This window comes from Heteronotia binoei, chromosome 1 (assembly GCF_032191835.1).
Source record: "Heteronotia binoei isolate CCM8104 ecotype False Entrance Well chromosome 1, APGP_CSIRO_Hbin_v1, whole genome shotgun sequence".
NCBI classification, from domain to species: Eukaryota; Metazoa; Chordata; class Lepidosauria; order Squamata; family Gekkonidae; genus Heteronotia; species Heteronotia binoei.
In genome coordinates, this window is record NC_083223.1 from 71431045 (window position 1) to 71575223 (window position 144179).

General features: G+C 41.4%; 2 protein-coding genes across 5 annotated transcripts in view; both read left to right on the forward strand.

Annotated features, from left to right (window-relative positions):
• The first annotated feature begins 21650 nt into the window (after nt 1-21650).
• On the forward strand, nt 21651-113645 carry FAM135A (family with sequence similarity 135 member A). 4 transcript variants are annotated; one of them, XM_060235519.1, is made up of 22 exons: nt 21651-22160; nt 54913-54998; nt 56852-56976; nt 61516-61595; nt 65713-65852; nt 69100-69170; nt 70482-70655; nt 73182-73308; nt 74389-74542; nt 78074-78151; nt 83786-83835; nt 84998-85153; nt 86264-86337; nt 90341-90495; nt 92086-94345; nt 95917-96077; nt 98831-98922; nt 102785-102882; nt 104181-104332; nt 104925-105035; nt 109099-109212; nt 112196-113645. In XM_060235519.1, exons 3-22 carry the CDS (start codon nt 56900-56902, stop codon nt 112399-112401), a joined length of 4530 nt encoding a protein of 1509 aa, XP_060091502.1. In that variant the 5' UTR covers nt 21651-22160; nt 54913-54998; nt 56852-56899; the 3' UTR covers nt 112402-113645. The 4 variants fall into 4 exon arrangements, with proteins under 4 accessions (XP_060091502.1, XP_060091510.1, XP_060091528.1 ...); XM_060235527.1 differs by having other exon boundaries at nt 21651-22144; XM_060235535.1 differs by lacking the exon at nt 21651-22160 and adding an exon at nt 38748-38770.
• A 21293-nt stretch (nt 113646-134938) lies between these two features.
• SDHAF4 (succinate dehydrogenase complex assembly factor 4) overlaps nt 134939-144179 on the forward strand; it is an 11510-nt gene continuing 2269 nt past the window's right edge. The window contains exon 1 of the mRNA XM_060235583.1: nt 134939-135461. Coding sequence (XP_060091566.1) covers nt 135422-135461 — 40 coding nt within the window. The 5' untranslated portion in view covers nt 134939-135421. The remainder of the gene's footprint in view (nt 135462-144179) is intronic.

Here is a 144179-nt window from a genome sequence, read left to right on the forward strand (position 1 = left end):
TCAGGGCACAACACAAGACACACGAATACTGACTTCTTTGTTCTCAACTTTTCTTTTCATTAGCCGAATATCCAACTGGCATAATCATCTTTATATCCAATCAGAAATTCCTGAATCAGAGATTTAAAGTTCCAGAAAGTTCTGAAACAGTTTCTCAGTAGGCTTTCTGTATCCCCCAGACAAGAAAGCAGAAGAAAGGACCCATCTACTGGGTGGGAATTCAGTTTGAACCTTATTCTTATCCAATAAAAGGTAGGTGCTAGAGAAAACCAAGCTCTGTCCTTATGAATCCCGAGCAAAAATCCAGCCCTGTTCCTTCTCTTCCTAAGTTTCCCTATGAAAGAAAGGAAAATCGATCATATACTTCCCAACCCCCACCTCAGCCTTCTGCTGAGAAGCTCTGGGCAGAGCCATAGTCCATGGTGTGATCTAGTACAGGGGTTCCCAGCCTTTTTGAGTCTGAGGGCACTTTTGGAATTCTGACATGGCATGATGGGTGCAGCAACAAAACGGCTGCCACAGGAGGTGCAGCCAGCCACAAAATGATTGCCACAGTTTAACTTGGGAAGCACAGTCTAGATCCTTGTGCTGTAGTGGCAGGTGCTGTCAAAGCACCATTTTAAAAAATCTGCAAAACCAATCAGATTTCTAATACTTAACCAGAAGCCTTGCAGGCAAAAGCCCCACCTAGCCCCAGCCAGTTAAAAAAAAAACCCCACTTGGTGGGCACCAGAAAAGGTGTCGAAGCACACCATAACACCCACAGGTACCAAGTTGGGGACCACTGATCTAGTGCATTAATTGTTGGGTTCTCATGAGGGGTTAGTGGGTACCATGAACAACAGGCAAGTAGAACTCTAGTTATGGTTCTTGATACTTCTTAAATATATCATGTGTATATTTAAGTCACAAAGATTGCTGTAGCACTTAAGTTTTTAAAAATCACTTTGTCCACACCATTTGCTATTCAGTATCTAAAGTACAGGCTTATAATTAATTTAGAACATGATCTTATGCAATCAGAACTGTCCTTTTGATTACAAGGGGTCTTTCTTATATGAACATGTGCCTGAATTGTTAGCCCTTAGTAAATTTTATTTTGATATCTGCAATACACAGAAAGCTCAGTAAGTATTCTTCATATGTTTTTGAAGAACCATTAAGATTTAAGTGAGAAAAGTCTAGGCCTGTGCTACCCTTTGATATGTTTGTGTACTTAAAATCATATTTAAACAGCGTTTCTGAGGGGCTGCTGATAGAAAAGAGTGGGTAAAAAAAATTTAAAGAAGGAAACTGGATCCTAGCAGTGTCCCAAGAAACTTCATTCCCTGGCTTTGTATCATTGCCAAGCATGATGAAAGGAAGTACTTCTTCACCCAAAGGGGGATTAACATGTGGAATTCACTGCCACAGGAGGTGGTGGTGGCCACAAGCATAGCCACCTTCAAGAGGGGTTTAGATAAAAATATGGAGCAGAGATCCATCAGTGGCTATTAGCCACAGTGTGTATATATATATACATATATATTTTATATATATATAAAACTTTTTTGCCACTGTGTGACACAGAGTGTTGGACTGGATGGGCCATTGGCCTGATCTAACATGGCTTCTCTTATTTTCTTATGCTCTTATGAATTTACTAAATTCAGTAATGTCTAATAAAGGCATAAGGCTGTATTTTAGGGATTCCTCATAATCATGGCCACCTCAAAAATTGTCATAAATAACAATGACCGTAGGGGCTTTAACGTAACATGGAATATTATAGGGTAGTATGTGGGCCAAACAAGATAGGCAGCCAGGGGATAAGCTATAGATATGCATTATGTGCCCATTTCTTCATGTGAAAGCAGAGGTCTTCTTTACTTTACAGAAAACACAGTCCATGGGTAAAGGCAGCAAAACCTTGTCTCCTCCTTTCTTCACTGTGTTCTACTGCTTTAAGCATTTCCCTTCCAACCTGGCTCTGACACTCTAGAGAACAACAGAGTGCAATAAAGTAAGGTGGCATGAGTAAACTCCCCTGTCCTGAGTATTGTTTTCTGGGGGAGGGGAGACCTTGTCAGACATAAGAAGCTAATTGGGATTGGTACTTGGAAGGGGAATCCACCAAGGAAGACGCTGCAGAGGAAGGCAATGGCAAACCACCTCTGCTTCTCATTTGCCTTAAAAAAAACTCTTTGCTGGGGTCACCATAAGTTGGCTGCAACTTGATAGCACTTTACACAGAGAATGATGTGCAATGGATATGAATGCTGGATCTAGGGCACAGAAATTTGGGTCCAAATCCTTCTCAGCCAAGAAAGGAACTGTGTGGTTAAATTATTTTACTGTCTTTCAGCCTAACTTTTCAGCTTTCACACAATTGCTGTGTGAAGGATAATCATATGTGTTTTTCCCTGACCTTCTTTAAAGAAAAACAGAAAAATTGGATAATGCACTGCCTGAGCATGTAATAATTGTCATACATCCCTTTTATGATGCTAGGCAGAATGCCAAAATTCCATGTCCCCAGTTCAACCATACAGAATAACCAGGACTGGTTCTCTGATTCATTTCCAGCTGCATCTCAACTGAAAGATGGCTAATGGGCAGTGTTCCCACTAAGCTGAGTTAGTGTGTGCTAGCTCACAGTTTTTTAGACACTGTCTCACACATTTTTGTCTTAGCTCAGGAAAAAATGGCCCCAGAACAAAGAAATTTATGCAGTAGCCAAATCATTTGCTCACAAATTTAATGCCAGTAGCTCACAAAATAGAATTTTTGCTCACAAGACTACAAAGCTTAGAGGGAGCATTGCTAATGGGTCCTTCAAACAGTTTGTAATTCTAGGTCATGTGGTAATACTAGGGGTTGGTTAGCCAGCTGCAGCCTTTCCTTGGTAGAAAAGATCTGGCCACTGTGGAACATGCCCTGGTTACATCTATATTATATTACTGCAATGTGCTCTATGCAGGATTGCCCTTGAACAGAGTTTGAAAGCTTCAATTGGTATAGATGCTGCAGCCAGGATGTTGATTGGAGTGGGTCATAGGGACCATATCACTTCAGTCTTGGCCTATCCACACTGGTTTCCAATTCGTTTTGGGACACAATTCAAGGTGTTGGTTTTCACATTCAAAGCCCTATCGTTTGGGACCAAAACACCTGAAGGATTGCCCAATCCCTTATGAACCCTCCTGACCATTATGGTCATCTTCGGAAGCCCTTCGGAAGCCCTTCTGAGCTCAGAAATGTGGCAACCAGTGTTCCCTCTAAGCTGAGTTAGTGTGAGCTAGCTCACAGATTTTTAGCCTCCAGCTCACACATTTTTGTCTTAGCTCAGGAAAATTAACCCCAGGGCACAATAGTTTACGCAGTAGCTCACAATTTTAATGCCGGTAGCTCACAACTTTAATACCGGTAGCTCACAAAGTAGAATTTTTGCTCACGAGACTCTGCAGCTTAGAGAGAACATTGGTGGCAACCCAGGACTTCTTGGTCACATCACAAGTTCAGTTCTGGAACTCTCTTCCCTGGAAGATTTGTCTGTCCCCTTCTGCTTCCATTTTCTGCCAACAGGTGAAGACTATTTTTCTTTTGTTTGTCAATGAGCCCTCCTTTCAATGTTTTTATGTTTTGTATGTATTTTAACTCTTTTAAAACCCTTTTTAAATTGTTTTAATGGTGTATGTTTGGGGAATAATAATGTAATTTAATTTTTTTTTTAATTTTTAGCCACCTCAGCAACCCTTGTAAGGACAGAAAGGTGGAACAATAATTTTGTAAATAAATAAATAATAAATAGGATTGTCAAAAGGGCAAGAACCCCCTAACAATGGGTATCGGTCAGAAATTGGCTGAGGAAAAGGCCTGGCTATTTATTGCAGAAGTTAATGAAATTGCTGTTTTTTGCTTGATCAGCAAGTGATTCAGCAAACCTTAGGTCATAGTGGTTTCTTATACATACATACATGCATTTTTTTGTAACAGGAACTCCTTTGCATATTAGGCCACACACTCCTGATGTAGCCAATCCTCCAGGAGCTTACAGTAGGCTCTGTACTAAGAGCCCTGTAAGCTCCTGGAGCATTGGCTACATCTGTACTAAGAGCCCTGTAAGCTCCTGGAGCATTGGCTACATCAGGCGTGTGTGGCCTAATATGCAAAGGAGTTCCTGCTACAAAAAAGCCATGTGTGTGTGTGTAGGCTTCTAGACTGCTATCTGTTGTCAATATGAGACATTTCAGAATTTTTATATGTCTCATATTGACTACAGATTGCAGTCTATAAGCCTACAATTAGTGTTTGGGCTAAAAATTTACTATTCTGCCTTAATGACCCCAGTTATGTTTACTCGGAAGTGATTCCCACTGTATTTAAGGTGTTTACACTCACGTAACTTCAAAAGACTGCAGAGTATGTTATTTGCCTCTACCTTGTACTCAGTACTCATATATAAGGTCATGCCAGTTTCCACCTCGCAGATTCCTACTCAGCTGTTCCTGAGCATCCACTCTCTCTTTCTGTTGCTGAGTGGGATGGGCCAGTGCATGAGAATCAGCACTTGAGAGAGCCTTGGGGGGGGGGGGGGGAAGCCCTGCATATATTCCATCCTAGAAGGAAAAGGAGAAGCTGCTGCCACTGCACCTCCTTCCCAATCAATCCATTCCATCCTCAGCCACTATAATTATCATTGCAAACAAGGCATTTGTCCTTTACTTTGCCAGAAGCCACCATGAGAAAATCTGCTGACAGGACAAACATGGTCATGGGATGGAGACAGTGCTGGTTGCCCTAGTGGATGATCTCCAGCGGCATCTGGACCAAGGCGGCTCGGCAGTACTGATGTTGTTAGACCTATCGGCAGCGTTCGATATGGTCGACCATCGGGTGCTGACTTGCCGTCTCGCTGACGTGGGGATTCAGGGGTTGGCTTTACAATGGCTTACCTCTTTCCTCACGGGTCGGGGACAAAGAGTGGCGATTGGGGGTGAACTGTCCCAGAGGTACCCGCTGGACTGCGGAGTCCCTCAGGGGGCAGTTCTCTCCCCGATGTTGTTTAACATCTACATGCGCCCTCTTGCCCAGATTGCCCGGAGATATGGGCTGGGTTGTCACCAGTATGCAGATGACACCCAGCTCTATCTACTTATGGACGGCCGGCCTGCCTGTGTCCCAGAAAACCTGGACCTGGCATTGCAGGCTGTATCTAGATGGCTCAGGCTGAGCGGGCTGAAGTTAAATCCATCAAAGACAGAGGTCCTCTGCCTGGGTCGCCGTGGAACGGGGAGGGAGATTCCCTTACCGGCCCTTGATGGTGTGCCTCTGTCAGCGGCGCACAGGGTTAGGAGCCTGGGGGTGCTATTGGAGCCTACCTTAACTATGGAGGCCCAGATAGCGGCTACTGCCAAGTCCGCATTTTTTCATCTTAGGCGGGCAAGGCAGTTGGCTCCTTTCCTGGAGGACGACGACCTGGCAACAGTGATCCATGCAACGGTCACCTCGAGGTTAGACTACTGCAATGCCCTCTACATGGGGCTGCCCCTGTGCCGAACCCGGAAGTTGCAGCTAGTGCAGAATGCCGCTGCCCGGCTGTTATTAGGGCTCCCTAGATGGGAGCACATTCAGCCGGGGCTTCGGGGACTGCACTGGCTGCCGATAACATATCGAGTTCGGTACAAGGTGCTGGTTATGACCTTTAAAGCCCTTTATGGCCTGGGACCTGCCTACCTTAGGGACCGTCTCTCCCCACATGTTCCCCAGAGAGTGCTGAGATCGGGGTCCCAAAACCTCCTTACAATCCCTGGGCCAAAGGAGGCCCGTCTGAAAGTGACCAGAGACAGGGCCTTCTCGATTGCAGCTCCCTGTTGGTGGAATCAGCTCCCGGAAGAGGTGAGGGCCCTGCGGAGCCTTGAACAGTTCCGCAGGGCCTGCAAAACAGTCCTCTTCCGGCTGGCATATAATTAATTGCTATCAGAATGCCTGAACACTCCAATCTATAACACCAGATTATTTAATACTGGAATATTGAAGAATTGATTTAAGGAAGGTTAGCATAGTACATATTGTAGTAAGTTTTATGTGTTTTTATGTATTTTATATGTATTTTATATATTTTATTGTATAATTATAATTATTAATCTATCATGAATGTATTTAAATGGATTCTGTTGGTTTTTATGTTGTAAGCCGCCCTGAGCCCACCTCGGTGGGGTAGGGCGGGATATAAATCGAATTAAATAAATAAATAAATAAATAAATAAATAAATAAATAAATAAATAAATAAATAAACAAACAAACAAACAAACAAACAAACAACAAACAATTAAAAAAAAGTCAATAGATTAAACTGCAGAGTTGCCATTTCTGGTTTTCACTGCCTCATCGTGGTCCAACCTGAAGTCAGACTGGCAAATACATGTAGCAGGGTCTTTCTTAGTGGTTGCACCTTCTTCTGGAACTCCCTGGGCAGGGAAGCTGACTCTTCCCTTCCAAAAAGCAGTTGCCTTCCTTATTTCCATCAGGAATTCAAAGGGAGAAGCAGCCCTTCCCTCTTTTTACCACTGGCCTTCTGTAATTTATAATATTTTATGACTAGTTCGATGCGTTTTGTACTTAATTTTGTAAAGTGCCTCAAGGGTAGTCTTCAGTTATGGTGACAGGAAGGATATACATGTAAACAAACAAATAAATGGTTTATTCTCAGGAGCAAGCAGCAGCCTTTCAACCCTTTACAACCATTATCTTTGGTTCCTACTGCAGTCAACCTGCTCTAAATTCAACCACAGTGCTCAGTTCTGTGTTACCATATTTCTGTGTTCATCAGGTGCTTCAGGACACTGTATGCCAAGGAGTCCCATGTTGTGACCCAAAAATATTTGACATTTCAAAGAACATTAAACATTAGTAATAATCTTAGGATTCAGGCATGACTATATATTTGCCTATTCCTCCAATAACGAATTGTAACTGCAACCTAATTTTTGACAGAGTAAGGTGTATCTAAATTTTGTCATGTGTAAATTTTCATAAAAATTGCTGAAAGGAAAAGGTATCTAATAATGTATGCACTGGCTAAAATGAAATTAGCGGAGATTTACAGCCCAGGACCATATATAAAAACTTAAATTTTTCCAGAGAATTGAGTGAGAACTCCAAAGGAAATAGGCATCAGATTGGAGCCTTAAAACTCTGAAGAGCCTTCCAGAACTCTTCTTCCCCCAGCTTATGACAGAGGGAAATGATATAAATCAATTGACATTCCACCTAAATGACCTATCTTAAAGAACCATGAATAAGTTTTCAGACAAACTGGCACAGATTTAAGTCATTGTCTCTGTGCTGTTGTACACCACCTGCTCTGGAAAGGAAACAGACAAGGCAATTCCAGAGGGGTACCCTGCATTAGCCTGTTGCAACAAAAATAGTCTTTTGACACCTTCAAGATTGACATTTTAACCTAGCATAAGCATCTGTGGCCTATAACCCACTTTGTCAGATGCATAGAAAGCAAGATAGACTTTATTCAGTTTACTGTCGCATGACAGAATAGTTCATACCCTTGACCTACTTCATATTATCAGCTGTTCTTTGTATTAGAAAACTGGAGGCTAGAACACAGACATTTCCCCTTTCTCTTCCACCATCCTGTTTTTGTTTTACTGTTAAATGCAGATGGCTATGTTTCTAGGATAGAATCATGGATGGATCATGAAAATAGGCCTCAGCAGAGAGAAGAAACAAACTAGATGCCTGGTTAGTTGTAGTCTGGAAAAACAGGGAAATACAGCAAAGGTAACATGTATCAAAACTTGAATAGGAAATTTTGTTTTCATAGTAAGGACCTCCTGCATGGTATTTAGAATATTATCTATTGCAGTGTTGTTTCCTTAATGCCAATAAGTTCCAGTTATGATTTTGAAATTTTAAAAAAACTAGTAAACAGTTTGGTAAACTTTCATGAAACACAGCTCTCTTTGTCAGCATCTGACAAAAAGAGCTGTCTTTCTCGAAAGCTTATGCTACAATGGAATTTGTTAGTCTTAAAGGTGCTACTGGACTCTTTACTATTTTGCAGCAACAGACTAACATGGCTAACTCCTCTGGATTCAAAAACTAAGTTACCATTTGGGTCCATGTTGCATTTATTACTATTTCTAATTGTTTAGCATGCAAATTTATTTTCAATGCAAGTACAGTAGAAATTATCCAAAATTATTGTCAATATTTCAAGGTTACGTTAAATATTAAACTTGCTGAGAAATCCTTTTCCTAGGATTATTGCTTAAATAATATTGTTAAAATATAGGGGTGCCTTTTCAAAGACCAAGGACAAGATTCTCAGCAAGGTATAAAAGCTTACTGCAGAATATGTTCAATGTTAACAGCATATTCCTAAACAAATTTACATCCTTCCAAATCCATTGAAAGTCTGTTGATGTCCACAGATTTAGAGGCGTGTAACTCTGCTTAGAATTATGCTGCCAATCACAAAAGAAGTGTATTTTAATATGCAAATGTTTACTGTAGTTAATCTTTATGTCCCATAACAGCTACAGCAATGTTATCAGCATAGGTAAACAGGTACTTTTTTTAAATCAAGGAGATTAAACCTATGCACACTGGAGGTACAAAATGGTTTAAAACAAAAGACACTGTGTATATAGAATTATTATAGTGGCCAGAAAGCCTCAAAAAGTGATGCTTCCATATATGGTAGCTGTGGAAATTTGAAGTGGATCCGAAAAAATGAGCTATTGAGTCAGATTGAGGTGACAAGAGAAGAGGTCCTACAACTGATAGACGAATTAAAAACTAATAAGTCACCAGGACAGGATGGCATACATCCAAGAGTTCTGAAAGAACTCAAAGTTGAACTTGTGGATCTCCTGACAAAAATATGTAATCTTTCATTGAAATCTGCCTCCGTTCCTGAGGAAGGTAGCAAATGTCACTCCCATCTTTAAAAAGGGTTCCAGAGGAGATCCAGGACTTCAATACCAGGAAAGTTGGTAGAAACCATTATCAAGGACAGAATGAGTAGGCACATTGATGAACATGAGTTATTGAGGAAGACTCAGCATGAGTTCTGTAAGGGAAGATCTTGCCTCACTAACCTGTTACAGTTCTTTGAGGGGGTGAACAAACATGTGGACAAAGGGGACCCAATTGATGTTGTTTACCTTGACTTCCAGAAAGGTTTTGATAAAGTTCCTCATCAAAGGCTCCTTAGTAAGCTCAAGAGTCATGGTGTAAAAGGACAGGTCCTCTTGTGGATCAAAAACTGGCTAATTAATAGGAAGCAGAGAGTGAGTATAAATGGGCACTCTTCACAGTGGAGGACGGTAAGTGGTGGGGTGCTGCATGGCTCAGTACTGGGTCCCATGCTCTTTAACTTGTTCATTAATGATTTGGAGTTGGGAGTAAGCAGTGAAGTGGCCAAGTTTGCAGATGATACTAAATTGTTCAGGGTGGTGAGAACCAGAGAAGATTGTGAGGCACTCCAAAGGGATCTGTTGAGGCTGGGTGAGTGGGCATCAACATAGCAGATGAGGTTCAATGTGGCCAAGTGCAAAGTAATGCACATTGGGGCCAGGAATCCCAGCTACAAATACAAGTTGATGGGTTGTGAAATGGCAGAAACTCACCAAGAGAGAGATCTTGGGGTAGTGGTAGATAACTCACTGAAAATGTCAAGACAGTGTGCGATTGCAATAAAAAAGGCCAATGCCATGTTGGGATTATTAGGAAGGGAATTGAAAATCAGCCAGTATCATAATGTCCCTGTATAAATCGATGGTACGGTCTCATTTGGAATACTGTGTACAATTCTGGTCACCGCACCTCAAAAAGGATATTATAGCATTGGGAAAAGTCCAGAAAAGGGCAACTAGAATGATTAAAGGTTTGGAACACTTTTCCTATGAAGAAAGGTTAAAACGCTTGGGGCTCTTAAGCTTGGAGAAACATCGACTATGGGGTGACATGATAGAGGGTTGCAAGATTATGCATGGGATGGAGAAAATAGAGAAAGAAGTACTTTTCTCCCTTTCTCACAATACAAGAACTCGTGGGCATTCAGTGAAATTGCTGATCAGTCAGGTTAAAACGGATAAAAAGAAGTACTCCTTCACCCAAAGGGTGGGCCATTGGCCTGATCCAACATGACTTCTCTTATGTTCTTATGTTATGTATGTGGACTCAATTGAAGACTAATGGGTGTTCTTGCCTGACTCATTGGAGCCATACGGACTGAGCTTGGAGACTTGGGAACAATGGACAGCAGGATCCAAATCTCTGCTGCCCTACACCAATCACAAGCCCCCGCCGGTTTGAATAATCCAATAATGTGCTTGCGTGGGATCCCAGAGATGTATATAAGTTTGGCTCCGTTGGCCCAGTTCTCAGTTTTTACTGTGCCGCCATTTACAATGCTGTACCAAATAAAGAGCTGTTATTCACTACCACCTCGCCTCTTCAGTGCCTAAAAATCTACTATATTATAGCTTTGCAAGAATTTTTATTTGTAACTGTACTTACATAACCATAGGGGGAAAAAGGAAAGGTCCCCTGTGCAAGCACCAGTCATTTCCGACTCTGGGGTGACGTTGCTTTCACAACGTTTTCACGGCAGACTTTTTATGGGGTGGTTTGCCATTGCCTTCCCCAGTCATCTATGCTTTCCCCCCAGCAAGCTGGGTACTCATTTTACCAACCTCGGAAGGATGGAAGGCTGAGTCAACCTCGAGCCGGCTACCTGAAAACCCAGCTTCCACCGGGGATCGAACTCAGGTTGTGAGCAGAGATTAGGACTGCAGTACTGCAGCTTTAACACTCTGCGCCACAGGGCTCTCCTTAACCTTTCCCCAAAATATGACATCTTGTGCGAATGACCATATATAATGCTGGTATACTAATTCGGGGCTTTTTTTCTTGGGGAATGTGCCGGAATGGAGTTCCAGACATAGTTCCCTCTAAGCTGTGCTAGGGGGTGCTGGCATACAAATTTTTAACAGACTGCTCACAGGTTTCTCTGCTCCCATTCACTGGAAAGAATGGAGGATGGGGCACCTCCTTCTGAGGCCCATAGAATTGAACCTCGTAGTCCAGGGGTGTCAAACTCATTTGTTAGAGGGCCAGATCTGACATAAATGAGACCTTGTCAGGCCGGGCAATGTGTATACCTATTTAAGATTAGATAGCAGAGATATGAACTATATAAAGGACACAGGCAAACAAAATTGAAGATTTTTTTTTAAAAACCCTTAAAATAAAACATGCTTAAAACATTAGCATTCATTAGTCTTAAAGGTGCTTTCTTTGTATTTCTCCCATGGGATCCAGGGAACTGGGCAAAGGAAGCTCTGGCTCTTTCCTTTCTTCCCCAGAGGACCTGAAGGGGAGGAGCCTCAGCCAATAGAAGAAAGAAACACCTGTGGACCAGCATCTTTGCTTCTGTGGTACCAATCAGATAGAAGATATTGTCCATTCTATGGGCCCATTCGAAATAAATTGCTGAATCAATTTCTCACAAAGTTTAGTTCAGAATAGGAATGTATAAAATTTTTATTGGCCAATGCCATCTGGATGTGACCCTTAAGGTGGCTACTTGCATCTTTCTATCAATAAAAATAAGAAAGAAGATTATTAGTCACCCATACAAGAATTTGGACCAAGTTATATTTACTTTGCCATTCTGTTTTATCATATACATTTTAAAACTTGTTCATAGTTCTGTATTTTGCTATGTATTTTTATGCTTTTTTATGGTTAGAAGCAAACTGTATACTATAGTGGCTTTGCTGGGTCGTTATGGCCTATGGCTGCAACAATAAAATACTTTGACTTTGAATAGAAGAAAGAGAGACTTGGTTCAGTAGCTTGGCTGTGCAATTGAGAGAGCCTAGCAAAACAAGCTCTCCCTCCCCGCTTCCTCCCCAAGAGAGAAGCCTCAGCTAATGGAAAAAACAGAGGTTTTGCTCTATAGCTCCTGTGCGATTGAACAAGCCTGGCAAAGCAAGCTGTGATGCAGAAGAAAAGAGAGAGGGAGAAGGAAGCAGATGACAGCCAGTTGCTCGGGGACCTGATAGGAGCCCACCACGGGCCTGATTTGGCCCCTGGGCTGCATATTTGACAGCCCTGCCATAGCTCAATCTTTTTGAAACCTGGGGAGATTTTTGAGGAGAGGCACCAGCAGCTGTGCAGCAGATTTGGTGCCTCGGTCTCAAAAAAACAGGCCCCCACAGAGCCCCAGATACCCCCCAGATCAATTCTCCATTATAGCCTCTGGGGCCATTGACTGTAATGGTTCCCACAGGTTACAATGGAGCAGGAAAAAAACTAATTTTTTGCACATCTCAATTATGCTTTTCAGTATGATTTGTAAGCTGCCTTGAGTCACAGCAAAAAGTGGAATATAAATATTTGAAGAAATAAGTAATTTGGGCAGGTTAATAACATTTAAGTAACTTCCTGTTTGTTAGGTTAGGCAGGGTTATGACAGTGATTGTTCCTCTTCTGTTATAGTTGATCTGTAATGCTGATTGTCATATTTCACAAAGAAAACCCCCCCAACCAAAGTAGACTGCAAGAATTCCCCCCCCACACACACACACACACAAGTGCTGGTATGTTTTCTAAGGCTCAAAACAGGGCAGATCTACAATATAGTGGAGTAGGGTGGGAATACCTGCTCTCTGGAGGCCAGGTCTACCAATATACTGAAAAGGGGTGGGTAGACCTGTTCTCCAGAGACATTTACTTAGGAGAAAAACTAAGATCTGAAACACAGTTCCATCATATTAAAATAGCAAAACACAATAAAGGGAAATATAATTATGCGTAAGTATTTAACAATGGGAGACTACTGCTTTATGGCAGCAGCATGACACATCACCTACTACGGTAGAATGCAAAAAACAGAGATATACACAGAGGTAATTTTTAGCCACCAAGAAACAGGGCACGTACATGGAAGAACCCTGACCAACCACAGCTATGTCTTCCCTCAAAAGAAGGGGAAAGAATAAGAGCAGGGCTGCTGTTGCCACTCATGCCTGCCCCAACTGGAGCTCAGGCAACAATCTTGAAGGGGTAGTGGAAACTCCTGCCCACTTTGAATGCAACAAGGGCTACCCTCTGCTTGGCCCCAGTAAGGTGGCACTGATTCTAGGGTCCCATCTTGGACTTTTGCCCAGGGCCCCAGAATCACTAAGTTCACCACCACGCAAAAAATATTATAAATTAGAGTCTAGTCATGAGTACTACTCAGTTACAGAATGTTCCCCTCAATAAGTAAAGGAAGATCGAAACTAAAAGGAGGTCAGTTCAATGGGAGGAATTCTCTCCCCGATGCTATTTAACATCTACGTGCGCCCCCTTGCCCGGAGATATGGGCTGTGTTGTCACCAGTATGTGGATGACACCCAGCTCTATCTATTGATGGGCAGCCGAACTGGCAATGTCCCTACAAATTTGGACCGGGCGTTGCAAGCTGTCGCAGATTGGATTAAGTCGAGTGGGCTGAAATTGAATCCAGCGAAGACAGAGGTCCTTTGCCTAGGGCACGGCGGTCCGGAGGGAGGGATCTCCCTTATAGCTTTTGACGGTACGCCACTGGTACCAGTGCACAGGGTCAGGAGCTTGGGAGTGCTACTGGAGTCTTCCTTGACAATGGAGGCCCAGATAGCAGCCACTGCCAAATCTGCTTTTTCATCTTAGGCGGGCGAGGCAGTTGGCTCCCTTCCTGGAATGCGATGACCTGGCAACAGTGATCCATGCAACGGTCACCTCGAGGTTAGACTACTGTAATGCCCTCTACATGGGGCTGCTCCTGTGCCGATCTCGGAAACTGCAGCTAGTGCAGAATGCAGCAGCCAGACTGTTAATGGGTGGGAACATGTGCGGCCTAGGCTGCGGGAACTGCATTGGCTGCCAATAGGCTTCCCAATCCCCAGGTCCCAGCGGGGGATCCCCCATTTTGACAGGCTTCTCCCCACCCCCAGCCAGCTGGCCGGCGGGGGAAGCCCCGCCTCCACAGTCATTCTGTAGATTTAGAGCTCCTGCAGGTTTAGAAACCTGTAAACAGTTTTTAAAATGTGTGCCTTTAAGGCTGAGCAGGAAGTAGGGAACAGGAAGGGCTTCATGGGAAAGGGTCAGTAACAGTTTCCTCAGAGAACGGCCCCTTCCTTTCTTTTGCTTTCGTTTTCAGAGCCAGTAAAGTTCTGCAGGAACAAGACCCAGTAAGTATTTGTGTGTGTGAGAGAGGGAGGGGACAGGGGATTCCCTGGTTTGGAGGCCATCCCCCCCCCCCGCTTTAGAAAGTGTGGGGGGAGGGAGGGAAATGTCTACTGGGCACTCTATTATTCCCTATGGAGAACGATTCCCATAGGGAATAATGGGGAATTGATCAGCGGGTATTGGGGGCTCTGGGGGGGGGCTATTTTTTGAGGTAGAGGCACCAAATTTTCAGTATAGCATCTAGTGCCTCTCCCCAAAATACCCCCCAAGTTTCAAAACGATTGGACCAGGGGGTCCAATTCTATGAGCCCCAAAATATGGTGCCCCTATCCTTCATTATTTCCTATGGAAGAAAGGCATTTGAAAAAGTGTGCTGCCCCTTTGAATGTGATGGCCAGAACTCCCTTGGAGCTCAATTATGCTTGTCACACCCTTGTTCCTAGCCCCAATGTCTCCTGGCTCCACCCCCAAAGTCCCCAGATATTTCTTGAATTGGACGTGGCAACCCTAGCTGACAATTATATACTGAGTTCGTTACAAGGTGCTGGTTATTACCTTTAAAGCCCTATATGGCCGAGGACCTGCCTATCTTAGGGACTGCCTCTCTCCATATGTTCCCCAGAGAGCACTACGATCCAGTTCACAAAATCTTCTGGAAGTACCTGGGCCAAAGGAGGCCAAATTAAAAACAACCAGAAAACAGGCCTTCTCTATAAAGGCACCCCAATGGTGGAACCAGCTGCCAGAAGAGGTGCGGGCCCTACGTGATCTTAATCAATTCCATAGGGTGTGCAAAACCGCCCTCTTCCAACTAGCCTTCTAAGACGGAACTTGGAATAAACATCACGCCATCTTTAATACAACTGAGAGAGTAGCACCATTAAATTTTATTCTTCTGGACTGTTTTTAGATTATTTAATGTTTAATTGTTAATTGTACTTAATTGTATTATCCTGTTTTATTGTTTTAACATGGCTTATGCCATGTCTTGTAAGCCGCCCTGAGCCTGCCTCGGCCGGGAGGGCAGGGTATAAATAAAAAAATTATTATTATTATTATTATTATTATTATTATTATTATTATTATTATTATTATAACAACTGTCCCATTAGAACTCCTATTAAATTTCTATAATAAAAGCTATATTATTGCATAAACATGAAAAATGCTGACATTAAGGATAGTGCTTATGCTACATTATGGGTGATAACAGATGGGCATTTTGGGGCGGATGGGAGGCGTCCTAAATCGGGATGGCTCAAAAAGAGCTGTCCTGAAACCTCCACACATTCCCCCACAAGCCGTCCCCATCCCGTCCATGGGGTGACATGGGCACATTCAGACAGCTATTGTGCACCATTCCCATCACTCAGCTTGGGAGTTTTCCCTATACATTTTCAGTAGTCATGCGTGTGCATATGTGAGCATGCATGTGCATGTTTGCAAATGTGCTCTGAACAGTTTTGTTTTTTAAAAAGCCAGATGTGACTTGGGACAGCTTGGTGATTTCATTCCGCCAAGGCATCTCGCTTGTGCCCTTCCGCTTCGAGATGCCAAAGCAGCGACTGGCGTGGCTCAGATATTTGAATCGCACTGCAGAGGACAGAGGATGGAGTGAGTACGGGATGAGGATGGGCGGCAGATGTTTGTGTGTGGATCTTTTGGGTCGATTTCAGAGCCATATCTGTTGGCCCAAAGTGCTGGTCTGTAACACCCTATGTGTATCTTAAATGGCATACAAATTCACATTCAAAATAATCTTTTTCCAATTGCAGGAGCTCCTTCTTTGATAGCTAAATCCAAAGTTTCCAAAACAGAGGTCATAGATAGCAACTTTGAGTTAAAGAAAATCCTCAGACAAGTCATTAAATACTTTTAGTAGGACTGTACAAAACAGTTTTCACAGAACTCTTCATCAGCCTGACTTTTAAGGAGGGGTGGAGAGGAAGAAATGGGAGGCTGTTTTTGTCTTGGACCACTAGATAACACCGCCTGTGTATCTAGTATGTCAGCTAACTTAATTTCCACTTTTTGTTACTTTAAGAACTACCCCATTTCTCCTCTGCCCTCATCCTTTTAAGTGTGTTCTTTTTGGTACTGGAGAGATTTTTTATTAACCACTGGCTTTTATATTCCCAATGGTAACTGCCATTTTTCACCCTTCTTCCCAAAGGATTTGGTGCGACTTTAAGCTAGTTACATCCAGCAGCACCATAATAAAGTCTGCAACATACCCCTTACAAGCTGTACTCTAGAGCAGTGGCCACCAACCTTTTTGGCACCAGGGACTGGTTTTGGGGAAGACAATTTTTCCATGGACCGGTGGGCGAGGCGGCGCTGGGGTTTTTGCCACCCCAGGCTGCCCCCCTGCCCACACCACATCCCTGCCCCACATGGGGGGGGTCTTTAAATGGGGGGAGACTGGGGCTGTTTCTGCCTCTCCCTCCCATTTAAAGACCCCAACCAATCAGCTGAGGTAGGCTAAGGTCACAGCAGCGCTGCCCCTTCTGCCATCCTGGGACCTGGGTGAATGAAAGGGGTGGTGTGGCCTTGCTCAGAGGCTGCCTCCCCTGCAAGGCAGCCTTGGAGCAAGGCTGTGCCGCCTCTTTAGTCTGGGGCTGCTCTGCCTTGCTCCAGAGTCCACGGCCCAGTTGTTAGCAGGCCACAGCCCGGTACTGGTCCACGGCTCTGTGGTTGGGGAACCCTGCTCTAGAGACCTAAAAGCATTACCCCTCCAATTTTTTTTGTTTTTTGTTCATTTAACATCAAGTTTGATTCAAAATTCTGGAAAATTTAATGTTTGCACACTATCTTCTGATATTTTGACCTTTCAAGCTTTCTCTGGATTAATGCAACTAACTAAAATTTCAATGTATCTTATCGTAATTCTTGACTGAATCAGGTTACACACATTCACAACAAACTTTGCCTCCTGTGCAAACTAGGGGGTGGATAACAATGGCTATGCAAATTGTCTGCCAAAGCTTTTTCTCCAGGAAAGCTCCTTCCCTGGAATAATCAACCTATTACAACAGAGTTGCAGCGCATAATTGGATTGGTTTTTTGCAGATGAGGCAGGACATTGATGAAATAAATTGCAACATGAGCCAGGGAAAATAAGCAGTGTTTTGTAGCAGCTTAAAGACTAAAGAGTTTTCATTCTAGTTCAAGTGTTCATAGACTAGAGCACTTTGTCATATGCATGGTATTTCTCTCTCTTTCAGGCCTTAGTGGTAAATCTTTGCTTGCTTATAGACAGACCCCAACTAAAACAGCTTCTTACCAAGAAGAGTGGACCATAGACGCATACCAAGGGGCCACATCCTACAACAAAACCAGATGCCAACTCTTTTGCCATTCTCCAAGCAATACAATAAGACCTAATAACATCAACAGTACCGGTTTGTTTGGGCTGTGCGGAAAACCAAACAAAATCTAATTAGGTCTATGAAATGCCAGTGTGACCACGCCACAATAAAAGTTCTAATCCTTTACACTGATGAAACAAGACTTGTTTTCAAATGGTCTCTCTTCAAACTATTGCCTTGTCCTGCCACAGTGCTATCTGAACCCTCATTTGTAAAAATGCTATTGGATCCTTCTGGGACTTTAAAAAAAATAGAAGAAATATTTTTCTGAAATCCAGCTTTTTCAAATAAACATTTTTATTTCAACAAGAGGCTGAGATCCAAGAGGCTACTTCAGGTGCAGTCAAGGGTTTAGGTATGCCAAGGGGAAATTTTCATGTTTTTCCCTTTAAAAAAAAAACAGCCTCCCAGAACACAGATGTTACCTCAACACACTGGAGAAAATCAAAATACATTTATCTGTTCATAACATCCAGAAATCCCAATGTAATTCAAAGCCCCATGCTTCATCACAACTTCTCCGTTTCAAAAGATGCTTGCTATGAAGGGCACTGTTGTTCAAGAAACACGAGTCCAAAGATTCCTTGGGTGCATAGAAACCACATACAAACTTACACATCAAAACCACAGACATACAAACCACATACAAGATCATCTTTAAATAAAAATAATAAACATCCTCAATAATTACCAGTCTCATGAACTCCAGTATTTTGAAAACCTACCTTTAAAGATCATCAATAGCCATGCAGTTATGTTTTCCCCACTCCAGCTATTCACTTTGTTTACCTGGACATCATTAGAAAGGTCCATTCACAATTAGAGATGGCCGTAACAAATGCTTTTCACTAAAAGGTCACCATGGTCCCTATATAAATATTGTTTCCACCTGAACAGGATCCATTGTGTTGGTTTACTGTACAATTTTTGTCACCTGTTCCAACTGACACCTCCTCACATTTTGCATGTCACAAACCTATTAGTCTTAGGCAAGTCTCTGTCTTTCAGGCTCAGTTTCTCTTCTATTTATTTTATTTTATTTATCAGATTTATATCCTGCCCTCTCCTGACAGGCTCAGGGTGCTAACAACAATTTAAAAACATTAACAATTAACAAACATATCATATTAAAAATAAAATATATAATAAAACGTTTCCATACATATTAAAAGTCCAAGATGGCAAGTTTCTAATTTCCATTATATTAGTTCAGTGAGATTGTTGGTGCTGTAAGATAATAGCCACCTCTCCCTAACCTACAACACAGAAACTTACCTTACACGATTGTTTTAAAGAGTGTGAAAATACGATCTACCCTGTAAACCAGGGATGTAAAATGTGGCCCAGGGGCCAAATCAGGCCCCTGGAGGGCTCTTATCAGGCCCCCAAGCAACTGGCTGTCATTTGCTTCCTTCTCCCCCTCTCTTGCTTCCTTCTGCATCACAGCTTGCTTTGCCAGGTTTGCTCAATCGTACAGAAGCTTCAGAGCAAAGTCTCTATTTTCTCCATTGGCTGAGGCTCCTCTTGGCGAGGAAGGGGAGAGGCATAGCTTGCTTTGCCAGGCTCTCTCAATCACACAGCAGAACTACTGAGTCAAGACTCTCTTCCTTCTGTTGACTCCTCCTCCTGGTCCCCTGGGGAAGGAAGGAAAGAGTCAAAGCTTCCTTTGCCCAGTTCCGTGGATTGCATGGGAGAGAAACAAAGAAAGCACCTTTAAGACTGACAAGTGCTAATGTTTTAAGATTTTATTTTGAGCTTTTAAACAATCTTCATGCTTGTCTGTCCTTTATAAAGTTTATATCTCTGCTACCTGGCATTACATCTTATGACACACATTGCCCGGCCCAACAAAGTCTTTTATGTCAGATCCGGCCCTCATAACAAATGAGTTCGACACCCCCGCTAAACATTAAAAAAACAATCACTGTCATCAGGGCTTTTTTTGTAGAAAAAGCCCAGCAGGAACTATTTGCATATTAGGCCACACCCCTGACGCCAAGCCAGCTGGAACTGCGTTCCTGCTCAAAAAAAGCTCTGCTTGTCATCCTTGCTGCACCTGAGTTGCAAGTATGTCATAAGAAGTTATATGACACAAAGAATAGTCACAGCTATGACCTCACTAATAGAGAGACTCAGCAAGTGTCCCAGAAGCACTGGAGGACTGAGGGGGAGGGGTGTCTAGGCCAAGTTAGAGAAAAGGAAGTATCTGAACATCCATGGAACACTAGAGGGCCAAGTTGGGGTACTGGACCAGGCTGTCCCATGTTAAAGGACAGGAACAGAAATGGTGTGTGTGTGTGTGTTTATAAATCTAACCCTGTTAAAAAGAAATCCTCTGTATCACTGACAGTGAATTCATCTTGCTGTCTACTACTCTTCCTGGCAGTGTGCAGGGAAGTGGGAGGCCTGGTGTCCTTGCAGCAAGACCTTACAAAAAGCAGCAAAACAATAATAAGGCAGTTTTACAGGAGTTTATGGAACAGCAGTTTTAGTTGTGCTATCTACCTAAGAATCCTTAATACATATGCTGCATACATTTGTTTGAAAGTACTAGAAATGATATTATTTGTAGTCAGGCCTCATTTTGGGCAGGAACTCACAGGAGTGAAACTCCGGAACCTCTAAATTTTATCATGTTCTTTCTTTCTTACCTCTCCCCACCAATATTTGCTTCTGGGCTCCATTGTTCAAACCCCCTGTGAGAATTTTGGATGAAGCAACAAACCATTTGGCGTTTTAGAACCCCACAGTACAGTGAATAAGCAACAAAATGATGAAAGAGATCTGACAAACTTTCTAATATTTTTCCTGACAAAAATTGGGAAAATAACCAAAACATGTAAAGCAGACAGATGGAAATCTTCATCATGCCACTGTGGCCACATAGGAGAAAGTACGTAATTTAAAAAGTATGATGGGAATAAGGTTTTATTATGACAATTATAAATCAAGAAGTATTTTATGGTAGATGCTAAGTTGATATAATTTAGTATATCTTCCTGTGATATCAGGGGTGTGTGGCATAAGCAAATGATGTATGTGAATGAGTTGTGCTAATGAGCTCCAGCACCTCTTTTTTTTACGGAATGACCCATTTGTAGTCATACATTCTTTTACATCAGGCAAAATGAATCTTATCTACTTTTGGGTGGAAACCTGATTAAAAACCAGATGTGAGGCTAGAATTATACCTCAGATTATTTGACTAATTTTTATTTCCAAGAGTCTGAGATTAAGCGTTCCTAATTAAGAATCAATTGCTTATGAAGAAACTACAAGATGCCCAATTTTTCGTGTTTCCTTTTCTATTGCTTCATCTAGATTATAATGTACTTAATGTGTATACGTATATCCTAAGGCTTTATTATGAGTGGGTCAAAATTTTGTTCCTGATGTTCACCTTCTCATGGTGAACCCTTCAAAAACCTGTGGCTCTTTTGATCCAGTTTTAATCTAAGAAACTGAACAAAACAGGAGTCAAGTGGCACCTTTAAGACCAACTTAGTTTTATTCAGAACGTAAGCTTTCGTGTGCTCTAAGCACACTTCATCAGAGAATCTAAGCAGCTGTTTCACTTTTTAAAAGAAATCTGGAACACAAGATTACCATTATGGTCCCATCATCTCTCCTATTTAATGTTGGAAAAGCATGTTACTGTGAGATTGCATTCGCAAAGGCAGGTTTGCACTGAAGGAAGCCAAGAGGTGGTGTGACTGTGGCCTACTGTGCTTGCAGCAGCTTGGAGAAACCCTGAAGCCCCGGGTAGTATGGCTTTAGCCCACCCCAAAGCTGTAACTGAACAGCCAACCCTTCGGCCATGCAGCATAACAGGTGAGGAAGGCCCCATTATTCTTGAGGAAACAACAAGGGAGTGAACGGCAATGTTGTCACAGGGGAGTGGCGGCAGCAGCAGGAGTACCCATTTACTCAGTTGGCCTTCATCGTGAGGCGTAATTCAAACGTGTCCTGGGCCAGCTGCTCCTGCTGATTCCCGCTTCTTGCAGCTCGCCCGCAGGGAGCAGCCGAGCCACTCGCTTCCAAACCGGCCCGTCACACACAGCAGCAGGGGGAGCTCGAGCTGGGACGGAGCAGTCAGCAGCAGGAAAACCTAGATCCCGACGAAAGCGGGAGCAGTACAAGGGAATCCGTGGAGACCCAACGTCGGAGTCAGAGGGAGGGAGCCCGCCTCCCCCCCACCCCCCCTCGGGATGCCACAATAGCTCCCGCTGGTTGCCCTGGCTGCAGGATTGGGGCGCTCCTTTCCAAGCCTCTGCTGCCTGCCTTCTCGTAAGCAGGAAGCAGCGGCTTGCGGTGTTGTGCCCGGCGGGGTCTACTGTTGCCGCCGCCGCTCGCCCGCCTCTCCGCGAAGAAACAGGAGGAGGGCGGGCGCAGGCAAGACGGGCCGCTCTGCCGGCTGAGTAGGCGCCGGCATCGGATGCCTGTGTCACGCTACGCCGATGCTGCTGCTGAGGCCTGGGCTTCTATAGAAGTGGCGACGCTAGAGCGAGAGCGCGCGCAGGCGCGCGCCGGTCCCAAGCGCCTAAGTCTGGAGGTGAGAGGAGAGGCAGGTAGGCGCCTTTCGCCCGGGGGGGTCTTCCTTTCTTTGCCTGTTTCGGGTGGGTCTGGTCAAGGTGGTGGTAAGTGAAACCTGAGACCAGGAAAGAAGGGCATAAAGGGCGGGTGAGAAGGGGAAAGGAATGCTTCCTGCTGTCCTTGCGAAGGGGAAGGGAGGGTTAAATGTTGAGACATTTGTACCTTTTTTACACACACGCACACACACCTATACGCTCCCTCAATTTAAAAAGCGTTTCCTGTGTTCTAGTCATAAGCGGGCGCCTGTGGGTTGGGGCTCTGTAAATATATGACAGAGGCAGCCCAGCCTTTGGGTTAAGGTTTTCGCCAAAAAATGTAGTCTTGAGTTGACGACATCACTTCTCCAACAAATTTAGCAATTTGTCTTTCTCCGTTTCTGGCGCTGTTATATATTTTTTCTTCAAGTCCAGGAGAGACCAGGATATTTTTCCCGTGTTCCTCCCGTCTCCCCCACGCATCCTGTGTAAAAACTAGTATTGGGATGTTCTCTGGCTTTTTGCCTCATTTGGAATACCCTTCAGGCATTTCTCCAGCAGGACAGCTGAGGTTGTGAGCTGTGTGGTTTTCTCTTGTGTAATTACAGAAAGCAGTCTTTTCTTTATTCCTGATTTTCCTCGATAAGTTTTGTGATTTATTTTTTAATCTATATACCAACGTTTTCCTCATGATAGCTTTTTGTTTAAAGTTGATTATGATAATGGAGGGAAAAGTATGCCAATTTATTCCATAGCCAAAAAAGAACTTTTTAAAGTGTTACCTGGGAGTATACTTCATGTGGTGGTTCTACCACATTTCCTTCCCTCTAGAGACCTCGGATTTGTTTCTTTCTACCAATGCAAATTCCTGGCATTCCGAATGTAATAGTGTGTCCTCATTTAACTCTGTGGAAGCTACCTGATACCTTTTAAAACAGACCTGACCTCTTTGCTGGTGTATAAAGCTTTTTAGGGACTGAACTTGAAGACCCTGTCAAATATACATGGGATAGCCTTGGTTAATAGGCTACAGAAACCAAACTTGAGTGTAATATTTTGATGTTAGCATGCTTATTTTATGTACAAAAACATAACTTAATTAACATAACTTAATTGCTATCTAAAATCTAAACACCTATTTGTAATTCCCTGCTTTATTCAAAAAGAGCTGCTTTCTCACAGACTGCATGTATGTCATTTGATTAAGTAACAAAAGGAATAGTGTGTTTATACAGTGGCACTGAATGAAGATTGTAGAAGAATGTGTGTGTGATAAGACAGAATTGTTGTTGACATTTTCTTAATTCTTAACCTCCAGGGGGTGCTGCAAAATATCTGTTTCCTTTCAAAAATAATACAAAATACTGATTCAGTTGAACAAGAGTTTACTTTATGTAGGCTGCAGAGTACCCTGAAAAAATAGAGGGCATAGCTGATACAGGTGCTGCTGTTTCTTTGAGGAAGTTAACCTCCCTCTGTGAGTATGTGTGTGTGTGAGAGAGATTTCAGGTTTGCAGAAAGATCTGTTTGTCTGTCCATGTCAACAGTCTCTAGATTTAAGTATCCACAATTTTTTGCCATGTTGAGAATTAGATAATATTTGTTATGACCTTGGAAATATGTGCAGCATAATTGGCAGTAGATAATTATTTTAATTGTGAAGAGACAGTATCTAGTACATGTAGGCAGTTCTGTTGATTCTTGGTAATTTATTGCACACAGAACATTCTTGTATGAATTAGTAGCGTATGAATACTGCTGGCAGTAGTTCTGATTATTATAGAACAGAAGAAATAGAAAGTGTTGCAGTTGCATAAACTGTGATATGTGAACTGTCAGTAATTCTCACAGCTGGTTTTCTTCATGCAAGTGTGTTCCTGGGATGGTTTCTAGTGTCATGCAAGTGTGTTCCTGGGATGGTTTCTAGTGTCATTTTGGAACTTCCTAGCAATATCTGGGTTTTTTTTAATGGTGACAATGTATTGTTTTCTAAAACAACTTGTGGGATAGAAACCAGTGCTACAGGAAGTGTTTTACCTGCATATTGAGTGGTAGTGAAAACACCAAAGGGAAAATTTTCTATTGATTGCATCCTCCAGCCATAGGTCTAGACATGATTTTCAGGAAGGAGTTATTTTGCTGGAGTATAAAATCTGACTTTTCAAAAGATTCATGATTGTTGCAGCAAGAGGAAGAATTATGGGAGTAGGCTAAAGCTGTTTGAAAGTACAATTCTAGTTAAGTTTCCTTCAGTGTAAGTGCAGCTGAACTCTGTTGGTCTTCCTTCTGAGTAAACATGTGTAAGATCCATCTGTTTAGCTTTGAAGATTGCATTTTGAGAGGTAAACAGGAAATAAACAAGTATGTACATAGATACGCAGTGGGCCTATGTCTTCCTTGACACATTAATGACTGACCTAGATAATTTCTCAAGACTATAATGGAGCTTCCAAAGAGAATTCTGCAGTCAGTAGCCCAGCCTTAATATCTATATACGGTAATTAATTTCAGAGTGCTTACTCCGTTTAGTTTATTGTAGCTGTTTAATTGGATTCTTAGTTGGCATATTTACATGACTGCGTTTTCATCATTTATGTATTTGGTATAGTAGATTTTTAATACTTTCAGAAAATATATGTGAAATGCATTGCTTCACTTTATAGGACATACATTTAAAAAATGAAGCTGTTGATTTGCACTGGTAAAAAGTTGCTGATATTCACCTCTAAACATCAGTTGTTCACATTGTCAGTAGTTCAACTTGACATAAGTAACAATGACTTTTAGAAGCATGCCTGTTTTCTGCATTTGTGTATATGAGAGTGGGGATTGCTTCCCAAGCTGTGTTTTGGCAGATTATAGTGTTCATCAGAAACTTGAGGAGTTCCTCTAGGGGAAGATTAGTAATAGTAGGTACTGTATTCTGAAATACAACTTGTCCTCCATTATTGGTCTTGTCCTGTAACATGCAGCTACTGGAGAGAGCTCGCTGTGGTTTCCATGTGAATGGTAATAGCGAAAACTAACAGGTTTTGGCCTGTGCTTCATATAAGACACATAGTTCCTAGTGTAAAAGATTCTCTTCTTCCTTTGTGCTGTCTTTGCCAATGGGGGAATTTATGTATGTATGAGAGCACTTTGGCTTTACGCCAATCTCTTCTCTCTTTTCCTCAGATTGACCCTCACCACTCAAGCTCTGTCCTTTCTTTCTCTACCTGCAGCTTGATGTGCAGGCAGAGGCTAAGTGTGTTTGTGTTTATGTGGAGAGTATGTGTCACACCCCTCCTCCACCCTGGCCAGCTAACTGTTTGGTCCAGTCAGGAGTTCCTGGTATCTTTGTGGATGAACTGTGCTGGGTGAAATCTTAAAAAGGAAATATTTTTAAACTACTAAAATGCAGTCTCAGTTCACTAGTGCAAAAGGCAATGGAAAGCTATATCAAAACATTACGGGATGTTTAAGAACTAGGAAAAGAATTAAAAGCATGAGATGAAGTCATACAGTCACTGTTTTATCATGACACACTGTTCCATGGAATGGACACAAGCCCGCTGAAACCTTGAAAAGTAGAGGCTAGTCAAGACAGATTTCACTCAATTTCCCCCTTGTTCCTTGGCTTGTGCACTTCTCTCAGGGTGTCCAGAACTTTTGTATTTATGTGTGTTTGTGTGAATATATAAATAAAGCTCGCCCCCAACTCCTAGTATTCCAAGGAGGTCTCCATTCCAAGTACTTGCCAGAGTCGACCCTACTTAGCTCCCAAGATCTGACAAGTTTGGGCTTGCCTCGAGCTATCCAGGTCAGAGCGTAGGTGTCCAGAAGTTTTAGCTCTTCCTGTCCCATTTGGGAAGGTTTTGCTTTGATCTGCCATTGAAAGTGGAGTTTGAGCCTCCATGTGTATTGTTTCTTTTCACCTATTAAATCAAAGTGCATGTCCCAAAACCTTTAGGGCCCAACTCAGGATATCCAAATAGCCATCCATGTTGCCCCCTTCTGGCAGATGGGCAAATAGTCATTGCTATCCTGCCTCTTTGTCTCCATAAAGGAAATTCATCTTCTCGCAGTGCTGAGGAATTCTGATGCCCAGGGAAGTGCCCAGGACACCCCCAGGTCCCACCAGAGTTCAGTGGGCTGGAGTGAGACTGGTTAGAGACTGGCTCATCCCAGAGAGAGAGACACACACAGGCTAGTTTTTTTCACACTACAACACAATTGAAACTATATAAAAGAAAATATCAATACCATACAGAAGAACAGAAAAACCCAATACCTGCTGTAGTGCACTGTATATTTAGTATAAAAGGAATATTCCTATCTGTTCACAAAGGACCGTAACGAGCTTTTGGCAAACAGCCTGGAGCAGTGAGAAGACAGTTGTTAAATACTGTTCTGGCGTGTATAGAATACAGTGCAAGATGCCAGTCAGGGAAAAGGATGGGCATGACAGGAACAATGAACCAGCCCCTTATTGATAGCATAAAGTTTTGCTAGTATGAACTTTTGCCCAGGTATGATTTATTAGCTGCAATATCAGAAGAACCTATACAGATATGGCACATCACGTACCACTAATCTATACGTTTAGGCTTGAGGCTGGCGCTCTGAGATCAGGGAATGTTAGATCTGAATTCAGGCAAAAGTGCTTCTACAAGGCAAGGGGTTGTTTCCCCTTTCTCTGTTTCTAGGCATATTCAGTAAGCAGGGCTGCAAAGACTTGTGGGGATCCGGAACCAAGGAATAGAAGTTAACTGTACCAGACTCCATTTGCTATGATGGAAAAGGGCTAGGCTCACTCAGGCCTAAATTCTGTAACACTCAGCTTTAAATCCGAAGAGGTTATTGTATTCCCAGTAAAGAAAGTTATGTCTGAAATCTGTAGCTCCCTAAGTGTTAAGCAAGGTATGCTGGATTCCTGTATCATAGCTCCTAGAATACATCACAGAATCCTTGGCAGATAGACTGAAGGTAAAAAGGTTAGGAATCTCTACTGTAGGTCAGTTCTTAGTTTTCACATATCAAGATGAACATTTCTGTCATTCAGTAATCATAAAATTGTCTACTGAAACTATAAGCTATTGAAATACTCAGTCCAAAAAGGCTAGTGCAAAAGCTGTCACTAACTTCATTAGAACAGGGTTATTCTTTTGACCAACTCTGCACAGAATTACAGCGTTCCTTTCCAAAGTGCCATAATCAAAGGTTCCCCCCCCCCTCTTTTTTTGCTTTTTTTTTTTAAAGCAGGAATGCTGTTCTGGCTGGCTTGGTGTCAGGGGGTGTGGCCTAGTATGCAAATAAGGTCATGCTGGGCTTTTCCTGCAAATAAAGCCCTGTGTAAAACGGGGTGTGGCCTAATATGCAAATGAGTTCCTGCTGGGCCTTTCTACAAAAAAGGCCCTGGCCATAATATTTAATTTTTACACCTTTGGTACCTTTCTAACTAGTAAAGATTTTTAAAGGTAGTCATTCCCAAACTTTGGATGCCTTGCCTTTCACCCCTTTCTGAACAGCACTTATTCTAAATGCTCACACAAACAATTTCTTCCATATCCTTTGAATTAGTGCAAGAGTTCACAGCAGTAAAGCTTTGGGAGGGATGCAGGTAAGGATGGCTGAGATAAGGCTGTAGTAGCAGGAAAAGTTATCATTTGAATAGACCCTCAAAAGAATTTTTCATTTAGTGAAGCATATACAGGTACAATTTTAGAAATAAAAGAATGGTTAATTTTATCTCCTTATATTGCAGAAAGGGCAAACATTGCAGTGTCATTCTGCAGTTGATTTTAATGCTCAGTAGGATCAAACTGTCTTGGTTTAAAATGTGTAACATTTGGTCAATATATTTAATAACTATGGTCAATATATTTTGTTTGATCAATATATTTAATAACTGAAACTGAACTATGACAGCAATCCAAACAAAGAACCGTGAAGCCAAATTTTGTGAAATCTAATTGCACGGTCTGGTTAGACCAGAAGTTACTGTGCTGGTGTAGTATAACCACTCCTAACATCAAAGGCAACATCACAACAATAATAAGAAGAAACACAGCTCTGTGTAGCAACTTTGCTAGACACACCGAAAGCATCCTGGGCAACTCTATTGCTGCTTTCCAAATATAAGGATGTTTATTGAGGTCTCCATGTTATCTATGCACAGAATGCATTACTCAGTGCTTAGGTTACTGAATAATCCTGTGATTTCACCCAACTTGATAAGTGTGGCCATTCCTTTTGCCAGGAAGGGAGAGACAGACCACCTTTCCAGTCACAGTACTTAGCCAGTTTCATTGTCCAGTGAACCAGGGGGCATGTGTGGAAAACCTTTGAGTTCTCCAGCAGAAATTTTCAAAGTACTCCTTTAGGGAACTGTCCGGTAACATATACATTTATTACAATACACCATGCAACACTGTCATATCAGTCCCTGTGTGAGTGTACAAGGTTTTGCAAGATCCATGCATATGGAAAAGAGGCATTGACAGCAGGGAGTTCATAGGGATCAGCATTAAGAGCTATCTGGTATCTCATTAGGTAACCCAACCTTGTTAGATCTTGGAAGCTGAGCAGGGTCAGCCCCGGTTAATATTTGGATTAGAAGATCACTAATGAATACCAGAGTCAGTATGCAGAGGCAGGCAATGGCAAACCACCCCTGAATATCTCTTGAAAGATCTACACAGTCGCCATAAGTCAACTGTGACATGAGGTGGGGGGGGGTTAGTATTGCAATAGAAAGAACTGCAATAGAAAGTAGGAGGTGAAGTTCAGTTTCTGCCATGAGGAGATGTTCAAGGGATCCAGGGAGAACTAGGATAGTACAGGCCACTCAGCATAATGTCTGTTCCAGGCAAATTAGTAAATAATTGGAGACATTATTGTTAGGCCCATAGAGGGACAAAACCTGCTGAGGGAAAATCAGCATGGCTGCTGCAAAGGGAAGTCCTGCCTCATCAACCTTTTGGAGTTTTTTGAGAACACAAACAAGTATGTAGACAAAAGTGATCCAGTAGACATTATCACCCTGGACTTTCAGAAGGCTTTTGACAAGGTACTTCACAGAAGACTCCTGAGTAAACTTAGCAGTCATGGGATAAGCAAACAGGTTCTCTTATGGAGTAAAAACTAGTTAAATGACAGGAAGCAAAGAGTAGGAACTAATGGACAGTTCTGACAGTAGAGGGAAGTAAGCATTGGAGTCCCACAAGCATTGGTCTTGGAGCCAGTACTCTTTAATTCATAAATTATCTGGAATTAGGGGTGACTAGGATTGACTAGTGGCCAAGTTTGCAGATGACACAAAATTAGTCAGGATGGTGAAAATCAAGGCTGACTGTGAAGAGCTTCAACAAACTGGGTGAGTGGGTACCAATGTGGCAAATGGAATTCAGAGTTGGTAAGTGTTGAAGGTCAATGCACATTGGGACAAAAAAAAATCCAAACTCTAAGTATAGGCTAATGGGGTCTGAACTTGCTGAGACTTACAGGGGGAAAGATCTCAGGTCATAGCGGATAGCTCAATGAAAGTGTCAACCTAATGCGATGCAGCAGTGAAAAAGGCAAACTCTGTGTTAGGGATTATTAAGAAAGTTATGGAGAGTAAAATGACTGATATTGTAATGCCTCTGTATAGATCTATGGTGCAGCCTCATTTGGAATGCTGTGTACTGTTCTGGTTACCGTATCTCCAAAAGGACACTGCTGAGCTGGAAAAGATACAGGGGAGGGCAACCAAGATGATTAAGGGGTTGGAGTACCTTTCCTATGAGGAAAGGCTGAAGGAGTTGGACTTTTCAACTTAGAAAAGAGACGATTAAGGGGGGACATGATGGGGATTTATAAAATTACGCATGGGGTGAAGAGAGTTGACAAAGAGAACTTTTTCTCCCTCTTCCAAAACAGTAGAACTCGTAGACATCAGTGAAGCTGATAAACAGTAGGTTCAGGACTGACAAAAGGAACTACTACTATACACAGAGGAATTAAAATGTGGAATTTGCTGCCAGAAGATATAATGATGGCCACAGGAATATACAGCTTTAAAAGGGAATTAGATAGATTGCTGGAGGATAAGTCTATCAGTGGCTACTAGCCAAGGTGGCTGAGAGGAACATCCACATTCATAGGCACTAAACCTCTGAATCCCAGAGCCAAGAGGCAACATTAAGGGAGGGCCACTGTGTGAGACAGGATGCTGGACTATATGGACTATTGGTCTGATCCAGTAGGGCTCTTCTTATGTTCTTGTGACCGTGATAAGCCAATTCATACATTTTGTTGTCTCTTAGCAGCAATGATTTTTGATGTAAAAGATGGGACACCAAGACTGAAACTCAGATGTCAGTTTGCTAGCTGAAGATGCAGGAGAATACATAAGAGAGAAGAAAGTTTCAAAAGCAATTTGATATGGCCATAAGGGAGAGAGTCAGCTATTTGAGTTTTAAAAGCACAAAAATCCCTTGCATGTCCTGGTTTGGACCTTGACTTGCTTATTTTAAAGCTATTGGGCTAAAGGAGCAATTACGAAGGACATAAATAAACCTGTGTAGAAGCTAATTATTTTCTTTGTAGTATTTCCCTCCTTTCTTCAGTGGGGAAAACACACCCTCCATCATATTGCTCATATAAGTCCATGATGTTCATCTATAACTTTATATATACTTGCTTCTATCTGTAACGACATAAAGTGACAGAGAGCATTGTGTTGGGATTGTTAATTTTTTTGTGAGCTAGGAGTGGGCAGGGCAGTTATGACAAGGAAGAGAGGCAGAGTAGAAAAAGAAGTACAGGAAAGCAGGGGCTTCTTTAAGTGCTGAGTCTTCACTTTCCTGTGTATCTCCCTATCAACATTATTTCCCCTTTCCTTCCTTCTGGCAACTCCCATACTCTAGCTTCTCCCTGCCTCATTCTCTTCTTCTTAGCCATCCACCAACCTACATTTTACCTGCCTCCCATCTTCAGCTATATTTGTTATACATGCATTTACTTTTTTTATACCCTGCTTTTCTCCACAGTGGTGACTAAAAGCAGCTGATGTCATTTTCCTCTCCTCCTTTTTATCCACACAGCAACCCTGTGAGGTAGGTTAGGTTGAAATATGTGATTAGCCATACCTTACCTGGCGAGCTTCCATGGCACACAGGTGGTTTCAAGATAGATCTCCCAGAGCCTGTTCTAAAGCTCTAAGGCAGGGGTGTCAAACATGCAGCCTGAGGGCTGAATTAGGCCCCTGGAGGGCTCTTATCAGGCCCCCCCGAGCAATTGGCTCTTGACTGCTTCCTTCTCCCTCTCTCTTGCTTCCTTCTGTATCTCAGCTTGCTTTGCAAGACTTGCTCAATTGCACAAGAGCTACAGAGCAAAACCTCTAATTTCTCCATTGGTTGAGGCTCCTCCCTCTTCTGGTCTCCTCATCACAAATGAGTTCAACACCCCTGCTCTAAGGGGTGTCAAACATACAGTCTGTGTGCCCGAACCGGCTCGTCCAGGGCTCTTATCTGGCCCTTATCCGTGAGCAACTGGTCATTGTCTTTATTACTAGATGAAAGAGGTTGTGCATTTTGTTCCTGTTACTGTCCCAGTGCTAATGAGTAATGAGCAGTGGAAGTGAGTATCAGGAGATACTTTAATGAATATTGTAAGAGAGTGAATGTTTTAAGCATGTTTGTGTTTTGAGTAAAAACCAGTATCATTAATTGGGTTTACCTGTGTCCTTTATAAAGTTTATATCTCTTGTACCTGTCATTACGTTTTATAGTGCACATAGCCTGCCCTGACAAAGTGGCATTTATGTGAGATCTGGCGCTTGTAACAAATGAGTTTAACACCTGTGCTCTAAGTGCTGCACCACACTGGCTTTCATATGCTTTTGAGCAGTAGAAGCAGCCAGGCCAAGGTGAGTCATGCAAATCAGGTAGTTTGTTGGTTGCCGCCAGGCCTGACTCTAAGACGACCTTGCCCCATCTCCCTGCCTTTTATTGACAGAAACTAACCAAGAATGGTGTGGTTGCCTTGCAACAGCTACTGAGGACTTCTGTTTCTTAAAACTGCAGGTGCCCTTTTATTATTTTGAGTTTTTAATTCCCACCCCCATGTAATTGTTTAGATTTTTCTGTAAATCTGTGGCATTTTTCAGAAAGATCTATTTTGTCTGTTCACAGCTCTAGTCACTGGATTTAAGTGTCATCAGATTTTGTCCATTTTACTATTAGAATATACAAGTGGGGACCTGCCTTACTCATGGGAGGATCTCTTTCCCCCTCCCCCATTGCTGCCACTGCCAGGCACAGCTTCCTCATTGCCTGCTGGAGTGGTGAGGACTGTCACACTTCCCCACCCAATACCTTGGTTGCTAGCTCAGTGGGGTGGGAAGTTTCTCCATCCCATGCATTATCTTGTAAACCTCTATCATGTCACCCCGCAGTCGACGTTTCTCCAAGCTAAAGAGTCCCAAGCGTTTCACCTTTCTTCATAGGGAAAGTGCTCCAGCCCTTTAATCATTCTAGTTGCCCTTCTCTGGACTTTCTCCAGTGCTATAATATCCTTTTTGAGGTGCGGCGACCAGAACTGCACACAGTACTCCAAATGAGACCGCACCATCGATTTATACAGGGGCATTATGATACTGGCTGATTTGTTTTCAATTCCCTTCCTAATAATTCCCAGCATGGCGTTGGCCTTTTTTATTGCAAACGCACACTGTCTTGACATTTTCAGTGAGTTATCTACCACGACCCCAAGATCTCTCTCTTGGTCAGTCTCTGCCAGTTCACACCCCATCAACTTGTATTTGTAGCTGGGATTCTTGGCCCCAATGTGCATTACTTTGCACTTGGCCACATTGAGCCGCATCTGCCACGTTGACGCCCACTCACCCAGCCTCAACAGATCCCTTTGGAGTTCCTCACAATCCTCTCTGGTTCTCACCACCCTGAACAATTTAGTGTCATCCGCAAACTTGGCCACTTCACTGCTCACTCCCAACTCTAAATCATTTATGAACAAGTTAAAGAGCATGGGACCCAGTACCGAGCCCCACGGCACCCCACTGCTTACTCCCACTCCTCTGCTTGTCTCTCTCCTTGCCAGCTCAGTTGGGGGGCCACAAGGACTGCTATGCCTCCCCACCTGATTCCCTCCTTGCTGGTTTTGTGGGGATCGAATGCGAGCTTCTTCTCCCCATTATCGCTGGTGAGCTCCGTGGAGGCTTCTGTTGCTGATTATGACAGTGAGCCCTGCACAGCTCCCACTGTCATCCCCCAGGCCCCTCAAGGCTCCCCTTGATGCTGGTGAGCCCCACTTGGCTCCCAGCCTCTGCTGAGTCTTCCTGCAGCCACCTGACACAGGAGGATTTATAAAATACAATTTATTTTTGGGAAATCTAACCTCAATGTATTTTTTAAGATTTTGGATTTTTCTGCAAACCTGAGGAGCCCCCTAAGTTTGCAGGAAAATTATTTAGCATCAGTATGGCCCTGATCCACAGATTTAGATATACACAAATGGGGGCCACATGTAACTATTAGATATATGGATGATTTTATATAATTTTAAAGGAAAATTATAAGAAACGTGGTGTATTCTCTGAGCTTGTATAAAGGCTTTACTTGCTATTGGAGCAATATGCTACTATAGTTATAAGAATCAAGTAGTGTGGCCTTTTTTTAGGAAGTATCTAACGGAATTTTTAAAATTTAAGTCGGGCTTTTTTCCTTTGTGATGTAGATCACGCATTAAGTCAAACCACTCTGCTTACAGTTAATGCTTACAATGATAACTCTGTACAATCCTCTGTTCCAGAAACCATATGCATGATTATTTTCTTGTCTTTTTTGCATCTCTTAACATTTATTATTATGGTCTGCTGCTGTGCAGAAAATTAGTACTGCATACTCCAGACTTTTAGGTAAATTGGATGTTTATTTCTTGAGGTCTTAGTTTTTGGTGAACTCTACAGTGGCTTCCAGAGGGGTAGCTGTGCAAGTCCGTAGCAGCAAAAACAGATAGACATGTTGGGGCACCTCAAAAATTAATAAATTTTAGTTCTAGCATAACTCTCTGTGAATTCCTGGTAACCACAAGTCATCTTCCTGATGTCACTGTTTCTATTTCATTGATAATTTATTTATCGGCTTACATTATTCTCATCTCCTCCATTTTATCCTCTTGGCAATTTTGAGGTAGGTAGGCTGAGAAAGTATGACTGATAGAATCGAGTTGTTTCCCTTTCACTTCAGTGGAGGAGAGCAGATGACTATTCTAGGGGATTTTTCAAGTGACTGAGCCCACCCTGAACTAAGGCATGCATAGTTCCAGGGGAAGATTTTGTCCTCATCTCAAAAGTATCTCTAAAGCAGCAGTTTACTTCCTGACAGTAGCAAGACTCTTAATTATTCTTATGGCATAAATTTACAGTCTGGGACAAGGGAAAGTTGTAAAATCAGGAAGACCTACATCCTGTAGTTCAACAGTTCTCTTTCACAGCTATGAGGAGATAGACCTCTGCCCCTCAGACTTTTGCTTTTCTCTAGGAGTTGGCATTTCTTGCCTGGCTGCCCCAGGAGGTTCCTCTTAAGCTGATGCAAGAAGGAAAGGGAATGGGGCCTCTTGATCATTCTGGAATATATCATGGGATGTTTAGACTTTTAAATGCATTCCAAGTGAGCCATATTCTTCTAATGCTAGCTAATGTCTCGAAAGCTACATGGGTTGGGGAAGAGATAGGGATCAAGCATTCTAATACTTTGTCCACTCATAATAGTTTCTTATACCCACTGTCCAACTTGATTCCTCAAAGAGAGAAAGTCACCTGTTACTGCCAGCAACAATAGCAATAGCCTTAGTTGTGATTAGGATGACATAGGTGAGGAGACATCTTCCATCGCTACCACATCCATCACTGAAGTAATTGCTCTGGCTGGTTATCAGGTGCATAACCAGGCCTGTTTTCGCAAACCTTGTTCAACTGTGATTTAACTCATGCCAACCAAGGCCTCTGGGCCCGTGAAGAAATTAAGGCACATCCTTCTTTTCCCCAAGCCAGAATCGGTACTGAAAGAGAGGAAAGGTCTTATTCCCTCTTCTTTAATTGAACTCCTGGGGGTGTGAGAAATTCAGATAAGAATGCTCCCTTCACCAAGAACCTGACACTGTCCTTTTATGTTAACATTGTTCCCCGAGTATGGTGTTTCTTTCAGTGGTGGTTGAGCCTCCAGTGTTGAGCGTAGTAGCTTTTGCTCCCACTCAATGCTGTCATCAAGGGCAGTGCTTTACTTTTCTCTGTAGGAAAGTAAAGGAGTGTGTTCGAGGACTATGTGAGCACAGATCCATCATGTGCTTCACAAACTGCGCTGGCTGCCTATAGAATTCCATATCTATTTCAAGTGTTTACCTTCAAAGCCCTATACTGTCAGGCCAGCATAGCTTTGGGACCAATGATTTTGAATACATAATGAGCCCCGTAGGACTCCAAAATCAGTGACTGGACATCTCCTTGTGGATCCTAACCCCAGAGATGTCCAACTTGCCTTAACTAGGGTTAGGACCTTTTCATCCCTGGCCCCTCCTGGTGAAATGAGCTTCTCTGGAAGATCAGAGCCCTATGGAACCTGCTGCAATTCCGCAGGGCCTACAAAGCAGAGCTCTTCTAGTAGCTGGGCAATTCCACAGGGCCTACAAAACAGAGCTCTTCAGTTGAGGCATCAGACCTCATTTTATTAGGCCCTCCCTCCCCAGTGATCATGGGATCTGATGGACCTCTGGACCTGATTAGTTATGACTGCTGAGGCAGTGTTTTTAAGATCTGTTTTGTATCGTAAATTTTAACATTGTTTTAATGTTTAATTTTCTGATGAAACACGCCCTGATCCTGCTTTGCAGGAAGGGCAGGATATATAAATTGAGCATATAATGATTTTGAATATATAATGATGTATAAATTGAACATATAATGATTTTGCACTTTTCTCTGGATTCATGAGTACAGGAGTGTTTCTATTCATAAGAACGTAAGAGAAGCCATGTTGGATCAGGCTAATGGCTCATCCAGTCCAACAACACTTTGTGTCACACAATGATAAAAAAAAACCCAGGTGCCATCAGGAGGTCCATCAGTGTGGCCAGGACACTATTGCTCCCACTGTTGCTCCCCCCCCCAGCACCAAGAATAAAGTTTTTGTTTGAGGGGAGGGGGGTTTAAAGGGTTAAGTATTTTGTGACTATTTGACTGCACTTGTTGTGTATAATTTTTAAAAGTTTAATTTAAAAAAGAGAATACAAAAAAAGAAAAGAATACAGAGCATCACTGCCCCACACAGAGAGTTCCATGAATTCCCCCCCTCCAGTTATATGAATACATGAAGCAACCTTATACTTAATCATACCATAGATCTATCAAAGTGAATATTGTCCACTCAGACTGGCTGTAGCTCTCTGAGGTCTCAGGCTGAGGCCTTTCTCATCAGTTGGTAAGGGGTGGCCGGGACAGTGCTCTGCTGTTGGACAGAGGGTGGTGGTAATGATAGGAGAGTTCCATAAGAGGAGCAGAAGCTGATAGTGTGAATAGCCTACCCTGCACATGTAGATTGTTGGATTGGATTGGGGCATACAGGAATTTTGAATGTCCATCTCAGTGATAGAGCATCTGCTTGGTAAGCAGAAGGTCCCAGGTTCAATCCCCAGCATCTCCAACTAAAAGGGTCCAGGCAAATAGGTGTGAAAAATTTTAGCTTGAAACCCTGGAGAGCTGCTGCCAGTCTGAGTAGACAATACTGACTTTGATGGACCGAGGGTCTGATTCAGTATAAGGCAGTTTCATATGTTCATAGCAGCCTCTCCTGTGTTTATGTATGCACATCAATTCCAATTTTGCGTCAGGGTTCTGAAATCTGGCCTGGATTTACAGTATGTAAATGTGGCCTGTATAGTGATTTCCTACACTGTTTGATTTAATTGCATAATATTTTGTCTATCTGCATCTGTCTGAGTGGTGTCAATGACCTGAAGCTGTGCTAAGTGGTATTAACCAGCTGAAGTTGTACCAACTGCTGAACGGTGGCTTCTGGCTGTGTTATTGTTGGAGTTGTGACCCTCTGTTTTATGTATTATGTTTATGAGATTTTAAATTTGTTGTGTTTAATTGGATGTTTTATTTATTGTTACTGCAATGTTTTAATGTTGTAAGCTGCCCTGAGCCCACCTAGCGGGATAGGGCAGGATATAAATCACAAATTAACATTAAATTAATCATGTTATCAAAGTGTTGTCTGTAAATATTTGATCACAAATTTAATACAGCTGTTTGTTAAAGATCAGGAAACAAGCAATAATAAAGTACTTGACACAGTCACAATGATCATTTGTTGAACTTACTAAAATCTATATTGTGATGACTCTAATACCATATTGATCTTTTTAGAACAAGTTTTACAATTTTTCATTTTACTAGTTTTGGATAGCTAGGATGTACATTAGTGAGAGTTTTGGAAGTTCAGCACTTCCCATAATTTAAGAACCTGAGCTGTCCCCAGACAGCTATTTTTCGGAGCACTTGAAGCAACTTCTGTATAACTTATGGATCTTACTATCCACAAGACAGTACTTCAAGACCCTGATCAGTTACACTTCAAAAGAATTTTTAAGAGAACACATTTGTGGAGACTTCCTTGGAACACCCAGTCAAAAGGACAGGGGCAGACACTATTCAGAGGGAAAGGGGGGGAGATGAAGAGAGAGAGAAACATTCGTATTGTCTGTAGATGGCCTACAGAGCCAGATCTCAGCAGGTATCTGATTCTGCAGGGACAAGACTTAAAATTCTCTGACTTTTCACCAGAGACAGCAGGGAATATTGTGTGTGGCGGGGGGAGGGGGGGAGGGAGGTTACTTGATAATTTCTGGATTGCCCAGGCTAGCCCAGTCTCATCTGCTATTTGAAGGTAAGCAGGACCACCCTGTTTATTATTTGGATGGGAAACCACCAAGGAAGTCCAGGATTGCAAGGCAGAGGCAGGCTGAAGATCTCTTGAAAACCCATGGGGTTGCCATAAATCAGCTGTGACTTGACAGCACTTTGTACCACCAGCAGCTTCTGAAGAGATGTCAGTTGAACAGTTGTGGGGCAGGACTTGGAAAAACTTCCAGAGCTGGTTGGAAAAGCAAGACTAGCATCACACAAAGCCTGATCTTCCAGTATTCAACTGAAGACAGCCATTAGCTATTGTAGTTTATGGAGGCAGAGTAGCATATTTCTGTTTGTATGCTGAAATCCTTTGCATTAGAAAATAGAAGTATGTCCTAGGTGCCACTCAGTCAGAGTTCTTAAGCTGTTGATTCCCAGGAACTCATGTGCAAATTGCCTGGCTAGTGTTCTGCAGTGATCTGGAAGAAAAATGACCGTAAGCAGCTCTGTGATCTCTTACCTTTGAAAAGAGTTGGAAGCTGATTCCATACTGTTGTCCTGGTGTGATGAGTCTCTGCCCCTTTTGCTAGAAAACTGAGATGGCTCCATTTTCATATAAGCCAGTTAAGGAGAAGAAGGGATCATGTTCTTGTCTTCATCACAAAGGACTTGTGGACCCTCAGGAGTCTCTGGACACCATTTTGAGAAGCAACTTTTGGTAACTGATATATTTTAAAGTATCTTGTAGGCAATGTGACACACAAGGTACTTCATCAGACTAACAGTGATAGTGCGTTTAATGATCGTTTGCAGAATTGCTCCTTGCAGTCCTGGTTTAAGTAAGGAGGTTGTGAGTGGTGTTGAACCTTCTACACTTCTCATTTTTCTCCCTCTCATTTGTTCTGGATTTTCTGTCATGTCCTGCCTTGTGCCTGAAGTCAATAAAACTTGATCAGCTGTTTCTACTTCACTTGGAGCCTGCAACAAGCTGAATGGTGTTACAAGAGCCTTTGTGACAAGCCACTCTGATGTCACCGCCCGTGGAATGATAGAGGCAAAACCAAAGCAAAAGAATAACACACTTGACTCTAGTCGGAGATTAGCAATGGGCAACTCTTGGCTGACCATAAAAGCAGTACAGGGTAGTTTATACCAGTGGTTATTGGGCAACACTGTGTATCTCAGAAAAGCCATTAAAACCTTTTGCTCAAATTAAAGAGCGGTTTATAGTTAGTTTAGAGGAGGAAACATGGCTGTTAGAGAATCTGAGACAGCAGCTATTACGTGACTAGGTATTTTAACTTGCTGCCTCATGGGTCCTCTATTCTATAGCCCCTAAGGTAACATCTTCTTATAAGCTGCCATACTTGGCCTCTGAGTTCCTAATATTTGAGGTCGCCAAAGCCCTACTCTTATGCCCTAATTCAGACTGTTTCAATTAAATTATTTTTGCTCAAGGATTCTTTTTTCCTTTGTTCTATAAGAAGTTGTCAAAACCTTTCATCTATTTCACATTGTCATTCCTCTGTTTTTCTGCTCAGTGCTTTGACCCATGTTGCTTTATCAGTTTGTTCAACAAACCTAGATAAGATCATGATATGTCACTTTGATTCTGTTGATGCCTGTGTGACTACATTAGTTTGGGATTAATTGCTTTCATATAATTGGTTTGCAGTTTAAGAAATAATCCCTATTTTAGTATATTGCAGCAGTCTGCCAGGGGCTTGCACCCAATTTTTAAAATTTGTTTTATTTTACTATTTAATAATTGTGTTTTAATATTCTTTATTTTTGCTATTAGATGTGTTTGGATTATGTTGTAGTTTCCATTGGTTTCAATGAGAAATGAATCTGTAAATTTTTAACATCTGTATTATCAAATAGATTTAAGAAAATAATCAGCAATTATATCTTCTCAGACCAAGCTGGTTTGATTTTCAGTAGAACAGATTCAACAAATTTAAGGAAGGTACTAAATCTAATTGAATATTTGAAGACATCTAAGATTAAATCAGCTTTGTTTTTTTCATATGCCAGAAAGGCTTTCAGTAGGGTGGACAATAAATATTTACTGACTCATTTAGATAAATTTGTTTTGAAGAGGAATTTTAAAGAATGGGCAGAATCATTTGTTCAACCTCTGTAGGAAAGATAATTACAGAGAGATTTCACAATCTGTTGAGTGGAGGCATAAAGCAAGGATACCGCTTCTCAGCATTATTGTTTAACTAGGATTAAGGCTGTTGTGAAGAAAAATACAGCGGACTCTAGAAGGAGGCTCTGGGCGAGTGCCTGCCACCCTTGCTGTCTTCCCATCCACCCACACACAGACACCTCAAGGGGAGCTAATGTCTGCCATGCAGAGAGCAGTTGTAAATCTGAGTGATCTCCAGAGCCTCCCTAGAAGTAAATGGCACCTGTCAGAGGTCCTATCCCATCTCAAGCCCACCCTCTCAAGGCCTCACCCCTAACCTGCAGTTGGCAACCCTATCTGTTTTCCTATATCTGCCCCTCTGACTTCAGCTTTCCATTGCCTTATCCCCCCCCCCACTCCCACAGCTTCTACATAGGAAAATGACAGTCTTTCTTCATGGGGGAGGAAGCAGTTTGCATCATTCTCCTCTCCCCCTGTGAATAGCATCTGAACAACAACCCTGCAAGGCAGGTTAGGCTGGAAGTCTATGCCTGGTCCAAAATCACACAGTCAGCTGCCACAGCAAGAACCTGGGTCTGGCAGATCCCACTCTGAAGCCTTAACTTGTATGTCCTCCTCAAATTCCACCACAGAATCTCCAGGAATTTCCCACCAATTTGAAAAGGTATCACTAAAGGTCCCTGGGCGAGTCCCACCCCACCCCGGCCTGACTGTCTTCCCACTCATTCAATTGAAGGCATTCACTCCCCAACCCACCTCAAGGGGAGCTGATCTCTGCCATCTACCTGGAGAGCAAATGTGATTCTGAGAGATCTCCAGCCCTCACCTGAGATTGGCAACAGTGGTTCACCAGGAGGAAAGGCTTTTCCTTCAGAGGTCTGTAGTGATCCTTTAGGAATCTCCCAGCAACCTGGAAAGGCACCACTAAAGGCCTCTGGTTGAGTGCACCCCCCCCAACCCTGGCTGTCTTCCCACCCACCAAAGTGAAGGCTTTCACCACCCCCCACCCCCCGCCAACCTCAAGGGGAGCTGATCTCTACCATCTACCTGGACAGCAACTGTGATTCTGAGAGATCTCCAGCCCTCACATGGAGATTGGCAACAGTGGTTCCCCAGGAGGAAAGCCTTTTCCTCAGAGGCTCGTAGTGATTCCTTAGGAATTTCCCAGCAACCTGGAAAGGTACCACTAAAGGCCTCTGAGCAAGTGCCTCCCCGCACCCGCCTGGCTGTCTTCCCACCCACCCAAGTGAAGGCATTCACTCCCCCCCACCTCAAGGGCAACTGATCTCTGCCATGTATCTGGAGAGCCGTTGTGATTCTGAGTGATCTCCAGCCCTCACCTGGAGATTGGCAACAGAAGTTCCCCAGGAGGAAAGACCTTTCTCTTAGAGGCCTGTAGTGATCCCTTAGAAATTTCCCAGCAACCTGGAAAGATACCACTAAAGGCCTTTGGGAAAGTGCCCCCCTCCCAACCTTGTCTTCCGACCCACCCAAGTGAAGGCATTAATTCCCCTCCACGCACACACACACACCTCAAGGGGAGCTGATCTCTGCTATCTGGAATTTCGTGACCTGGAGTTGGCAACCCTGCAACCTCTAAGGAAAAGTATAGTCTTCACAGTGTGTGTGTGGGGGGGGGGGGCTGACCTCATTCCCATTTCTCTCTCCCCTTTGATCGGAACAACCACCCTGTGAGGCTTCCCTGTCTCCTTCTCAGGCAACCATCTTGGGGCGAGGCTGAGGGGAGGAGGGATAGAGGGAGTGAAAGTCAGTAAAGGTGGGACAGCCATGCCCTCTGAGGAGGTGCCAGGCTCCCTGGCTATTGCAGTGGCCTTCTGAGGCTGTGTGTGTTGGGAGACCCTCTGTGAGGGCTGTTGATAGGGCCTTTTGTGAGGCCGCAGGAGCTCTGCAGCCCTTTCTGAAACCAGTTGACAGAGAAGAGCTTAGAGATGTGAGTGTCTCTGAGGTAAGACTGCTTCTAGCAGTTTGTTCAGCATTCCAGAGCCTGAGTAGGCAGGAGCAGGGGAGTCAGCCAGTGGGAGGCCAGAGACTCTGACTGAGCTGTGATGGGCCGATGGTTTCTGGAGTGCATGGAATGTTCGCAAGAAAATTATGATATATGATGATGATGATATCTTCTTGAAGCCATTTGCCATATCAGTTAGATATATAAAAAGCACTGAGCTAGCAAAACATTGTTCCTCTTTGCTGATGACACACTGATTTTTCTAACAGACCCAGAAAAATCAGACACTTGCGCAGAAACTCTTATAAACAAATATAGCAAAGTAGCTAGATATAAATTATATTTTTCGCACCATAAGGCGCTCCAGACGATAGGACGCACCTTCCTCCTGGGGGGCGATCTGCTCCCTCCGCCCTCCGATCCCAGCGCTTGCTTTAAGCATCAGAGCTGGAGCCAGGCAGGCAAGCAAGGAGGAAGCAAGCTGCCCTCTCTACAGCCGGCGCTTGTGAAGCGCTGGGTTTGCGGTGGGGCCATGTGGAGCGATCCCAGCGCTTGCTGGAAGAAGCTGGAGCCAGGCAGGCAGGCGCAGGGGAAGTGCCGGGATCGGAGGCGGAGGCAGCGGATCGCCCCCCCCCCCCCCCCGGAGGAAGACGCACACACTTCCCCCCCACTTTTTTTTGGGGGGGGAGTACGTCTTATGGTCCAAAAAATATGGTATGTGAATTAAAGTAGCTGGATGTACATTAAGATGATGATACTGAATTTATATCCTGCCCTCCACTCCGAATCTCAGAGCAGCTCACAATCTCCTTTATCTTCTTCCTCCACAACAGACACTCTGTGGGGTGGGTGGGACTGAGAGAGCTCTTATAGAAGCTGCCCTTTCAAGGACAACTCTGCGAGAGCTATAGCTGACCCAAGGCCATTCCAGCAGCTGCAAGTGAAGGAGTGGGGAATCAAACCCGATTCTCCCAGATAAGAGTCTACACACTTAACTACCACAGTAAACTAGCTCTCTAAAGCAGTGTTTTTAAGTACAGATTTAGTTTTTCTTTTCAGAATTGAAATTAGTAAAGTTAAGATTACCAAAAAAAACAAATTACTTATTTAGGAATTAAATTAAGCAAAAATAAGGAATTGGATAAGAATTGTAAAGCAACGGTTGTGGAAATGAAAAAAAACAAACAAATTTGCCCATTGGAAAATTCTAGGTTGGACAACTGCAGTAAATATGCCAACAAATTTATTGATCTTGAATTTAATTATTATTACTTCTGATAAAACTATGAAAGAGTGGTGGTGTACGGTAAATGAGTTTATGTGGGGTAGTAAAAAAGCCCTGTGGCACAGAGTGGTAAGTTGTAGTACTGCAGTCCAAGCTCTGCTTACAATCTGAGTTTGATCCTGGTGGAAGCTGGGTTCAGGTAGTCAGCTCAAGGTTGACTCAGCCTTCCATCCTTCCAAGGTCGGTAAAATGAGTATCCCGCTTGCTGAGGGCAAAGTATAGATGACTGGGGAAGGCAATGGCGAAACCACCCTGTAAAAAGTTTGCCAAGAAAATGTCCTTATGTAACATCACCCCATAGGTTGGTAACGACTCAGTGCTTGCACAGGGGACTACCTTTTAAAAAAGAACTCTAGAGTAAATTGGCACAGAATGAAAGTATTAAGGGTGAATTGGATATTCTGAATTTAAAATTATGTTATGATGCTGCACTAGTGATAGTGAAATGGATGTCAGTGACGATGCTTCAGAAATAGCCATTGAACAGTATTATGTTAAAGATTCCACTGAAGACCTTTTTGTGGATGCACAGAAATACAAGGAAAAGCATGTACAATAATAAAAATCGGTCTGTGGGTGATATTTTGAAAATTTGGCATAGTTACAAGAAAAAAATGTTGCCTGATGTCTCCTGTCATCTGTTGGTATTGCAAACTACACTGCAGACTATTTGCATTTTGGGGGGATGTGCAGAAGCCAAAAACAAAATAAAACTGCCTATTTGTTGTGGACTTTATGAAATGTGGATTAGACAAGGATTATCCCTATTTGCTTGAGGTCCTCTTGTTAAACTATATACCAGGGGTGGCCAAATTTGCTTAACGAAAGAGCCACACGGAATAAAGGTCAGATGTTTGAGAGCCACAAGACATGAACAAATATTACACACATGTCTTTACTTAAGCTCATAATACTTTCTTTGCACAGAAAGATAAAATACATATCTATGCGCTTTACAACACAACTATGCTAGGAGACTTTTAAAAAAACAAGAGCTGGGAATAACTGTCCCCATAAGACCAGCATAGGGAAAGGTTAGGAAATTATTTTTTGCCACCAGTGGGAGAAGAAAACACACATGTAAGACTTTTTTGGTAGAAAAGGCCCAGCTGGAACTCATTTGCATATTAGGCGGCATCACCTGATGTCACCATTGTTTCACATAGGGCTTTTCTGTAGAAAAAGCCCAGCATGAATTCATTTGCATATTGGGTCACACCTTCTGACACCAAGCCAGCCAGAACTGCGTTCCTGTGTGTTCTTGCTCAAAAAAAGCCCTGCACACATGTAATCACTGATTACCATTTGCATCATTATGTATCTCACTTTGCCTTGACACCAAGGTTAGTAAATACAGCTCCTACTTCTAAAGCCCAGTGCGGGAGGGGGATGCAGCAGTTCCTCCAAGCTCAGCAGGCCTGCAAACCTGTCAGGAGCAATGGCACTCAGGTGAACATAGCCCCCAGCTACCAGGTCTGCAACAGGTGGCTGGCCAAGGGAGGGAAGCAAGTGCCTTCTATCAGTGCCTCAGCTCACTCATCTAGGCTGCGGGCCCTACTATTGACCATCCCAGTGCACGTTGCAGAGGTGGGGTGAGGGCAGTCTCCACCTTCCCTCCAGTCCCACCACCACCATTGCTCGCAGAGCCAAGGGCTACCACTGGTGCTTGCCCTCTCATATTTCTTTCCTCACCACTTTCGATCTCGTTGTTCTTCTTGGGGGTGGCTGCATTTTGGTCACTGTCTGTCTAGCAGAGAAGGGCAGGAATCTTGAGTGTTGTCCAGCTGGATTTGGCAGCATTGCCTTCCCTACACAGTTCCTTTTCTCCCTCAGTTCTTTCACTCTTTCCTCAGTCCAGGTCTACAGGTGTCCTCTGTGGTGGAAGAGAAGAACTTGCAAGACTGCTTATTTTCCCCTCCTTCCCCACTTCACACACAGTGAGAATGGTCACCTACCTATTAGTCAGTGCTCAGAGGCTATGCACACTTTCTTGAGAGTAAGCCTGCATTAAATTCCTTCTCAGCCTCTGGGAGCTGCACAATATGTGTGAAAGAGCTGCATGTGGCTCCTCAGACACAGTTTGGCCACCCCTGCTATATACCTATGTTTCCAAAAGAATTTCAAAATATGATTTTTCATATGATAACAGCAGCTAGAATTACCTTTCTGAGATACTGAAAGGCAGATAATATTTCACCTGTGGAAGAATGGATAATGAAATCTATAGAACCTTTTTTGACAATCAAAATCACATTCTTAAAAAGAGGGAAGGATATATTTGAATTGAATGTAGTTTGGCAAACTTTTTATCAAGAGATGTTCAATTGATGTAATTAAGTGGCATACAAAGATTTTGGTGGAAGGTGTTCTCTAATATTTCTATTAATTTGCTATATTTCTGTTTGTTTACAAAGTAATCTTAAACTGAATAAAGTTTTTTAAATTGTGTTTTAATTCCCTTTATTTTTGCTACTATGTGTGTTTTGGAGTCTTCCTTTATTTTTGCTATGTGTTTTGGGTTCTTGTTTTAGCTTCCAGAAGTATCAGTGACAAATGCATGGGACAAATTTGGCATGGGATTCTGCTTGCCAAATTTCAGGCATATAGGAGAAACCATCACCGTTTCACAGGAAATTAATTGCTGGAAAAACTCTGGCCCTAACTTTGTATTTCCCTATTCAAATAAGATAAAATACTCAAGTTTTTTGTATCTGTCACATAAGGGGACCTCCAGGCCAAACTTCAGAGAAAGTGCTCCCTGTTTTATAGGCAATTAAATTTCTCATTGCAGAGGAGGTACAGGGAAGCATTTGGCACCCCAACAGAGCCAGCAGAGTTACACAAGGGATGTAGAAGCTTGTATTTGGCACCTCAGGAAGGCCAGCACTACTTCACATTCTCTCACAGTTTAGAAATTGCAAAGCAAGCGTTGGAGAACTGGTAAGTACACAGTCTCTTAAGAAAGTAGTTGGTACTGACAGTGAATTGGCTCTGCTCCATGCTTATATGGGATCCAGAAAGCACTCCCAATAGAGCAGTGATTGGTGAAAATGCTGTGCACAGAAGCACATCAGCACAATCCTCTTTTGATGGAAAGAGCAATAATCCAGCTCTGTTGCTTGGTCAACGTGCGTATCAGTCACTTCCATCGTTTGCTGACTCACTCCCCTCTCTGCCTTCTTTTTCTTCCTTTCCCATTGTTTTAGTTAGAAAGGTGCCAAAAATTAGACAGTTAATTTTCCAGTTTAAATAAATTATATTTTTCCAGTTTAGAGTAGTTATATTAATTGTACTGGTTTCTTGGTTTAGTAATTAGTTATTAGGGGAAAAAAACTATTTTGTTAACTTTTCTTCAGATTACATGTGCTATCTCATAGTGCCACTCCCTGGATTTTTAAAAAAAACAACACCTGGATATAAATGTGTTAAATAAATGTGATTGTAAAAAAACGCTGGAATGGCAGTAAATATGAAAATAAAATATTCAGATGTTCAGGATTATATGTTCAGGATTATACATCTCTCACACAGAGAAAAACGGCCAGCAAGAGTGTGCTTTTATCAGTGCTGCCCCACTTGCTCTTTGCTTTCATCCTTCCTCTTGAACCCCTCCCCAAATGGCAAAGAGGCATCCCAGACCTGGCCGTGCCTTGAGGATGAGAACTGGTCTAACCACACATTTTTTCAGAGCAGATGCAAAGCACTGCTTGTCTGAAAGCCTTAAGTACGAAAAACATTCAACTTATTTTTATGCTTGTGTGCATCTCATGCAGTTTTGCGAACAACTGTGCTGGACACATCTATGAAGTTAATTTACTGGAACTGGAAGAAATCAGCAAGTTATTTCTGTGCTGGATTCCACTGCTAGTTTATAAAACATATGGTGTAAGGCAAGGCATACAAAATGGTGTTTAGAGTACTTTATGTTTGTTGAGAGTGTGTTTTATTTATTATATCAGTTCATTTTTCAGCCACTGTTGGCTTGGGCTGTGCAGTTCTAAAACAGGAGATTGCTAATGATATGGGCAGAGCAATCCTGAGCCTCTGTGAAGCTGCAGTGCCACCAGTCACCTCCCTAAGGGGGTAGTTGTGATGTTAGGGGTGCTTCTCCAATGGTGGCTGGATGTTCCCATGTGCTCCTGAGGCCCAGTTTCCGATGTAAGAAGGACAAAAGGCGGGGATTCAGCTCCACTGGTGGGATGATGACTTTCCCCTGTTTGATTGGCATGTGCAAGCAGGAGAAACACAGTCAAGCAGCCACCAGTGTTCCTTGTTGGCAGCTTGTGGGACATCAGCCAGTTGTAGATGCGCCATTTGACACTCCAGTGCCGCCAGGAGAACCCGGTGGGTGGTGGAATCCAGATCCTTGACATCTGTCAGAACCTCCAAACCTGTGATTTGTGCATGGGGTGCTGCAAACAGGCAGGGCATGTGCCTAGTGTGGTGGTGCCACCTTCAGCCCCCTCTCCCGGCAGGTGCCTCTGATGGCCCTGATGCACCAACCTGCCTGGTGCGCCAGGGCCATGTCCATGTGGGGGAGCGCTCTGGGGTCCCCAGCTGCCAGGTTCAGGAGTGACATGCCATGTCCAGTGTAGCACAATCCCACTGGTGTTGATCAGAGGGGGTTGTGGGAATGGCTCCTTGCTTATCTGCTTGTGTGTTGCCACCCCTTGGGATCCCAGCAGTTGAGCTGCAGTGTCTGAGGGACCTAAAATTAGGGAGAGGTCAGCAACAGAGTGAAGACTTTGTTCTCTCAGTGGTCTCTTCCTCCCTAAGTGCTCACCCAGCAGTGCCAGATCCCCTGTCTGTGTTGCACCTGCCACCAAGGTATGTGCATGCTTGCTCTAAGTTCCCACAGCAGGGAGTTGTCAGACCGTATCCCATGGCACAGACCCAACCTCTGAAGTTGTGAGGTGACCTCCCAGAACCATTGGTAGGGCAGGGTGGCATGGAGGTGTGTGCGATTGGGTGTGCATTTGGTCAATATCCTGAGCTGCTTGGGTTCCTAAGAGTATATCTGCAGCTGATTGGGGAGGAGTGAACAGGGATTTACCATTGGTGTTAATGGGCTGTACCACCATTTTTGCCAACACAATTTTTCTCCCCTTTTGGGGGAGTGTTCTCATACTAGAAGTGGTTAGGGAGCTGACCGACTGCCATCACGCCACCTGGCACACCCACATTTCTGCCAGTGTGGGGGGGTCATGTTGTTAGTTTGCTGACATGGGGCCATGGTGCAGTGATGCTGGTAGAAGCAGCATTCACTGCCACAGGAGGTGGTGGCGGCCACAAGTATAGCCACCTTCAAGAAGGTTTTAGATAAAAATATGGAGCACAGGTCCATCAGTGGCTATTAGCCACAGTGTGTGTGTGTATATAAAATTTTTTGCCACTGTGTGACACAGAGTGTTGGACTTGATGGGCCGTTGGCCTGATCCAACATGGCTTCTCTTATGTTCTTATGTTCTTAAGCACACTGCACAGTGCCACTCATGCCCTCTGCAAGAGTAAATGACCTTTACACCGGTGTTTCTTTGAGTTACGCTGTTGTTGGAATTAGTCAGTGCCCTATTTTGATTCCCTTCCCCACAGATTGTTCTGTTAATGAGTGTGCCAGTGACTGTGCTCTAATCCACCACTGTTTGTACAGATTGCATGTTAAACGTGACATAGGAACACTTCAGCCAGCTAGGACAAAGCAGCTAACAGTGGTCTCGCAGCGCTGGTTGCCAGCCTTTTCTTTAACGAGAGCTACTTGTAATGAAAGATACCTTTTCCCATGTTACATAGCCTTTTCCATCCTAGGGACGAAATACCAGAAATGAAATTAAAAGCAGCAGAGAAAAATCCCTTGAAATAAGTTTAAAAAAGAAGCCTAGGCCAGATTTCTTCATGATCTTTTCCAGATTCTTTTAGGGGATGCATAAGTTACTCTGCAACCAGTTGCTGAGGATCCAGATTTGGTTGGCCAAGACTGGAAGACACTGTCTTTTTCAAAAGGAGAGGTAGATACTGCAGCTCCTCCGTGCAGGAGAATGAGGGTCCCAACTCTTATTGCTGAATTTAAATTTATGGCCTCAAAGTCACTGTAGTGACCACATCTGTGACGCATTTCCTATGAAAACACCTACAATTTCACAATTGCTCCCTTAAAACAGTTGGGAAGAGGCTATACAGAAGTTCACAGTCTTGATGGAATTCCACTAACTCTTAACAAACATATTTTTACATAGATTAGGCCCCAGCATGTTCTTACAAAAATCATGTTATGTCAGATTAACTGCAGTGAGTGAAGAGCACTTTGACTGCAAACAATACTGCAACATACCGGAGGATATATAAATAATGGAAAAGCCAACAATATAAAGACACTGAATTACAGTTTGAGCTTCCAGCGTCTTTAAAAGGTGAGATACTGTGAAAAACAGAAAGAAAACATACCTATACCAAAGAAACTGATTGTTACAGAAACATTATGCTTTCCCTCAAAGCAACATTATTTGAATAGCTTAACATTGATATACCCTTGGAACAAACATACACCCAGGGTTGTTGTTTTTTTGAGCAGGAACGCAGTTCCGGCTGGCTTGGTGTCAGGGGGTGTGGCCAAGGATGCAAATAAGTTCCAGCTGGACTTTTCCTACAGAAAAGCCCTGCACAAAACAATGGTGATGTCAGGGAGTGTGGCCTAATATGAAATTAGTTCCTGCTGGGCTTTTTCCTACCTATTGAATAAACCTGTATGATGAGAACAAACTGATACACTGACTACATAGAAAAACAGGCTTAAAAAACACAATCAAATAAGTTTTTAAAAAATGACTGAACATCCAGGTGTTGCACCCCTCTCTATCACAACAGCACAAGACCTATATGCAGAGAGAGAGAGAGAGAGGCTGACTGAGTTGGAGGGAGTCTGGCATGGTATGTCAGGGTCCTTCTTTACAAAAGGGAGCTCCTACCTTTGCAACTTAACTCCAAACTTTTATTGGTGTTTGTTTCTCATGCATGCTTCCTTATGCCACTAGGAAATATCTTGGAAGCAAAGTGCAGGGCACAAACACTACAGCTTCATAATAAAGTCAGAGTCCAGCAGCACCTTTAAGACCGACGAAGTTTTATTCAAGGTATGAGCTTTTGTGTGTTTTACACACACTTCTTCAAATACAATGAAATGGGAGAAAAGCATTCAAATTTATAGACAGTTGAAAAAAAAATTAATTAGCATATAACGTGATGTAAACGTTTTGAGACAAAGCAGGGACGACAAGCTAAGTGCACAGGGTCAACAGCTGTATGGGTCCAGTTAAGGGGAAATAACATTTGATGCAATAAAAATGTCAAAATAGGAGATAAGTATGTAAAAGAATCTTCTCTGATTGTCAGAAAGTTAACTTTATGATGCTGAAAAGAAAACAGAATTACTATGTGCTGTGGTACATTAATCACTAAATATTATTAAAGTCAGGGAGGACAAGAAAGTTTTTCTGTGTGTATGTGTGTCTGCACCTGGAAGTCATGTTGACCTGTGTTAACTGACCCCTACTGGGGCCTGGAGGATATTCAGACAGGTGGCTGAATATAGCCCGCCCATGTCCTCCTGACTTGGTATTTCAGAGAGGTTTCCCACATCCAAGGTACGAACCAGAACTAACCCTGCTTTAGCTTCCAAGATCTGATGACATTGGGCTTGCCTGTGCTATCTAGGTCAGGGCAACTGCAAAATATTTTTAATGCCCATTTAAACATATTTAACCTTCATGCCATTTCAATGACACAACTTTTTTATTTGAACTAAGAGGTTGCAGAGAAAATAATGGAGCCCTATAGGGTAACCATTCAAGTTTGTTTGTCTACAAAATATGCAATTTCTTTTTAAAAATACATGAAGCAGATATGGTCAAGATATAAAACTATTTCTACACCTGACTGAATTTCAGAAATGAGAGATCCTAGCTGGCTGAAGTGGCTCTTAATCCTTCCTCACAGAAAAGTGGGGGGAGTTGTGCATCACCTTACTGCAGTTACTTTCTTCTGCCCTCCCTCCCCCAAAATGAGGGGTCTTATTTTGTGGAGAACGAAGCTGCTGCATAAAAGAGAGGTAGAATAAAACTTTCTGTTGGTTTTTCTTTTATTATGAAAGGAATGATTGTGTGCACTGGCCTTTAACTCTGGATTGAAAATAGCTTCCCATAGGGCTGAGTCCCGACACAAGTGAAGTCCTGGGTTGGGTTCAACAACGGAGAGCCTGCCTGATGTGAGAATTTGAGTGAGTCTGAGAAGGGGGGAGTATTTTTGTGAAGAACTTCTGGAGTGGAATTGGGAAAGAACTAGTTCTTTGGTGAATTGAAGTTGATGTCTGTAACCATGTACTTGGAAGGGAGGTGGGGAGGCTGTGTTTATTTCCAAAAAAATTGAAGGATGTGGACTCATACCTTTTTGGCAAACCATGCCATCTGTCCAAACAGTACTTGGCTACCAACCACAACTTGTGAGTCACTGATTTTCGTAGATTATTATGCCTGTTGGCATACTGTTCTTAATTTAGAGAATCCTGAGTTTCTTGGGTTGTGATGATTTAACCAGTCCTTTGCCTTATTTGGAGTACAGCTGAAATACTTTGACTGGTTTCCAAAACACCTGTTTCATAAGATCTTTAGTGAGTCCAGAGCTGAGAAGTTTCTTTTATTAAGCAGGATATAGTTTTCCTTGATGAAACTGAACTATGGGAGACAGCTGTGGAAGTGTGTAGTATGTACAACTTGTTAAACAGAGATTTGCTTGAGCTCTGTGGTTGAGAAAACAAAGCCCTACTGAAACAGTTTAATGGTTACTAGGAGTTATCTGACAGCTGTTTGTTAGCCTTTAATATGTACGCTAGAGAAGTGTGATGGATGTGCTTTTTTAGTTGGTTTTAATAAATCCCTGGTTTTGTTTTCTGATTGCAGAGTACATACATACACATTTTAGATATTCATGATATTTTTCTGTATGTGTTTCAGAGGGTACATAGGATACATAAACTTTTGGTTCTGTATTGCAGTTTCTACTTGACAGACTGTATGGTGTATTTGGAAAGCCTGCTTTCTTTTACCGGAGAAATAAAATTGGTCAATTCCAGATACTTCTAAATTTGTGCTTATGATATACTTTTATCTGCTGCGGTGGGCTTAAATATTTGGAACGCAAGTGGCAGCAACCCTGAGCTAGGTATAAGTGTAAAAACTAGAGATGTAATATTTCCAAAAATTTTGAAGCTACAAAGGGGAAAAACAGATTTTTTTTCTTGTTGCTTTTCACCAAGAGAACCCCCCCCCCCCAAAAAAAGTTGGGAAATATTTAAATATGTGCAATACTTAGTCTCCTATAAAACAAAAACTTCTTTTACTAATCAGGGCTTTTTTTGAGCAAGAACGCACAGGAACACAGTTCCGGCTGGCTTGATGTCAGGGGGTGTGGCCTAATATGCAAATATGTTCCTGCTGGGCTTTTTCTACCAAAAAAGCCGGGTTACTAATTAACAACTTAAAATGTTTTATTCCTAACCTAGCATGTTGTAAAATTGCACAGTTTAACATAGTACATTGTCTCAGAGATCAGGGCCCTGTGGGACTTACTACCATTCTGCAGGGCCTGTAAAATGGAGCTGATCTGTCAGGCCTTCAGTTGTGGCAGTGGGTGTCCTATAAGACCTCGGCCTCCCTTTTGAAGCTTACCATCTTTATGTGGCCCAGGCTAAGAAGATCTGGAAACCAGTAGCGCCAGCTGGAAATTCCTCCATTCTGTTAATTTATGCTGCTTTTAAACTATTTTAAACTGTTTCACTTTAATATTGAATTATGCATTGATATTTTTATAAATTTTTACACTCCGTTCTGTGATCTTCCCTGAGCCTGAGCTTGCAGGGAGGGGGGAAATATAAATAAAAATAAATTATGGAATTTACAAGGATAAATATCTTTATTTTCTATAAGAAAAATTACAAGAATACCCAATACTTGAGAATGAGTTGCATCCTGCTACATCCTGTGCTACCATAACACATATCTGATTTTTGCCATCTGAGAGGTAGGGGAGGAAATAAAAGTAGAAGGTAGAAAACCAGTTATGTAGTAAACAAAAGAAAACCTATCATATGGAGTTACAATAGGTAAGACTGCCAGCATGTTTAGATATTAAGCTAAATTTTATAACATTTAAAATACTGAACTCTTATAATAATGTAATATCATTAAACACATTATACTATATTGCTGGCCAAAATTGTTCACATTTGAATAAAAAATCTTGAACATAATGTATATGTCTATAGTGTAAGAGTTTTTCCCCTCAGTTCTCCCTCCCCATCTCCCAATTTTTCCATAGTTTTCATTTGGAATAAGTTAAATGTTTTGAACACAAGGTTTTTCTCACTAAAACCAAGAAAATATTACATATGAGGGGTTTTTTCAGTCTTCCCCTAAATCTTTCAGTTTTTTTCACTGGAAAATTGAGAAAGTCTTCAGATTTTCCCATGCTGTCATTTGGAATGAGTGTATGAGTGCAAGACAAGTTTTTTCTCACTCAAAAAGAGAAAATATTTCATAGGAGGTTTTTTCAGTGTTCTTCTAGTTGTCCAATCTTCCATTGGAAAAACAGAACAAGTCCCCAGACTGTTCATGCTCTTTGTTTTGAATGTGAAAACGCTTTCCTTAAGAACTATTTTATTCATTTTAAAAGATGAAATTTTGCATAGGAATATCATTTCAGTGTTCCCTGAAATGGGGAAAGGGGGGGGGGAGGCCTCTCCCTGGGAAAAAGGGGAGGGTCTTGAATTTTTCTGGGTCTTAAATGTGTGTGAGCTCACACGGCTAATAAAAGCTGCTTTCTTTCATTCTGTGTTTGGAGATTAACTAGTCACTCCAAAGTTGTGGGAGTTGATAGCGGGGCAGTAATTATTTCCTCCTTTCTGTATCACTTTAAGAAACAAACTGTTCATTTATTTTGGACATGTAAGATATATTGTTATTTAGATGTGTAATAGTAGTAATAATAGCTTAAAGACTTGCTCTAGTAACAAATTATTGGATTTTCAGTGTACGGATAAAAGGTCTGAAGGCTGGGTTGGGGTGGGAATCAAGAATATAAAGGTTTTTTTCCTCCTAGTTTTCCTGTTTCCCCCAGTTGTGTTGGGGAAAAGGGGGAGAACATGTGAGGAAGGAATCCCCCATCTTCCCATCTCTAACACAAACAAAATGCTAAAAGTAGAGACATACAAAATTGTATTAAATGAAATGCAAATGTAAAATATAGTGAAATCTAATCAGACTGAAAATATCTACAATTCTGAACTCTTTCTCTAGAATCTAATCACAGTAAATCTACCAATATGAGCCTGTGTGTGTGTGAGAGAGAGAGTGATATGGATGTATTTCATTTGATTATACAATAACTTTATTTTTTGTTTTCTTGCAGAATGAGCACTATGTTTGTGATTGCAAGTATGGGGAAGCGGAAGACTGCTTATTACCTCTATTAAAATGGATTATTTATTGTTAGAGGTAAACAGAAACTTTTACTGTTGATAATATTTTTTGCACTTTTGTAGCATGCCAGTTAAGTCCCAGCACTTTATTTAATAATATATCCTATTGATATAGTAGAATTTTTAATTGTAGAATCTGTATTTTACTTAGTGAGCTGGCAGACTTGTGAATTTTGGGTATAAATGGTAGTTTTCACTTTTTGTACTGCTATAGAGGTTAACATTTCAACTGTTGATTACAAGAAGCAACATTCTACAGAACAGGCCATGCTTTTATTTTAAATCTTAATTGATGCACATTGGCCATGCTTTTATTTTAAATTTTAATTGATGCACATTGTCATTGTGATTTATGGTCTTTAAAATATAGTCATTAAAATAGAAAAGCGAATAAAGGCAGCTATCATTCCTTTGTGGTGAAGTCACACAGATTTTTTTAAAAAATCATTTTTAATTACTCCTAAAAGAAAGAAGTAACAAATATAACAATAATCATGGCAGATTTACAAATAAGCCTCTATAAAAGGTTTCCAAACATCTAAAAGTATGTCCATACACAATTGTGGTCCATATGCAACATGTTCAAATGCTGATAAAGTTGTAAGGTCCACAATCCATTGGATTATTTGAGGTCCCTTTGTTACAAAATCTGCATAAAGGGTGTTTTGATTATCCAAGAATAATTCATGAATGAAAATTTGCCTTATGGCTCATTCCTAAATTTTCTTTACTTGGAAGTACTTACTCATTGAATTTTATAGGATTTAATTCCTGTTGGGTCTGTTTAGCACTTTGGTAAGCAGGGTTTCTTCTTCTGGTCCTCCTAGGGTTGCCAAGTCCAATTCAAGAAATATCTGGGGACTTTGGGGGTGGAGCCAGGAGACATTGGGGGTGGAGCCATAAGTAAAGTTGTGACAAGCACAATTGAACTCCAAAGGGATTTCTGGCCATCACATTTAAAGGAACTGCACACCTTTTAAATGCCTTCCCTACATTAGAAGTAATGAAGGATAACAGCACCTTCTTTCGGGGCTCATTGGACCCCCTGGTCCAATCTTTTTGAAACCTGGAGACCATTTTGAGGAGAGTCAATAGAAGCTATGCTGAAAATTTGGTGCCTCTACCACAAAAAACAGTCCTTCCAGAGCCCCAGATACCCACAGATCAATTCTCCATTATACCCTATGATAAATAATCTCCATAGGGAATAATGAAGTGCCCAGCAGACATTTTCCTCCCCCCGATTTATGACGACTCTGAAGCGGGGGATGGGCATCTCTGCTCATGAGTTGCTGAACTTCCAAGTTCTTCAAAGTAACACAGAGCTATCAAAGGTTCAAGTGTACCTTTCCTATGCAAATGACCTCTGAAGAGATTGTGCAACCAATGGTGGGTTGGGCTGTTTTCACAGCCACTGGGAGCAGCCATGTTGTTTTCCTGCTCCCCCCACCCTCATTCAGCCTTAAAGACACAGACACACCATCCCAAGAGTAAGCCTTTCCCAGCAGACTCTGAAGCCTCCAGAGGTGAAAAGGCACCTGGTGGCTGGGGGATGGGGCTTTTCCCCAGCCAGCTGACTGGGAGCGGGAATGAGCCTGGGAAAATGGGAGTACCCCCACTGGGACCTGGGGATTGGCAAGCCTAGATCCTCTATACTGTGTACCAGATTTACATTGCTAAATTGTTGGGTTAGTCTGAACTAAATTGTTGGTTTGAAGCAGAAACATAGGGCAGATACAATAATGTCAGAAGTTACATAGTGTCTGCTTATGAGCATAGATTTAAGAAGTAGAACTGTTCATGCCATATGATTGGTTTTGAAAATTAGTGGCCTTTTTACTTTCTTAAGTTTCTTGTCTTTCTCCTCAGTAAGTAAGGTGCTGACTACAGTTCTTCAACTTCTACATCTACATAAAAATGAGTGAGATACAGGCAATGGTAGAATTTTCGGTGGAACTCCACAAATTTTACAATGTGGATTTGTTCCAAAGAGGGTAAGTATCTATCTCCCCTGCACAATATAAAGGGACTGCTATATGTTATGAAGTTCTGCTGAAGCATTTGTTGCCGAGATGATCAGACATCAAAATCCTGAATAGCATAACAGATTGCTGTATGGAGTTTTTCCTGAATGAAATTCAGATGTTTGCTCAGGCTTGGTTCTCACTTTTCTCAAATGTGTGGATACAAATCCTCTTCTGCCCATTTTGAATGCTGAGAAAGTGAAGAGGTCTCACCAGTGTTCAGAAAAATGGGTCATGGTAGGAGAGATTTCCAGTACTTAAAGCTGAATGTTCTGTGGGGGTGGGGGACATCTATGCTGTTTTTCTGAAATGCAGTTGATTTTTCATTGCAGATTACTGCTTATGTTTTTTTTTACTTGTGCTTGTGGTTCTTTGCTAACTGTGGAAGTTAAAAAACTGAGTTCATGCTGTTTCATAGCTGAGGGAATACCCTTGCTGTATTCACAGTTCTTGTTTACTTACATTAAGTTTCTCCATTGTCTAATGTTGTCCCATTTGATCCACTTTTCTAACCTGTGTTTTTTGGGGAAAGTCTTCTCTGATTCCAAAGGGTGTCACTTTGGAATGTTTCTTGATGGAGGGTGAAAGGAATATATTAACTAAGCTTTAGTCATTTTAAACTTACGTTAGAGTACTTGAATTCTGACATCACAACAAACTGGAGTTCAATCTAAAACTTCCTAATTCAGGAAGCTGTGGCTCCCTTGATCAGGGAAGAAGAGATTTTGAGGCTTGTTCACCTCATAAACATATGGTGGTTTGTTCATTATGTTTGAATGCATCTCAAGGCATTGCTTTGATGGCATTGAATTTGGAATATAACTCCTTTTAGAGCATTGTTGTGGTTCCTCAGTCTATTAGGATCAGAGCTTGTTTCGTTGTGTGTCATAGGTATGACTTGAGTTGTCTGGGAGTCATAGCAATTGATGTTTTAATTGCTTTTAATTTAAAAATAAGGTGTATTGGTTTAAGAGAAGTATGCCATTACATACTATATCTGCTGTGACTAATGCATGCTTATGCATATGCTGTTGTGCTTTGCACATGATTGCTTTGGACTTGATTATTGTTGCCTGCTTAGCTTGGTGTAGAAAGAAGTCTCCTTTGGCCTTGCTTCCTTTGCAGGAATTACCTATATGTTGTATGGACAAAGCAGGAGTCAAGTTTCACCTTTAAAACCAACCAATTTTTATTTAGAACGTAAGCTTTCGTGTGCTCTTAAGCACACTTCATCAGATGAGGAATCCAGCACAGTGAGCACAACACAGTGTGCTGGATTCCTCGTCTGATGAAGTGTGCTTAAGAGCACACGAAAGCTTACGTTCTAGATAAAAATTGGTTGGTGGGCAGGATTCGTCGTCTGATGAAGTGTGCTTAAGAGTACATGAAAGCTTACATTCTAAATAAAAAACGGTTGGTCTTAAAGGTGCAATTTGACTCCTGCTTTGTTCAATTGCTTCAGACCAACACGGCTGCCCGCTTGGATCTATCTATATGTTGTATGCTCATGCTAAAATCATTTTTACATGTAAAAGTCCCAGATTCATAGGATAGTTTCAGATATTTTAATTCCTGTTCAAGAAGCTTTTGCTCTTGAGCAGTCATTGAAATAGTGGCTGAAAAATTTCTGTGCTGAAAATTGATGGAAGTTTGTGTACCAGTAATGAGATGGAATCACATTCTAAGCCTGCTTTGTTAATGATACTTGCCAACTGGTGACCTCAGCTGCCGGTTTCTTTTCTGCCTCTGACAGCTGAGGAGCTCCCTCTGGCTGTTCCTCCAAATAGCTGAGTCAGTCATTTTCAAATGGAGTCCTATGTGAAGGTTTTAAGAAACTTTGTTTTGTTCTTTCTCCATTCTGTTTTAATAAAATGGGAATTAATTTTAGATGCACTCAGAGCTAAATACTGAGAACCTTTTTCATGCTTAGGTTATAACTGTTGCTTGCAAGCCAGTTCCCTGAATAAGTGGATTTCTCTATTATAGTGAATCTTCTTCTGAACTTGCCAGAAAAAAAGAGTACTGTCTACATACTAAAGAGACATTTTTATACATTAATAGTGCCTAATAAGTTAAAAATGGGAAACAAATGGCTTTTTCTTTGTTTGTTTAACTCTAATTCTTGCCTCTCCGAATGGATTTTAAAAGGTAACACTGTTCATGCAGAGTTGACAGCTGTTTTGAGCTGTCATGAACTTCAATGCTAGGCTTTCATTTATTATGCAGCTCTGTATCATAATGTGCCTGGCATTTCTGATTTTCATTTTCCTTCATGGTGCATTGCTAGAATGTTGATACGATACTGAAAAAGGATTGTCCAATTCCAATGGATGCATTTGGAATTAGCAAGATAAAGTCAAGCAGGTTTGTTTCTGGAGGAGATCCTATTTGAATTGAACATCATCCAGCTGTAACTAGTACTGCTTTGTGTTCTATGTTTTAGCCACACAACAAAACTAGGGCTCCCATACTTTCTGTAACACATATATAAGGTTTGAGCCTATCAAGCAGTGTGCAGGGATGGGGCATCCATTATACAGTGCAGTGAAGATGGTGATAAAATCCTGATAGGGAAGGTGTTCTAATCCTCTCATCATTTAGTTGCCCTCTTTGTACAAACTTCTAGTCATCTTGGTTGCCTTCTTCTGTACTTTCTCCTCTGCAGTGTCCTCCTTGAGTTATGGTGCCCAGAATTACAGCATTCTAAATGAGGTTGCACCACAGATCTGTATAGGACATTATAATATCTGTCATTTTATTTTCAGTCCCTTTCCTAATGATCCCCAACACTGAGTTTGCCCTTTTCACTGTTGCAGCACACAACTATTTCATTAAGCTATCTACTACAATTCCAAGATCATTCTCATCAAATTAAGACCTCATTAGTCTATACTTGAAGTTGGATTTTTTTTGTCCTTGTCTGCATCATTTTACACTTACCAGCATTGAACTTCATTTGCCACATTGTTGCCCACTTACCCATTTTGTGGAGGTCCTCTTGGAGTTCTTCACAGTCAGGCTTGGTTTTCGCCATCCAGAATAATTTTGTGTCATCTGCAAATTTGGCCACTGCACTACTCACCCAGTCACCCCTGGTTTGAAATAATGTATTAATTACTTAAAGAGTACCATCCCAGTGCTAACCCTTGTGGGTCCCCACTGCTTACTTCCCTTCACTGTGAGAATAGTACATTTATTTCTGCTTTTTGTCTCCTGTCATTTAATTAGTTTTTAATGCATAAGAGAACCCTGAAGGTCTTGTTCCCAAATCTCTCTCTCTGCCATAGCTTCTCCAGGTTGACAACCCTAGCCTCAAGGGAATGAACCTTCTTCCTTAAGAGGCAAGAACTCCATGCATTGAGCACACATCCATGATTTCTGCCCAGTGGATAGATAATCATACATGTGGCTCTCCCTGCAAAACACTAAATAGCACCTACTTCCCTTGCTGGCTTTCTATTTTCATAACTGGCTTTGTTTGATGATGATGATGCATACTTCGTTGGTGGTAGTCAGGGCCAGCATCATCATACCCTGAGGAGAGGAGCAGCTGCCAGGACCTGGGCTTACAGCTGAGAAACATCTGCCTGTTTGTGAATGCAAGAAGTGGGAGGTCTGGAAAGCAGGTAGGGGGAGGGATGTGGAGTTGGGGAGCCTGGTGGTAAGCCAGAGAGCTGTGTAGAGGGGGCCCTCTGGGGACTGTCAGCCCAGGGCTCTCCAAAACCTGGAACTTGGTCTGGTAGTAGTAGCTAAATGGTTAAGAACCACTGTAGAGTTAAAACACCTTCAAAAATGAAATAGCCCAGATCTCATCTTTATTGTGGAATGTGAAAATTTGAAAGTTGCTTTTAACATGAATGATCAGTTAGTTTTATTTGTCTACTGAAATACATGTAGATGGGAAGGAGGAGGACAAGCCGTGTAGAATTTGGGTTTGTTTTGTTGTTTTTTTACACAGAATAGAGAGCTGGCATGTTTGTGCACTCAGCATGACTGATGATTTAAGAACTGATACTAGATTGTGGGCCAAATTAATTCTGGGAGTGAAGCATTAGTTGATTAAAATAAAAATACACATGGAAGTATAATATGGTTTATGCCTTGTTATAGGTAGGCCATTAACTGCGATATCAGGAATAGAATTTTAAATTTGTCCTGAGTTGACCCTGTGAGATTATCTTATTTGGATACATAAATCAATGTTTATATACTATATTATGTCCTAAATTACTAATTATTTACAGAGTTTTATGGACATTAAGATGAGTGTGCTGTTGGAAATGTAGTTTTGAGACAACTCCAAACCAAGTGACAACGCAGGGGGCAGGATTTATACTCAGATGAGTGACATTACCAATTGCTGCCTCTTACTTCCTCCCGTAGGAGTCATTTCCATGCTGATTAGACAGATTGACTGTTTCAGAAATCAGCTGGTTTTTGATACCATGCTTTGTCATGTATGAGGACATGGTAAATAGTATGTTTTGAAAACCATTTTGCTTATTTTAGTTTTTACCAGATTCGTGCTTCTATGAAAATTCCACCAAGAGTTCCACACAAAATTGAAGCAAGTTTGTTACGTGCAACCAGTAAGTGTGAATGTTTATTTGCCAATGCTGTTTGAGGTTTAATTGCTATTTAATAAATAAGAGTTGTCAACCAATTAGAGATTTTAATTAATTACTCGTGATTGATGTAGATGAAAACATCAAGTGCCCTTTTAAAGTTAGTAAGGAAAAATAAAATTTTAATAGACAAAAGCTACTATTCATTTTTGAATAGACTGAATTTTGATCTTGTAAATTCTTCTGATAGGGGATGTAATATTGATGACTATGTGCTCATATGTTCTATAATTGTTCATTGGAAGGTTGCTCAAAATGTTTAAATGGATGTTGACAGAAGTCATGTAAACTATAATATAGTGGGTTCCACGCAATGAAGCGGCGTGGTGGTAGTGAACATAGCTCTTTTAGTGATACAACATAATATAGGCTGCACTCCAAGACTGGACCAACAGGGCCAACTATATATACACACAAGATTCCCATGCTAGCATGCTATTGGACCATTCAAACCAGCAGTGGGGCCCGTGATTGGAGCAGGACAGCAGGAATTTGAATCCTGTTACCCATTGTCCCCAAGTCCCCAAGCTCAGTCTTCCAGATTCCAATGAGCCAGGCAAGAACTCCATGTATTGAACACAATTCAGATCACAAATATAACATTAACATTGCTGTTTTCTGTGTAATGATATATGAATGCTGTTTATGTAGGTTTGTGCTTTATTTGTCCAACAGAATGCCCATTCAAGGAAAGATTACATTATATTAGAGACAGTAGCCCCATTCACAGGTTATAGAGAATGCAATCACATTCTGTGTACAGTATACTTGCCTTTGTGTATGTTGAGTAATTCTTAAGTTACATTCAGTGCATGTAACCATTCAACACATATTCAGTCAGCATGTGACTGAAATCATACCTAGTCCTTAGGTTAATTTGTAAAGTAAATGCACATTAGAGCTTTCTTAAAAAAAGATGTACATGTGTTCTCTGGTTCCTGTAATATGTGAACAGGGCCAGTATTGTACTTACAGTACTGGGCTAGAACTTAGGGAGATTCAAGTTCAAATCCCCGCTCAGCCATGAAGCTCACTGGGTGACCTTGGCCTGGTCACAGCTCTTAAATTAACCTAACTCACAGGCATGTTATGAGAATAAAATGGAAGATGACATGCACACATAAACAACCATGGAGACCCAAACTACACATCACAGTTGTATGATTCCAGTGAGGACTAGCAGCAGGATGCCAGCTGTGGATTCCCCATGGCAATTTAATTTAGGAGGGTTGCAGGGGCCTGATTCTGGTTGGAACTGTGGCAAGAGGGGAGAATGTCCTTCTTCCTTCCCCTGCACTCCATTTTTCCAATCTGAAATGGCCTCAAGGGATGGCGTTCTCTTGGGGGGCTGTGCATACAAGCACTTAGTGCACATGCAGCCCACCAGTAGAGCAGAGAACACCCCTGCAGGGTTTTAGATCAGGGAAGTTAAAAGACCCTCCTCTCCCTGCTCTGTGAGCCCAATAAGGCCTCTGCCATACTTCTAAATTGGGCTGCCAGAAAGAACTCATAACTGCTTAGATGGCCGCAGGTCCCCATGGGAATCAAGCGTAAAATGTAGTGTAGTTTGGGATGAAGTCCCTTGGTGGAAAGGTGTGGTAAAAACATGGTGATAGAACAAAATGACAAAGTGCTTTAGTAAAAATCTGCTTGTTAAATAAATCTGTTAAAAAGTTATATTGTGAGCCAGTGTGGTGTAGTGGTTAAGAGTGGCAGACTCTTATCTTCCACAGCTCCACACCTGTGGAATCAGCTTCCGGACGAAGTACGGGCCCTGCGGAGTCTAGATCAGTTCCGCAGGGCCTGTAAGACTACTCTTTTTAAGATGGCCTTCACCTAACATTGTACCAAGATAGATCCGCTGTAGACGTATCCGCCATTAAATTTACTAAAGACCTATAATTATAACACCATAAATGTAATTTTAGTAAATGTGGGTTTAAATGATGGTTTTATAATGTAGTATTTATTGAATTGAATGATTTTATTGTATATTGAATTCATGTTGTAAGCCGCCCTGAGCCTGCTTCAGCGGGGAGGGCGAGATATAAATAAAATGTATTATTATTATCTGCAGAACTGGTATTGATTCTCCATTCCTCCACATGAAGCCAGTTGGCTGACCTTGGATCAGTCACAGTTCTTTCAGAACTTTCTCAGTCCTACCTGCATCACAGGATGTCTGTTGTGGGGAGAGGAAGAGGAGGGTGATTGTGAGACTCCTTTAGATAGTGAAAGGAAAGGAAAGGTCGCCTGTGCAAGCACCAGTCGTTTCCAACTTTGGGATGACATTGCTTTCACAACGTTTTCACGGCAGACTTTTTACGGGGTGGTTTGCCATTGCCTTCCCCAGGTTTTTACACTTTCCCCCCAGCAAGCTGGGTACTCATTTTACCGACCTCAGAAGAATGGAAGGCTGAGTCAACCTTGGGCCAGCTACCTGAATCCAGCTTCCGTTGGAATCGAACTCAAGTCGTGAGCAGAGAGTTCAGACCACAGTATTGCAGTACTGCTGCTTTACCACTCTGCACCATGGGGCCACACTAGATAGTGAAAAGCAGGGTATAAAAGCCAGCTGTTTTTCTTCTTCTTCTTCTTCTTCTTCTTCTTCTTCTTCTTCTGCTTCTTCTTCTTCTTCTTCTTCTTCTTCTTCTTCTTCTTCTTCTTCTTCTTCTTCTTCTTCTTCTTCTTCTTCTTCTTCTTCTTCTTCTTCTTCTTCTTCTTCTTCTTCTTCTTCTTCTTCTTCTTCTTCTTCTTCTTCTTCTTCTTCTTCTTCTTCATTGTGTTCTGCAGTATATTCTAACTTCAAGCCAAATTCCAATGTATTTTTGAGGTAGAAAAGTTCTTACAAGAATGCTTGTTTGGCAGAAGTCATACTTTTTCACAGTACCCAACTGCCCAGAGTCTGAAAACAGAATTTCATATTAAGTGGAAAGTTTCTTTTGAGTTGCTTCTCCCCTCTTCTTTGCATATTGAGTAACTCACACCAGTTATCCAAAGAAGTGTGCTTGCACATGAAAGTTTATACCTTAATTATTTAATTTCTAAACTGCACTCCCACAAAGTGCTCAGGGCATACATCAAGGATTAAAACCTACAATATTTTGTTAAGTTAAAAACTTTAAAACAAGCAATACTTAATCAGATTAAAACCAGTAACAAAAATATCTTCAGATGGCATTCCTTATCAAATTTCAGGTTTCTTCCTCCATGGGACAGGTCATGGGCCGGATGCTGTGGAAAGAACTATAGCTGTCCTCAGTCATAGGCCCAACGGAACATCTCTGTCTTGCAACCCCTGCAGAATTGTACTAGGTCTCGCAGGGCATGGATGTCTCTGGGCAGAGAGTTCCACCAGGCAGAAACCAGGACCAAAAAGGCCCTGGCTCTGGTCAAGGACAGCCAGACATCTTTTGGGCCAAGGATCATCAGCAAGTTCTGATTTTATGAGTTCAAGGCTCTTCGGAGGACGTACTGGGAGAGGGGGTCCTGCAAGTACCTTCCCTCCAACTTTGTTGGTCTTAAAGGTGCCACTGGACACAAACTTTTTTTCACACCAGTACTGTTTCTTTATAAAGCTATACTTTGAAAAGTTTTTGTCAATTCATTTTTTTAAAAAAAAAATCTAAGATACTAGAAGATTAAATTTTCATCAGTTTTAAAGGAACATCTCTCTGTGTGGTGATGTTAATGTTCTCCAGGTTATCTGGAAGAGTCATCAGGTTGTCTGGGGGAGGTGTATTTTGTACTGCATACCACTGTACAGCCAAGGGTATAAAAACGCCCTATAACATTCAAAACCAGTTTATTTCAGGGGCTGTTGCCAGGAGCTTTTTTGATTGCAAGAAAAAAAACTTGTGTAAGTGGCTGTACTTTGACAACAGTGTCTTCAGTGTCCTAAAAAGATATAGAGCCATTTCCCTATGCATTCTGCCAAAAAAGTTCAAGTGGGAAATTCACTCCAAGGTTGTGTTCAAGGCTACAAGAGCCTTAAAACACATCTCAGTTGTGGAATTGTAAGTATAGATTATTCCTATTTTGTGCAGGGTTTGTTACTATTTACTTATATTCTTATTTTCAGGTGCTGATCTTGCCTTTCCAGCATCAGTCCATGACAATGTAATCTGCAGTAAAACCTTTCAAATTCTTTATAAAAATGAGGAAGTCTCTGTCAATGATGTTATGATTTTCAAAATTAAGATGCTGTTGGATGAAAGGAAGGTAGGTTGTCTTCTGTTTGCATAATTTAACTGCTAAAAAAACTTCTAAAACCCCTACAGAGCAATCCTGTGTCAATGGCTGCTCTGTCAATGGCTGCTTTCTCTTGCTCATGGTAGTAACATAGTCATGATCCTGTGTTCAAATATCAGCAGAATCAACTGCAGACCAATAGTTACAGGTATGAAAGTTTACATAGTAACATCACTTCCAAAGCATCCCAGAGCAAGGACAAAAGCCATAATGAAATGGATGAAAGACAGATACATAATCCAGAAAATCTTGCAGTTATTCTGGTTTTTCAGTTACTTTGCCTAATATTGGCAAATTTGACATATAATTGGACATGATTTCTTTTTCCCCCCCAAGAAAAATGGAATAATAACTTCTTTCAGAAGTTAATTATATTAGAGTCACTGTAAATCAGCTGTGACTTGATGGTATGTTCCACCATTGTCAAAACAGTGTGCAAAATAATCACTGTGAGTTGCCAAATTCTCCTCATTTTTAGATGTAGGAGCCTACATATTCCAAATAATGCTAAATAATTGAGCTAGACATAATTCAGCTGATGCAATGGAAGAAAGGCTTTTGTGGTGCTAACTGTGCCACTCATATCCCTTAAAATTCTTGTATGGATTGGCACTACATGAAATGAACCTGTAGGATTCCTCATCAAAGGCTTCTTAGAAAGCTTGAGAGTCATGGAGTAAAAGGACAGGTCCTCTTGTGGATCAAAAGTTGGCTGAGTAATAGGAAGCAGAAAGTGAGTATAAATGGGCAGTCTTCTCAGTGGAGGATGGTAAGCAGTGGAGTGCCGCAGGGCTCGGTACTGGGTCCCATGCTCTTTAACTTGTTCATAAATGATTTAGAGTTGGGAGTGAGCAGTGAAGTGGCCAAGTTTGCAGATGACACTAAATTGTTCAGGGTGGTGAGAACCAGAGAGAATTGTGAAGAACTCCAAAGGGACCTGTTGAGGCTGGGTGAGTGGGCATCAACGTGGCAAATGCAGTTCAGTGTGGCCAAGTGCAAAGTAATGCACATTGGGGCCAAGAATCCCAGCTACAAATACAAGTTGATGGGGTGTGAACTGGCAGAGACTGACCAAGAGAAAGATCTTGGGGTCGTGGTAGATAACTCACTGAAAATGTCAAGACAGTGTGCGTTTGCAATAAAAAAGGCCAACGCCATGCTGGGAATTATGAGGAAGGGAATTGAAAACATATCAGCCAATATCACAATGCCCCTGTATAAATTGATGGTGCGGTCTCATTTGGAGTACTGTGTGCAGTTCTGGTCGCCGCACCTCAAAAAGGATATTATAGCATTGGAGAAAGTCCAGAAAAGGGCAACTAGAATGATTAAAGGGCTGGAACACTTTCCCTATGAAGAAAGGTTGAAACGCTTGGGACTCTTTAGCTTGGAGAAATGTCGACTGCGGGGTGGGGTTTACAAGATAATGCATGGGATGGAGAAAGTAGAGAAAGAGGTACTTTTCTCCCTTTCTCACAATACAAGAACTCGTGGGCATTCGATGAAATTGCTGAGCAGACAGGTTAGAACGGATAAAAGGAAGTACTTCTTCACCCAAAGAGTGATTAACATGTGGAATTCACTGCCACAAGCATGGCCACCTTCAAGAGGGGTTTAGATAAAAATATGGAGCAGAGGTCCATCAGTGGCTATTAGCCACAGTGTGTGTGTATGTGTATGTGTGTGTGTGTGTGTGTGTATATATATATATATATATATATTTTGGTCACTGTGTGACAGTGTTGGACTGGATGGGCCATTGGCCTGATCCAACATGGCTTCTCTTATGTTCTTATGATTCTCAAGCTGATCTTCCATCACTTCTCTTTCTTTCAACCTTCTGCTTTCACAGCAAACCGTATTTCATCATTGTATCTTAACCACAAGCTATGGTTGCTATTCTTTTCTGTATGCAGGAACTCCAACCCATGGTTTAGTAGGAAAGAACAGCAGAACATGAGGGAAAGAGAGTTTGAGAATCATCCAGGCTTGTTTCCATGGCCGCTTAAAGTTCGAAGAATGCCGGTTTCCAGGTTCTGCTGTGGTATTCAAGTCATTCAGTTATGGTGCCTAGCCTACCAGGCTATGAGCCCCTATATAGCTGCTCTTTTTTTTTTCGAAGGGGTTGCTTGTAATGCACCTGTGTAGATATCAAAAAGACTTCCTGGCTTTCTTTATATGCTCTCCCGAGAGTATGATGAGATGAGTTTCCTCAGTGGTAGAGTAGTTCTTCCATTGCTGTGAGTCTTGGCTTGTTTCCCATTGTGTTTCCCATTATGTTGCCATGAGGGCATACTCATCTGTGTGCACTGGACAGGAGATATGACTATGACCTCCTGAGTAAGGCGTGGTTGTATAGCCTGCATGCAGCTTGCCATCATTTGCAAGGAATGGGTGCAAGACATTCAATGGCCATCAGTGTTTGCTTGCTCAGCATGTGCACCTGTTTTCTAAGAAGGGAAAAGAGGTGTTCAAGTATCAGAAATCAAAGCAAAGTCTCTAGTTCCCTCCTTTGCTTATTGTGTAGCATTCATCCTTGTTCAAGCTGCAGAAGTGGAGTCGGAGTTCCAGTTGATATCTGTGTTTGTGCTCCTGACACAGGATACATGCAGGGATTTGGAGAAGCTACATGTGGTTCATCTGCCCTTCACTTTTCTTCATTTTCTCTGACTACTCAGTGCACTGTGTTAACTTCTTATCAAGTTTCTTATTAACTGTCCCTGTATCTCTAAACACTGAGACAGAGTGAAGCCCCATACCATGTATCTTGAAGTACACAATCTGTGGTCTCCAGCTGGGGCTTATATACTGCTCGTGATACGCTGTGGTTGGCTGCAGAGAGTAACTTGGAATCCTCTCTTCACTTTATCTTGAGGAACAGCAGAGAGGGGATGGGATCAGGTGCTTTTGTCATTCCATTAATTTCAATTGGATTGCTTTAATCTACCTAGTTTCTGTGCCAGGTGTAGTGTAATGCCATTGTCAGAGTTCCTAAACCCTGAGCAATCACAGGATTTTACTACTTCCACTCCTCTCCCATGTCCCCATCTATATTCAGCAACATACCCATGGCTGTCCTCCAGCATGAGGGCATTTAGAAATGGCCATGTTCCCATTCAGCAGGTATAATTTGGAAATGGGGCAGTGCAGTAAAATTATACCTTGTGTTACTAGAAACACTGTTTGTCATGTCTTTCTTTTGAAATCTCCTTTCCAGATTGAAGAATCTCTTAATGAAATGAATTTCCTGCTGTCTTTAGATCTACATTTTACAGATACAGATTATTCGTAAGTTCAGAAGTTACCTATGCTTTTTATTTAAAATTTGCAGTTCTTACTACAGTGGCTTTAATCAGAATGCCTCTCAGCCATATCTCTGCATGCTTTTGTATCCTGTATCTAATACTGACCCAGGACCTCAGCATGCAGATACTTATAACTGCATGCTGGAGTCAAATACAGAGGAGGGGAATATTTGTACAAACCTGGATTAGTCACCAGGTTTGCCCAAAAACAACAACAACAAAGAGGCAGAATATCAGAGATTTTATAGTGCTGTGTCACAAGATCTCAGCTGCCATTTTAGGAACGAAAGGGAAGATGTCAGTTAAGCCAGATAGGTAGTACTGGCCCAGGGGGTTAGAATTCTCACCCCAATAAGTCTTGTGGGTCCCCTGTTTGTTTACAGTTAAACTTGTGCGCTGAAGATTTTAGGTTTTTAACCCTTGTTTTAGTTCAAAAGTGGTAGGAAAATATTCAAGGAGGGGTGTATGTTCGTGATCTATTTATAAAATTGATCCTTTGTATAAATTGAACCATATCGTATGTATTTTACATAGTAAAGTGTTTTGAAATTATTCAAACTTTTGAAAATGTCTTCTATACTTTTAAAAAAGTATTCTATACTTTTAAAAATGTCTAATTGTACATAAAACTAATTTTATGAGAATTATTTTCTGGATTTTAAATGTATTTATATGTTTTAGTTATCTTTGTGTGTGATGGAACTCTGGAAAGTCTCACTTATATGAATTCCTTAAATGCTGCACACTTCTGTAGATGGACATTATATTAATTTCATTGAGACCTACACTTGGATAATTATTTGCAAGATTGTACCTAATCATCCTTATCCAGAGGTCTGTAGATCTAAAAATTTTATGGAGAATTTCATTGATTTGTGTTTCATATCCCCCTGGTATAATGGAATTTTTTTCATTACAGAACAAACCTCTGAATCTGGATGAATGTGTTTTACATAGACAAGTAACTTGCCCAGTTACTGAACATATTCATATGAACATATGAAGCTGCCTTATACTGAATCAGACCCTTGGTCCATCAAAGTCAGTATTGTCTACTCAGACTGGCAGCGGCTCTCCAGGGTCTCAAGCTGAGGTTTTTCACACCTTTTTGCCTGGACCCTTTTTTGGAGATGCCAGTGATTGAACCTGGGACCTTCTGCTTACCAAGCAGATGCTCTACCACTGAGCCACCGTCCCTCCTTCATTAAGCATTTCTTTGTGGGGGTTTTGCTTTTTAAATTATAGTATTAAATTACTTTCAAAGTAGTATAATGTGCTTATACACTTCTTTTAGGCCAGAAGATTTGAGCACATTGCAGCTAATTAGCAGTCGAACACTAAAGTTGCACTTTACCTTACACCGAGGCCTTCATCACTACGTCAATGTTATGTTTGATTACTTTCACCTCTCAGTCATCTCCGTTATAGTCCATGCTTCGTTAGTTGCTCTTCACCAGCCGTTGATAAGGTAAATAATATGCATGTTGCTGTTGCATGTGTTTTCAAAATAAGTTAATGAAATACAATTCATGATTGTTAATTGCTTATTGACTTTGATCATTAAAGTAATATACATATAGTTCAAATGGTTTAGCTGCTGTCAGCAAATAGCTACTACAGAGTCCCTCAGTATTGTCAATTTCAGTTGGATTCCACTTAAAATTCTTTGAAGCTTATCCAGGCTTCCTTGGATTTAAACCAATTGTAATTTTCTTTGCTGAAATGAAAAAAATAATGGTAAATCATAGAAGTTACTGACTGGAAGCGGTCTGTCCCGTAACTGCATAATGATGAAATGAAATGATACAACTGATCAGCCAGTCAGAGAAGACCAACCATGTTCTTCTTGGAATTTTCTTGGAATCTTCTTTTACAACATAGGAATTATGTGTGTTTGTTTGGGGGGCAGGTTGGTGTTGTGACTATTTCCTTTCAAAAATTACAATATGTGTGCTACAGTAGCACAGAGTGCAGGAATTTGCTGGTCTCTTTCCAGAACTTGACATACCGGTATTTCAGATTTTTCTTGCTGAAAACTAAGGTAATTATATTCTGAATTCCACGATATGCCAAATAGGACAATTTCATATGCACAGTAAGTTATTAATGATTAATTTTATTTTGTCAGCTGTAAAATAAGTATAGCTTTGATGGGAAAGTAAGTATTGTGTATATTTCAATTTTCCCAAAATTCCCTCCTGCCCTCCAGGAAAGACTTTTTTCTATGGCTTCAAAATTTTTGGAAATTTTACAATCTCTGGTGTTAGCTGATAAGAACTTCCTACATTTTAGGCTAAGGGAGAGGGAAAGTAGCACAGAATTACTTTGTGAGTGGGTCCAACAAATAGACAGTATGTTCAGAAATGAAACTCATTTCAAAAAGTTGAAGAACTATTGATCTGTAATGTTCTTTGTTTGCTATGGGTGTCTTTTATAAATGATAAACAGAAAGTTGCCAAAAGCAAAAATGATACTTGATAAAGAGCATCATTCTATTAGAGCAGACAACTGTGCAGGTGTGCATGATTAATATTATGGTATCACCTGTCTTTGCCACTGGGGAGGCATGTGTTTAGCAACAGACAACTGTTTTCCATGAATTCCACCATTCAAGCTTTGTGTTGCTTGTTAGGAATACAGTGTTAACAGCCAAAATTGAACAAATGAATGCAAGTCCTATGGGAGCACAGGAGGTTTTTTTTATAAAAGTAGAAAACTATTTGCAAATCTTTTTTTTGTATTCAGTTCCTTTGTGAAATTTGTAGACTGTAATATGCTGCACAAAAATTATAAAATTTCCAGAAACTTGTGACACCATGGGGCAAAAAAAAGAGGAGCTTTAAAAAGAAGAAAGAAAGAAATGCTGGGAAAAATTGAAATATATGTAGTACTTACTTTCCAATAAAACTTAAACGTTTTACTGTTTTAACAATATAAAATGCATTATTTATAACTTAGCATATGAAATTGTACCAGTTATCATATTTATGGAATTAAAAAATATAAATTTCATTTTGTATAAGAAAAATTGGAAGTGTTCCAAGTACTTGAGAAGGAGTTGCAAGTTGCTGCACCATGTATTACCATAGCACATGGATCATAGTTGTTTGCTGTCTGAGAGATAGAGGGAAGGTAGAAAACAGATTCTTTAGTAAATGTGTGTTCTTTGAGCAGAAACATTCTCATAGTCACAGTGGGTTGGTCTAACTACCATCATATTTGGATATATTGTTAAATTGTATAACATTGAAAACACTAGCATTGTTCATAATGTATTATTAAAAACATTATATTATATTATATTAACTGTTGCCAAACTTATTTTTAAAATTATACATATGAATTTTTAAAATTATACATATGAATTTTTAAAATTATACATATGAATTCCCATTATTTAACACCGTAGATTATTTCCATTTAAATTTTCATACTGCACATTTTTAGTAAAGACCTATCTTTTGAGTTTTATAATTTTGAGTTTTATAATTTTTTATTGATTTTAACTACAAAGAAAAGAAGCACAAGGAGAGATACATTAAAGAAAGGGAAGGGTGGATACTGTCATTCCTTTCTTCTCTGTTCCTATCTCTTTTTTCTGCTTTACTGGTGCTGTCGTTCCTCCCCACCTCACTGTCATTCTTTCTCTGCTGCTCTTTTCCCTGCACCCATCTGCCTTCTCCCAACGCCTTCCAGAGTTCATGAGGAGTAGCTCCCTCACCTGCTTGCCTCCCTAGGCTTGTAGGATGATCTGTCTTGCCTGTTCACAGCTCCAGGCACCAGATTTAAATATCCAGAGATTTGGCTGACTTCACTAGTAGAATATAAGATGATCCTTGGAGGCATGCTATCATATACCTCTAATTTCAGCTGACACTAAGCAATTATGGTGACTAGGATTTATATGCTATCCTGATTATTCCTCCCCATTGTTTCTATTTCACCTCATATTTTTATCCTGAACCTTTTGAATTTGCTCTCAAATGTTTTACAGCTTTCCTCGCCCAGTGAAGAATACTTGGCTAAACAGAAATGCACCAGCACAGAACAGAGACTCAGTAGTTCCTTCTCTTGAAAGTGTAGTCTTTGGCAGCAGTTATACCAAGCAATTATCAGCAGATGTAAGATCATAAGCCCTTTTTGTCTTCTGTTATTTCTTTTTAGAGTAGGCTTGCAGGAATAAATATTTAATAATAGTTTTAACAGAAAATGCATTTGTGTTGAATATATTATCTACAAAGATGCAGGGCTTTTTTTGAGCAGGAACGGACAGGAATGCAGTTCCAGCTAGCTTGGTGTCAGGAGGTGTGGCCTAATATGCAAATGAATCCCCACTATGTGAAACAATGGTGCCATCGGGGGTGTGGCCTAATATGCAAATGAGTTCCTGCTGGGATCTTTCTACCAAAAAAGCCCTGCAAAGATGTAATATATTATTTGCTTTATACTGGTTGCTTTTCAACAAGAAATTGTGAATAGTTTTGCCATTCTGTTTTTATTCAGTTCACTGAGAATTTTAATGCTTGTGCAGTCCAGTCCCATGCATGTTTACACACAAGAAAATCTTTTTATCAAGAAGATATAGGTAGAATTGTAGCCCTTGGCTAGGATCCAAGGAGGCTTGCATGGGAGAATGGATAATATGTCCTTCAACCAGTAGGACTTCATGCACCATGAATGCTGTTCCAGAAGTTTTGGCAAGGGGGGGGGCTTTCATAAAATTCAGAGGACTGCTACAAGAAGAACGGAACTGAAAAACCCTGTGTGTTGATTCCAGTGACCTGTAGACACATTGTCACATTCCCTTCCCTGCAGCAGTTCTTTCTAACCAATCCTGGAAAAGTTAATTCCTGGGGCTACAGGACCTGTGTGGACTGGAGTGGCACCCTCTTTTTCCTCTTCCATCAGCAGAATGCTAGGAGAGAAGTGATTTCACTAGTGGGTTGTTATTAGGTTATGCATGCCCCATGATCGTGGAAATCAACTTTGCAATGGTGAGAAAGGAACTTTGTGGGAGGACAGGAACACATGAAACTCTGTGATATTCAGCAGCTTCTGCAGATGGATCTCTGGATCCGGTCTGAAGTGTGCAAAGAACACTGCATGTCATACTTTGTACATTGGCCTAAATTTCTAAGTGTGATTTTGTTGTTGTTGTTGCTGTTGAACTGCAGTTAATATTTGGACAAATTTATTTCTAGGGCTGCAGTTTTATAATAGCAGAACCTTTCTTGAATCATGCTTACAATCTCCACTATACACTTTGTGCCAGTTTGCTGCTTGCATTCAAAGGATTGCATAGCTACTTCATCAATTTATCTAAGGAGCTGCCTTCCTGTCAGAAATTGGAGCTGGGTATGTGAAACAAATGCTTCTTTCTGTGTCTGTTGATACCTCCTCTTATATGTCTCTCTCTAAGGCATGTCTTCTGTTATCCATGCATTAATTTGCTGTACTATCAAACTGATACTTGTTTACAGTGGGGCTGCAGATGAATCTGTTGTTGTTGGTAATATTTTAGCCTACTTTTCCCAAAGCTGATTACTGGAAATATTTCAGACAGTAACAAATGCTGCTCTGAAATTTTAAAAAATGTGCAGTCTGGTTTTTATTTTTTCTTGTACTTCTTGACTTTAAGGATTCACTCTCTAAAAAAAAAGAACCAAATCTAAAAAGCAGCATGTATGCTTCTTTCCCGGAATAAACTATTAACATATCTTTATTGAACAGCAGGATTATACCTGAACGTAGTGCATATAAAGAATTGTAGCAGTGCTTACTAATGAAGCACTTTGTGTTATTGATACTGGATTAAACCATCAGGGTGAATCTTAAATTTAAGACCTACAAGGCAAAAATAGTTTCCAGGCTTAATATTCTATACATATTTAAAAGCTGACAGGGCTTCATTTTCTAATACTAGGTTGGCATCTTTAGTTGGGGTTAGAGTGGAGACAAGATGCAATCCAACATATTGGTTAATAAGGAACATTCAGATTTGGGGATTCAAGGCCCAGTATTCCAGCACAAACAAGTATTCTGTTTGTCTTTGGAATGGACAGTAAATCTACTAGACAAGGTTTCTGAAGCCAGCTTTAAAAAAAATAGTTTCTTAGTATAAAGATTTGGATAACTGTCATTTAACAAATGGGTTTTTAGAAGATGAGAGGTAAACCGTGAAGAGTACCTTTTAGTGTATCTCTTCCGCAATGTGAGCATCAAGTAGCTTTTCAGATTCAGAGATTAAAAATTAGATTACAATTCAGTATGAAAGACTGAATCATAAACAAGACAGGAGTTCCAGGTATGCCTGAGATACCTTATGCTTGACTGCTCTAGATTGACGATATTGGATTTATATCCTGCCCTATACTCTGAATCTCAGAGTCTCAGAGCAGTCACAATCTCCTTCCCCCCACACAGCAGACACTCTGTGAGGTAGGTGGGGCTGAGAGAGCTCTTACAGCAGCTGTCCTTTCAAGGACAACTCCTATGAGAACTATGGCTGACCCAAGGCCATTCCAGGAGGCACAAGTGGAGGAATGGGGAATCAAACCCGGTTCTCCCAGATAAGAGTCCACACACTTAACCACTACACCAAACTGGCTCTCAGATTGTTGTCTGTATGTTGAATATATACAGCATTTATTTATTTAAGATATTGTATCTTGCTTGTCTCCCTCTATGGGACCCCAAGCAGCTCTCTCTGACATATTCCTGGCTCTATGCTTCAAAATAATTGAAGTTTTATAATACACAAGTATTGAATGTTTGAATATTTTTAGCTATAATTATGATAATCAAAAGCTCAGTCATCATTATTAGAACCCTGTTGCATTATTTGTGCATCCATGGTCCCATCATATTGGAGAGGGGGAATTATGTTTACAATCCATATCAGTTGTCCCTGATAGATTAAACATTAGTATAACATGCAGGATTTATTAAAGTAATTAAATATGTTTTTTAAAAAAACCTTATATGGAATAGGGCTTAAAAATCTTCATAAGCTCAAAATGACAAATAAGATTACAGTGTGATTATATCTACCATTGTTAATTAGCAGTATCCTTTAACAGTATTAGGGGTAAATAAACAATATGAATTTCACACAGCATTTAAAGATGTTGGTAGAAATCCAAAAGGATTTCCTAAGGAGCTGCACAAAGTGTTGGAGCTTTCTTGAACATTTTTGCTGTAGCTGCTCTTATAGCCATCAAACCAGACTGTTCTGCCTTAAATGCAGCTTGCCTCCTTAGTTCATTAATACTCCTGCCTTTTTCCCCAATGGGAATTCAGAGCAGCTTACATGGTTCTTCTCTCCTCCATTTTATTCTGACGACAACCTCGTGAGGTAGGTTAGGCTGAGTGTGTGTAACTGGCCAGAGATCACCCAGCAAGCTTATATGGTCATGGGGACTTGACACTGGGTCTTCTAGGTTTTATTCCATAAAACTGGGAAGAAAGCCCAAGCTGTAGGTGTACTTTCATGTACATTTAGACTGCTCCTTTGGATTGCAGCCATGAAACACTTGAGGGCAATTCTTTTGTTAAATACCCAGATTAACAAGCTCTTGGAGGATTGGCTGCATCAGTGGCGTGTGGCCTAATATACAAAGGAGTTCCTGCTACAAAAAAAAAAAAGCCCTGGACTGAGGTATCAAGAATGCCTGTGTAGTTTTACTTTTACATTTGTTTCTTGTGCCTCTGACCAAGCCCTGACTTTCACTGTAGCCACTGAAATTGTGCAGTTATTACTATTTAACAGTTCAATCATATACAGTTATGTCTTTCTAAACCCATTGACTCCAGTAGGATTGTACTGTGGGTCACTCATGCAATTGGGAATGTACCAGTCTAAACTTATGAATTTAATAATCTTTTTCCTATAAATTCTCAGTATTTGTCTATGTAGTGTTAGATTTCAAATTTATTTTCACTAGTGTCACATGAAAATTACTCAGATTAATTTAATCTAAAATTAGCCCCTCATAACAAACTTTGAAGCAGAAAAAAAATCTAGTGTTCTCTTTTTTTAAAAAAAACAAAAACAAATCTGTTTCAATGTATTGCAATCCTATTGCTGACAGTGTCTATTCTACTTGTGAATATTTAAAAATTAAGTTATTGGATATTCTATGGTGGCCTGTACTTACAGTGGAAGCATTTCATTTCTTGGTTCCTGATATTAGTCATAGCTTAAATCTGTTTCTAAAAATGCTGACCACGATTTAGTCAATACTGCATGCAGGTAAACCCAATTAATACTGTTGGGGCCTACTTACATGCCACTGTATACATGGTTGCAGCCACTGATAAGTTGACTTCTGATTTATTCATACCTTGGTAATACGATGTGTAACTTGTTTAAAGCTTCCTAAAATTTTCTTTTGATAAGAGTTTTCAAAATGTTGAGATTCAAATGGGATTCAGAAAAAAAACCTAAATCCTGTTTAAATTTCAGAAAATCATTGCTATTCCTTTACTTTGTATTGTTTGTTTTCCCTCTTGCTTTCCATTCACTTATTTCTGTGATGTACATTTTTAATTTCAAAATTAGCTTTTTAAAAGCAAAACTCAATTTTGTTAAAGTATATTCATATATATATATTTATGTTTAAGTACCAGAAATGGTATTTGGGCAATGTTGATTTAATAAAGAAAACCCTTAAACAAGAGATGGCCTTCCAGTAATAGACATAATGTACATCATCAATAACTCTTTATCTAGAACTTTACTAAACTCTTTTCTTTAATTTTTCTCAACTAATTGCTAGGTGAGTGATTAAACTTTCTTACTAATTTTAAGGCTACTAATAATAATTAAAACACAGATTGGAAAAAAGGAGTGTAGTAACTAGTCATGTGTACAATCCTTATAACTAGCCAAGGCCCGCATGCAGGTCCTTTATGAACGCCTTCTCAGAAGAAAAAACCTACGAATCCAGGGAGACGCCTATCTAGGTATGTTTTTTTTTTTAAAAGTGGGTTATCTCTATAACCCATTAGGTTTTGTTATAACAAAAGATAATAATTTTTATTGTTTGTAAAGAGTACCATTTTATTCCATGTTAAAACAGGGACGAAAAACTTAACGTGCCATCCAGCCCTTATATAAGAGCTCAAGGAAGATGCTAATTCAGACTTTGTGTAACACTTATCAAGCCCTACAGTGCTGATGAAATGAACTCATTTCATTGATATTTTTACTTGTGTATTGTAAACCCAGAACTGTTTGCAAAGTACTATAGCTTCCATTGATGGGTACAACATTACCATAAATTTAAATTCTAAAAGCTGATATTCAGTGGACTGGGTCTCATGATCTCTGTCAGTAAATCTTCTTGATTCTCCCTTTCTACTAACAGCCATTTCTAATCCTGTGGAAGTTTATTCCCCTGGACACAATATCAGTGGCATACTGGGAGGGGAAAAAAATGGCTCTGGAAGAGCCCCCCAGCACACTCTGCCTCACTAACAGCAGAAGGGAGAAATAGGGAGCCACTGTGGCTTGCGTGATTCTGATGGGAGTGCTTCCATCCACTTGCTGTGTGTGGCTCCCCCAGATGAAGTGCCAACTGTGCACAACTTACAGAGTTAGAGTGTTGCCTTTCCTGGGCTGTAACTTATTTGTGGGGACTGGGCACTTCTTGGGCTGCATGCTGCTCATCTGGGCACTGCCCTTCTACCCCTGGACCCATAAGGACTTTGCCTAATGGCTATAATGGCCAGTCTGCCCCCATCTGGGATCCATTTGGAGTAATAGCCACAAGGGTGGAGGCTGCATTGAGGATGAGGGAAAGGTATGAAACTGCTCCTTTCTTCATCTTGTGTGAGCCAAGCTCTGTTGAGGGAAGAGGAAAAAAGAAACAGTTTCATCCCTTTCCTCGCTAAAATCTTTCATCCTGCATGGCTACTACTGCGTTTGGTCCCACAATCAAATGTTTAGGAGAGGGGAGAGCCAAGAAGATCTGGGATCTTTCCATGGACCTTGTATGATCCTTTACTGGATTCAAGCCAACATCTTGCTTTAGGTTTTTTTTAGATTCCTTTGGAGTGCATCTTCCTGCCTCTCCCCATTTTTTTAGGTAACTTGATGAGAACTCTTTTGTTACCATTATCTTTCTGAGCAGACATTAAACCTGCTTAGATATTTTGAGAGGCAGCTGTTTCATTTCAAAGAAATTAATTTTTAAAAAAGACACAAAGAAACATGTTTTTCTTATGAGTTCCAGTGGCTCAATAAGCCTGACTATGATTATGCCTCCATTTCAAGGCATGGTCACTCCTTCCATATGTGGAAGGTTGGCATACGGCCCCTGAAGCTCTTCTCCCTTTCCTATTTTAGCATGCTTTGCCAGGATGAAGGCTGGTTTTCATTATCATATGCAGCCTTTCATCTGCAATTCTAAAATGTAGTCAGGAACTTAATTGAGTTGAGAACTAGGTATGGGCCCCACCTTTGGCTGGAGGAAAAAAGAGCATCTGAGCCCACCCATTCCATCCACTCATGCGTGTACAAAGGCAGGATTGGGAGGAGTGCTCAATTAAGCCATGTCAGTACCTCTGCATGTAGTTGCACTCATGTCAGCATGGATTGTGCCTATAGTTCTTTTTAATTTTAAGATTACTTAAACACAAATTCAAAAATGCTCACTTTATGTGAATGCTGTAGATAATATATTACATGTATTATGATGGAAGTCTTCTATAACATGAAAAATGCATAATTCTTTGAGGAATTAGTTTTGTTACTTTGGTGTAAAATCAGTTGCCCGCTGCATTTTGAGATACAGGTAAAAATGTACATCCTGTCCACTGACCATTTTCCTATGTAACCTAATTTGTATGGCTTTGTGTGTGACAGAAAACATATGTGAATATGCTTACATCCATCCTCCTAAACTGTACTGCCTAGAAATACATTATTCTTGCTTTTTACAGTATGGATTTGAAGTTGGAGGAAGATAGCTATTCTTTGTTAAATCAGGCACATGCTGTTTTATCACCCTGCAGATTTAAAATATTTTGACTCACATATTGGCTGGCACCTTCTCGCAAAGAGCTAACAATGTCAAAATAACATAATAAAAATTATAAGAGGGTGCTTGGCTTTTAACAAGTGTGTACCATCTTACTGTAGCTTTAGCCCCAGCATCATTCTGGTAGATTATTATAGTTTAGTAAAGAAGGAGGGAGAGAAAGGCATACATGTTGAGAAGACATAAGTCCATGTGATTTTCTATATGGAAGTGGCCAGCAAAGCCAAACTGTGTGCAAGGAATTCAGAAGTGGCGCAAGTTCACCTGAACTTGCACCAGTTCAGCAAGTAAAGCTGAGCCTGAATAAAAGCTGAATAATATCGGCTTTTATTCAGGTTCAGCTAGATCGATGGTCGAATCAGATTAGAACGTCTGATTTGGCTGAATAAATACCTGAAAAATACTGATATTTTTTGGGTACTTTTTCGGCTCACTACATACCAAGCACAAACCCCTGCTAGCCATGGCTAGCAGCCACTGATAGACTTACCTTCCATTAATTTGCCTAATCCCCTTTTAGAGCTGTCTATGATTTTGGCCATCACTCTGTCCTCTGGCAGCAAATTGCACATTTTAGTTACTTGTTATGCAGAGAAATATTTCCTTCATGAATCTACTGCCCATCAACTTCATATTTCCCAGTGTCACTTTTTTTTAAAAGCAGCACTACAGAACTTTGTATTAAAATGTCTAGAGGCCATGATTTTAACAGTAGTTAAAAACTTGTTTGGCCTCGAGTCTTATATCCAGTGGACTTATTGATGTAACCTTTAGATGCCCATTACCTAGAGCTCTCTTCTCTGCTGGTTCCACTACATCAATTAAACTTATAGCTTTTACAATTGTGTGTTCAGATGATACAGTTCATGTGCTAATTCACAGGGTACTTTGTGGATATAGCAGAGAAGAACTAGAGGCTCATATTCAAAGAACTATACCATGAGAGCCCAAAGGGGCTTTGGAAATGACTTTCTCAAATAGTAGACCTCCTCTCTCCACAGTATAGCAAACTACATTTAAGATCCAAAGTAGTTTCAAAACAATTTTGATATGCTGACAATGAGTTGTTCAGAGGAAAAGTATATTTTTTTTGGGTGTACTCAGGCCCTTAGATGAGCTTTGGATCCTGCCAGAATAACTGACTATCTTTATTTTAAAATTTTCTGCACCCTACGTTTATTCTATCCACATTGGAATCTCCTTTCAGATTCCTGTAATGTGAGAATTTCCAGTACTGAACAATTTGACAATAATATGTGATGATGAATTTTGCTACTAAAATTACAAATCAAGTTTGTTTTTTTTAATGATAGCAATGCATTGCGGAAAATGTTGTTGGAGTTGCACTGCATGCTTTCTATTTTAATTTTTGCTTTAGCTTTTCTGTATTTTTCAATCCTGAATGTTGCCAATCCATTACATTTTTTGCAACCTTCCAAATGATTTCTGAAGATAAATGGTTGTCTTTCTACACATATCCAAATTAATTTTAACTAAAAATGTCCATATATATTTGGATTTTATTTCTAAACACAAAAAAAAAGTAAAGTGAATCAGAGTGCTCAAATTGTCAAAAAGGACTTCGGTATACGTTTATGGGTGTTCAGATACTGAATTAAGGATTATGCTGCCCTTTATACAGAAATATGTATACTATGTAAGAAAAGTTTTATTTTTGGCTAGTCGGCTGTTTTGTTTTGTTTTTAAGGACAAATCAGTGATATTAAAACAAAAAGAAACATGAGAATGCTTCATCAGGGTTTGTCCTTGAAAGCTAATTAAAACTACTCTCCAAAGCTTGGGTGAGGGGGAGTACATTCTAAAATCAGCAGAAAACATTTTTCACATGTGATTGAGTTTAGATTGTGTTGAGGGAAAAATTGGAAATTCATTTTGTCCATGTCCATGGATATTCTGTTATTGCTGTGATGTTTTTACAATTAGGAACATTTTTGTCATATGAAAACCTAAATTTTAGTGTGGTTACAACTACTCAGTCTTTTCTTAAGCTGACTACTTACACCTCCTCCAAATTTTTACACTGGATTTTTAAATGTAGACTCTTGGATGATGCTTCCTAGTATTGAGAATCTACATGAGTTGCATCTGAATTGGGAACCTGCTAGTCTAGTCATGTTAGCACAAGGTCTCTCAAGTTCCCTTTTGATCCCCATCCATATCTTTGTAGGCATAAGTAGCTGGTCCCTAGAATTTGCTGTTATGACATGTACTCCTTTGTTGTCCTTAATGTCTCAGACACTCCTAAAAGCATTTTCATTCCTGAATTTGGTCCCTCCCAAGAGGGCAAGTGTCAGTTTCTCTACTCAAGGAGTTGAGTAAACATCTCTCTAAGCATGGTCATCTTCCACTTTCAGATTCAAACCTTTCTGAAGTTTTTGTACAGTATTGCCCTCTTGAATCAATCCTCAAAAAATGACCACTTGTTCAGGGTATAACTAAAAGCAAGACTTTGTTCTTTGTATGAAGTTGCAAGTAACACTGTCAGGATTCTGTTATGCAAAAACTGTTGTCCTTTGGTTGCTGGAGATCAGAAGCTTCTTTCTATTTCAAAGGGAAGAGACTTATACCAATTCCTCACTAGCAGTTGCTTTGCCGCCAGGCTTCTGCTTTCCTCAGAGCAAGCAACGGATTCCCCACTAGTCACTGCATGACCACATTTGGACTCATATCTCCCTCTAATTTCCCCTGTAGCAACTGGGTCTTGTTTTTTGGAGATCCAGAAGCTGCGAGGGAAATTCGAGGGAGCCCCAAGTCAAAATGCGGCTGCATAGCAACTAGTGGGGAATCAGTTACTCGCTTCAAGGAAAGCAAGAAGCCTGGCGGTGGAGCGACTGCTAGTGAGGAATTGGTATGATTGTCCTCAGGGCTGGCTTCAGGGCATCTGGAGCTTGAGATGAGGGCCCACCCCCCACCCCATCCTTCCACCCCAACCTTCACCCCCAGCAAAGCTGAGTGCCACGGCAGTGGTGCAGCTCCTGGACCTCAGAGCATGCCGCCTGACTGCCATCACTCAGCCTTCCAGAAGCGACAGTGGCCAGGCTAAGTGACAGCGGCTGAGTGGCACTCACGCTCTGAGGTGCAGGAGCTGCACCGCCATGCTCACCTATTCCGCTCATCAAGGAGGCGGTGAGTGGGAGGGTTTAAATCGGCAGGCCCTCCCAGGGCCTAATCCATGAGTTGGCCCTGATTATTCTGCAGCTTACCTAGTCAGAACACCAGCCTTGTTGCAGTCAGGGTACAGAGAGCAAATCTGCTGTTGAGCTGAAATCATTGTATGGCTTCATTTATTTGGAATTCTGCCTTCATTTACGTATTTGGAATCCTGATTCCCAGTTAACCTTTTCCTTATTCCTGCGGAATGTTTGACACTAAGCATGAGATGATTAGGTCCTAAGGTCTATAGACTGAAATTCTTATAGTTAATGTTAATAGTAAATGAAATTGGATTGATGGAATCACATGTTGCTCTATATTTATAAAATTTATTTTAGAGTTTAGAAATACTTTATATACACCATCTATAAACTTTTTTCAGAGAACATAGATGTAGAAGCACGTCTGTCAGAACTCTGTGAAGAAATAAAGGTATCTCTTTTTCCTTATAATATATATAGATCTAAAATTGCTGCTTTGTTTCTATGTTCCACTTTGTTTACAGAGGGGGGGGGGGGTCGTCCATCAAGTCACAGCCAAACATGCTACTTGACCAGCCACCCACAGACCAAAGATAGATCAGCAAGATAAAGCCCTTCACACTTTTATTTTCTCGATCTGCTAAGCTATTTATAACAGACACCCATTCCAGAACATGCAACCCAAAATACGTGAGAATAAAATAAGCGAGAAATAAATCAGTTAAAAGTGTGGAGCATTCACGCGCCAGAAGAACAGCAAGCTTAGTAGAAGGCATTCTCCAACAGACCATAGCATACATGGCAGCACAAGAAATGACAGTTTGCCAGTTACAATGTAACATTCTAAGTGGCAGCAAACCCTGCAAGTGACAGTTTACCATCTGCAATAAGAGAAACATCTCAACAAACTTGACCCAAATAAATAAATCCCCTCCTCCCTCCCTAACCCTTCCTTGAACAGCCAATTTATGGTGACCCCATAGGGTTTTCAAGGCAAGAAACATTCAGAGGTAGCTTACCATTGTCTGCCCCTGTGTCACACCCCTTGACTTCCTTGGTGATCTTCCATCCAAATACTAACCAGGGCCACTCCTGCTTTGCTTCCAAGATCTGATGAAATCTGAAGGATCACTCCAAAGAGAGTTATTTTAAGGACAACAAACTGGCAAATGAATTCAGCATAAGCAAGAAGAAAATATACATTTATGCAAATATTCCCAGTTGCATCTAAACTAGATTGGCTGTGATCATCCAGGAAAGAAATCATGGTGGATAGCCAGACTTAGCAGCAGTGTATAGCAGCAGTGAAAAACTCAAATTCCATGCCAGATTCTTGAGGAAGTAATTGAAAATAAAATGAGTAGTGCTTGGCAGTGTAATATTAAAATTAATTACCAGTTTGAATTATCAATAATGGCAACTTGAAAAAAGATAACTGTTATGGATGTCTAGATGTATTTTTTCAAGACACTTGTATTTGAACAGCTGAGTATTTTGATATTCTTAGAGTACAAGAAATTCTACATCTATAAAGAGTTATACTGAAAGTGCCATTCTGCTCACAGAACACATTTGTATCCAGCTTGTAATGCTTTCCCCACTTTTTGTTACAGAAAATGGAAAATCCTGATGAACTGCCAGAACATATAAACATGAATCTTGCACAGCTTTGTTCACTTGTGATGGCTTTATGGGGGCAATTTCTTGAAGTTGTTACTTTGCAAGAGGAAATTACTGCACTGCTAGCACAACAACATCATACAATGCGTGTATGTATTCATCCTGTCACATTGCAGCATGCAAGAACAGATATGTATCATTCAGGTAGCAGTGCAATAAAGTTACGTTCTAAAGCTTAGTAGATTTAGCTCTTAATGCTAGGTATTCTTCATTCACAAAGCCGAAGTTTAGATATTACATGTAAGGGTTATGTGTAAGCTAAATTCCACACATTTTATTAATTTTATATATATAGTTCATGTTGAGCTTAAAAGGCTTGGTAAACTTTAGAACTGAGAATAGTAGATTAAGCCATGCATGGGCTAGATTTCTGGTCTGGCTGTTACCTGAGCTACTCACGTAAGCTTTAGTTATCTTTAGGTTAAGCCTTTTGACATCCCTGGAGCAAACGTCAGTGGCACATCTGACAATAGACCATAGCAATTAATGTTTCTGTGCACCAGCTAGAAGCTTTGTCCAGTTAATCTAAATCACTATGATACAATAGGAGGGAGGGAGTTTGCCTTACGGTGTGCTAACAAGGTAATGGGTAAACTAGATTGTTGCATGTTAAACTGTGTATTTAGCTTTACCAAAATTAATGTTCAACGCTCTTGCATCCAATAAAAGAGATAAAAGTACAAAACTTGGGAAAGTTTTGCACAGAGATGTGAATAAATTATGTGAGGACAGGGATGAGCCTGATAGCCCCAGCAAAGTGGTCTGTATTCTACTACTCCACCAAGCAAAAACCTGAAGACTGCTTCTAACTTAAGTAGCTCTTCTCACAGTGGAAGAACCACCAAAGTTGGAGGAAGTCTCTTTAAAGCTGTAGAAGGGCTTCAGACTTTGTGGAGGACAGAGATACAAACCAATGGTATTTTTCATTAATCCTTTTTTTAAACATAGGCTGTAATACAGAGAGCAATATGTTTAAATATGATGAACTCTCAGTTGAAGCTAGCTGTATAGAGGAAGGGGGAGAACTGTAATTTTCTATAGGACAATTACCATGTCCCAAAACAGCATTGTTCTGAATGTCTATGGAACATGCACCATTACTGAGATGTTATGTCGTACATACATTATGTGACATTATATAGAACAAAAAATCCTCCTTAGGTTTTAACCTTGTGCTTTATGATCTTGAAATGTTTTAGGTGCGCAGATTTTCTGAAGCATTTTTTTGTCTTGAGCACCCAAGGCAAGCTGCTCTTGCATATCAAGAACTGCAGTAAGTGCATTTTCCATTTTAAATTGTTGAGCATATTGAGACAGGGTTCATTAATCTTTGTAGTATCATGGCAAAGTTAACAAAAAATCAGTGTGCAACATTATCTGTACCTGTGCACCTGCAATGATTTCTACTATATTTAAAATATTAAAGCCTCATTTATCCCTCACAGTTATCTTATCCTTGCTGCAAATTGTTCAGGGTGACAAAGATGGATGAGGGTGATCCCATTTTTTCCCCTAACCCTGTGATGTGAGATAGGTTATTTCTTAGATTCAGGTGAGTAGCTATGTTGGTCCGAAGCAACAAAGTTTTATTCTGGGCATAAGCTTCTGTGTGCATGCACACTTCTTCAGATACATTGAAACAGAAGTCAACAACCATTATATATAGGTAGACAGTGTTGCCAAGGAGGGCTAATTAGAGTCAAAATGCATAAGTAACTGAGCAATAACTATAGCTAGTGCTAGATGAAGACAATTGTTGAAACCTGTGAATAGGAGCAAATTAGCATACAGCATAAAAAGAATTTACAAAACAGATGTGAGAATTATGTTAGCATGTTATAGTGAGATAAGAAATCAATATCTCTGTTAAGTACTGGGGTTCCTTTGTTCTGAGTGTTGTAATAACTTGTTACTCAGCAATCTCCTGTTCTAGTCTGTTGCTGAAATCTTAAAGGTGTCACTGGACTCAAACTTTGTTCTGTTTATTTCTTAATGAGATTCATGGTTCATATGGGGGAACCAAGGCTTCCTGGCCCAGTACCCCAGCTATACCATATAGGCACATTCTACACTATGCCAGTAATTCTCAAGCATTGTCATAGCAATGCCAAAGCAAGCAAATAGCTATTTAAGCCTCTCTGTGGGTAACTAAAGCACAACAAAATACAACTCACCTAGCAATGCTTACATTTGTCCTTTGCTCATGAAAGGAATGGGTCTGCATGAGACTGCCACATCATTTAAAATCCCTGTAGGGGAGAGGCTGGGAAGCTCTTAGCACTCTTTACAAATAGATGATATTGTAGTGCCAGCAGTCCACACAAGAAATGCTGTACACCATGTAAAGTATTGCACAGAAGGGATGGTAATCTGTTTCCTAAGGCAACCAGCATACTTATGTAGAGGAGGTTGGAAATATTATTTTGGTCTTCTCGGGTGGATATATGCATACCTGTAGAGAGGTCTGCCTTACACTGACAATGTGAGCTTTGACTTGATTTTTGCCTTACACAATGAGGACAATATCCATAGTTGTATTGATTGTATGAATAATGTTTATATCTCATCCCTTTCTTCATAGATGTGGGTTGCCAGATGGCCTTCCTTCTAGTTACTGGTCAGACAGACTGCTTAGTTGCATAAATTAGGTGCCTTCAGACATGCCACTGAATGACTGCTACAGTGATAAGCTAATTTAAAAAGCTAAAGACAGTCTTTACAAAGGCACTGAGAGTTGTGTGTGCTGGGGCTAGGGGCTTTGAGTGGGCAGGATTAGTATTTTCAAAAATAGTTTTATATTCTTAATAATTGTCATATGTCACTGTGCATAGTATAACCTGGAGATCATAAGATTGTCTGGCTTCCTGATGTTCCAGCTCTTTTAACATTATTCACCACTAGGCGGCAAACTAGGCTTATTTGCGGGACTGATAGAGCTCTGAAAGAGCTGTGGCTGACCCAAGGACACCCAGCTGGCTGCATGTAGAGGAGTGGGGAATTGAACCCAGTTCTCCAGATTAAAATCTGTTGGTCTGTGCCATGCTGGTTCTATGGACTTATCTAGGCACAAAACTTGTTTATTGTTTATGGAGTGGTTCATTTTAGTAAATAAAAATAAATTTGTATGAAATTTTTGTCATTGTTTCCACATAAAGTGAACTTTACACCAGTGGTACTCACTCCATAGCTCATGGAGTGCTTTATTCTCAGTTACAAACAACAAAAGAACCACATAACTACTTTATGCCTTTTATTCCACCCCAAATGCATATTTTGTTTATTTATATTAGCAGATTTGTGTTCCATCCTACCCCACAAATGGGCTCAAGGTGGATTACAACAAAATTAGACAATTAAAATCAATAAAACATAGCAATAAAACAGTTAAAACTACCTGATGGCAGAGCAGGTAACAAATTAATTGGCATTAATGCTATTTCCATCTGGAACCAAGAATCAGAAAGATATCAGCAAACTTTAAGTGGGCTGTCAAGGGACGGAGTACTTCAGCAAGGGAAGCCATTTTAATTTACTTTGGATCCCTGCTGCCTCATTTGAAAGCCTGGTGGAACAGCTCTGCAAATTGGCAACCGATCTGGCAGGACCCTGATCTCCAACAGCAGCTTGTTCCACCAGCTTGGGGCCAGGGAGAGAAGGCCCTGGCCCTCATTGTGGCTAGGCAGATGTCTCTTGGCCTAGGTTTACTAAAGCCCTTTGGAGGATATGGGGAGATATGTTGGTCCCAGGCCACACAAGACTTTAAAGGTCAGAAACAAAACCTTTAAACCTTGAAGCTAATTCAGTGCTCAATAGGTAGCCAGTGCAAATGATGTTGCGCTGGCCAAATGCATGCCCGCACAGGCAATGCTGCAGTGGGTGCACCACCATATTTTGCACCAGCTGGAGTTTCCAGATCAGCCCCAAGAGCAAGCCTGTGTAGAGTGAGTTATACTAATCTAGCCTTGAAGTGACCATTGCATGGGTCACTGTAGCTAGGTCCTGAGGGGACCTGAGCTGCCTAATCTACTGTATTATATATAATAATACAAGATATTAGCTATTAATAATATGCATAACTAACTTTGCACAAGTGGAGTTGTCTGTCCCCCACTACTGTGGAACCTTAGCCGGCCCTTGTGTATCAGGAGTGAAGGGTGAGGATTCCCTTTCTACCTTCTCACTCTCTGCTCAGCAGACCAGGTGAAAGATTACCACAGTGCCCAAAGATGGACCATGTGGCTGGGGAGAAAGCAAAGAGAAAGCACTAGCACTCCACTGAGGTCAGCTTGCTCTTTTCTTTGGTGGCTGCTGTGCTGGTTTTCTCTGCAGTCAGCTTGCTCTTCTCCAGGAGTTGCCCAAGTGCGAAGATGAGAGCAAAGAGGCTGCAGAGAAAGGAGGACTGGCCCTTTACTTCCATTCCTTGAACAAGGCCCACAGCTCATGGAGATTCATGGTTTATCCATCCTCCACTTCTTCTAGCTACACCTGCTAGTTACAAGCCCAATTGGCAATGATCTTGCTTGCTTTCATGGAGCTTGGGAAGGATGCCATATTGGGGGAGAGCCACAAGTAACCTGTCAAAGAACCACATGTGGCTTCTAAGCCACTGAGTTTTACACCATTCAGTAGTGGTAGATTAATTTGTTTCTTAACTGTTGCGTTCTGTACTGGCTCCAATGTTCAATTAAATGGAGCTTTAAAAAAAAAACAGTAATGGAAATATGAGAAATTGGGGAGAAGTTAAAGGCTAGATGCCAGCTTTTTGTTGTGATTATAGCAATCAAGCTTTCCTCAGTGTTTGTATGGTACAACACTTGTGTCACAGCTGTAATAAAGGTATGAGAAACTATGAAAATTGGTTTTTGTGGCAGCAATAGCTACAAAGGAGTGTCATTGAAATACAAAGCCTTGAAGGCTGGCTCCTAAGGGTGGGTTTTTTGTTTTTTTGTTTGTTTTTTGTATCAAGGCCTGCTCTATATATTAATTTGTTTTTTATTTCAATTAGAAAGTTCATGTCTGACACAGTTTTAAAATTGTTATCATACCTTGTGATGTTGAATTGGTCATATAAAACTTGATGCAGTTATATTTCATACAGTTAGAGATTTTGTCATATGAAATTTGATGTATTTTATATTATTTGCATAATTTTACCAACACATTGAAATTGTAGAATTTTGGCTTTTATCTAGTATCTCTGTATGTAAGTAAAATAAAAATGTAGTTATATTATGAATGGCAATTTATGCATGTTTTGACAACTATTTTTCTTTCAGTGCTCAGAGCCACCTTCAGATGTGTACTGCAATAAAAAGCACCTCCTTCTGTAGTTCTCTCCCACCTCTTCCTATTGAATGCAGTGAACTAGATGGAGATCTGAACTCTTTGCCTATAATCTTTGAAGATCGTTATTTAGATTCTGTCACTGAAGGTAAATCAAGGAAATTTCCCATGGATTTCTGAGCTACTTAAAAGACCTAGTGATTCATTATAGAAGAGCATTTATGCTTGCTTGGTTAAATTTTCCATACTGGAAGACCAATTTGCAAACATACGGTATTCAGACCGTTTGTGGTATGGGCAGCTTGAGGCCTTAGAACAGGGGTGTCAAACATGCGGCCCGGGGGCCAAATCAGGCCCCAAGCAACTGGCTGTCATCTGCTTCCTTCTCCCTCTCTCTTGCTTCCTTTGCATCACAGCTTGCTTTGCTAGGCTTGCTCAATCACACAGGAGCCCCAGAGCAAAAGCCTTGTTTCCTCCATTGGCTGAGGCTCCTCCCTTGGGAAGGAAAGGCGGATGGATAGCTTGCTTTGCCAGGCTCTCTCATTCGCACAACAGAGCTACTGAGCCAAGGCTCTTTTCCTTCTATTAGCTGAGGCTCCTCCCCCTCCTAGTCCCCTGAGGAAGGTAGGAAAGAACCAGAGCTTCCTTTGCCCAGTTCCCTGGATTGCACAGAAGAGATACAAAGAAAGCACCTTTACGACCAACAAGTGCTAATGTTTTAAGCATATTTTATTTTAAATTTTTAGTTGTGTTTGTCTGCATCCTTTATAAAGTTTATACCTCCCCTACCTGGCATTACATTTTGTGACACACATGGCCTGGCCCGACAAGGTCTCATTTATGTCAGATCCAGCCCTCATAACAAATGAGTTTGACACCTTGCCTTAAAACATATATGTGGTCTGTTTTGAGCTAAAGTTGTCCTCCGTCTTAACAGGTTATGTGAATTTATTTCAAAAATTGTCCATTTTTTTCCTTGTAGATGAGAAATGGAAAACTGTCTTAGTAGTTGCTAAGCATTTAGTTATAGTAATCGCCTATAATAGGGTTGGATTTTGATCTGCTCAAGATTTTTGAGTTAGAAGAATAGTAAGATAAGAAGATAAAAGGATGGATCCTGATCCAGCCAGGTTTTCCACTCAATCTCACACAATTCCCCTTCTTGCTATAGCCTCATTCCCATCTGGCTTTTGTATATGCAGACCCCATGAACTCCAGCATAACTGGTGGCTAATAGAAACCCTTCCTTCATTTTTTCACTAGCAAAATTGTTGATTTAATCCAGCCAATAAAACTTAGACTTTTTATCTTGTAAGATTCATATATGGGTATTTCAAGACAAAGATTAAAGAGACATGAAAGTAAACCATGGTGGAACACTAAAAAAATGCACATTGAGGCTTTCTTGATTTTCTTTCCTCACTGCAACTCTTTGTGCTGTATTGAAAACTTCAGGGGATATACAAAAGCATAATCTGAGGGAATGCCTCCCAACAGTCTACTCTATATGGAAGCTTCTCTTTTGGAACTCAGCCCATCTAAATGCTAATTAATTATAATAAAATCACACATTCATTTCCTTTATTTTTTTCATTGGAGATGGGTAGTTTCGAGATATTGAAGTTCATGATTCTTTAATTTGTGATTCATAAAGAAGTGTAGTAGAAGTTACTGGTATTAATCAACTATATTACGCTATTGTAAAACTTTTTTTTCTTCTCTTTACTTTAAATAAAAGAGATGGATGTGCCATGGCTGACAGCTCAGAGGCATCAGAAATCTGACCCCAAGAAGCCTGACAAACTAGATTCTGAAGAAAGTTTTATGGCTAGCATTTCTAGCCCAGAGCTGAAAATCAAACCTTCAGTTGCCTCCCATGTTTGGCAGTCAGAAAGTGAAAAGCAGTTCACAAAGTCTGCGAAAGGAAAATGCGAAGACGTAAGCAAATCCAAAACTAAGGTTACCAAGTTGATGAAAACCATGAAACCTGAAAATCCAAAAAAAATAGTAAAACAGAACTCTAAAGACTCTGTAGTCTTGGTGGGCTACAAATGTTTGAAAGGCGCAACACCAGAGGACACCTCTAAATGCTTTGAAGGCATTCCTTCATGTAGCCAGAAGGAAGGCTTGGACTCCACAGTTAGTGGAAATATTTGTGACACAAAGACCTTCGTGACTCAAATGAATCAAAAATACTTGCCATCTAGAAGTGAACAAAGCTCTGCTAAAGTGGATAGGCATGAAGAAAGCCAGTGTACCTCAGTCATTTCTCAGCTTGCAAATTCAATCATTTCTGGTAAATTTGACATCCCCCAAACAGGCACTGGGGATACTCCTGGAGACAGCACCTTGGCATCCAGAAGTACTGTGGAAGATTGCTCAACAGGAGTTAGAAAAATAGAGGTAAAACCTTACTGTAAAAGTCTGCATGGGGGTGAAAAAGTGTTCGTTCGTATTGGATCACAGATAGAAGGTCTGCAAAGTCTACCCTACAGAGAAAATTTACAGGAACTCACCTTTGAAAGTTCAGACTATGAAAAAAGATCAAAATCAGAAGAGGATCCACTGCTTGAAAAGGAAATTGTGCAAGGAACAGACTTACAGTATACTGAGGATGCGTTGGCAAGGGTCAAAAGCAACCAGTCCAGTCTTTCCATGAAAGAAACTCATAGTGCAGTTGTAACTGGAGATGTACTAAAGCTGCCTGATGTGAGCGTGACCTATGCATCATCTAGATTTTCAGATTCTGGTGTGGAAAGTGAGCCAAGTTCTTTTGCAATGCACCCAGGTACAGATGTGTCTTTTGAAACTCCTCAAGGGCAAAGTGGATGCAACAGTGAGAGAATATTTCCCCAGTTTTTGCTGAAACCAGATTGCAATATCAAAAACCCAGTAGAGAGTCACTGTACAGAGAGTACAAGTGCTGTTAGTGAAATACAGTCCTCCTTGACATCAATAAATTCTCTGCCTTCTGATGATGATCTTTCCCCTGATGAAAACTCAAAAATAACTGTTGTACCTGAGTGCCAGTTAAGTGACAGCAAAACTATATTGGACCTGGGAGCAATTGATTTGTCAAGATGTGATGACACTAAAGAACCAGATGTTTTGCCAGAGTGTGGCTTGTTTTCTGGGCAATTAGACAGTGAAACTACACTTCCAACTTCATCACCATCAAATGTAAAAAGTCCTTTACATCTAGTTTCAGATGAAGATTCATCTATAGATGTGAACACTTACAACCCACAATCAAGTATTGGCACCATTTGTGAAGATTCCCGTACTGTAGGGAAAACAAGTGAAATACCTTCAAGTGTTGTTTATCCAGGGGAGTCCTGTGTTGTTTCAGGTTCCGTATCTAGTTGTGCTGAAAGTGTTATAATGAGACCAAGTGAAGGAAGTCTTGGTGAACCTGCAGAGCTAAAGCAAATGACTGATGATTTGACAGCTGGAAAAAATGAAAACCTCATAGGTATGAGCAGCTTGTCATCAGAGGGAACTACTGACATGTTGAAGCAAGGACTTATAGAAAATTACTTTGGCAATCGAATTTCTGCTGATCTGTCCTGTGTGTATTCTACAGACAGTAGTACTAATCTTGGCTCCCAAAGGGAAACAATTACATCAGAAGATGATGATGATGATGAACAAGATCAAGACATGGTTGAAAATGGCTATTATGAGGAAGCAGATGAGAGTAATTTAGATGGAGCTACAAATGATGAGTTAGAAGAAGAGACTCTTGGGCTAACAAATGAGAGAGGTTTAAGAACTGAAACAATGAATAGTGAACTTCTTAGGTGTGGGAACAATATGGCTCCACTTTGTACTTCAGGTAGCTTGGCGTTTCCCTCTTCATTGAGAGGATATCCATGTAGCACATTGTGGTCTTCAAAGGACAAAACTAGTGGAGTTCTGAAGCAACCTTGCAGTATGTCCTCAAGCACAATTTCATCCGCATCCTGGTATGAGTGCTTCCCTAAAACTCAGCAGCTAGCGTAAGTGATATGATTTAAAGCAGTTGTTTTTAAAGCCATGGTTTGAGGACAAGTAAACTGGAGCTGTATTCAAACATCACTTTAAACTGGCATGTGCATGAATGTGGCTTGTTTCCATGCTCCTGCATGTGTCTGGTTGACCCCTCATACCTCCTACCATTTCTTGTTCAGACAGAGACTTCTGGTTACTCCCAGGGACACATGATGTACCAGTGCATGTAAACAGGTTAATCAGGGTTAATTTTCTTTCCAAAAACTGGGATTCTAAACATGGATTAAGCCTTGATTTAGAACCCCAGGTTGTGTGTGGCAGGGGAGAGGGGAGGAACTAACTCCGTTATCCTGGATACATGCATTCATACATCATGGGTAACCAGGAGCCATTTATTGAACAGGATTCTCTGTTTCAGGAACCAGGTACAAGTACAGCAACGAATCAGCTTAGTGTTTTTTTCTGCTGTATCTGAGTTTCATAGATTTACATAGAACTTTTTTGCTTGTTGCTGTTTTAGTCATTTTACTAAGCTTTGCAATTCCAGGGTATTTACTCATTACAGTATTTTAAGTTTTGATAGCTTAGAATAAAGAGCATGACTGTGGTCTGCTGGTGAAGAGGAGTGGAGGGGGGATGAATTTAAAATGGAGCTTAAAGGGCAGGAAAACGGTTAGAATAAGAATGGAACCCACAGCTGCTCATGTACCGAAGATGGTTAGATAATCTTATATTGGGAATTGTAACTGGTTTTTATGCATGGCACAATGGAAATTGTTCTGCCAGTTTTACAGAGTATATGATAGCCACACATGTTCTTACGTCTGTGTTGTGTTCTGCTCTTAAATAAGTAATCCACTGAGCAGCATTCATTTTACCATACTGCATAATTCTATTTATTTCTATCATTTATACTGTGCTTTTCTCCCTATGGGACCCAAAGTGGCTTACGTCATTCTCTTCTCCTCCATTTTGTCCTCACAACAACCCTGTGAAGGTAGGTTAGGTTGAGAGAGTGTGACTGGCCCAAAATTAACCAGCAAGTTTCCATGTCAAAGTGAGATTTGAACCTGGATCTCCCAGATCCTTGTCTGATATTCTAACCACTGCACCACTCTGGCTTTACCCCTTAAAACAATTTGCAGACACGCACATCAGAACTGTTTCTGGAGGAAGGAAAGAAAAATAATAGAGAATAAAAAAAAGGAAGGAAAGGTAAAATGGTAGAAGGGAAAATGGCAGGAAAGAAGGCTCTCATCTTCATTGTCAATTGCTTTTAGGAAGACCTAAGCACCTATTTCAGCTTCATATAAACCACATACCAACATTAGTAGCTTCATATAAACCACACACAAATGTTAATTCCCATTGTCAGTATTTCTCCACTGCACAATATGTTTCCAGGTGCATGCATGTATACTTTCAACTTTCTGTTCTGAGATACTGTTTTTTGTGATTGTTTTGGTTGATAAATATAGTTGAACTGAATTGAAAGTTAAAGAGGGAGAGATCTGTTTTGCTCCTTGTCTTCATATATACTGTTTATAGATTTCAATGCAATAAAGCCTGTTTGTTTCAGATTCCTCCAGGCTAAAGAGGAGATGAAGCAGCTTAAGCTCCCTGGATTTATGTATAGTGATGTTCTCGGCTTGGCATCTTCAGTACCTTATTTCAGCACAGAAGAGGAGGAAAGCTCAGAAGATGGAATACATCTCGTAGTCTGTGTGCATGGCCTAGATGGTATGCTGTGGCAGCTGATAATGGATTAGAAAACAGTTGAGAATTCTAGATCAAGTCTTGGTTTAGATGTGAGAATTCTGCACTAAACCATAATGAAAATAGATTCATTCAAGTGTATTAAGAGCTTCCCTTCATGCTGTTATTCAGTAAGAACCTTTTTAGATTACTGTTTTTATTTCACTCTTTTTAATTAGGAAATTGCATACATTTGACATAACATTTAAATGAAATGTCAGTAACCCTTTTTTTTTTTTACATTGGACATATTAGGAGCTTGCCTGTTCCAACCCGCCATCATGTTTCAACTATTGGATTTTATATTGTATGATGTATTATTTTTATCTGTATCTTCTTTGTTGTGAGCCGCCCAGAGTCTGCTTGCGGGGGCAGGCGGGCGGGATATAAGTCACAACAGGCGGATAGATACATTCAAGGTTAAATATAAAACAACATAAGAATGGCAATAAAATCTCCTGGCCTCAGCAGAAATTATGTATGCTAAATAATCTATTTTAGTACAAGAAATATTCTTGTATACAACCATTTGTAAAGCCTAATTACCATGAGGTATCATTCAAACCTATACATTTGAGACTCAAAGAATTTTTTTTAATGTTGATATTTTGACAATAAATTGATGCTGTACTCCATAATCAAATTATTCTTACCACTGTTTAAAAGAATATATTCCATTTATAAGAGTCTAATTTCCTGATACCTATTTCTGTTTGTCTTCAATAATGGATTTGGTATTTTTTTCTTCCAAAATTGAAAGGTGAATAATGTTTAGTAAAATTGTGATATTCTACTAGTATTAATATGGCATCCAGTTTTTCCTGCTGTTTCTGTGCATAAAACTTTCTCTGCTGGCAGATAGCTAGCTAGACTGTTACCCTATTTATTAATTTTTATGCCGCCCTTCCTCCAAGGAGCTCCAGTGATACACATCTGCGGTAACTGTGGGGTGAGAAAGAGAGTGGGTGGCTCTGAAGCAGCTCCTCCTCCCATCCTGGCCTTTCCTATAGACTCTTTGAACCCAATTGCTCACAATCAAATACAAAGGGGGACACACAATCTTTGAATAAAAGATTTATAGTCGAAATCTGACAGACCAAGTCTGTACAGAAATCACTTTCCTAGGTATTTCACTAAGACTAGACTTTGAGGAGGGGATAAACAAGGGTTTATTTAACAGAAAATAAAGCGTTTAATAGGGTTACATGTGGATGATGTCACTATATAAGGTAAAACTGGCTCTCAAGGAAATCAAATAAACCCTGATTTAAGATTTGATTCTTTTTTTCTAGATAAACTTATCTCAGCAGGTTCACAGCTGTCAAACATGCAGTTCGGGGGCGGAATCAGGCCCCTGGATGGCTAACAGGCTCCCAAGCAACTGGCTGTCATCTGCTTCCTTCTCCCTATATCTTGCTTTCTTCTGCATAACAGCCTGCTTTGCAAGGCTTGTTCAATTGCACAGGAGCTACAGAGCAAAACCACTATTTTCTCTATTGGCTGAGGCTCCTCCCTTGGGGAGGAAGAAGGGAGGAATAACTCACTTTGCCAGGTTCTCTCAATTGCACAGCAGAGCTTCTGAGCTAAGCCTCTCTTCCTTCTATTGGTTGAGGCTCTCCCCCCTCCCCGTCCCCTGGGGAAGGAAGGAAAGAGCCAGAGCTTCCTTTGCTCAGTTCCCTGGATCCCATGGGAGAAATACAAAGAAAGCGTCTTTAAGACCAATGTGCTAACGTTTTAAGCATGTTTTAAGTTTTTTTAATATATATATATCTGCTATCTAATCTTAAATAGGTACACAAATGGCCCAGCCCAACATGGCCTGGCCCCACAAGGTCTCATTTATGTCAGATCCAGCCCTCATAACAAAATGAGTTTGACACCCCTGACCTAGACGCTAACTAAAAGCCAAATAAAAGCCTGGCTAAGCTAACGCTCCTTTCCAGAGCCACAAAATCCCTGCCCAAAGGGGGGGAAGGTTTCTTTTCCACCTCACTTAAGCAGTGGCTGGCTCAGCCCCCCCCCCATCCAATGGAGTTCTATGGGCTCTGATTGGCTGACAATTACTTGGATTTGCATGAGGTCGAAATCACAAGGATTGGATCAGAATCTTGGAGGAGTGGCAGGGCATTTAACGATGATTGCCACAACTCTCCCCTCCACCATTTCATCCCCAGGACAACCCACTGAGGATGGTTAGGCTGAAAAGGACTGGACCAAAGTCACTGAGCAAGGTTTATGGTCAAGTAGGTCACCCTGATCTAAACCCAACACACTACGCTGGTTGTTTTAAGAGATACTCAGTGCAGTCCTGAACAGAGTTAAACAAACCCGCTCCCCCAAGCCCTTTGACTTAAATGTGTTTAGAAGGCTATAACTCAGTTTGGGTTGGAAAGTCTGTATCCTTACCAGCTTGATAATAATTTGACAGCATTATTTGGAGTTTTAAAAAAAACTCATCTTGAGTTGCACATTAGCTTAAAACACTCAAAATCCAGCTATTTAAGACTACTGTTGACACAGATTTCTCAACATAAGAGATTTTATTTTCAAACACTGTGCTGTCTAGTTAATTTACCTATATCTGGAAGTAAAACCAGCCTTTCGTTATAGCTAAGCAAACTTTTTAACTTTAGTGGGATTGTGAAGTTTGAAAGGACATACATCAGTGTTTTAATTAGCATATTATAATTTCTGAAAGTCAGCCTTCTTTATGCCTGATCTTCGCTTCTTCATTTTAGGTAATAGTGCTGATTTAAGACTAGTAAAGACTTACATTGAACTTGGCCTTCCCGGAAGTCGTATAGATTTTCTGATGTCTGAAAGAAACCAGGTATTTTTATGTCCTGAAAAAAAATATATTTGAGCCCTTAATCAAATCTTTGGTTTAATGTTGGCTTTACCCTTGAAACTAGTTTGACTGTTTTTAACTGATGTAATCTTCTATGTAGCCATGTAAAAAAATACCATCAAACATGTTGTAATATCCAAGCAGCCATGTATGCAGCCACGATGCTGACTTGATTAAATGCAAGTCATGAGGAAATATCGATAAGCAGAACTCTTTCTGTTCTTCTTGGGTACTTGCTTTACCCAAAGTAGCTTAAGGAGGAATGTAACTTTCCCACCTTCTTTCTCCCACTGCACTGTGTATGACATCGGATGTGATGTGGCTGTCTGCAGGGAGAGAGGAGAATGTCAAAAATTGACAGCACCACTCTTATCCAAGATGTTGCTTGGTAAAATAATTTGCTGGTTCAGATACCTGTTTGTCTGCCCTTCAATTTAACTGAATGCAACAGGTGTAAATGTTACTGTGAGAATCTGATTTTTATGCTATATTATAAAAAGCACAAAGTGGACAACCGTGTTGGTCTGAAGCAGTTGAACAAAGCAGGAGTCAAGTCGCACCTTTAAGACCAACCAAGTTTTATTCAGAACGTAAGCTTTCATGTGCTCTCTAAGCACACTTCATAACTGATCCCATCGTCTGATGAAGTGTGCTTAGAGAGCACACGAAAGCTTATGATCTTCTTTGTGGTCTCTGTGCTTCACACCCATGAGATGAAGCTTCAGCGCCGATCCCCGATCGGTAGTACCCAAGACCGGGATTTTAACATGCCAGGTTATGCGATAGAATTTGTTCAGTTTCCCCCAGGTTAAAAAAAATTAGTGGTCACTCACCCTACACCGGTCCTACTGGAAGAAGTTTAGAACCTCTTGACCAAGCAAGCAATAGAACCGGTTCCACCTCCCCTCCAGGGGCAAGCATTCTATTCAAGGTATTTCGCGGTTCCCAAAAAGGACGGTGGGCTCTGCCCAATTATGGACTTGAGGGACTTGAACATCTTCATATCCTACCAGAAATTTTGGATGCTCGCATTGCAGAACATCCTACCACTGATCAAGGAAGGGGATTGGATGGCCACGTTGGACTTGAAGGATGCCTACTTCCATATTGGCATCTGGCCGAGCCACAGGACTTTTCTCAGGTTTGCCGTAGGACCAGACCATTACCAGTACAAGGCTCTCCCATTCAGACTCTCTACAGCATCCAGAGTGTTTACAAAGACTATGGTGATTGTAGTAGCCCACCTGCATCTGCAGGGTGTAGTCGTCTTCTTTTATATAGACAATTGGTTGGTCGTGGCCGGTTCCGAGCCTCAGCTTCTCGTCCGCCTCAGACTGACTCTCAGTCTCCTTCAGGACTTAGGTCTCCAGGTGAATTTCGCGAAGTCACATCTGACGCCTTCAAGAAAGGTGCAATTCATTGGTGCGATTTTGGACACCACGCGTCACTTAGCCATCCTTCCAGAGGGCAGAGCATCAGACATTATTGCTCTGGTCTCGCATCTGCAACTCCAAAAGAGGGGGACATTGCTGCAGTTCCAGCGTCTCCTGGGGTTGATGGCAGCCACCACAAATGTTCTCCACTTCGTGAAGTTTCGCATGAGGACACTACAGCTGTGGTTCCTAAAGTGCTTCAATCCGTTGCTGGATTCTCGGTGAAGGTCCTTGCCCATTCCCGCTTTGGTTCTCCGCTCTCTGGACTAGTGGAAGGTGAGAGCCAACCTCTGCCAAGGAGCTCCATTCCGACTTCCATCCCCATCAGAGATGATACTAACCGATGCCTCTCTATGAGGATGGGGGGCCCATCTGGACAAGCTGAATGTTGGTGGTCCATGGACCCGTTCCTTCACGCAGCACCACATAAACTACCTAGAGCTGACTATCAGATTAGCCCTCATTTCCTTCAGGCCCCTGTTGGAAAACAAGACTGTAGCCGTTCTGACGGACAATACTACGGCTATGGCCTATGTCAACAGACAGGGGGGCTTTAGCGATAAGCCTGTGGGAAGATTGCATCCGATCAAACATCTTTGTGGTGGCCATGCATTTGCTGGGAGAGCGCAATGTGAGGGCGGGCTCTCTGAGCAGAGGGGCAACGACCCCACACAAGTGGGAAATGAACTGGTGGGTTCTGGCTCCCATATTCAAACCCTGGGGACATCCAGAGATAGACGCTTTCGCTTCCCCTGTTTCATCACAATGTCCCCCATCCCAAATTAACTGCTTGGAGGATCAGCTTCCAGCATTCTCTGGCAGAATTAGACACATCCTACTGAATAGTAGGAAGCTTTTGACTCACCGCTCTTGCAGAAGCAAGTGGGCGAGGTTTACTAACTTTGTCCAGGAGCGGGGTGTGCTAGCCCAGAGTGCTGGAATTAAACTCATTTTTGAGTTTCTTTTATCCCTGGTGGATGCTGGCCTTAACTACTCTTCTATTAGGGTTTATTTGGCCGCAATTTCCACTCATCACGCCCCGGTGGAAAGGAAGTCTGTGTTCATGCACGGGCACACAGGGTTTACTTCGGTTATACCCACCTTCCAGAGTGCCTCCCTCTTCCTGGGACTTTCCCTTGGTCTTGGGTAGGCTTACGGGGAAACCGTTTGAGCCCTTAGCCACTTGTCCTTGGCATTTGCTTTCATGGAAGACTGCTCTCCTGGTTGTTGTCACCTCGGCTAGATGAGCGAGTGAACTGGTGGCTTTGTGCTCTGACCCTCCTTACATCACCTTCCATGTTGACGGTGTTTCTTTGGCACCAGATGTTGCTTTCCTTCCTAAGGTAGTGTCAAGTTTCCATCTGAACCTAGAGGTCATGCTACCGACATTCTATCCCTCGCCCTTCTCGGCTGAGGAGCAGAGACTGCATTCACTGGATGTTAAGCGAATTTTACTTTTTTATCTGCATCGCACAAAGGGACCCTCATTTGTTTCTTATGCGCCCCCTAATTTGGGCCATAAGATTTCGGCTCAGAGACTTTCTAAATGGATCTCAGAAGCCATCAAACCGTGCTATTTGCTGGCGAAGCGACCTCTGCCAGGTCCAATCCATGCCCATTCTACTAGGGCACTGGCTACTTCCACTGCATTCCTAAAGGGTGCTTCCTTAGCTGACATCTGTCAAGCAGCTACGTGGGCGTCTCATTACGTTTTCATGAGACATTACGCCCTTGATGTCAGGAGGCATCATATGGCGCAGCTGGGCAACCTGGTCCTTCAGTCTGTTCATTCAACATAACCATCAGCTCCTGCCTCCAGGTAAGCCTGGCTTGCTAATCTCCCATGGGTGTGAAGCACAGAGACCACGAAGAAGATAAACAGGTTGCTTACCTGTAACTGATGATCTTCGAGTGGTCATCTGTGCATTCACACCACCCGCCCTCCTTCCCCTCTGCTGTTGGTCATTTTTGTGACTGACTGTGGTCAGAAGGAACTGGCAGGATCTCCGCGCCGTCCCAGGAGCATGCGTGGTTGGGGCTTTGCTCATGGGACGTTGGCGCATTAAAAGCCTGGTCTTGGGTACTACCGATCAGGGATCGGCGCTGAAGCTTCATCCCATGGGTGTAAATGCACAGATGACCACTCGAAGATCATGAGTTACAGGTAAGCAACCTGTTTTCCTGAATAAAACTTGGTTGGTATTAAAGTGCAATTTGGCACCTGCTTTATAAAAAGCACTGTACAAAATACCTTAACCCCCACCCCCACCCCCAGCCATTGAAATTCTTTTTCTTGGGATAATTTCATTTTCTTTGAAGCTGGGCCTTAGGCACATAACTGACACTTACTATAGTTAATGTCAATCACAAAACAGTTTTGTTCATGTGTATTTAATATTTTTCTCCTGTAGAATGATACATTTGCTGATTTTGATTCAATGACGGATCGCCTTCTGGATGAGATAATACAGTACATTCAAATTTACAATCTAACAATTTCAAAAATCAGGTAATTGTTTTGTTGTACTGTGATTATAGAACAAGAAAGTCTAGCTGAAGTGTTTACCTGTAATCCTAGACTTCATGGTTAAACTGTAAGTCTAGAAGAAGCTGTACAGGACTAAGAGCTGCTCCACAGACGTGGATATAGAAAATAACTTCTGTTTATTTTGGGAAGGTTATGCACATCTGCTATACACAGTGGGAATCTGCAGTTGGTGGCAATTACCTAACTTATGTACATCTTGTAAAATAGGCAGATGTATGATACCCAGGGTTTTTCTTCTACCTATTAAGCGGCCTAAAAAGCTCATTCAAGCAAGTAAATTGGTGATAAGGCAATCCAAGAAGAAATTCAAGGGAATCATAATGATAAACAAAATAGAAAACCAGATACAGTGGAACCATTAGATAGCAGTAACATAAAAGAAAAAATGCATACAAGTATAATGTTGAGGGTCTATTTAGAGCATACATCTGATCATTCAGTACCAAAAAGATACTGTGTGGCTGGAAAAAAGTAATTAAAATGATTAAGGAGTTGCAAATCTTACCCTCCAGAAGTTAGACTCCTTTCTTAGACTGAGCTAAAGACAAGATAAATATCTATAAAGTTATGACAAATGAGAGAGACAGAGCAGAAATATATGTCTTTCTCACACCCAGTGAAGTTGATTGATAGTTGGTTGAGCACAGACAGGGAAGGCAATTCTTCATCAATAATTAAATTACAAGGTTTACTGCCAGAAGATATGGTGATTGCCAATAGTTTCATCAAATACAGTTCTGTAATAGCTGTTTACCATGCTAGCCAAATGAATTGTATTTCTGTACACTAAATACTGGGGATATGAAGAAGGGGTGGGCTTTTTTAGGGGGGAGGGTTGGCCTCTCATAATCTACCAGCATTTCAGCTAAACAAACTGGAACACACCACTCCTAGCTTGATGGAGATGGAGGGCAGAAAGCAGATTTAATGCCTTTCTATGTTGCTGTGGGAGTGTCTGAAACCAAAATTTCATGAACAAGATAGGTTTTTATATCTCAGATAGGAGAAGGGAAAACGTACATGAGTATTTTCTCTCCTGTCTTCATTGAGGTCTGATTTCCACAAACATCAGATCTATGGTGACCATTTTAAAGTGCTTTGCGGATCTTTCCATATTGCTCTTTTAATGGTAATTTATAGGCAGGTCAGTGAAATAAATTTAGGCCTGTTTTTGCAAATTTATGGTAACTTGTTAGTTTCCATTTGCAAAATATTCTTCTAAAAGATTATACAATGTTTGTTTGTTCTATTTTGTTCAGTTTTATTGGCCATTCGTTGGGCAACTTAATAATCCGGTCAGTGCTAACAAGACCTAGATTTAAATATTACCTCAGCAAACTTTACACCTTCCTGTCTCTGTCTGGGCCACATCTTGGGACCCTCTACAACAGCAGTGCTCTTGTTAATACAGGTAAAAAAAATTAGATTTAATGTTGTTGAAAGTTCAAAAATATTTTTGGTGATCTTATTGGTTATATGAGGATCTGCCCCCCTCTGTCTTTAGAAGTGAATGCACAAATAGATACTTTGGATCAAGAAGAGAACTGGGCAGCTAGCTTTCCATGAAGTTTAAATTTGAAAATGTCAGTCATATATTTATGATTGTTTTATCCTGTAGCAAAAACTGTAGTGGAATAATGTTTCAGGAGAAATGAATAGAATATTGCAGAATAAAATTTAACTAAAACATTTTACCATCTTATGAACTTTCATGAGAAGAATGAAAATACAGCTTAGATATTACTATATGATTGTACCAGATAGAACTCTTTATCCAAAATACTAGAATGAGGATGAAATAGCAATAAAATATCACCATATTATTCAGTAATGTCTGCTATTACAAATTACATGTGCGTTAAGATGCAAAACATTTACTCAGAAACGGAATCTTAATTATTATTACTTTTTCAATTGGGATGTCTGCAGTATTTGAAACAATAGTTTTACTATGACGAAGTAAAAATGTTTTTGACTATATCATTGTGTACATAAACATACAGGACTCTGGTTTATGCAGAAGTGGAAAAAGTCAGGGTCTTTATTGCAGCTTACCTGTCGAGATCATTCAGACCCTCGGCAAACCTTCTTGTACAAGCTTAGTAGAAAGGCAGGTAAGCTGTGGTTTGATATTCATTTTGGAAACATACATTTTTAAAAAATATTTTAAAATTCTATACATTGAAGCTTTTAAGAATATTTTGTTGCTTTTAATTAACTGCATGTTGTCATTTATTTATTTATTAACTAGGAATAAGGTCCATTGTGAGGGAAAATACAATGGGCTCTAGAAACAGGCTCTGGGCGAGTGCCCTCCTCCACCCTTGCTGTCTTCCCACCCACCCAAGTGAAGGCATTCACTTCTCCCCACCACCTCCAGGGGAGTTGATGTCTGTGTTCTGGAGGGCAGTTGTAATTCTGAATGATTTCCAGCACTCACCTGGAGATTGGGAACAATGGTTCCCTGGGAGGAAATGGCTGGCTTGAAGGATGGAGTCTGTAGTATTGTACCTGTCAAACCCCACCCTCTCCAGGCTCCACCCCTTAGATCTCCAGAAATGTCCCAAGCTGGAGTTGGCAACTGCTAAGCCTTAGGGGTCTGCTGATGAACAGGAGCAAGCAGCCAGGCCTAGTTAAGTCATGCCAGTCAGAAGAATAATTATGGGGGAGCACAGGGGGGCATGATGATGGTCACACAGACACTGAAGCTCAGCATTCCTTTTGTCTGCAGCGCATTGTTGCCGCCTTTTCCTGTCATATTCAGCCTTGCGGCATTTAGCATCACTGTGAGCTTGTGGCATGATGTGTTTTTTTGGGCCTGGCCTGGTTGTGTTATGGTATACCACAGAGTAGGGGAATTGATCTGACTTCAGTTTTTCATCTCCTCCCTCCTTCCTAGAGCCTCTACCTAGGAAAAGTAAAGTCTTTCTCCACAGTAGGGACCAAAACAGAAACTCTCCAGATGACAGGCATCAGCTCACCTGGAGGAGGGGAGGCGGGGTGAGTGCATTCACTTGGGTGGGTGGGAGGGAAGACAGCAAGGAAGCAACCGCAGTAGGGTATAATGACACCAGAGTTCACTCTGCAAAGCAGCCATTTTATCCAGGGAAGCTGATCTCTGCCATCTGGAGAGCAGTTGTAATTCTGAGTGAAATCCAGCTTTCACCTGGAGATTGCCAACAGTGGTTCCCCAGGAGGAAATGCCGGGCTTGGAAGGTAGCATCTATGGCATTGTACCTGCCTGAGGTCCCAGCCATCCTCAAACTCAACCTCTCCATGCTCCACCCACCCAGGTTCTATCTCCAGGAATTTCTCAACCTGGAGTTGGCAACTTCTAAGTCACACTGGCTGCCATAGGGGGGCTGCTGCTGAACAAGAGCAAGCAGCAAGACCTAGTTAAGTCATGCCAGCCAGGTGGCATCAAATCACCTAGAGTGTGCTGCCAGGTCTAGGGTAGCCAACCTCCAGGTAGAGCCTGAAGATATCCTGGAATCACAGCTGAACTCCAGACAACAGAGTTCTCTCCCCATCCTGGAGAAAATAACTGCTTTGGAGGATGGACTGCCTGCCATTCTATTCATCTGATGCCTCTCTCTTTACTGACAGAAGTTGGTTGCCTAGCAACAGCCTCTGGCTAGGGGCGAGGCTGAGTGAGTGACAGGAAAGAGCCATGGCATGTGAGGAAACACTCCCAGTGGAGCCAGGCCTTGCTGCCTAGTCGTATTACTACAGCGGCTGCTCTCTGGCTATTTTTGCGGCCTTCGGAGGCTGTGTTTGCTGGGAGTCCATCTGTGTAGGCTGTTGATGGTGCAGCAGAGGTTTGTTGCTGGTGATGCTTTTAGTGAGGCTGGTTAACAGAGAGGATACAGAGAAGAGTTGGAGATATGTCTGTCTCTGAGGTAAGACTGGGTGCTTTGTTCAACATTCTCAGGTCTGCAGTAGATGGGGGCAGGGGAGTCAGGCAATGGGAGGCCAGAGATGCAGACCACCATGATGGGCCAGTGGTTTATAGAGTGCATGAAGTGCGCCCGTTAGCCAATAGGAGAGCTCCATTTGACCATCACCATTAGTAAATTTATATGTGCATGTGTATGTTTATGATAGAATAATTTAGCTAGTTTATGAACATAAAGATGTTTTGTTCCTTGTATATTTTTCATTGTGGTTTTAATTCTGACAGTTTTTCTTAAGAATTTGCTGTGTTTATTAAGCAAATAGCATTTGATATTGAAAGGACAGAATTAAAGATGTAAGGGGACAGTCAGTTAAAAGAGAGCAATGATATTTATAACTGGTCTTTGCTCTTTATAACTGTCTTTTAAAATGACAAACTAAATACCGTATTTTTCGGACCATAAGACGCACTCCCCCCCCCCAAAAAAAAGTGGGGGGAAAGTGTGTGCGTCTTATGGAGCGAAGGAACGATAGGATGTACCTTCCTCCGGGGGGGGGGGGGCGATCCACTGCCTCCACCTCCGATCCCAGCGCTTCCCCTGCACCTGCCTGCCTGGCTCCAGCTCTGCTTCCAGCAAGCGCTGGGATCGCTCCACGCTGCCCCCACCGCAAACCCAGCACTTCGTGAGCGCCGGCTGCAGAGGGGGCAGCGTGCTTCCTCCGTGCCTGTCTGCCTGGCTCCAGCTCTGACGCTTACAGCAAGCGCCAGGATCGCTCCCTCCGCCTTCCGATCCCGGCGCTTGCTTTAAGCATCAGAGCTGGAGCCAGGCAGACAGGCACGGAGGAAGCACCCGCCCCCTCCGCAAACCCAGGTAATTAGATACAAGTCCCAATGTATTTAAATAGGAGGGAGTGCATGCAGGGTTTTTGGGGTAGGACGGTGGTGGGTGTAATCATTAAGTCACAGCCTATTCATGGTGATCCCCTAGGGTTTTCAAGGCGGAAGACATTCAGAGGTTTGCTATTGTGTGCTTCTGTACAGCATAGCAATCCTGGACATTCTTGTGGTCTCCTATCCAACTACTAACTAGGTCTGACCTTGCTTTAACTTCTGAGATCTGCTGATATAGGGCTAGCTAAATTAATGTTAATTGCTCCATTATGTGAGTTTGTAGGTTTAAAGAAAACAACTATTTTGATGCGCTCAAATAAAATTCACTGAAAAGTAAAATATTTTTATTCAGCTCATCCAAACATGGCATGTTTCAAGTTATACAAAATACATCCTCACACTGAATGTTTCTAACTCTACTTCAATGTGTTTTAAACCTTACGATGCTAATAAAGAATATTGCTTCAAAGTGCTAAAATCCTGTCCATTGTACAAAACATTAATATAGACAGACTCAGAAAATACTTTTAAAAAACTTCCCAGTGGGGCATTACCCATTTGCTTCCCTGTCTGTTCTGCTACCTGAAGGAAGTATCTCTCCTATAGATGCATGGAAGTGTTTTCTGCATACATGCAGAGGATTTGGATCCTTGCCATTCTTTAGGCCCCAGCAGAATAATTTTCAATGTGATGTTCCTGTTAATACAACATCTCCATGAAACATTCCTGTGACAATCTGGTCTGCCTCTTTCATAGTAGTAAATTACTACTGATTTTATTTTTAGTGTAAGAAGGTAGTCTTCAACCTTTTTAGACCTATGATCTACCTTTAATGCCATCATGCTGTGGGACACATTTTTAATTACTAATAAAAAGGCTGGTCCTTGTGCTGATAGGCAGATCTACACAATGGAGCCAGACGCAGCTGTCCTGCTCCCAGTTATGTGTCTCCATGTTCCGTAGCCATTCTTCTCTACTCTCCCTTTCCCATTCCCTGTATTCGGTAATAATTATTTCTTAAGTGAAATCGTAATTATACTCCTAGTATGCCCCACCTTAACGTGTTGGGTTCTGCCATCATTTATGAAAAGAGGTTTAAAGTATTAATAACAAAAGGACTTCAGATGAACTCTAGACAGATATCACTTTCCCAGGATGTTACTTATCCTTTATTCTAAATTATGCTACTGAGTTTCAAGGGACCCTAAGTGGGAGAGTGGGGGTTTACATTGGAAGGGGGAAGTTGCTGAAAATTATCCTTCCCTCCTTTGCCCGTAGAAGTGCTGTTCTGCTGGCTAAGTGACTCCTTTGGCTACAACCCCACATGTGTTAGCTATATATTTAATGTAAGTTATTTATAGCTATGTTTTCCATTTTTGTCTTCCTCACAGGTCTCCAGTATTTCAAAAACATTGTATTAGTAGGATCTCTGCAAGATCGTTATGTCCCATATCATTCTGCCCGCATAGAAATGTGCAAAACAGCTCTAAAGGATAAACAGACAGGTAATACCCAAACCATAGATGTCTGTGAAGCCACTTCCTTATTCCTTAGACAGGATTAGAAGAAATGGCTTGAGGCATATTATGGCTTTTGTGCCACCTGTTCACATGGGAAAATGCTGGTTTAACTTTTGTTTAAACCTGAACTAAAGCATTCTGACTTTTCTGTTTAACTGAATGAAACTTTCTTCTTTTTTCTCTTTTTTCCTGGTAAAACCATTAGTATGCTATACCACATAACATAAATATAGGTAGGCTATCAGTTATATTTGTCAGTTAGCAATTTGGGCAGAGACAACTATTACTTTTGTAATGGTTTTAGAGATGGATATGATTAATTCAAGATAACAATGACAGTGTTCATTTAATATTATGACATTTGTTTGATATACTGGCTGATTACAGATCAGTGGTTTGGCCTATTCTGTGAATTGAAAAACTGTAATCGTGGGTATCAGTCTATATTCAGCATGCACCATGGAGACATGAAGCTGAAGAGAACAGAAAGCAAAAGCAATTAATCAAAACCAATAAATCAGCTCTTAAACCCTTGATTTGTCTGTTGTACAAATGCTTGGTTCATCTGTTGTGTCTGCCAATTGTACTTTTGAAAGTTCGAAACTATAGTGTGGTTCTAAGCTGTAAATTAGAGGAGAGGGGTACTTCCCTGACTCTGAATCATGTTTACCAATGAGTGTGAGTTTAAATTTTATGTTAACTCAGGTGTTACTGGCATGCACAGCAGTGCCCTTCCAAGAAGTGCATTTGGATTAGTACAAAGCAGTCAGTTTCTACAGTATAACATCACTTTAAGGCAAGGGTGGCCAAACTGTCACATGTGTCTCTTTTGCACAAATTGTGTGGCTCTCAAAGCCCCCATCATCCAACTTGGAGAAGGCATTTGTCTCTTTAAATCATTTCTTCAAGCCAAGCCAGCTGGGAGCTTAGAGAATGCATTTAAAGTTGCTTTCTTTCCACCTCTTCCTTTCTATGTTTTCCTCCCTCCCTCTCAAACATCTGACATTTATTCTGTGTGGCTCTTACATTAAGTGAGTTTGGCCACCCTTGGTTAAGGATATCTAGTTGCTATTAGATACTACAGCCAACAAATTGGTCCTAGCACTGCACTAAATATGTATGTCTGGGGAGGTTGTGGATGTTAACTCATAGAGAGTCCCAGGTATGTACAAATCGATAATTGTATTGGGTCAGATCAGAGGTGGCTAACCTTGCTTAACCTGAGAGTCACACAGAATATATGTCAGATTTTGAGAGCCACAAGACATGAACATCAGATGTTTGGGAAGGAAGGAAGGCAGACAGACAGACAGGCAAATAGATGGGGAGGGAGAGGTGGAAAGAAAGCAACTTTAAATACATTATCCAAGCCACCAGCTGGCTTGACTTGGAGAAGTGATTTATTTTATTTAAATTTTATAGTTTTCTTTTATGGAGAAGTGATTTAAAGAAAGAAATACCTTCTCCAAACTGGACAGTGGGGCAGTGAAGGCTTCGAGAGCCACACAATATGTATGAAAGAGCACATGTGGATCCCTAGCTGCAGTTTGGCTGCCCTGGGTCAGATCCATAGTAGCCATTGTATGAACAGAAGGCATTTACATGTTATAGGGGGATATCCATGCTTTTCGTAGATGTCACCTTGGAGTTTCAACCTCACATACTGAACCACACACTAAAGCAGTTTTTCAGGTGGCATGGGAGACTCCAGTAGACAGGGGAGATGGGAAAAACATTCTGCAGGCATCTTGGAGAGATTCAACCCTTGTGATAGGTGTTTTGTTTTACAGTTAGAATTGAAATGATGCCTGTGTTAATATGGTCATGTTTATTTAACAGATGTCCAACAGAATAGCAATTAAAATGTTGCTTTGTAGGATAAATGAAGATAGGATTCATATTTATGAGAGATATATTATGACATATTGGCATTCTAAAATGAATAGCTAGCTATTTTTGTGCTGAAATATTTTGTTTATAGTAAACCTTAAGAGTTCTGACTAATTGAAACAATATATTTGGCATTTATTTCTGATGGGAAGTTCAAAATAAAATAATCATGCACACCCATACTTGTTTTTTATTTATTATATTTATTTTCCTGCTCTTCCTTCAAGGAGCTCAGGGCCCAGATAAGTTTTGTGTGTCATTATTATTATTATTATTACACCATCAGTTTGCATTACTCTTCACGGAACAGTAAAAGGGGGAAAGCTGATGCTGTGAGGATTTTACAGTTGTGATACTGGGTGAGACCGTGAAAGGCAGGGGTTAATGGAGGAGAGAGGGAAACATGTACGTGTCAATTCTGTTCCACATACTTATATTTGTCAGCAGTGTGAATGAGGAGGATGTAGGGATTGGATCCATTATCTGCTAGTGGTAGGTAACACCCATAGCCCATCTCTCTGCACTAGACAGTGAGTCTCAGAAGGCAGTTCCTTGCATCCACATCTTCATTTAGTTTTGTGTTCATTTATGGATGTTTGGAGCTGCTTCAGTCTGGTGGTTAGAGTGCTGGACTAGAATCTTGGAGACCCAGCTTTGAATCCCTGCTCCGCCATGGAATTTTGCTAGGTGACTTTGGGCAAGTCACACATGCTTATTTTAACCTACACCACAAGGTTGTCATGAGGATAAAATGAAGTAGAACAATGTAAGCCACAACGGGACCCCATTGGGGAGAGAGGGGGGGTATAAATGAATGAAATAATAATAAAATAGATGTACAGACTTTTTACTGTAATCACCATCCTCCTCCCCCGATTTCACATCTCTTGGACTGTTGTTAAAGGAGGATTGTAAAAATTAGCCTGCCTTATTTGGTCCTTTTGTCTTAGGAACTATTTTACATGGTAATACCTCCTCTTGAATAGTTGTACTCAAGGACATACAGAGTGATTCCATCATCTTTAATACAGCTCTCTTCTCTCTCCCCCCCCCCCCCCTCTCCCACTTTAACATTCAGGACCAATATATGCCGAAATGATCCAGAATCTGCTTCTTCCTGTTCTTCAGAATAAGGAATGCAATTTGATTCGCTACGATGTCATTAATGCATTGCCGAACACAGCTGATTCTCTCATTGGAAGAGCTGCACATATAGCTGTTTTGGATTCAGAAATATTTTTAGAGAAGTTTTTCCTGGTTGCTGCCCTAAAATATTTCCAGTAAATTAAAAACAAACAAACCATTGTAACAGACTTGGCTATTACCTCATTAACAGATGGATGACTCAAACGTGTGTGATATTAAACTGTAGCTGCCGCTGTATTTTAAGAGATATTTATATACCTTTTTATATGGAAGATAATTTATATCATCCATGTGAGGAGCTTTTTTAACATCAACTTTACTTTCTAGGTAATGTGGCTGTGCAATATTTTTTTTAATGTTTATTTTTACTTTTTTTTCTATTTTTCTTATTTTGGGTACCTAATTATTTCAGAACTTGAGATTTAAGCATAGTGTGTACATTTGATGGGTATGTTGGCTCTTAGACTGCAAAAGGTCAGTGCTGTGTGATGACATTTTTATGAGTCTTTGGATGCCAAAATAAATCTGAATTTTTTAAAAGTTTAATAAGGTATTAAATTTGATAGTTCATGTTGTAAGAAGAGTGAACTGGAAAACACCTATTGGCTGCTAAAATAAGTACTATATCTAGAGGTCTGTTCAAGACTGTCCAGGACCACAGTTTGAAGAGAAAACTGAGTTGCCTGTTTGTTATATCACTACATTCTAACTGCTTTCTACAGAGTCATTACTGGACACGAAATGCCTGTGGAAACTACCGTTTTTTCTACTGATCTCAAGAGCATGTTGGTTTACATTTTCACTTTTATTACTGGAACTTTAGTTTTCACAAGCAAGCAGCAGTTAAGGATTTTTGAATGTTGAATTGTCAGCTGCCTTTAAAATGGATTTTTGCAAAACTTTAATAAAATTGCTCTGTCAGTTCAGTTCTCCGGTGAACCTTTTACATGGGACTTCTTGTATGTACGTTTAAAAAAGAGTAAAGGTTATAAATTTCTGCAATACTTTTATGAATATAGATTTTTAAATATTAAGTTTTATCGATGACAAATTATTGTAAATATAAATCAGTTGCATCGTGAAATGGAACAAAATGATAAACTCTAGTGATAATGATAAATGTTTTTAATATACAGGAATGTTAAAGGTCTATTGAATTTTTATTGGTGCTGAGCAGCATTGAGTTAAATATTCTCCTCCCTTTTTACCTGTTTCAAACAGTAATGCACTTAAAAGGTGAAGAGAAGGTTTTGTGCATTCACTAATTGTAATGAACAATTTTTTCTGAAAATATAAATTTGTTGTATATCTAGTGCATGTTTTATTTTTTAGCATTGTGTTAATGCATCTGGTGTTAATAAACTAAACAACTGTCTAATACACGCACAGAGAAAGCAGTTTTTCCTCCCCCCCCCCCCCCAAGAGGTTGAAGAGTATGTATAATTTTGCAGTAAACAATGTCAGTTTGGGTATTTTTTATTATTTACAATTTTTATTGCAAACCCTTTGTTTTCATTTAACGCTATTGATCTGGACTGTATCATTTGAACTTTACATTCAAAAACTTCAAACATTCTAGACAATTGATTGCTTTAAAGAAAAGTATTCTTTACTTCTGATTCTGTGCACTGTATGTCTTGCATTGTTTTATTGAGTTCCACTGGTGAATAGATATTGTTGCTTATTCATTTCATGTGTTGCTGTAAGACACCAATCTATGCACGTTCCAAGAGATAACTCCTGAGCAACTGTGCATAAGATTACAGAGCAATAGGATTGCAAATGTTTATTGTCACTAAGATGAAAACATCTGCAATTATCACTGTTTATGCACAGAAGCATTTTGGAAAGGAAAGGAAAGGTCCCCTGTGCAAGTACCAGTCGTTTCCAACTCTGGGGTGATGTTGCTTTAATGTTTTCACGGCAGACTTTTTACAGGGTGGTTTGCCATTGCCTTCCCCCATCATATACATTTTCCCCCCAGCAAGCTGGGTACTCATTTTACCGACCTCGGAAGTATGGAAGGCTGAGTCAACCTCGAGCTGGCTACCTGAAAACCCAGCTTCCACTGGGGATCGAACTCAGGTCATGAGCAGAGCTTAGGACTGCAGTACAGCAGCTTTAACACTCTGCGCCACGGGACTCTTAGAAGCATTTGGGGCATGTATAAAAATCACTTTGTAGGGACAAAGTTGATAAAAAGTTTTAATGTTTTATGTTGGTTTTTGTGATGCCTTCATGTTTTATGGTTTATGTTTATGTTTTGAAGGCTTCATGTTTTATATTAGTTTTTGTGTGTTCCTTAACCTACTTCTAAAGCCATCACTTTGGAGTGTGGGGATCAGGCAAGCCTCCTGAACAAAATGCCATGAATACAGAAGGGGGTTGGGCTGCAGTAAGGTGAGAGAACTGGACACAAAATCATTTCTTTCTCACAACAATGAAAACTTTGTTCTGCTGTGCTTTGTCCGTGGAAGGTGAAGTGGATTTCAGTTTCAACACATAAGGGCTCTGAGCCTGGACACAGGGAGAGCAGGATACAAATCCAATGGAAATAAATAAACATGTTTTTCACAAGGCTTCCCAGACAGACATATACACCCCACATTGTTTTTCAGTAGCCTTAAGCAAGGCCTATATAGGAATGGGTTAATGAAACCCATAAGCCCTATCTCTATTTTAACTCCTCCATTGATCCTTGTAAGCCATACCCTATGTTCTGTTCTCACATTATGGTGTTTTAATTATGCATGTAATTAATAAACCCTGTTGAGTATGGAGGGCATATGCACAACAATAAAAAAGTGCTCTGAATTTTTTTGTCCTCTTCAGCAGTACAGATTGTACCAAGACCAACAATATGTCACTTTTGCTGTACTTGCACCTTTTAGCTACACTGAAATGTTACTGTGAGCATTGTTTTTGGATCCTGCAACCAAAAACAATATACAAAGATCTTTTTTTCTTCCCAAGAAACAAAGAGGAATGGGTTCGTATATTCAGTTTGTAATGGCGATGCCCTGCACTACCAAAGAGCTCAATGATAAGCTGAGTGCATACTCTAAATTGCTGTCTCTATTACCAATTCACTTAATGGCACAAGAGATGCTACTAATGTGTCTGGCAGAGAAGGGTAGGTTTACTTTGCTTTGAAGATCACTATCACTCAGTTGGATTCCAGGTTTCCTGTGACATCTGTGTACATTTTAAAATTGTGTACATTGTTAAATCACCTCATCTCATTCCTATTCAGCCCTGGTATTATCACAATCTGTTGTGCAATTATTCCACTGAATCTTCAAAGCCAACCGCTGTCAGTCTGTCTTGTTGGATCATTTATGAACTGTTTCATTTCATTTAACTTGTTCAGTTTCATTTGTATCTGCATACAGCAATTCTAGTGTCTTGGTCCAGCTGCTATCCTTTGGAAGGGAACTCTAGTTATATTTTTTGTTCCATTCTTTGTCCCTAGAAGCTCTTTTTTCTTCTGCTAATAATTTTATTGGAAGGGTTTCAGTTTCACTTTTCTTTTGTGCTTTCTTTTTTGCCTCCTACTCCAGTTGCTCTTATTTATGGCTCCTTCTTTGCAGCTCTCATCCTTAGAGCTTCTTTCCAAACCTTCCCACTACAATTCATGCCATCTATTTCTAAAAATCCATTAATTATGATGATGAACAGTGTTCTAATTAATGAAGATTGCTGGTTTTGTCATGCAGCTGATTTTCTTTTCTCAAGCTCCGCATTACTTGTTCAAGAGCGAGCTGCATCAACAGCCAGAATAAAGAACTGTAACATGCATCTTTACATCTCAAACTCTGCTCCCAGCTGTCCTAGGTCATTCATTCCTATGACCAGGAGATTATTCTAGCACACTTTCCAGCAGTTTTTATGCAGCAGTTTTAGATACAGGATGCCTCCAGGCCAGCATTTTGGATTAAGGCTTTGTGGGCCAAAATAAACCTTCCCAAATCACAGCCTTTGCCACTGGACGATGAAGTGGCCTCAAGCCTAAAGAAGAGCTACAATAAACGTTTTAGGGTTTTTTACCATTTTGGTGGTCATTAGCCAGAGAGGCTGTGGCTCAGTGCTAGACTATATGCTTAGGATGCAGAAAGTTTCAGGTTCAGTTCCCAGCATCTCCAGCCAAAAGGATCATGTGTTCATGTAATAACATTTGAACATATGAAGTTGCCTTATACTGAATCAGACCCTTGGTCCATCAAAGTCAGTATTGTCTACTCAGACTGGCAGCAGCTCTCCAGGGTCTCAAGCTGAGGTTTTCCACACCTATTTGCCTGGACCCTTTTTTGGAGATGCCAGGGATTGAACCTGGGACCTTCTGCTTACCAAGCAGATGCTCTACCACTGAGCCACCGTCCCTCCCCGCATATAATTTATATAATTTATGTCGTTATATGCTGCTTCCTTTATTTAAAAACTATATACGTCACATCTGAGTCATCAGAATTTTCCATTGACTCCAACGAATATAAGAAGTAATGTATTGGTGAATGTTCTCCAGGAATGCTGCGAATGAGATGGGTGCCTTGACTTGGATAGCCCTGGCAAGCCCAATCTTGTCAGATCTCAGAAGCTAAGCAGGGTTGACTCTGGTACTTGGATGGGAGACTTCCTTGAAATACCAGCGGTTGGGAGGACAGAGAGGTGGCTTTATTCAGTAGGAGTCAGTCAGCAAAGGTCAACATGACTTCTGGGTAAACACACACACGCACACAAATTCAAAAATATCACAAAAGCTCATGGGAGAAGTTGGCAGAGTGGCTTTTTATCCATCTGCTTCAAGAAGCCTCCATGTCCCCAAAATCCTCTCTGAGGGTTGAGAGAGCCTAGCAAACAAAATACACTCCAGGATGGGATGCTGCAGCATCAAGGCCAATCCGGTAAACTTGCCTCATCCTCTTCCTACTGGCAGCTTGTTTCAGTGGAGGAAGAAGCCATTTTATCTGATTCATCACTACAGCAGTTTGTACTATGTGGTGTATTTTGTTAGTGACCCACTTGACCACCTCAGCTTTTCCAGGTTGCACTCAGTTATTTGCAAGTGGACTGGCTTATCCATACAGCATAACCTATCTGGTTGCATAATCTATCAGGCTTTTCTGAGCAAAACACAGTTCCGGTGGGCTTGGTGCCAGGGGGTGGTAGGGGGTGGGCTCCCTCTGGGAATCCTACCCCCCCCCCCCAGGGAAAGTGCATGCGCAATACATAGCCTCTCCTCTCCCGGTGTAGTGAACGCCGCGTGGTCACTGTCTGGCTATGCCTGGCAGATGGTCACTGCAATGGCCTCTCCTGCATTACTGCATCCGTAGCAACACCTTCTCGCTGGTCCCCCCCGTTTTCACAGAGTTTGCTACGTCATGGTGCGACCGAATTGTCCGGCGGTATAACCGGATGGGCAGGCTGGGCCCACCAACCTCGTCAGCCTAAGAGAAGGAAAACTCTAACATCAAACCCGGGCAGATAGAGCTCGTTAATGTAACACCTACCACCTGGAGGACTCACTGCCGGCGTCCCGGCTTACTGGGCCATGGCAGATGACCCCCAGGTGAAAGGGTGGAGCCAGTACCGCGCACACTGCGCTTCACCTAAAAAATTCCTCTGCGCAGGCCTGAAGGGCATATCCACACACACAACCCACAACGCATCAAGTCCTGCAGCGATAGGCAAGGGGCGAAACGGCAGGTGGAAGGTGCCACTGGAAGCCGCAGTCCCGATCCTGCATGTAGGCGGTTCAGGATATTGGTCGCCTGATGCTAACCCGGAGACGAAAGCATCTTTCGGCAGCACCCTGAACGACCAAGCAGCCTTATCTAGGGACAGCACTGCTTGCTCCACACGGAGAGGGGCCTAGAAAAGGTGGCCTAAACAAAGCTCGTCTCCCCCACCCCAGTTGGCTAGCCGCGGTCAACGGGCATCCTTACTTGCGGTCGAAAAATAACAACAAAGAAAAGGCATGCACCTGCCTCACAAAGTGTGCAAAGACTAAAGCTTGCGTGTTGGAACATCAGAACCATGCTTGACACAGTAGGCAGTGGTCGCCCTGAACGACGCTCTGCTCTAGTTGCCCACGAACTTCTCAGGTTGAATATCGACATAGCAGCTCTCAGTGAGGTCCGTTTCCCTGAGGAAGGTAGTCTTCAAGAACACGGTGCTGGCTATACCCTCTACTGGTCGGGTAAGTCAAAGGCTGAGAGCCGCCTTTCTGGCGTTGGCTTCATGGTCAGGAACTCCATTGCCTCCAAACTCGAAAACCTTCCAACAGGTCACTCAGATCGCATCATGTCCATGCGCCTCCCACTTCAAAACAAGCAGCATGCAACACTCTTCAGTGTGTATGCCCCAACCCTTCAAGCAGATCCTGCAGAAAAGAACAAGTTCTATGCTGATCTACGCAACCTCGTACGGAAGACCCCTACAGAGGACAAGGTGATCATCCTTGGCGACTTCAATGCCAGAGTAGGTAAAGACTCGGAAGCCTGGAAAGGAGTACTTGGCAAACACGGCATTGGCAACTGCAATGACAACGGGCGCCTCCTGCTAGAATTCTGCATGGAGCACCAGCTCACCATCACCAACACTATCTTCCAGCAGAAGAACAGTCTGAAGACAACCTGGATGCACCCACGGTCCAAGCATTGGCACCTTATCGACTACATTCTGGTGCGCCAGAGAGACCTTCGAGATGTCTTACACACCCGAGTAATGCCCAGTGCAGAATGTCATACGGATCATCGTCTTGTACGCTGCAATCTCTGTCTTCACTTTAAACCCACACCCAGGAGAGGAGGTATCCCTCGGAGGAAGTTTCAGGTTGGCAGCCTTCAGTCAGCCGAAGTTAAAGCTGCCTTCCAGGCAAAACTCCAGTCAAGAATTGAGGACCTCAGTTGCCCCACAGACCCTTCTCCAGAAGCACTCTGGGAACACCTAAAAACTACCGTCCTGCAGATCTCTGAAGAAGTCCTCGGGTTCTCCACAAGGAAGAACAAGGACTGGTTTGATGAGAACAATCAAGAGATCCAAGAATTACTGGCAAAAAAGAGATCTGCCTACCAAGCACATCTTGCTCAGCCCTCCTGTCCTGGGAAAAAAGCAACCTTTCGCGCTGCATGTAGCAACCTCCAGCGCAAGCTTCGAGACATTCAGAACGAGTGGTGGACCAAGCTTGCAGAGAGAACCCAGCTGTGTGCAGACACTGGTGATTTAAGAGGGTTCTACGAAGCCCTGAAGGCAGTATATGGTCCATCCTATCAGGCTCAGAGTCCCTTGCATAGTGCAGACGGCCAAGTGCTCCTCACAGACAAGGCATCCATACTGAACCGGTGGTCGGAGTATTTTCAGGTTCTCTTCAGTGCCAACCGCGTAGTTCAAGATTCAGCAATCCACCTCACCCCACTTCAACCGGTGAAAACAGAGTTGGATGAGATCCCCACCCTAGAAGAGACTGTTAAAGCCATCAAGCAACTGAAAAGTGGCAAGGCAGCAGGAGTTGATGGAATTCCACCAGAGATCTGGAAGCATGGGGGCACAGTACTACATAGCTCACTTCACAAAGTACTTGTCACCTGCTGGGAACAAGGCAAATTACCACAGGACTTTCGCGATGCAATCATCATCACCCTATACAAGAACAAAGGGGAAAAGTCAGACTGCTCCAACTACCGGGGGATAACCCTGCTCTCCATCGCAGGCAAAATCCTTGCCAGAATACTCCTGAACAGACTGGTGCCCACCATTGCAGAAGAACTCCTCCCTGAGAGCCAGTGCGGCTTCAGAGCTAACAGGAGCACCACCGACATGGTATTTGTTCTCAGGCAGCTCCAAGAGAAATGCAGGGAACAGAACAAGGGTCTGTATGTGACTTTTGTCGACCTTACCAAAGCTTTCGATACCGTTAGCAGGAAAGGCCTGTGGCAAATCTTGGAACGTTTAGGATGTCCCCCAAGGTTCCTCAGCATGATCATCCAGCTACACGAAGACCAGCGAGGCCAAGTCAGACACTGCAACGACCTCTCGGAGCCCTTCCCAATAGGCACAGGTGTAAAGCAAGGCTGCGTTCTCGCGCCAACTCTCTTTACGATCTTCTTTAGCATGATGCTTCAAAGAGCCGCAGTAGATCTAGATGAGGACGATGGTGTCTACATCCGCTATCGCACCGATGGCAGCCTGTTCAACCTGAGACGACTAAAGGCACACTCCAAGACAATGGAAAAACTCATCCGAGAGCTACTGTTTGCTGATGATGCTGCACTCGTCTCCCACTCGGTATCAGCTCTGCAGCATATGACGTCCTGCTTTGCAGAGGCTGCCAAGCTATTCGGCCTAGAAGTTAGTCTGAAGAAGACAGAAGTTCTCCACCAGCCTGCACCCCAGGAAGATTATCACCCTCCCTGCATCACTGTGGGTGAATCAGTTCTGAAGACAGTCCAGCAGTTCAGCTACCTGGGGTGCATCATCTCCTCAGATGCCAAGATCGACAAGGAGATTGACAACAGGCTGGCAAAGGCAAACCGTGCATTTGGCCGACTGCACAAAAGAGTGTGGAGCAACAAGCATCTGAAAAAAGGCACAAAGATCAATGTTTACAAAGCGGTTGTGTTGACAACCCTCATCTATGGCTCCGAATCGTGGGTTTTATACCGTCATCACCTGCGACTCCTTGAGCGCTTTCATCAGCGCTGCCTTCGCACCATCCTCAATATCCACTGGAGTGACTTTGTGACCAACACTGAAGTCCTCAAGCGGGCAGAGGTTACCAGCATCGAGGCACTGCTGTTGAAGACGCAGCTGCGCTGGGCAGGGCATATTTCTAGGATGGAAAACCACCGCCTTCCCAAGATTGCCATGTATGGCAAACTCTCCACCGGCCATCGAAATAGAGGGGCACCAAAGAAGAGGTACAAGGACTCCTTGAAGAAATCCCTTAGCACCTGTCACATCAACCATCACCAGTGGTCTGACCTAGCCTCAGATCGCAAAGCATGGAGGCACACCATCCACCAGGCAGTCTCTTCCTTTGAGAACACACGCATAGCTGGTCTTGAGGACAAAAGGAGATTGAGGAAGAATCGCACTGCTACAGGACCAACCCTAAATCAGACTTTTCCCTGCAGCCGCTGTGGCCGGACCTGCCTGTCCCACATTGGTCTTGTCAGCCACCAGCGAGCCTGCAGCAAACGTGGACTATTGCACCCTTCTTAAATCTTCGTTCGCGAAGCCAAGCCGAGAGAGAGAGAGAGAGAGGGGTGCCAGGGGGTGTGGCCTAATATATAAATGAGTTCCTGCTGGGCTTTTTCTACAAACAAAGCTCTGCTAGCAATGGCTGTATTGCAATAAAGCAATATCTGATGATGCATAAAGCCCTGCTAGACCCAATCAGCTGTTTAAAAAAAGTCCTGGATGCTCCACTGACAGGGCAGAATTTTCCATTGTTGCTGAAATTATCAGTTTTCTCATACTTGAAAAATATTGGATACATTAAATGGATGCTGCCTTTGGCACTCTAAAATGTTCTAGGATTATTAACCCATAAAAAGAGCCAGTTTGGTGTAGCAGTTAAGTGCACAGATTCTAATCTGGGAGAACTGAGTTTGATTCCCCACTCCTCCACATGCACCTGCTGATATGACCTTGGGTCAGTCATAACTCTTTCAGAGCTGTTCCTCTCAAGAGCAGTTCTGGGAGAGCTCTCTCAGCCGCACCTACTTCACAGGATGTCTCTTGTGGGGAGGGGAAGGGAAAGGAGATTGTAAACCATTCTGAGATTCCATGTGAAAGAATGGTTTACTGGATATAAATCCAGTCTCTTCTCACAGAAATGTCCTCAGATCCTTTGTGTTGTTTCCAACATCTGTATTTCAACTCAATGATCACATCTTTTTTTTCCTTCTCTCATGTAATCCTACCCCTTCACACAGAGGTGGGAGCCTTTCTCTGGTAGCAGCTTTCTTTCAGTGGAAGAAGTGCTTCCTCCGACAGAAGGCTTCTCACACTCTGACACTTCTGGCACTAACCCTCTCCCTTGTTTTTTGTAACCATCCTTCTAGGCATAAGCAACCTTAGTTAAATTTCTGCACACCTTACGATCTACTCAATCTGTTTTTAAAGCATTATCCTTTCCCTTTTATTTTTTCCACATCTTTATGTCATGCTGGTTTGGATTGTAATGTCTAATATCAAGTACAAGCAACTTGGACATGTTCTTACCTTTGATGTTGAAAACAACTTTGCCTGTGCTTTGTTGGAGTGCTTATAGTTTTCTTCTGTTTCATGGTGTAACTGTGTTCTTCCACTTCATTCACTATGCTGTATAAATCTTTTACATTGTGACCTTATTTTTTTCCTGTGTTGGCAAAATCTCCAGGTATTTCTTAGCACAGAGCTGGCAACCCTAAAGCATGATAAGCTGGTGACATATTTCCAAAGGACACCAGACATGGATCCCTTGAACAGTTTTATCAGCCTTGGCCAAGCTTTGGGGGAAACTTCTGATTGGTGGGCAATAGGAATCCACTATGGGGACTGTGAGGGAGCCGGTCAGAGGCTTTTCTCGAGAGGCGACCACTTTAAATTTCTCCCTAGTCACCTTCCCTCAGTCCCTCAGTGACACTCCCAGAAATCCTGTCAGAACTATTATAATTGCCACCAGAGGGTTTTAAAGTTAAAAGCCACAAAATATTTATTAAGGAACAAAAGGCAAGAAAGAGGGATGAAATAATATTGATTATGACTGTTCAATATTAAAAAGATAATCAGTTGGCAGCTGGTTGGCAGAATAATTCAATTACAGAGAGTAGAGATTTTTCAGGCTGAGGTAAAAAATATAACAAGACTTCGGCAGAATATCTTTAAAATGATAAACCAGGCAGGTTTCAGAATTCCACTGAATTCTACTTCACACAAGCTGTGCCTTCTGGGCACTCAGAATGCTGTTTCTTCAGATGGTTCCCCTAACTTTGGCAGTGCCAAATCATAAAAATAACAAACCTCAATCACTCTTCCACACACACATAGAGAACTTCTGACTGGTGTCAGTATTCTCCCTCACAGACCCTTTCACACTAGCTATCTTCCAGGACTCGCACCCCTCAATATCGATGCGTCTCAGCCCCACAGCTAGTCCTCTGGTCTGAGTCTTGGGTAACCCTGCTGACCACCAGAATCCAGTTCTCCCCTCAGTGTGTATTTGTGTGATCTAGTTTGTACTTGGAGAATGCCTGCCGCTCTGGCAAAATCTTCCACAGAGAGTTTCAAACTGCTTGAAAACTCCCTCTTCCAGACAGAGTCCACTCAGCTCTGACTCCCACAAGGAGCCCAGCCGCCCTGGCCGCTCTCAGCCCCTCATCCAGTTGGTTTTACAACTGCCTGGCCTAAGCCCGTCTTCACTTCAGACTGGTATACTGAAGACTTCTCTCGAAGACTCCCTGGCTCAGACTCGAAATCGAAAGGACACTTTTTCGTTGCTCGGGCAACATTCCAGCCAATCGCTGAAAGTCTGTTTCTCAGCTACTCAGGCTAAGTTCCTGAGTCGGTCACAGGGACCACTGATTGAAGTCACTGGACTTAGAAGTAACTCTGCTTAGGACAGCATTACTGCTAACATTATTTTTTAAAAACCTGGCATCATATAACACCAAGGTTATCCAAGAAGACCTTCCCCCGCATTTTGTTGGGTGGGTTGGAAATTGAAAAGAAAGCAAACACTGTCTTAGAACATCTCCCCACTTTCACTTCTCCAAAAACCAATAACTCCAACACCATATTGTCCATGCATCATTTCAACTACATCAGAATCCAAAAAAAAAAAAAGTCTAATGTCCAAAGCATCCATTTTCTCCAGGGGAACTGATCCCTGTAGACTAGAGATGAACTGTAATTCTGGGAGATCCCCAGGCCTCACCTGGAAGCTGGCATCCCTATGAACAGTCAGGATGGGCCTGGGACTCTTCGGGGATTAAACATGTATCTGTGTCTCAACTGTGCCACAGTATGATTGATAGTACAGCAAAACAGAGGTGCAGATAAACCTGGAGTGGGGTAAAGATTTCTTGCTCAAACCTGAAGCAAATTATAACAAACTATCATCCCTCTTCTGACTTCATGCAGTTTGCAGGAAAAAACCCTGAAATCTTAGGGCAGCAAAATATCATGGAAACAAAACTCTCCAAAAGAATAGAAACAATATCTGTAGCTTAAAGAGTGCCAATTAGAATCTGTGGTTGTTGGGGGGGGGGGGGTCACTTGGCAACCACAGCAGTATTGCCAAACATTCCAAGCCTTGATTTCTGGAAAGCCAAGCTGTGGGAGGGAGGGAGGGAGGAGTACACTGGGAGGCCAAAACAGTCCAGGAAAGGCCCCTCTCCCCAGATCCCTGTGTCCAAGGGGTGGCCAACAGTAGTAGCATCAGCCATGCCGGCTGGGGCTAATGAGAGTAGGGTTGCCAAGTCCAATTAAAGAAAAATCTGGGGACTTTGGGGGCGGAGTCAGGAGACATTGGGGGTGGAGCCAGGAACAAGGGTGTGACAAGCATAATTGAACTCCAAGGGAGTTCTGGCCATCACATTTAAAGGGACAGCACACCTTTTTAAATGCCTTTCTTCCATAGGAAATAATTAAGGATAGGGGCACCATCTTTTGGGGCTCATAGAATTGGACCCTCTGGTCCAATCGTTTGAAACTTGGGGGGTATTTTGGGGAGAGGCTATGCTATACTAAAATTTGGTGCCTCTACCTCAAAAAATAGCCCCCCCCAGAGCCCCCAATACCCACTGCCAAGAACAGGCCAAACTTCTAGCAAAGAACTGACTGGGAAAGTATTGGAGGAACTGGAAGAATCACGAAAGGAAAAAGAAGTTGGGGAGGGACGGTGGCTCAGTGGTAGAGCATCTGCATGGGAAGCAGAAGATCCCAGGTTCAATCCCTGGCATCGCCAAAAAAGGGTCTAGGTAAATAGGTGTGAAAACCTTCAGCTTGAGACCCTGGAGAGCCGCTGCCAGTCTGAGAAGACAATACTGATTTTGATGGACCAAAGGTCTGATTCAGTATAAGGCAGCTTCATATGTTCATATGTTCACTGATCAATTCCTTATTATTCCCTATGGGAATTGTTCTCCATAGAGAATAATAGAGTGCCCAGTAGACATTTCCTTCCCACCCCCATGCTTACTAAAGCGGGGGGAGGGCCTCCAAACCAGGAAATCCCCTGCCCTCTCCCTCTCTCACACACACAAATACTTACTAGATCTTCTTCCTGCAGAACTTTCCTAGCTGTGAAAACGAAAGCAAAAGAAAGGGAGGGGCCGTTCTCCAAGGAAACTATTACTGACCCTTTCCAATGAAGCCCATCCTGTTTCCTGCGCAGCCTTAAAGGAACAGCCTTAAACGGATCAGTTTGCAGGTTTCTAAACCTGCAGGAGCTCTACAACTACATGATGCCTACATGCATGTTCTCCCCTCCACCCCGCTTCGGGATTTTTGGAGACCGGGGGAGGAGGCTGCAAATTCGGGGGTCCCCCGCCAGGGCGGGGTGGTTGGGAAGCCTAGATGAGAGTTGTGGGCAAAAAAAATCTGCAGAGCTACCGTTGGCCACTCCTGCTGTATCCCTTGATGGAGGAGGCCTTGCCAATGATAGGCCCAGGAGCAACTTCTGGAAACCACCAATACAATTTGGCCTGGCTTGGCAGTGGTGGCTATGGAGCCCCAAGCCTGGCCTGCTGCACAACTGGGACCTGCCCTGAGCTGGCAGTAAGGCTGCCAGCTCTGGATTGGGAAATACCTGGATGTTTTGAGACTGGAGCCTGAGGAGGGTAGGGTTTGAGGAGGGAAGGGACTTCAATGGGACATAATGCCTTAGAGTCCACTTTCCAAAGTGGCCATTTTCACCAGGTAAACTCATCTCTGTCACCTGGAAATCAGTTATAATCCCAGGAAATCTCCAGCCACCACTTGGAGGCTGACAACCCTAGCCTCTACACAGCATAGCCAGACTTTTCACAGGGAGACAATGATGGGTAGGAAAAGGGGGAAAGCTGAAGACAGAGGAACAAATAAAGGTTGGTTGACTGGGGGATGGGAAGAAGGAAAAAAGAAAGGAATCAGGCACTAGGGGGTCTCTACCTTTTTATTTGTGACTTTTATATTTTTATAAGTGTTGTTTTTCTTGTGTTTTGATAATGTTCTGCAAATATTAAGCTGCCTTGAGTTCCACAATGCAGAAAGGTGGCTCACAAATGTTTTAAATGAAATAAACACATTAAATAGGGGCAGCCAAGGAACCAGAAAGAGGAAGCATCAGGGAAGGAGAAAACGGTGACAAACGGGATGATGAAGTGATATATGTCAGCACATTAAACTTCAAGCATAATGATAACATAAGATGTTTGAACAAGGGGATCTATAGACATTTTTGCAGCAGCGACCTCATCTATTGTGACACTTGAGTGCCACCTCATAAAAGAAGGACTTGTTGCCTCAGGGATACTGCTACCTTTAGAGGATGTTCACCTCAGGCACACTCATAACTGGGAGGATGAGGAGGAAGGAAGTGGGTCTTCGCCTTAGTACTCAAACAAGGCCTTTTGTCTCACTGTTTCTCCACCAGAAAGAGACTGACAAGAAAGGAGGACACTGAATGTGAAGAGGAGGGTGGGAGAGGATCAAGGAGGCAAGTTCTTCTATGAAACAATTAATATGATATGCTGAATGTAAAATAGAAGAACTGCATGCATATAATTCCAGATTACTTTACCAACATATAATCAGAATTTATAACAGGCTTTGTGATATCAAACTGAGAGATGAAATATCAAGAGGAACAGAAAGGCTTTAAGCCTCCCTGTGGTACCGACCTCACACGTGGGATAACAGGTTGATGGTATTTGTGAATGTGGCTTTTTGCAACTTGCAGAGTGAGTACCACTGCTTTGTCATACTTGTGGCTGGGCCTATTTTGCAGGCCTAACTTTCTGCATGGGGGTACCATTGCCAAACTCCAGGTGGTAGCTGGAGTTGTCCTAGGATTACAAATGATCTCCAGGCAACAGAGAACAGTTCAGTTAGAGAAAATGGCTGCTTTGGAAGCCTGACTCTATTGTATTACACCCTACTGAAATCCCTTACCTTCCCAAGCTCCTCCTTCCTAAGGCTCCACTCCCAAAATATCCAGGCATTTCCCTCTGTTTGGAAAACACATTTCCAGACAGTTTGGCTTTTATACCTGTTGTTAATTTGGGATTCATCCTTTACTTAGCCCTCTGTGGAACTCCTTACATGAGAACCTTTATTCTGAGTTAAGATATGGCATAGATGTGCAGATATATACTACATACAGGAAAGTTTGGGTGGGTGGATGTTATTTCCTTAACCTTTCTTGATACATAAAAATATAGAGTTGTGGCTGTTTATTACATAGTTTCAACTGAAGTATAAATCAATACTTTAACATGAAGAAACCAGTTGAAATGTGAGTATACCTGGGAAATGCATATTGCCATCGTAATTAATCAGCATCACTATTTTGGAAAACTACTGTAAATTACCACCAGGATTTGAGGATTCTCTGCCTTCATGGGAGGACTTTCTACCTCTGGAACATATATAAGATTTTTTCATCTTAAGCCATAGAGACTATTTGTAACTTTATAACTAGTGTGGAACAGGTCACTTAGAGGCTTTATGCAGAGATTTCATTATTTGAGGCCTCATTCTAGACTGATCCATTTTCATGCTTGTTGATGATAATCAATTTGCCTGTAATGTGTATGTTCCACAATGGTTATCTTTATTTAAATAGACACTGTCTCTTTAAATATTAGAGCTGAATGCAAGCAAGCATGTTGTGTTCAATATAGCTGCAACCGCTATAAAAGTTACGTTTGCCGACTTTTGCATATATGGCTGTTGAACTTCAGAAAAATAGATAATGGATTGTAGATGAAAGAATACATTGACTATAATTGTTTAATATATTATGATTTTATTATAAATTTGAAGAGTGTTTGATGGTCCTTTTCTCGATGTTTTGTTTGCTCAGTGTAATAACAGCATTTAAGCAGGAAAATGCAAGCCAGTGCTGAATGCCAAAATAGAGAAGAGCTACACAACTGCCATGTATTACCCCTGGGAGCTTAGATAGGTGGGAACACAGGAGATCCAAACCACAAACACTGCAAAATCCCAGCATGCTGAAAGTAATGAACTTGGCTTCATTGATTGCCCCAGAAAGCTTTCTGGCTAGCAAAGCTACAATGAAAGAAACAGAGGCCAGGAAACCTATGTAGCCAAGGACAATATAAAACATGGCAAAAAATCTTTCATTGTATTGAGGACTGATCTGCCCAGCCTGGGAGTGCATGTCCAGTTCTGGAAAGGAAGGAGAAATTCCCATCCAACCAATGCAGATACCGAACTGAATAATGAAACAGAAAAGGACCATGATGTTTGCCATACTCTTTTCTAGCCATGTCCTTGTCCTGTTCCCTGGCTTTGTGAGCAGAGTTCTCCAACTCTTTTCCTTTCTTCCTCCCCTCCTGATCCCCATTTTGCTCTTCCTAAGAGTCCTTGGCATGGAATGGACTTCTGATTTTGATGGGGTGATTTTAATTCCTCTCCCTAATCCTGTTGGAGAGATGAAAACAAGGAACATGCTTGAAAGACCCCAGTACTAATATCACTGCCCAGACCTCTCACCCCATCCATTCCATATTTCAAAGAGCTCTACTCCAAATGCTGTATGCTACTTTTAAATACCTTATAATTCATTGACCAAGCAAGCAGAAGGATGTTTTCATCCCTTGGTTAAATGGATTTGTGCTACCACAGGTTGTCACCAGTGGTTGAAGCTGGACAGGGGACCAGAAAATTGAGGCTGTCCTTGGTCAATTTAGACAACTGGCACCTCTGCCTTGATACCAGCCTCTATCTTTGTAGCACAAATGGAAGGATATGCCCATAATCTTGCTGGTCTAGTGAGGAAATTATGGGTGATGGGGAAGGGCCCATTTCTGTGACCTTCTAGGACAAAGGAGTCGAACATACAGCCCTATGTGGTGGAACCAGCTACCGGAGGAGGTGAGGGCCCTGCGGGATCTTACTCAGTTCCGCAGGGCCTGTAAGACGACCCTCTTCCGGTTAGCCTACGCCTGACTGGACAAATGTAGCTCTCTAGATATCTGTGATACTGTATAGTTAATATTAATTTTAGGTTTTTAGGTTTTTAAATGTCGATTTTAAATGTAACTAATTTATTCCGATTTTACTGTTTTATTGTTTGTTGTAAGCCGCCCTGAGCCACCCGTGGGAAGGGCGGGATATAAATCCCGGAATAAATAAATAAATAAATGGGCTGGAATCAGCCCATTCAGGGCTCTTATCTGGCCCATGAGCGATTGGTGCAAGGGAGGAAAGGTAAAAGGCTGCTGGGGGGGGCAGTGGGCAGATGCAGTGAGGTATATGTGGTCAAACTGTCAACAAATAGAAAGGGAATGGCTAGGGGGTGGGGCTAAGAGGCGGAGGTAAAATACTGGGAGGATAGTAAAGGCAGAGAAAGAGGAGGCATGACATTCCCCCCCCCCCATGCCTTCTCCCACCACAGGTCAGCGAGGACTGGTAGAGCCGAGCATCGGTACAGCCACCCCCGCTTCATTTCTTTTTCAAATAGCAGCCATGAGAGCAGTGGATGAGAGTGAGTGTGCTGAGCAGCAGTTTGCAGACAAAGGGATGGGGCCATCAGGGCAGAGAGGAGCAGGTGGCCTGGTTCATGGATTGGGAGGCAACTGGGCAGTCTTGTGCAAGCCGCTTTGAGGGGAAAGATGTTCTGGCCTTGCTGCCACATTTGCACAGCTGCAGAGCCAGTAGGCAACCTCTATTCTCCTCCCATCTGTTCTCAGCCCATGAGGGACAAGGGATCATGGAAGACAAAAAGCATCTCTGGGAGGTTTTGGAAACAGTCTCTCCATCAGGCCTTTCCCTCAGCCCCCAGTATGGAATGCAGAAGGGATGACAACTGGAGGAGGGGGGGAACATACAGCCCATGGAGATCCAGGTTCATATACCCCTCCTGAGCTAGGACCCTGTCACTTGGGTCATCTGGGGCCAGTTGCTCAGCCTGGCCCAACTCACAGGCCTGCTGGTGGTGGTGGGGATGAAGCAGTGAAGGGGAATATGGTGTGCCTCCTCAAGAACCTCAGAGGTAGGACAGGAGAAGAGAGGAAAGAAAGCAAGAAAAAGATCATAGCCATGCTTGGCTGCTGAGACTGGGCATACATGGGAGCATTGTTCCCTCTAAGCCGAGTTAGTGTGAGCTAGCTCACAGTCTTAGCCTCTGGCTCGCATATTTTTGTCTTAGCTCAGGAAAAATGGCCCCAGAGCAAACTAATTTATGCATTAGCTCACAACTTTAATGCCAGTAGCTCATGAAGATTTTTTGCTCGCAAGATTCCACTGCTTAGATGGAGTACTGTATGGGAGGTACTGAAAAATTACCTTATTTACTTGCAAAGACAACTCATCTCTGAAAAGTGCTATATATATTTAAAAGTAACTAATTGGTATGGAAATGTAAGATATCCCCTGCGACGGACAGGCTAGGTTCTGCATCTCTCCAAGAGCAACAAATGTTGAGAGGAGACTTGAGAAACAGGAGTTGAAAAACAGCAGTTCAGGAGTTAAAAGCAGAGAGAAGCTGTCACTTTAAGGGCTGAGGTAAAGTCATTTTTTCTGGCTGCGGTATACTATATAGAAGAGCTGCTTGGAATAGGCAGAAAACAATAAATTTGTAAATAAAGCATCTCAGGTGCAAGTGTAGAACTAAAAGTTCAATGGGATCAAAACTTTATTTGAATATTTGTGGGTTTTTTTCTTATAAACTTTGTCTTGATTAATCCTGTGGGCTGCACATCTAAGAAAAAGAAGCACACGCACACTATACACATATGTGATAGGATATGAATGGACGCAGCAAGTGATTGAGTGCGAGACCCAAACCAAATAACTTGGTGTGAGTGATAGCTGATTATTAAAACGGGCTCTACTACCCCGTCTGTGGAGATCTCTGGGAGTAAGAGAGAAGACCTGAGGTGTGAGATGGTAATAAGTGTAGATTTTCAAAAAGACAAGAAACATGGCGAGTGTGACATCGCGGCCTATGTAAAATTCATGTATGTGAAGACATCCCTGGACATGTTGGATATTGATCTTTTTCACACAGCCTAAGTATTCCGGTATGCCAGCTGGTCAGTTACTGATCAGTAACGGGTTTCTGCTGGCATTTCAGACAGACCCGATTAAGTAACTGGCTGCTACCGGAATACTCTCACCTTTTCACACAGTCCCGCGGCTGTCCCGGTAGTGAGGCATGCCTGAGTCGTTACTAACAAAGAGCAACTTCTTCCACTTTTCAACCCCTCCTTCCGGGTTGAAATCGCTATGGGATGCTGTGTGAAATGTCCAGTATCTAACCCGGGAGCAGTTTTCGCGCCCTTTTTTGCCCGCCGGCGCGCGAGATCTCCAGCGCTTTTTTGGGGGGGGGAACGTCGGGCTAAGATCGCTATAGCGCTATAGTGACGTAACACAACAGCATCACCATAGGGATGTCTGGGCTCCATTAAGATGCCAGATATTGCTGCCGCTGAAACCTGGTAACTTATCTCAATAGAGCCTAGCCATCTCTATGGTGTTGCTGTTGTGATACGTCGCTATGGCGATCTTTGCCCGACGTTCCAAAAAAAAAAAAAATAAGCTGGAGATTGCGAGCCGGCAGGCGAAAACAGCTGGTGCTGGTGGAAGCGAGATAAGAGCGGAACAGTGTGAAATGGCTCGCTTCAATCACGGAACCCTATCGGAAAAAAAAAACATGTGTCTGAAAACTCCCATCCCTGTCTCGGATTACTGCAAGGCGGCACAATACTGACTCCCTTCCGGCTTCCACTGGTAAGTGTGAAAAGGGCCATTGTGTCCTGAGCTTGAGGCATAACACAATAGACTGAGAGGATCCAAAGATCTGCATCCCGATTGGCTGCATAATTCAAACTGACCAATTGGGAGGCAGTATCAGAGAATCCTAGGATCTGCCAACGAGGAAGCATATTCTGATGAAGGATCCAAAAAGGGTACTATCAGTGCCGGATTAAACCCCGTGGAGGTCCCTAGGCAGTCAAAGTCTTGGAGCCCCTCGCAAATTATCTGAGTCGGAGCCCCACGTCCACCACCTGTGGCTCCCGCTGCAGTCTCAGTCTGCAGGTACCTTCTCAAAAGCCCCTTTTATTAAGCTGTGGGGGAGAGGCAGAGAGAGGCAAATTTGGCAACTATGCCAGCAGCAGCCGCACTAGGCAAGTCGGGCTCAGTTGCTGTCTGCGTGTGCAGGCTGGGAGAGCTGCAAGCGGGGGAAAGCCGGCCTGGTGCCCCTAAAGGCATGGGGGCCCATAGGCCAGTGCCTACTTTGCCTAATTGTTAATCCGCCCCTGGGTACAATCACAAGGTGTTTTCTGTTTCTTGGAGGCTGGGTTCACCCTGCCCCAACTGTATATATTGCCACTGGCTTTGAGTATTTAGCAGTAGTTTGTGGGCACGTAGGCATGCTGAATCAGTAATAAAGAGCTTTAATCACTACGCAGGAGCCTCCTTATGCATTGAACCCAGTATTTAACACTCATATTATGAATGAGAGAGGTTGTGGTGGGTGCTAGGCACTCTGTGTGAGAGAACAAGAAGCATCACCCCTCCCCCTCTTTATGGTATCCCTTGAGGAAAAATCTAGCCTTCTATATAATTAAATACTTTGGGGCTTTTGTGGGTTCAGAAAATAAATTACTTTCAGTCTATGACACACACAATATGCCTGGGTTTTTTCTTGCTTTGCTCTCAAACTTTTCCGAATGTTACCCTTTTTCTAGAATATTTCCAACCTACCTTTCCTCCAAGGAAATAAGGAGCAGCATCCGTGATTTTCCCATTCTTAATTGCACAAATTTGTACTTTGAGTAAAAAATAATATTGTTCATTGGGTTTTCCTCAGTCCTTTATAAAGTTTATATATGTGGCACATGGCATTACATTTGATGGCTTGTATGGCCTGGCCTGGCCTGGCCAACTGATATTTACGGTATGTCAGATCTGGCCACTGTAACAAATGAGCTTGAGACCTCTGTTCTAGGAGCTTTAAGGGCATCACACTCACAGTTCAGCTAAGGAGGTATTGTTAGCTGGGTGGCTTCACAGCCAGGTTAAAAGGACAGCAAGCTCAGAGCTCCTTTAAACCCTTGATTTCTGCTCCCCGTGGAATGTTCTGTTTGTGGTTGTTTGTAGTTCAGCCACTAACTCTTGGGAGAGTTGTGGATGGAGCTTGGGGAGAATGAGGACATCCGTGGGGTACATGCCGTAGAGTCCGCCCTCCAGAGCACACATTTTCTGCAAGGGAACTAATCTCTGTAGCCTGGAGATAAATTGTAATTCCAGAGGATCCCCTTGTCCCACTTGGTGGCCTAGGAGTTTGTTAATTTTTCTTCTTTAAATTATGGCTGTTAGGTGCTCCATTCAAATATCTCTTGAACAGAGATTAACACATTTATTGTAGTATAAGCTGTTGTGAGCCAGAACCCACTATCAGAACAAGGAAAATAATAGTAATGAGTTGTAACACCATGCTTGAGACTTATACTAGAGCACCTTGCAGATCATGATACAACTCTTCGTAAAGAAATCTGGGAGAAGGGTTATATGATTTTGAATGGCCTAAAATTGCAGAGTTAACCCTCCAAGTTCTTTGTGATTATCACATTTTACAGTATATACTGCAAAAATGACACTCTGGACCAAATGGGAGGGTATCTGAAAGGGAAACAATCGTACAATCCAATGTTTATGACTTGGTGGTCAAAAAAGCCTATTTTGGAGGTTCTGAAGAGCATAGATTCTAACACAGGCAAACTTACCTTAAGAATTCTCTTAAGGAGGTACTGCTTTTTAAAGTTATTTAACCTTCTAAGGGTGTTCCTTTCTAATCCTTTCTACTTCTGTCCTTCATCCTGTTGGGAATAACAGATGTTCCAGTAGTGTAATTCTTCACAGTAATGCTATTAATAAACAAAATAGTACTTAAGTGGTTATGCCATAATGTCAGAACTGAATTTTCAAGGCCATTCTCTATAGTTTTATTCTAAGACAGGGATTTAAGTCATCCACACCAGCCCTATACTGAAGGTGTAATTCATCCAAAATGGCTACAACATCCAGGTTTGATTATGATGTGGCCTGAAGGGGGGCGGGCAAAAGAAGAGATTGGTTTTATACCCCAACCTTCACTACCCAGAATCTCAGAGCAGCTTACAATCTCCTTTCCCTCCCCACAACAAACACCCTGAGAGGTAGGTGGGACTGAGAGATCTGACAGAAACTGCTCTTTCCAGAACAGCCTTTCCAGGTGCATGTGGAGAAGTGGGGGAATCAAACCTGGTTCTCCAAGGCAAGGGTCTGCACACTTAACCACTACACCAAAGACTACCATGAAAATTTGCTAGATGACCCTGAACTAGTCGCACATTCTCAGCCAGACAGGGTTGTTGTGAGGATAAAATGGAGGCAGGAAAAAAGATGTAATCTGCTTTCTGTCCCCATTAGGAGAAAGGGCTTGGTATAATTGAAAGGAGTAAAAGCCCTGGAAAACGGTCCACCTGATAGAGAACCAAATAGGTTTTGGAGTGGGTTAACTCGGAAGCCAATCCTAAATAGCTCCATGGATCCGGCTTCCCGCAGCCTGCCAAGTGCGAAGCCTCTATGCAGCATCTATGATCTATTTCAGTCCCCGGGGCGGAGGATGTAACTAGCAGAGGGCCGGCAAGTTCAGAGTCCGTGAACGAAGCTCCGTCTTGATCCACTCCTCACTGCCGCCGTTGTTCTTCCTTCTGTCACCGAGGGCGACTGGGCTCCGCTTGCTGTGTCCGGCACAGCCCTCCCCTGCAGCAAACCAAAACTCTTGCAACTCCGACGCGGCCCGCAGCAGCGCTGTGGCTCTAACAGGGAAAGCGGGCCGGCCGCAAACTGTCCTCGTCCCACCCCCTGAGTTACGGGCTCGGAAGCTTTAGGAGGCGCGCCAGAGCAACCAGAAGGCCTAACGAGCAGCCCGCCTTTTCCGGGGTCCGGCCAGGAAATGGCTGGGAGGCAGCTGGGCCGATCTGTTTTTGCTACTAGTAAGTGGTTATCGGAGAGCGTAGTTGGGAGGCTGCAGCGCTGCTCTGGCTTTTTATAGGCGTTTTAACTGTCCGGCTAGAGGCGAGATTGCATTTAGTCGGGGACCCTAAATTCATCCCGACCTGCTCCAAGAAGCTCGGGACAGCCCAGACGGGTCTGTCGTCCTCCCCCCGCCGCTGAGAGATGGCTGAGCGGGGAGTTCCAGCGGAGCCTCCCCAGTCCTAAAACCACCCGACCATGCTTAGCTCTCTTGCTGCTCTGTCCTTTCAGTCAACAACCCTAAATGATTGAATTTACGAATTGATTGTATTTTTAAAGGGAGGGGGGGAGGTTTCGTACGTATGAATGATTTGTTGTGTCTGAGTGGTGGAAATGGAGTTGATCATCTCTTCGTCCTCCTGGCCCCCTAGTTTAAAGCTATTTCAAGAGATGGTGAGTTGTCTTCTTACCTAGAGTCACCGTTTTCCAATGTCCATTAGGTACTGTTAACACCGCTGTGGAACTGGTGGAGAATAGCAAGTAACAGTTCTTCCCAGCATGGTCACGCAGCACTGGAAAAAATATGCAACTTTTAATTTTGTAAAAACTTTTTTGCAGATGTGCCTTTGACAGAGAAATGGGGTAGCATCCCTAACCTCAACACTTTTTGGGACACATTGCAATGCTAATACATTTCTACACAGCCCTCTTTTTTAAAGGGGGCAGTTGCACCGTTTCAGACTGCAACATAATATGAATTCATTGCCAGTGTGTTATTTTAATTTTTCAAATAGAAAATTATTTTTTCAAGCACAAAATTATTTTTCAAATACGATTTTTTTCAAATTAAAAATGATTTTAATTTTTTCAAATGCAGTCATAACCGACAGAATAAACTGGGTAACAACTTATATTTTGAACAGCTACAAAAGTTAACAAAATGTGTAGACGATCTTGAAATATGATACAAAAGCCAACATACATAAGGTATTAAGGACTTTTGGTATAAAACAATTTTATTTGGTAACATATGGTAACAAATTATATTTCTTGCATCATTAATAAATTCTTTTATCTATCCCATATATTACTTTCTACCCACCCCTCCCCCCGTTACTTGACCCTCGCCGGTGTTATTTACTTAAAATACTAATATTTAAAGGTACCCTTAACTAATAAAAACAAAAATTAATATTCTTTTTTCTAAAACTTAATCATTATCAAAAATTGTCCAGTCCTTTTATTTTCCACTCTTTTTCTACATATCTTCTGAACTTTTTCCACTCCATCTTAAAAACTTCTAAATCATAGTCTCTTAATATTCTTGTTAATTTGTCCATTTCACTCCATGTCATAACTTTTACAATCCAATCCCATTTCTCTGGTATTTTTTTCTTGTTTCCGCAACTGCACATATAATGTCCTAGCAGCTGAAAGCAAGTACCAAATTATAGTTCTATCTTCTTTTGGAAATTTTTCCATTTGTAATCCCAACAGAAAAGTCTCTGCAACTTTCTTAAATTCATATCCCAAGATCTTAGAGATTTCTTGTTGAATCATCTGCCAATACTTGTTTGCTCTTTCACAAATCCACCACATATGGTAGAAAGAACCTTCATGCTTTTTACATTTCCAACATCTATCTGGCATCTTGTTCATTTTTGCCAATTTTTTAGGAGTTATATACCATCTATACATCATTTTAAAGCAGTTCTCTTTAATACTATGACACGTCGAAAGCTTCATAGAATTCTTCCACAAGTATTCCCAAGTTTCCATCTGTATTTATTTACATTAATTGCCCATTTAATCATTTGAGATTTCACTACTTCATCCTCCGTAGACCATTTTAAAAGTAATTTATATATGTTTGAAATTAATTTTTCATTATCTCCAAGCAGAACTTTTTTCCATTTCTGTTTGTTCTTTTCTTATTCCTTCAGTTTTAATATCATTATCCACCAAACTCTTTATTTGTTGCATTTGGAACCAATCATATTTATTATTCAGCTCTTCAGCAGTTTTCAATTCTATTTTGCCACTTTGTATTTTTAATATTATATCATATAATATTATGACAAGCACTTTTCTTCACCTATCTCAGCCATTATCTTTATTACTTCAGCTGGCACTATCCATAACGGTCTTCTCTCATCTCCATATTTCTTATATTTCATCCATGTATTTAGCAAATTATTTCTTATATAATGGTGAGAAAAAAAACCGTCCATCTTCTTTTTTCCCATAATACATATATGCATGCCAGCCAAATTTATTTCCGTGACCTCCCAGTGCTAAGAGTTTTTTGTTTAACACCATTATGCATTCTTTTATCCACACTGAACAAACTGCTTCCTGATATAATTTTAAGTTCGGTAATTGAAATCCACCTCTCTTTTGCATCTGTCAAAATTTTCATTTTAATCCTTGGTTTCTTCCCAGCCCACACAAATTCTGAAATTTTTCTTCACCATTTATCAGATTGTTTGCTATTTTTCACAATAGGAATAGTTTGAAACAAATACATTATTCTTGGTAGAATATTCTTTTTAATTGCAGCTATTCTACCCAGCAATGACAAATTAAGTTTATTCCATTTTAACATATCTTCATCCATTTTACTCCATAGCTTCTCATAGTTATTTTTGAACAAATCAATATTCTTCATTGTTATCTCCACACCCAAATATTTTACCTTGCAGGTAACTTCAAAGCCCGTCAGTCTCTGCAAGGTCTATTGCTTATTTGTTTGCATATTTTTACATAAAAATTTTGATTTTTGTTAATACAAAGTCCTGCTAACTCCCCATATTCTTGTATTTTGGCTAACAACAAAGGTGTGACTTGTATGGGATTTTCATTTATAAACATTATATCATCTGCAAATGCTCTGTATTGTAAGTAAATCCTTTTGTTTTTAATCCTTCTATTTCTTTATCTTCTTGAATCTGCATCAGTAATATTTCAAGAGTCATTATAAACAACAATGGAGAAAGCGGACAGCCTTGTCTTGTACCTTTGCTAATTATCATATCTTTTGTGTGAGATCTGCGTTTATACATAGCCTTGCACATTGTTAAGAACATAAGAACATAAGAGAAGCCATGTTAGATCAGGCCAATGGCCCATCCAGTCCAACATTCTGTGTCACACAGCGGCCAAATATATATATATATATATATATATATATATATATATATACACACACACACACACACTGTGGCTAATAGCCACTGATGGACCTCTGCTCCATATTTTTATCTAACCCCTTCTTGAAGGTGGCTATGCTTGTGGACGCCACCACCTCCTGTGGCAGTGAATTCCACATGTTAATCACCCTTTTATCCGTTTTACTTCCTTTTATCCGTTTTACTTCCTTTTATCCGTTTTAACCTGTCTGCTCAGCAATTTCATCGAATGCCCACGAGTTCTTGTATTGTGAGAAAGGGAGAAAAGTACTTCTTTCTCTACTTTCTCCATCCCATGCATTATCTTGTAAACTTCTATCATGTCACCCCTCAGTCGACGTTTCTCCAAGCTAAAGAGCCCTAAGCGTTTCAACCTTTCTTCATGGGGAAGGTGTTCCAGCCCTTTAATCATTTTAGTTGCCCTTTTCTGAACTTTCTCCAATGCTATAATATCCTTTTTGAGGTGCGGCGACCAGAACTGCACACAGTACTCCAAATGAGACCGCACCATCGATTTATACAGAGGCATTATGATACTGGCTGATTTGTTTTCAATTCCCTTCCTAATAATTCCCAGCATGGCGTTGGCCTTTTTTATTGCAAACGCACACTGTCTTGACATTTTCAGTGAATTATCTACCATGACCCCAAGATCTCTCTCTTGGTCTGTCTCTGCCAGTTCACACCCCATCAACTTGTATTTGTAGCTGGGATTCTTGGCCCCAATGTGCATTACTTTGCACTTGGCCACATTGAACCACATCTGCCACGTTGATGCCCACTCACCCAGCCTCAACAGATCCCTTTGGAGTTCCTCACAATCCTCTCTGGTTCTCACCACCCTGAACAATTTAGTGTCATCCGCAAATTTGGCCACTTCACTGCTCACTCCCAACTCTAAATCATTTATGAACAAGTTAAAGAGGATGGGACCCAGTACCGAGCCCTGCGGCACCCCACTGCTTACCGTCCTCCACTGCGAAGACTGCCCATTTATACTCACTCTCTGCTTCCTATTACTCAGCCAGTTTTTGATCCACAAGAGGACCTGTCCTTTTACTCCATGAGTAAAACCCCGTATATATTGTTCAGTATATATTGCTTTTATCATTCTTATAAGGCTTTCTCCTAGCTCCATTTTCTCCATTACTGCAAACATAAAGTCCCGGTTTAAATTGTCAAATGCTTTTTCTGCATCCACAAAGAATAATGCTACTTCCTTTTCTGGATGTCTTTCATAATATTGTACAGTATTTACAACAATTCTAATATTGTCTCTTATTTGCCTTTTGGGAAGAAACCCTGCTTGATCTTCCTTTATAAAATGTATCAAATTTTGTTTAAGCTGTTCTGCCAAGATTCTTGTATATATTTTATAATCATTATTTAAAAGCGAAATTGGTCTGTAATTTTTTACATTTGTGACATCTCTATCTTCCTTTGGAATCAACGAAATAACAGCTTCCTTCCATGTGTTTGGTATTTTCCCTTTTATTCTTGTCATGTTCATCAACTTCTGCAATTTCGGTATTAACTCCTTATTAAAGGTTTTAAAATATTTAGCTGTATATCCATCTGGCCCAGGTGCCTTTCCATTTTTCATTGCGTTAATTGCTGCTTCAATTTCTATTTTTTCAATTGGATCATTCAAAACTTTTCACATATTTTCTGTTAAGGGTTCTATTTTTATCTTTTGTAAATACTCATCCATCTTTTCTTTCTTTATTTTAACACCTTTAAACAACTTGGCATAATACTTAAAAAATTCTCTTTTTATTCCCTCTTGGCTAACCTCCTCTCTTCCATCTACCACAATTTTATTAATAATTTTATCTTCTCTCTTTTTCTTCAGTTGCCAGGCCAAATATTTTCCAGGTTTATTTGCTCCCTCAAAAGATTTCTGCTGCAATCTTTTCAGATTCCATTCCAATTCTTTATTTAACAAATGTCTCATTTGCATTTGTAGTATTGTAATTTCCCTTATAATTTTCTGTTTCCCTGGCCTTTTTCTCAACTCCCCCTTTTTCTTTATTTCATTTTGAATGTCCAACAACTGTTTTTCTTTTGCTCTCTTTATTATTCAAAGTAATCAATATTCCTCTCATTACCGCTTTATAGGTGTCCCAAAACGTCTGAAATTTTATATCCTCTTTGTCATTCATTTGAAAGAAAGCTTTAGTTTCATTTTCTAGGGATGTCACTATTTCTTTATTCTGTAGTAAATCTTCATTCAATCTCCATCTTCTCAACTTCGTAGACAATTTTGTAATCCACATTATTGGGTTATGGTCAGCTCCAATTTTAGTAAAATCTCTATTTTCCTTGTTATAAGACCTAAATCTTTAGTGCCCCACAATATGTCAATTCTGGAAAAAGTTTTATGTTTTGCTGAAAAAAGGGTATAGTCCCGCATTTCAGGATTAAATTTCCTCCATATATCCTCCAAATTTTCTTGTTTGACCAGTTCAAAAAAAGACTTTGGCAATTTCCTTCTTTATTATTATTTTTTTCCCCAGACCTATCCAGTGTATTCTTAATTGTTCTGTTAAAGTCCCCCATTATCAAAACTTGGGCATAGGTCAGTTCATCAAATTGTGGTATAATGTCTTTAAAAAAAAACATCCTTTGCACCATTAGGTGCATACAGTCCCAATAACAACGTTTTTTGGAATTTAATATTATTTCTACTGCTACAAATCTTCCATCTTTATCTTTAAACACTAATTTTGGCTCCAATTCTTGTTTGATATAAAAAATCACTCCCCTTTTCTTCTGTTCAGCCAATGAATAAAATTCTAGTCCCAGTTGTTTATTCCATAAAAATTTGTAATCCTTTTGTTTAATATGCACTTCTTGTAAACAAACTATATTACAATTTTGCTTTTTAATCCAATGAAATGTTGCCCTTCTTTTTTGTGTTGAATTTAATCCATTTACATTCCAAGACAATAATTTGTAATCCATTATGGTGCAAATTCTTTATGTTCTTCAGAAAATCCACACAGTTCCTGTGCATTTGTAATTGTGATTCTTTTCCCCTGAAGTTCAAAGCTCAAACCTTCAGGTATTATCCATCTAAACCTCATTTCATTGTCCCGTAATTTTTCTGTCAATTTTTTTATATGTTCTTCTATCATTTCTCACTTGCCTTGGCAACTCCTTCATAATTCTTACTCTGCTGCCTCCTCAATGTCTTTTCAAAGTTTTTGTTCATGATCTTTCCCACCATTTCTTTTGTCATATATCTTATGACATCTCTTGGTAAGTTATTTTTTTTGGCATAGAGTGAGTTCACTCTATACATATAATCATACATATTTTTAGTCTCTTCAGGATCTTTCTCTAAAAATTCTGCAATTATTTTTATTATATATTCTTTCAAGTCGTCTTCCTTTTCAGGTACTCCTCTCAGACGTATCTGAGTCTCCATCAATTTGCAGTCATGGATTGTCACTTTTTCTTGTATTTTCAACAAGATGGAGTCATGTACTTTCATTCTCCTTTCTACCTCCTGTGCTTTCTTAGATGTTTCCTCTGTCTCATTTCTGAGATCTTCCATATCTTTTAATCTCATAAATCATTTCTTTTTTAGATGCAGTTATCATCTCTTTCATGCCTTTCATCATTCTGGCCTCCATTGCCTCTAATTGATCCTGCATTTTCTCCAATGAAGTAGCCCTTGCACGGGTTTGCTTGTGTTCTGACATTTAAAATCACCTAAAATTTTGATCTCACCAATTTCAAATTTGACTATCAAGTTCAAAAGATTAGAGCTTGCTTTTTACAAGCCTAATTTTGCCGTCCTCAGAGCTTCCCAGACCGAGATATTAATTTTTAAATTTTTTAGATCCTTCAAAATGGCGGTCGTGACTTTTTCTTCTCTCTAATTTTTTTTCTTTTAAAGGCTTCTAAAGTCCGTTATAAACAATATGTCCAATAGTATTTATCTTCTTATCATCACCTCAATTATTCCAACAATGTTTAATGTCTCGAACACTTTAAAAATATTATTTTAATTTTAACCTCCTTGCAATGGCTGCCGATGTTTCTCTATGGTATTATAGTCCTAGAGTAGGCTTTTCATCTGCTGCTTCCTGCTTTATTTGCCACCAAATCTTGTTTTCGCTGGTTAAGAGATCTCACGATACTTGACGTACTTCCTGTGTTGATTGTATATGCTGCAGGTCTGTAACGATGGTTCTCTTTTTTCAAAACCGCAAGCAGACCAATAAATTCCTTCGCACTTTTTAGCACTGTCCTTTAAATTTACAAAGTCCAAATTTTACCTCTTCCTCCCTTCTTCTTCCAAGCTTTCTAGATTTCCATTTCCCACCTTTTGAATTTATTCTAACTGTAAATAGTCCCGGAATGAAAGATAGTAATCTGTACCTTTTCTGCCAATTATCCAGATCCACACCGGTCTTGTGTAGCTTTAGATGTTTAGCAATGTCCAAGAAGGTTAGGATTCTGTCGAGCTTATGTCAAATAAATGACTCTGAGAACTTCTGCATATAATGAAAATGCAACTCTTCTCCGGAGACCCCTCAAAGCTTCAGAGGAGCGCCTCCCCCAGAACTCCCTTTTAGCCAAGGTAAATCTCAATTTTTTCTGTGCATATCTTGGACTAATCTCTATCTGAGAAAAGTAGGCAGTAGGCATTAATTTGCCTTCCACTACCCCGAACAGAAGTTCCAGCCTGCTCCCGTTATGAGAAGCATCTCAGCTCGGCATTTTCCTCCCCCTGGAAGTCCCAAGTTATTAAGGATTTTTAATGGGGCATGAACTCCAGGCATCCTTCTGGGTCGGGGCTTATCTGCAGCAAAGGGCTTTCCACAGCAGCAATCCTTTAGTTGCCAAGATGAACAAGGAAAGATACACTTTGTGACTTGTTCAGTTGTTAAGCCAAATTTACCTAATGTAGACTAATTATTGTTGTAAAATACTCTTACATTTGAAATCAGCATGGTCACAAAGTGGTGAACCATTTGCCCAGTTTTGCAATACACATTTAGGATTAGAATGATAAAGATCCAGACTAGTAGTACCACTAAATGGTTGATGCTTTATTGCAGATTTATTAATCCTTTGTAAAAGAGGATTTGTGAGATTGAGCCCAATTTCTGGCATCTCCAATTAAATGCACTTGAGCAGTACGGGTAGAGAAAAATCTACTCTAAGGGAGCTAGAATGAATGTATTATGGAACTAGGTAGATTTCAATGCAGTCTTAAAGAGAGTTACACCTAATAAGTTAATTGAAATTAGTGAGTTTAGAAGGGAATAACCTTCAGGATTTCACTCCAAGTATCTGGTTTGGTATAAGGCAGGTTTTAGATTCGTTTCAAAGCCATTTTTTTCCTTCATCATACTGGATACCTTGCATATATAATCTTATTGCATATGTTTGTGAAGAAGGATGAACTTTAGCTGTGATGTATAGTGTTAACAGCTGCCACATTTTTACATGGATCTTCTATTGTGTAGCATTGGTTGGGGTCTAAAAATAAGCACAATGAATATTAAATCTATCCATTCTGTGATGGTCATGCCT

Bases quoted from the DNA above. Each gene is read 5' to 3' on its own strand.
- FAM135A (XM_060235519.1), top strand. From the start codon at position 56,900: ATGAGTGAGATACAGGCAATGGTAGAATTTTCGGTGGAACTCCACAAA. The intron at 83,836-84,997 runs GTATCTCTTTTT...TTTTTGTTACAG, and splicing joins AACTCTGTGAAGAAATAAAG to AAAATGGAAAATCCTGATGA. The intron at 86,338-90,340 runs GTAAGTGCATTT...TTTTTCTTTCAG, and splicing joins CTTGCATATCAAGAACTGCA to TGCTCAGAGCCACCTTCAGA.